At 57.8% G+C, this 104,938-nt stretch overlaps 3 protein-coding genes across 3 annotated transcripts; 2 read left to right on the top strand and 1 right to left on the bottom strand.

The window, feature by feature from the left end:
• Nucleotides 1-9,862: 9,862 nt before the first annotated feature.
• Nucleotides 9,863-46,335, bottom strand: PDGFRB (platelet derived growth factor receptor beta). The gene is made up of 23 exons (XM_045821441.1): nt 45,795-46,335; nt 30,149-30,194; nt 28,741-29,076; nt 27,952-28,218; nt 27,112-27,239; nt 26,828-26,996; nt 26,098-26,290; nt 25,299-25,414; nt 23,827-23,950; nt 23,237-23,448; nt 22,270-22,364; nt 21,047-21,179; nt 20,406-20,510; nt 19,955-20,065; nt 18,533-18,692; nt 17,296-17,456; nt 16,639-16,757; nt 16,231-16,353; nt 15,293-15,404; nt 14,788-14,887; nt 14,101-14,206; nt 13,020-13,252; nt 9,863-11,755 (listed from the first exon to the last, which is right to left on the bottom strand). The coding sequence occupies exons 2-23, from the start codon at nt 30,186-30,188 to the stop codon at nt 11,572-11,574; spliced, it is 3,327 nt and encodes a 1,108-aa protein (XP_045677397.1). The 5' UTR covers nt 30,189-30,194; nt 45,795-46,335; the 3' UTR covers nt 9,863-11,571.
• Nucleotides 46,336-56,305: 9,970 nt separating this feature from the next.
• CDX1 (caudal type homeobox 1) lies at nt 56,306-72,599 on the top strand. The gene is made up of 3 exons (XM_045826925.1): nt 56,306-56,848; nt 70,960-71,105; nt 71,633-72,599. Exons 1-3 carry the CDS (start codon nt 56,404-56,406, stop codon nt 71,852-71,854), a joined length of 813 nt encoding a protein of 270 aa, XP_045682881.1. The 5' UTR covers nt 56,306-56,403; the 3' UTR covers nt 71,855-72,599.
• Nucleotides 72,600-78,123: 5,524 nt separating this feature from the next.
• On the top strand, nt 78,124-96,645 carry SLC6A7 (solute carrier family 6 member 7). Its single transcript, XM_045825517.1, has 14 exons — nt 78,124-78,234; nt 82,767-82,950; nt 84,616-84,747; nt 84,901-85,135; nt 86,847-86,985; nt 88,430-88,564; nt 89,428-89,531; nt 89,640-89,764; nt 90,408-90,520; nt 90,753-90,884; nt 91,316-91,415; nt 91,611-91,711; nt 92,288-92,455; nt 94,941-96,645. Exons 1-14 carry the CDS (start codon nt 78,202-78,204, stop codon nt 95,148-95,150), a joined length of 1,911 nt encoding a protein of 636 aa, XP_045681473.1. The 5' UTR covers nt 78,124-78,201; the 3' UTR covers nt 95,151-96,645.
• Nucleotides 96,646-104,938: the final 8,293 nt, after the last annotated feature.

The raw sequence follows: 104,938 nt of genomic DNA, 5'->3' as shown, positions 1-104,938 counted from the left end.
AAAATAGAACCGCCTTATGACCCAGCAATTCCACTTCTGGGAATATTTTCTAGGAAATCCAAAACACTGATTTAAAAAACACTTCTCCTTTCAGCCATAGCGCATTTCCCAGCAACAACCTGTGGGTGGAGTTATGCATGCTCACTTCCCGATGTTTGCCCTGCCTGTGCAGCCTTGTCCATGTATCCATCCATACTTTTCCATCCATCCATCCATCCACCCACCCATCCATCCATCCATCCATCCATCCATTTATCCATACTCTGTCATATGCTACTTATTGCACTGGGGCCCGAGTTTCATCACTTGCCAACGACACATCTCAGAAACCCTTCCATGTCAATCCACAGAGACCTGCCTTGTTTTATGAGGTGCTGCCCTGCAGTCCTGCTATGAAGATGCCGTAATTTATTTCAGCATTTCTCTACGAATGGATGCTTTAGTTACTTTAGATAATTTTCCCTTGTAAACGATGTTGCAGTGACCATCCTTACACATGAATCTTTGAGCAGGATCCAGTCCTAGAAGAGGGGCAGCTGGGTCAGTGCGGAACATTGTTAAATTGCCCTCCAAACAAAACAAAACAAAACAAAACAAAAATGTGTGAATGTGTCCAGTGTGTGGGAAACCCAGCTTCACTATATTTTTGCTGACATTGGGTTTTATTAACTTTTAAAGTATTTCCTGAAGTGATAGAAGAACAAATGTTATTTCACTGAGATTTTAATATGCATTACCTAGATTAAGGGTGAAATGAACATTTTTTCACTTGTGTATTGGCCATTTCGATTTCTTCTACAAATATGAATATTCTTTGTCAATTTTTCTATTTGTTTCTTATCTTTTATGGATTTATTAGGACTGTTTATAGTCTCTGCATTATGTCTATTAATCCTATTGTCATATGTTTTGGGGATGTTTTCTCTCCGTCTATGACCTCTCTTTTACCTTATGTGTCCTTATTCACACAGATTTTACTTTACACATAGTGCAATTGGTTGTCTTTTCACTTCTGGCTTCTGAGTTTTGTTCTGGCTTCGGAGGGGTGAGCCATTTACTGTTTGTAAGGCACTTTCATTTTGATATTTTCATATAGGCCTGGGCTACGGGGACTCGGTGGGTGATGTACATACTACCTCTGCTGTAGAGATAAGGACTGGGAAAGTTACAGAGGGTCACTGATCTTGTGTTACACAGATACTGTGGGGAAGACCCAGATCCAGGATCCAGATTCTCAGGGTCTCACACCCAAGTCAGCACTTCTGCTGCCCAGGCCAGTGGGCCCGCACCATTGCCCACAGCCCCACAGCACGGCTGGCAGCCACCTGCGTGCCTCCTGCTGTCAGAGAGCTGGAGCTCTTGCTTCCCTCCTGGGGACACAGACCTGCTTCCCTGGGGCACCTGCCAGTAGCTCCGGTGCTGCCCTCTGGACCCCCAGGCAACTGTTCCCTGTGCATCGACTGCCTCCAGCAATGTGGGGCAGCCGTGGTTCCCAGAGGCTCCGTGTCTCCAGGTTGAGCACTCTGACCTCAGAGGCCCTCCTTGGACGTGGTCTCCAAACACACCTGCTCACCCTCACTCTCATCAGGTCTTCAGCAAGTGCAGCGTCATCCATGTGACATTAATTTTTTCAAGTCTAGCCCATCTGGAGGGAGCCCCTTGGTGTGGTGACAGGGGCACAATCAGATGCCATGGGGGCACAGAGAGCGGAGGGGCTGCCAGGGCCTCAGCACAGCAGCTGTAGAGCTGGGCCTTGGATGAGTCCTCCGGGCAGAAAGGAAATCCAGCAGAGGGACCAGCATGGAGGCCAGAGAGGGTGAAAAATCAGGGATCCCTGTGGCCAGCCAGAGGAACGGAGCAGAGGCGGAGGTGGGAGGGGGTGATCTCCAAGTGCAAAGGGTCAAGGACACCTGGCTGTGGTTCTTAAGGGGAACTTCTAGAGGGGGGACCTCCGAGGACAGCCCAGGGACTCCAGGCTCAGAACTGCAGGGGTACCTGCTGAAGTTCAGGTCCCAGAGCCTTTCCAGTCCTGCTGAGTTAGGGCTGGGAAGTGGGAGCCTGCACAGGTGACGGGGACACTGATGCTCTACTGGTGACTCAAAGGCTCAGGGACAGCCTCGAGGAAACCTGATCACCCCTCACGCGCAGGTACAGCTTTGTGTCTGACCTCAGGACAGGGCTCTGGGCTTGCCTGGGATTCTTACGCAGGCCCTCCTGACGCAGGCTGGCAGAGACCCCTCTCAGGTGGGGGGCCATGAGGTGAAGAAGGGATGTGGTTGGCAAGGCAGGCTGGAGGCCACAGTGGCCCTGAGGAGTGGCCTAGGCCACCTCAGCGGAGCCCACTTTGTCCCCAAGATCAGAGGAAGCTGCTTGCTCTGTTAGTCTGTGTACCTGGGTAACTCCTATAGCTCCTCAGACTCCCTACCTCCAGGAGGCCTCCCTGTCCCTAGCAGGAGGGCAGGTGTCCTTCCTATGCATCCCAGGCCTCCTGACCTCACCCCTCTCCCAGCACTTGCCTCTAAGGTTGATCACGACCTCACTGGGTCAGGTACTCTTTGTGCCCACTGTGTGCCCAGCACTCTTTGGAGATTTCTCACTGAATCCTCAACCCTAGAGGTACGTGTGGTTACTATCCCAAGGCTCAGAAAAGTTAAGTCACTTTCCCAAGATCACACAGCTGGTGAGGGTATTTCTGCCTCCTGAGCCTGTAGTGTGCCAGACCATTCTGATCCACTGACTTTAGATGTCTGAAGGGTGAATGAGTCAAAGAATGAATGCAGTTGTTGCAAAGCTCTGTGAGCAGGAAGGGACTCTGCCCTCCTGGGAACATGGCATTTGGAAGCCTGGCATTGTCTTAGTGTCGCTTACGTGCCAGGCACCATGCCAGACTCTGTGTGTTTACCTCATTTAACTCTCTCATTCGTGAAGCTGGTTCTAGTAATTATCCCCATTTTGCAGATGAGGAAACGGAGGCTCAGAGAAGTTAGGTCACGTGCCCAAAGTCCCAGGGCCAGCAAACAACACAGCTGGCTGTCCAGCTTGTGCTACTGACTGCCGTGGTGCACGGGGTGACCCTGGGTCTTCCCCAGCAGCAAGAGTGCTGAGCACCAGTGAACATGCGGTGGAAGTGCAGTGAACCCTGGCTACGGAGGCCACAGCGTTGCTGCCGGGATGGTGATGAGCAGGGATCCCAGGCTGACATCACTGCTTCCTGTGGCAGAGGAATTTGAGAAGGGTTTGCATGTCAGCCCAAGGATTAGGAAATCCTGAGGCAACTATGTGGGTCATGTCATGCTTCTGCACAGACTGGGGACCCGACCCCTATGTCCTTCCGTGCCTGGCTCCCACCCTGGTAACTCCAGGCCCCGTGGCCCACACAGCTTAGCCCCACCCTCTTGATCCCTCAACCCCCGCCCTAGCCCATGCCCTGGGAATAGCCCGTGCCTGGTGGATGATGGGACTCGGTCAGTTCTGGGTGCGTGAATGAGTAAGTAAACAGACGAACAAACGGAGAGAGAGCAGAAGGAATTTTTTGCTCTCAGAAAACATTGGGTGATGGCTTTGTGGGTTGGGCCCTGTTTGGTACCCAAGAAGGAGAGGACTTGGGGCTCTTCCCTGCCTGCAGGACGCTCACTGCCCGGCTGTGAGGTAAGACGAGCACCCAGGTTGGGGGACTACATTGCAGGTGATCACACTGACGTGGATTGATACTGACATGACTGACCATCCTAACGGGGACTGCTGAGACCCAAAGGGGTGGTACTAATAATTGCACTAACCCAAGGGCATGAAGGGGGTGTTCTGAGTCACCCTGCCCATTGGGCCCTCTCTTTGTGCCAGCGTCCAGGCTCAGTGCTTTACATGGGCCATCTCATTTGGGCCTCAAAACCACCTCTGGGGAGAGCTTACCCCACATTATAGATCAGGAAACACAGGCTCAACGACGATAAGTATCCTGCCCTGGGTCACACAACGGATAAGTGACAGAGCTGGATTTGAACCCAGGAATTTGGCCCCAGAGCCCATGTGTTTAACCAGCTGCCTTCGGAAAAGGGTGGAGCTCTCAAATGTCCAGGTAGTGGGGGAGGCCTGGGCTTTGGAGCCAGAGAGACCAGGAACTGCATTTCCCACTCCTGGCTGTGTGAGCACAGCCAGGCCCCTGCCCTCTCTCTGTTTCTTCATCTGTAAAGTGGGACAGAGGTTACTGACTCAGATCCAGGGAGACGATGATGCAGGCAAAGTGCATTCAACAGACGCTTGTTGAGCATTTACTCTGTGCTTGGCCGTAGAAAAAAGAACAGTGGTGAACAGGGCAGGCATGGCCTGTCCCCTTGGAGCTCACGGCCTGGTAGCAGAGCCAGGAGAGGAACTCTCCTATGTCCTGACACAGGGGAAGCCGCGGGACATCCTGGAGCACTGAAGAGGGGAGTCCAGAAAGAGTCTGCCTAAGCTGAGACTGGAGAGTGAGGGGTTGGGGGGAGGTGCAGGGAGAAGTGGGGACTATTCCTGGAGGGAGAGACACAGGGCAAAGCCCGGAGGTGAGAGAGTGCATCTGACAGCTGGGGACTGAATGTGCTGGACAGACACGAGGGCCTGTCAGAGGTACAAACACTGAGCTAGGAAGAGAAGTCAGCTCCAGCTGAATGATCAGGAAGTCTTCTTGGGGGAGCCTTCCCCCCACGGGGCTGGGGGGAAGCTTTGTGCTGGGGCTGGAAGTTAGAGCAAGAGCTTGCCCTCCAGCCACAGGGAGCTGGGCCTCAGCAGAAAAGCACAGAGGCCAGGCTTCTGCACAGCAAACAATGGTCGACAAACTGAACGGGCAACTTACAGAACGGGAGAAAATATTTGCAAATCAGAAGTCCAATAACGGCTTAATATCCAAAATACGAACTCTATACAGAAAAAGTCCAGCCATTGTTAATAAAACAAGAACGGTTTGCACGACATCCATGCTATCTGGAGGCCAAAGAGAGTGGACTGGAAAGCGCATGCGTGATCAATGACTTCACGGTACTAGTCTGTGGGGGCAGTAGATGTCATTGAACGAGCATGCGCACTGTGTGACCGTCACTTTCAAACTGTCTGAGTAAAACAAAGAATCTGCATCAAATTTTGCGTTAAGCTTGAACATTCCTCTGTTCAAGCTTAGAAACCCTTTGGATGATTCAGAGGCCACAGCTATGGGTGACTGGTGATTGGCAGCTTCATCATGACAATGCTCCCACTCATGCTTCACGTCTCATGCAGAGCTTTTTGGTGAAACATCAAATCACCCAGGTGACTCAGCCCTGCTGCAGCCCAGTTTGGTGCCCTGCAACCTCTGGCTTTTCCCAAAACTAAAATCACCTTTGAAAGGGAAGAGATTTCAGACCATTGATGAGATTCAGGAAAATATGACGGGACAGCTGATGGCGATTGGGAGACCTATGTGAGGTTCCAAGGGGCCTCCTTTGAAGGGGACTGAGGCATCATTGTCCTGTGGATAATGTTTCTTGTATCTTCTTCAATAAGTGTCTCTACTTTTCATATTGCATGGCTGGATACCTTCTGGACAGACCTCGTATATAAGGAACTCTTATAGCTTGACAGCAAAAAAAAAATTTGATTAAAAAATGGGCAGAAGAACTGAATAGATACTTTTCTGAAGAAGATGCTGCAGATGGCCGGACGCATGGCATCATCAGGGCATGCAAATCAAAACCACAGCGAGCTGTCCCCTCACACCTGGCAGGATGGCTGTTCTCAGAGGACGTGGGGAACAGAGCGCTCTCGTGCGTGGCTGGCAAGCCTGTGACCCACAGAGGGGTAGACAGGCGGGCCACATGAGAGGTGGGACTCAGGGCAGGGAGGGCCTTGAAGACCACAGTAGGAAGTCCAGACTTCACCGGGCCGTGGGAGCCGTCTGAGCAAGAGAGAGCCAAGACCATCAAGACCATAGATGGCTCCAGGAAGGTCAGTAACAAAGAAGGGAAGCTTTCGGGTGTGGAAGATTCCATCTTGTTTCGGAAAGGGAACAAGCACCCTGAGAACTGTGATTTTACAGAAGCTCTGTTACTTCCCTGTATTTGTAACTTGTTTGGTTCCTTGCAGTGATTACCCACGAAACCCCAAACCTGAGACTACGAAACTGCCCCAAGCCCATGAGGGGTAGGAGAGGAGCCCCAAGGGAAGCCATCTGACAGAGCAGGTCAAAGGGGCTGCAGAGAGAAGGACAGGGACCGAGCCACTGGGAGGGGCTCACAGGGAGATAGGCATCTGGCTTCTGTGATGCCCGAGTCCCTGCTGGATCCTGAGAAGACAAATGCTCTGCCCTAGGCCAGGCCCCCTCAGCAGGCCCCTGATGCTGCTATGGCAGATTGTACTCTAAGCTGTGGGAATTTGTCACAAGCTCAGACATACCCTAGAACGCTACTCCAAGGAGGAGCCCACACAGAGAATTCCAGGGCCACACCTCGGGTGGGCAGCCGGCACCCTGACCTCAGGGCCCAGCCTGCTCGCCCTGGGTCCAGGAACTGGTCTTTGTGAGTCTCCAAGGGAGGCAATTGCAAGGGACCAGGCTGCCAGTCAAGAGCCTCCTCCCGTGTGTGGCCTTGGGCCAGCCCTTAGTGGCTCTGAGCCTCGGCTTCCTCACGGGGAACCCATCTTCCCTTGCTTGTCTCGTCGGTTTACGAGCCTTGCTTGGGGCCACCGACAGGAACACACTCTCTAAACCGTGAGGATCCAGAGTGATCCGGCACAGTGAATGGGCACTGGGTTTCCCAAGGGGCGGGACGCCCTCTCAGGACGCAGGCTGGGAGTTGGACGTCGGGAAAGTTCCTGCCACTGACGTCTCCAAGGCCCCCTGGTCACACCAGCAGGAAGTTGCCACGTGGTGCCCTTCCGTCTCCGAACTCCTTTTCTACTGCTTGTCTGTGGCCTTTTTCAACAAACAGAAGAGGCACGACACTTTTCCCAGGAGGCCAGAGCCCCTGCTAGAATTAACATCTGTCGTTTTCATCGTTTATATGTTTGACTTTCTCAGCCTCCCAGAACCTCTATGATCTTCTGTGTTTTAAAGAGAACTTTCAGGCTCCAGTAACATTCCCAATGCTTTTTCTCTTTACTCAGCAGTTCTGTGCCCAGGTATTTATTTACCCCATGCGGGGAAAACACTTCCATAAACCTGAGAACACAAATATACTTCACAAACAGTGGCCATTCCAGCGTAATTTGTAACTGCGAAACACTGAGTGTCCATCAGTAGGGACTGCTTAAACATCTGGCGGCAGGGGCTCCAGTTGCGTTACCTGCGGCTCTCAGAATGAACGAACACGAACACCTGTACGCACCACTGGGCTGCGAGGGTGTCTCAGTTAGAAACAAAAAGATGCAAAATGGCAGCGGAAACTTTGTTTAGAATTATAATTATGTCTCTGTGTGCATACTATAGACACAAAATATAAATATTAGCATGAGTGGAAGGGGCGGGGGGACCTGGAAGAATACAACAAAACGGTTAACAGCGAGAGGCAGAATTTCCGTAAGAAAGATGAGCGTTTGAAATGTTACTGGAGTCTAAGATACAACATGCGCAAAGACTTTCTCTTTCTGTATCATATATTTTGGTTCGTGGATATTTTTAATGCAGGCAAATGTTACATACATGTTTTATAAAAGTAATTTTTAATTATAATGATGCCGAGTAAGAAGCTGAAATGAAAGAGGACTTTCAGAGACAGAGCCCTGTTTCACAGAGGGGATGCGACCGGGACGTGGCAAGGCACCCTAGCGGCGGGGGCTCAGGGCCCCAGGAGCAGCAGTTTCTTTCGGTCGCCCTCTTTTTCCGGGAACAAGGGCCCTGCAGGGAGCAGGGTGGCGGAAGAACAGTGCCGTCCCCGTGGCTCATCTGTCTGGGAGGAAAATGCCAGCTCACCCGTTCCCTTGGGCCTGCTGGAGGTTGAGAGGCAGAGCCGGGGGGGCGCAACCTGGGGTCCCCGTGTCCCTGATCCCCTCACCCCCCTGCCCAGGGCGCTGTGAGGCCCAAGCCGTCCACCAGATGCACTTAGCTCCTTCTTACTATCTGCACTTCCCTTCTCTGTCTCTTGGGACACAGCACCAGAAGGGTCTGGAGTCAGGGGACAGGGGTTGGGACCCAGGTTTCCCTATTCCTCAGCCTATACCCTTGGCTGGGTGCTTTACCTCCCTGGACAATGACGTGGGAGTTGGCCAGGCCTGGGTCCCTATCCCATCCCCGTCATACCAACCAGGGGATGGTGGGAAGTCACTTTGCAACCTCCCTAAACTGGTTTCTCTGGTGTAACATAAGAACAACAGTGGTGCTCGGCTCAAGGGTTGATGTGAAGGTGAGACACTGGGAAGCAACAGCACAGCCCCGGCACAGAGCACCGGCTCAGTAAGTGGTCACCGAGCTTTACCATCCTTCGCCTCTTTATAGCATCGTGAGCTCCCTTCACCGCTGGAGAAACTGAGGCCCGCTGCGGTGTGGTCCACCTGGGCCCAGTGTGGAGCAGGCCTGAGGAGGAGGCGGCCACATTCTCCCGACCTCTGGATGGTGGCTTTTCCCGCGGGCGCGGATAACCCCCTCTGGAATGCGGTTGTTTGTCCTCTTCACAGGGCAGACCCTGGCTGACTCATCTTCTACCACAGCCAGGGCAAGCGGGGCCTGGGCTCTGGATGTCCTCTGAAGCCAGACCCCCAGGAGGGTGGGCTGGCCTGGCTCGGCCCTGCCTCTGGCAGGGGTTTCCCTGGCGTGGCTCAGCTGCTCCTGAGTCGGCCGCGGGGCCTCTGAGTCAGAGCCACCCCATGTCTCTGTTCCGCTCCGCCAAGGCAGCCACAGCCCCCGACTCCTGGAGGCAGTCCAGGCCATGGCTCCAAACTGAGGCACCCCTCCCCCAGAAACAAACTGAGACGCCCCTTCCCCAGCTCAGAGAGAGCAAGGGATGGCCAAGGTCACACAGGGAAATGTGACAAACATCATTCCACCTCAGATGACGTCTCCCAAAGGGCCCAGGTAGGAAGGCCAGGAAGCTCCTTTCTGGGTCCAGGAACCCTGCCCTTGGCCCGCTGCCCCTGGTAGCTCTATGGCCCCTGGCCTCATGCTACCACCAGGGTCTCGAAGGCCTGGGCGGGGCAGTCTGGGCTGGCCAGCCCACACCGGGGTGCCTGACTTATGCCAGCCCCACGCCGCCGACCTCCTTCAGCTGCGAGGGGTGGGGGCTGCCCGCTCTACAGCCTTGTGCCCCGCCTGGCAAGACGGCCCTCTGAGCCACAGCCAGAACCTTTCTTCCCCGGCCCCCCCCCGGGGCACCGTCCTCGCCCAGGGCACCGTCCTCCAGCATCTTTCTTCGTTCCTCTTCCTCTCTCTCCTCACTTCTTCCTGTTCTCTGCCCCTTGGGTGTGGTGTCTGCCCTCCTACTGGGACCCAACCGCTACCCGCCGGGGCCTGACTCTGGGCTTTAGTGGACGTGCTTCGGGAGCACGGCAGACTCAGTCTGGCCCACAGGCAGAGTGGAGGGTGCGGGGGCCAGCGGGGGGCAGCTTAACAGCCAAAACCAAAGCACAGGGTGGAGCGCGGTGGGCAGGGCGGCAGGAGGGGATCAGGCTCCTGAGCCTGTGAACAGTCCTGTCCACCCCCGGGCCCGGCCCCTGCAGGGCCACAGCAGCCTCCCCATTCCCCAACTTGGAAAACCGAAGCCCAGCATCCAGGGTGCAGAAATCCCTCTCATACAGAGGGAAACCAGACCCAGCGCTAAAGGGACCTGCGTGGGGGGGACCTGTGGCTGGGGTGAGCCCTGTCGGCACCCCCCCACTCCTGCTGCCAGCCAGGCACAGGGGCCCCACCCTGCCAGAGACCACAAAAGTCTGTGAGAAGCACCGGGTTTAATATTAAAATCTTCCCCTTAAAAAAAGGTACACAGATAGGAAATTTTGATGGCATATAAAATAGCACTTCTGTTGTATAAATGTGAGTTAATGTGAGTCCTAAAAATACTTGTAAACCTAGGTGATTACATCTTTGGTACCGTAGTGAGAACCCAGTCCCCTCTTCAACCAGGCTTCTCGGGTCCTGGGGCAGGGAGGTGCCACCCAGCAAAGGGGCGGGTATCCAGAGGGGCCGACCCCCCCTCACCCCCTTTCCAGCCCTGCCCTGCCAGCAGTCTGGGCCACAGCCCTCCCTCAGCACCTCAGTGCCCGCTGGGCTAGGGGGCTGCTGGAGAGTGAGCTGAGCGGCCCTGGGCAGAGACACAGCCATACCCCATGGGGCGGCTGGCAGGTGAGCAGGCAACGCTCTGAGTACCCACCTCTTGCACCCCTTTCTCAGGGTCCCCATCCAAGGCTTCTTCCCATTTCTAGGGCCCCGCAGGGGCCTTCACTTGTCCACTGTCTTTGGCACAGACCTGGACGGCAGGTGGTGGGTGGTATGGGAGGCGCACCAGGTGGTCTGATGTGCCCCCTCTGCCTCCTCGGCCCAGGACCACCCCCGAGGTCATTGTGGGTTCCAGAAGGGCTCCTGTGGTCTTCCTGTGTCCCTGAGGCAGCTGCTTGGGGCTTTCTAGGACACTGGCTGTCACTTGGTGTCAAGGCTTGGGCAGCTGGCCTGTGGGGACTGGCCGGGGGCCTGGGGAGGGAGCACAGTTCCCGAATGCCTGAAGTGTGGCCTGTGGTCTGGAATCTCCCCAACCCTGGCTCACCCCTGGGGGGTGAGGCCTCCGTGGGTCCAGTGCACACATGACCCACAGATGGGCCCACACGTGTGGGCACTTCACACACACATATCCAAGCACTCCCCACAGATGTGGAGCCTCTGGCCCTGGAGACTCGTGGGTGGAATTAAGACTGGCAGTGATGAGGGGAGAGACCCCAGGGCTCACGGAGCCGGGAGACATGGACACGGGCACTGTTTACAGGGAGGTGCGCCCCACCTGCCTGGGGCAGGGGCTGCAGGCGGGAGAGCCCTGGGCTGGGCTCCGCCCCGAGCATCAGTGGAGCACGGACGGCCCAGGCCAGCCCGGGCCTGGGAGAGCAAAGGCAGACATCGAGGGGAGGAGGCAGCACTGCCCAAGGCCAGGCCCCAGCTCAGCCAGGAGCCAGGGATACCAGGGCCCCTTCCCAGCTTCCAAGCAGGGAAAGCACAAGGAGAGAGCTGCAGCTCCCTGAGGGTTAGCCGGCTGAACAGGATAAAGTTCATTGACTACCTCAACTACCTAGAGAATCTCCCCAGGGATTCCAAGCTCCACACCTATCAGCCATGGGGAGAATCCCAAACCGTTGGCCACTGAGCCCGACTTTCCCATCTTACAGATGGGGCAACAGAGTCCTTTGGGAGAACCCTGGCTCCGAGTCACATGGCCTCCCCAGAGGCAGAGGCTGGTCATGGCCCCTGCAGGTCTCTTGCCTCCTAAGCCAGCCCCAGGGGTTGGGGTGTGACATGGCAGGGGCCAGAGCCTGCCACAGGGGACAGCCGATGGGGACAGCCCGGCTGATAGGAGACTGGGCAGGACAGGCCGGGAGACACGGGGTGCTGGGAGGTAGAGGGGACACTTTGGGCAGGGCAGGGTGGGGGCCAGCCCCCTACAGGAAGCTGTCTTCTGCCTCAGCCCGGGGCTCAGGGCCGCTTGGGTCCGGCAGCCACTCCGGCTCTGCCACCAGCTCCACCGGGGACTCGGGCTGGGGCCCTGGCTCTGGTTCCTCTTGGGGGTCCAGGGGGCTGTCGCAGGAGATGGTCGAGGAGGTGTTGACTTCATTCAGGGTAGAGCTGGAGGGAGAAGGCAAGTGAGTGAGAGGTTGGGAGGGAACCACAGTGAAGCAGCAATGCCATTCACCAGGAGCCCTGTGTACGTCCGACCCGGCACACTGCGCCCCATTCAGTCCTTGTGAAGACGAGGCAAGGCGGGCATCGTGGGGAAGGTGCAGCCCAGAGAGGTTATGTCCTTGTCCTGAGCCACACAGCGGGTGAGTGTAGGAGCTGAGACTTCACAGCAGATCCAGGGGGCCCACAGCGTACCCCTCACGCATCAGCGTCTCCATCTCCTGCACTCCCGAGGGTTTACGCTGCCTTACTTCACCCTCCCAACACCCTCCGAACTGAAGTACTCTGGTGTTTTTATTTACAGATGAGGAAACTGAAGTCCAGAGAGGGGAACTTGTCTGAGAGCACGCATCAGGGCCCGCCTTCACACCCCGGGCTGTTTGAACCCTGCGCGTGACCCCTCTGCACACGGTCTTCCTGGAGCCGGAGTATCAGCGGCTTGCACGGGCTGGGAGGGCCTTTGGGGCCTCCCGAGTCCTGGCTGTGCTGTGCTCCCAGTCAGCGCGCAGAGCAAGAAGGCACCTGGCACGTCTCCCAGCAGAGCTGCAGCTGGAACCTCAGCGGGGCTCCTGCCATTGCACCACGGGCCGGGTCTTGTTTTTCGGGGGAGGGGGGACCTGATCTGGCCTCATGGAGACCCATTCTTTCTAGCCAAGGTGGGGCACCCTGTCTAAACATCAAGTCCAGGCAACAGCTGGGGCTTCTACCAAACTCCTCCCCATGCTCGAACTTCACCGTATTCCCAGGCAAAGTAAAGCAGGAACCTCCTTCCCAGTCTGAATTCTGGCCTGCGCTCCTGGAGGCCCCTCTGCCTTCTGCCACATGTCAGCTCCCTGGGGCCCCAAGGCGGGGCACACAGGCCAGGGGCTGGCGATGACCTGTGGTAACACGTGGGGTGCTGGGGTGTGAACTGGGTTTCTTCCTCTTCTCCCAGAGATGGGGGAGAGCAGTGGCCCAGGAGGGCTCCTTTACGGGAAACAGCTATTGCACACTGCAGGTAAGTCCCAGCCCAGTCTTTCTCTCACCACCCTGCCCTTTGCACGTGAGGGCGTCAGAGGTCAAGTGAGTTCAATTCTCTCTTCTACTCACTGGCAGGAATAAGTGCTCACTCTAGGCAATTTACTTCTAAGGCAGGTCACACACACACACACACACACACACACACACGCATGCACTGCGCACACTGGCACACCCGGGCCACAGTGGCTACCTGGCCAGGCTGGGGGAACCCTCCAGCGGGCCCTCGTCGGTGCCCTCAGGCTTGGGGTCGGGCAGGGGGATGATGTAGTCGTTGTCGCACTCGTTGGGCTGCACGGCAGTGTAGAGCACTGAGCTGGTGTCCAGAGGGGACCGGAGGCCATGGAAGCCAGGCAAGCGGGCTTGGGACCGAAGGACAGCGGGGTGGTCGCTCCTCAGAAACTCCTCATCCACCTGCTGGTACCTCTGCTCCGAGGGGCGGAGAGCACCGGGAAACAGGGGAGGCCAGATCAGAGAAGCCTTTAGGGGCCGTCCGGCAGTTAGACTCTGACCCGGCACCCCGAGTCCTGTGCAAATCAGGCAACTGGCGCTCCGAGAGGGAGGACCGTCACCCAAAGCCACGCAGCGGGACTGCCCTCCCCCCTGGCACTGCCTCACGAGACAAGGCAGGCTTAGGGCCACCCAGGCAGGGACCAGTCGGTGGACCAGCACCCAACACCCTAACATTCCACCCACTTCAGACCAGGCGGGTCTGTGCTTTCATCCTACCTCAGCCCCCTTCAGCGGGGGCCTCGCTACCAAACGGTGACAGCTCCACCCTGTCTCACTGGTCCCAGAGCCAGAAGCAGACCTGGGGCAGGGGCTGGGGTGGGGGCCGAGGCAGGGACGGGCCAAGGGGAAGGGCGGTGTCTGTGCCCGTGGAGAAGGGCTCCCCGATCCAGGCCTGCACAGGGAGGGTGTCGGGCGGCTGGCTCCATTCTCTGGTCAGAGCCCAGAAGTGACCCAGCCTCAGGAAGTTCACCCTCTGAAGGGGACCCGAGACCTGGCAGGTTGAAGGGGGCTGCAGGCTCCCTTCCTCCTCTGTACACCCATCTGCTTCTATGTGGGATTTCACCTCCAAACTCTGTGCTGCTGAAATAAACTAGACTCGCAGCTCCAGCCCACCCCTGGCTAGTACCAGCGAAGAAACAGAGGCCCAGAGAGGGTACAGGGCAGTCCCTCAAACGCCGACAGGCCACGCGAAGCCTTGTACACAATGTCCGACTTCTGCACCAGGACTCTCCATTTCCCTCCCCCACACTGCCTCAACCTACCTTTTTGTAACCCTCACCCAGCAGCCTCTCGAGAAGCAGCACCAGCTGGGAGAAGGGGGGGCGAATCTCAAATTTCTCTTCCCAGCACTTCTGCATGATCTCGTAGCTGGGGAGAGGCACACGGGGGTCAAGGTCTCTGACACCAGGTGCAGAGGGAAGGCGACAGCCCCGCGCCCCCCCCAGAGCAGGGTAAGCAATGAAAGGGCTTACAGAAGCAGGATGAGTAGGTGCTGTTTTCCCATCATACACCTGGATATCCTCTTGGGAAGCCCTTCCCCACCCCCAGCTCAGTGGTTCGAGGGGTTGACCACACCGGGGTAAGCACATGGCCCAGGTCTGGCCAGGAGGGGTTTGCATCCCCTCAGCTCAGTGGCTGGTTCTGGGTGATCACGCGACCCCAGGGAAACCATGACAGTCAGCTCTGGGCCTTTTGCTGGGGCTATGGTGAAAGCAGCTAGGACACAGCCACTGGGCAGTGCCAGGCTGCATATGAGGCCGGCACAGAGGAGAGCACAGCCCAGGGGTAGAAGCAGAGATTGCTGATTGCTGAATCAGCTGCACATCTAAAGCCAGCCATGCCGAGATTTGTATAGGTCTCTGAACTGATAAGTCTCTTGTTGGCTGAAGCTGCTGCAGTTGGGCGTGTATCGTTTGCACCCAAAACGTCCTCCCAAATGCACCACTCACATCTCGTCGGAGGCGTGGGCAGGCTGGGCCATGCGGTAACCCCGCTTGATGGCATTGTAAAACTGCTCGTTCATGGGCAGCTCCGGGTAAGGGGTGCCACCTGTCAGGGAGCAAAGACAAGAGGAGAGATACACAGGTTCGGGGCGTTGAAAAAGTGGTGAGAAACCCTCACACCGGGGTTGGGTTGAGGGGACAGTGGCCTTGGGATTGGGAAATGTGGGCTTCTTCATGGCTCTGGGCATCCCACAAACTCTCCTCAGAGTCAGAGACCGGAAGATGTCACCGTCCAAACCCCTCAGTCCTCAGATGGGAGGTGAGGAGACCCAGAGAGGGAAAGAGACTTGCCAAGGACACACAGCAGTAAGAAAGCAGCACGGCTGGGTCTTGAACCAGAGCCCCGATGCCTGTCCCAGGGTCTGTGCACAGCCCCACCGGCTGGTCGTGTGAGTGGTGCGGGTGGGTGCTGTGCCAGGCTGCTGCGGACTGTGGGAGGAAGGAGGCATACCCAGGGTGAAGATCTCCCAGAGGAGGATCCCAAAGGACCACACGTCGCTCAGGGTGGTGTAGAGGCTGTTGAAGATGCTCTCGGGGGCCATCCACTTCAGCGGCAGGAAGGTCTGAGGGAGGACAGACGGTCTGGGTGTGAGGCGGGGCTGAGCCCCACTCTGCACCTGGGCAGGAGCGGGGAGACCTGGCAGTTCCCACCCCAACTCTCTCCCACTCCCTAAGCCCTGGGGGCCTGCTTCTGCTGGGACACGGTCCCCGTGCCCATCCCGGCGCTGGCCAGGGAATCAGGAGGCTGTTTCTTTTCCCACAAGCTGGGGTCACGGTAACCCCAGGGTCTGAGGCTCCTCCCAGAACAGGCTTCCTTTCCGGACCCCAGCAGAGGCCCCTGACCGAGTCAGCAGAGGGGAGCGGGAGCCAGGGGCATGCGGAGGTGCCACCCAGCTCTGATCCTCGCTGCCTTCCATCTCTGCGGCCTAGTGTCCCTCCAGCTCTGGGCTTCCCTGTCCCAGTGCGGACAGTGGGGACATGAATGGGAGGCAACACGGTCCTATTTTAACCAGACACTGCCTGCCATCTGTCCATCTGTCTCAGCCTGCCACCTTGGCTTCTTCCTCTGCCGCCTGCTGCCGTTTGGGGTGACACGTTTGTCCTGCTTCCCCTCCAAACTCCCAGGGACCCTTACAGCGGCCCCCTTGCCCCCTGTCATTACCAGCAAATCTGAGCCCCTGCTCACCCCCTCAGGTCTTAGCATCTCTGCCCCTCCTGCCCCATGCACCGCTGCTGGCTCCCCTCCTGTCCCTGCACATGTGGCCAGGCAGGCGGGGCCAGTCACCGCTGGGCAGGTCGGGCCACAGGAGCCCCATTCTCATCTCCTGCGAGTCTAAGTCACGCTGACCAGGGGGGTCAGAGGCGCTCGGGGAAGGGGAAGGTACTCACGCTGCCTTTGGAGATGTAGTTCGAGTCCCGCATGATGTCGCGAGCGAGGCCAAAGTCACAGATCTTGACCAGCTTGCCCTCACAGATGAGCACGTTTCTGGCTGCCAGGTCTCGGTGCACACACTGGGGGCGGGGCGGAGGGATGGAGGGTGAGGGAAGCTGAGGCCTTGGGGGCAGTGGTGGGGAAGACCCTCCGTATCAAGTGCTTTGGGGAAAACGAATCACTGTCCGGGTGTGAGGGGCCCCACAGGTGAGAGGGGGTCACACGGTGTGAGGGAATTCACGGTCCTCACGACCAGAGGGGACAGAGCTAGCATGTGGAGCTGTGCACTTGGGGGACCCTGGCTGGCTGGCTGGGTGGCCCACTGCCCCACGACGTCAATCTGCCCACTGTGACCACACACGTACATTCTTGGAGGCCAGGAACTCCATGCCATTGGCCACCTGGTAGCTGAAGCCCACGAGGTCCGTGTAGCTAAGCACTGGGGACTCGTTGATCAAAGTCGCCCTACAGGTCCTTTCGGGAGCTAGAGGAGGACAGAAGGTCACCCACCACCTTGCGTTTCCCCTGGCCCTCAGGCTCCTGGGGGCGCTAACTGTTCAAGACAGGGGGCTCCTGGTCCTCTAAGTCTCCCCCAAAAAGGAAACACTTTCCAAATATCTGCCTTAACCCTCTCCCACTTTGTCAGATCCTTCATTGTCCAGAAAGACTTTCAGCATCAGCCCCAGGCCACCTTTGCTCAGCCTGGCCTGCCTGCTTTTCAGGGGCACCAGATCAGCCTGGGGCCTCCTCCGGGCCCAGGAGGCCAGGCACTCCCCCTCCAACCCCCCCCCCAGGAGGGCTGAGTGTACATCTCGCCCCCCAAACTGGGGGTCCTATCGGGGCTTCACCACACAGCAACTTAAGGCAGGTGGCTACCCTCAGTTTCTGCTTCTACAAAATGGGCCTGAGGCCACCTCCCCCAACCGCAGGTTGTCGTCCAGCTGGGTGTAGGAGAGGCTTGGAAAAGAATGCGTCACGGCACAGGTAGGAGGGCCACACAGGTGGGAGGACGCGGCACCCACCGGAGGGGACGTAGTTATCGTAAGGAGCCATGTAGTTGGAGGACTCGAGGTCTGCGTACTTGATGTCTCCTTTCATGTCCAGCATGGGCACATAGTCCACCGACTCGTCCTTGTTCATGTCCATGTAGCCCCCGTCACTGTCCCCAGGCAGGGACATGTGGCTGAGGGTGAGAAGAATGTCACAGGAGGAGTGGTCACAGGCCTTCCCTTCTTTCCCTCCTCCTGCCCCTCTGCTCACCCCCCGGGGCCTGCAAGACCCTGCCACTCAGGTGTTCCTTCTCTGCCTCACTGATTCATCTCCCTCCACTGTGTCACTGTCAGGTGAGCAACCTCGTGGAGAGCCCTGTCAGCCGATCTGTGGGGCCCTGAGCCGGGTCCTGGGGTGGCCGAGATAACACAAGACCCAGAGTGTGTCCTCAGAGAGCTTGGGTCAAGGGGCAGCTACTCCACCCCAGGGCAAGGGCCCCAGGCAGGGTGTGGACAGAGGTGTTTTTCGGTAGCCCCTGCAGCACCCTCCAGCCATGGGGCCCCGGGAGTGCCCAGCCCCCACCCAGAGCCAGCAGGGAGTTGCCCTCAAGCCCGCCTGCAGCACCAGCTCCCCGGGGAGCTGCAGGGCTGCGTCTGCGTGTCTCTCTAGGGAGAGACTGGAAGAAAATGGGGCAACATGTTGGGAAGGACAGGGATGAGTTTTACTGTCTTTTAATGCTTTTCTGAAGTTACTCTTCTCTCTGCAATAAATACATACTGCTTTTGTAATCAGCAAAAGAACCAAGTGTTATTTTTGGAAAAGAAGAAGAAAGGGGCTCTTTTGACCTTCAGGTACCACAGAGGCTGCTGTGCAGAGGGTGTGGGAACTACGGTGAGGAGTAGAACATAGACTCAGGCTTCGGACAGGAGAGCCCCAAGGGCTCCCTATGGAACTCCAGACGGAACTCCAGAACTCCAAACGTAGGGACTGTGAGAGGGATCCAGGGATCGCTGGCAGAGTGCTCAGCACAGGGCCTGCCACGCTGCAGACATCCAGTAGGTGGCAGCCAATCCCAACATTATCATCCAGGTTACTGTCTTTCCTGGATGGAAAGGCAGTGGGGTGGCCAAGCCCCAGGTCTTGAACTAACTTGTGAAACAGAGCCACTGCACCCTCCCTGGCCTCAGCTCCTGGACTGGACAAGGAGGGGGCAAGCAGCTGCTCCTCGGGGTTCCCCAAAGATTCACATCCCCACCCCCCTCCAGGCACCTGGGCAGGGGCACCCCGACGGGCAGGGCGTTGCTGTAGAGCTCCGCGCTGGGCCGACGGTGCTTGTCGGAGTAGTGCTGCAGGAAGGTGTGCTTGTTGCGGTGCAGGTAGTCCACCAGGTCGCCGTAGCGGCAGTACTCGGTGATGATGTAGATGGGCCCTGCGAAGGGACGAGCTCAGGGACAGTCCGGGGGAGGCCTCAGGCTTCCCACCAGGGCCACGGGGCTAATGATGGGCTTGCACACGGGAGGGGCAGCTTGTTAGAATGGCAAAGAGGCTTTGGCTCCAGGCGAACCTGGGTTCTTTGCCTGCCTGCCTGTGTGACCGTGAGCAAAGTACTCAGTTTCCCTGAGCCTTGCTTTCCACGTCTGTTAAATGGGGCTAGTAACACCCACCGCAAAGGACTGCCCTGGGCGTTCATGGGATCGTGCCTTTGTCGGCTCCGCTCAGTGTGTTTGATAGGTTTTCAAACCAAAGCCTGTTTCAGAGCCCAGCATATAAAGTAGACCGTGGCAATGATTTATTTTCAGGTTGTGGTGCAAATTCAGATACAACTCATGAACTTGAAGTCAATCAGTGGGAACTTGAGGAGGTCAACAGAAACACGAATTGCGAAACGGGGCGATGGCTGCGAGTGTAAACAGCCTGTGTGTGCGTGCGCTTCTGTATTTCGCTCCAGTTGCATAACACTGAGGAAAATCCCAAATCTCACAATAAGCAGCTGTAAATGGCAATAACATTTACTTTTTTCAGACTTACAGCCTAACTTGCAACCAGAGCTTCAAATGAACACGCTTAGTCAGAAAGACTTTACTCTCTGATCTGAATGAAGGCGGCTCCTGGTGAGTGGGCTGCTGGTCTCCAGTAGTGGGGACGTAACTCATCTCAGTGTGGCATAAGCTGTCATTTATTACAGTTGTTAGGGTGTATTCAGAAAAAAAACAGAGGCAGGCAACAGTATGGTGATTGCCAGAGGGACAGGGGGTGGGGGAGACAGAAGAAGGCCGAGGCAGGGAGGGGGTAAATGGGGATGGAGGAGACCTGAGTCTCCATGGTGAGCACACGACACAGTGTGCAAATGATGTGTTACAGTCGTACACTTGAAACCTGTTTGATTTCATTAACCGGTGTCACCCCAATAGAGTCAGTTCAAAAATGCACTGTGAAAATGTTAAATGTCAGAAGATGCCTCCGTTTGGGAATCACTGGCACTGGTGACTGGGACAGCCCTTTGGCCTTGGCCCTGCTGCGACCCTGTGAGTTTCTAAACCCCACACCCATCTGGCTCTGCACAGCGAGGGTGTTGAACGGGGTGGGCGCAGACACTCCAGCTGGGGTGTCTTGCTGTCCCTGGACTGAGGAGAGGGGCCCAGCTCCGGCCACTGGCATTTCCCAGAATCCTCTGGGCAAGTGCATCTGTACCTCCTTTGGTGCAGGCTCCCAGCAGATTGACCACGTTCAGGTGAGGCCCAAGGTGACTCATGATCTTCAGCTCTGACATGAGGGCTTGCTTCTCACTGCTTCGGGCTGTGGCTGAGGAAGGGAGGGCCTCAGGCCTGGCCCCATCACGGAGGCCCCGCGGAGGCCGCAACTGGAGCCTCTTCTGCCTTTGCCCCAGTTTGTGGCCAAAGGTGGTAAGGACCCACATGCAGGGGGAGGGGAGAGAGGATGGGAGGAAGGTGGTGGGGAGGAGGCTGCTGGAGGAGAGGGAAGGTGGCAGAGCCGCTTTCCCAGAGCAGACGAGGCGTGGGCTGGCTATGGGGTGGCCACACTCCTTGTGCCCAGCGAGTCCGAGCCAGGCCTGGCCTGCTCTGGGAGTGCCCGACTGTGTGGGGAGGGGCGGGGAGGGGTTGGGGGTGCTCCCAGGACTCACATTTCAGCATCTTGACGGCCACTTTCATCGTGGCCTGAGAATGGCTCAGGCCGTGAGCCGTGGCCTCCACCACCTGCCCAAAGGCCCCAGAGCCAAGGGTGCGCCCTGGGGTAGAGATGGTCCCTCAGCTCCTGGCCCACCAGCAGTCTGCCTCCCACCCTCTCTCGGGTCAGGGTACACATCCTTCAGCCCTCACCTGGGACTTAAGGTGTTTCCTCCAATGAGACCCCTACATTCACGGCCCTCCGTAGTGTCTCATGTAAGTGCTATCGCTTTCTGAACCGCCTCAGTCCCTGGAAGCCTTCCCCCCTCCCCAGAGGGGAGCACAGTTCCTCTGCACTGGTAGGCCTCCCAGCCGGGCCAAGCACAGGCCTGGCACTCGGCCCGCTCAGTCAAGATGCCCTTTCTCGTCACCAAGGGGTCCCCTCTCACAGAGTAATGGGATCATAGGACCTTAATGCTGGATGATTCTTGGGGGTCACCTTGTCCCCACAATACAAAGGAAGGGAATGGGGGCCAGAGAAGGCAAGACACGGGCCCTAAGTCTCACAGCGGGTCGTGGCAAAGCTGGGACCAGACCTCAGATGGCCCACCCGCTGCCTGAAGCCCACACACTGCCGTGTGAGGCCCCCCAGACTGACCGAGCACAAGCTGGTCCCGCGGCAGCTCCCAGGTGGAGTCGTAGGGCAGCTGCATGGGGTCCACGTAGATGTACTCATGGCCGTCGGAGCTCACAGACTCAATCACCTTCCATCGGATTTCATAGCGGGGCTTCTGCGGGCCAAGACCAGGGGTGGGTCACCAGGGGCGTCTTGAGGCCCACTAGGTCCAGTCCCTTATGGAACAGTTGGGGCAGGGGACCCAGAGTCCCAGACAGAGACAGGTGCATAGGTGAAGTCACACAGCAAGTTCTCGATAGAGCCAAGGCCTTCATGGGTTCAGTAGGTACAGATGCCAGGGGGCCCCAGCCAGGGAGCGGCTGACGAGTGGCTGACAGCCGAGGGCCCAGCTCCTGAGAACCTCCTCCCCAGCTTCTCCTAGAGCCCCAGCTGCTCCTCGGGTGGGAATAGAGGAACACGCCACCCCAGAAAGTAACACAAGGCAGGGGCACTCTGCTGGGTGTGGACAGCCCCTCTCCACGCTGGGTGAGTCACGTCAGGAATCTCGGGAATCTCAGAAAGATGTGACCATAAGATGGTGAAACTATGAGGTGCTGGAATCAATGCACTGGAAACTTAGAGAGATAGACTACAGGGTACTGCAACCCTAATTCAGGAATCCTAACATGTCAGAAGCATAGAATTGGGAAATCTCAGAAGAGAACGTGGAAATGACAGGTGAATAGGATTCTAATGCAGTGTGATAGGATCCAGGAGTCTCTGGGGTAAGAGCTGGAAGAATCCTGGGGCCCACACAGTCTCCTGGGAAGGTCAGAGTGACTTGACTCTCAGTGGTGAGCACATGACACAGTGTGCAAATGATGCGTTACAGAGTTGTACACTTGAAACCTGTTTGATTTCATTAACCAGTGTCACCCCAATAGACTCAATTAAAAAATGCACTGTGAAAATGTTAAATGTCAGAAGATGCCTTGGTTTGGGAATCACTGGCACTGGGGAAGGCATACCCTGTGTCTGGGAAGGGCAGCGATGCTGTCAGGGTAGGACCCAGACAGGGGAACAGTGTAGATAGGGTACCCTGATGGCCTGGACTAGGCTGCTGGGGATGGAGGCAGCTCAGACATCCAGCATCACCCTACATCATTGTACGCCTGAACTCCTGCAGGGTTCAAGGACAGTGGGGGGTCCGTACAAAACAATGATGGGCTGATATGTGGGTCTGTGTCCATTAGGGTGGGGCTTACCTTCTGCCAGAGCATGATGAGGATGATGAGGGAGATGATCGTGAGGACCACCAAGGCCAGGATGGCTGAGATCACCACCACCTTGAAGGGCAGGGCTGCAGGCAGAGACAAGAGCCAGCCGTGAGCCAACAGGGCACTTGGCCGCTGCCTTCTCCCTTCCACTCGGTACCACCAGTCTTTGTCTGCCCATCCTGCCCGGAACGGAAGCCCCCTCCCACTCCCCTCCACAGCCTACAATGTCAGACCCTCAGCCTCTCCCTCTGGGCCACAACTTCAGCCTCTTCCACAAATACTCCATGCCCTTCAGTAACTCCCCGCCCCCCCCCGCCCTGCCCCCACCCCCACTCAAATCACTATGGACCTCCCTATCCCTTCAGCTCTTGCAGGGCTCGGAGTGGCCTGTCTGCCATAGCTCCAGACCAGATGCAAGCTCCTGGCGGCTGGGCCGTGGCTCACCTATCCTCTCCACGCTTACAGACAAGCCCCATGCCAGTTTACACACATGCACAGGAATTGTACATGTATCATTGACACACTTGTCTGGGGATTGTGCACCTGCATGTACATGCATAGACATATACTCATGGGTTTACACAAGTGTCTGAGGATTGTGCATTCCTTATTATGTGGCTTACAAATCCACATCTGCAGGGTTTACACTCATGTCCAAGGATCGGGCATGCTCACGTACGTGGCTCAGGACATATGCACACTGGACATATATGGGCATAAGGAGACAGTGTTAGTCATAGCCATGGTTTATACACGTACACTTGTGGATGTGCACGTGTGCCAGTATTGTGTTGTTGCGTAAGTGTGTGGGGCCATACTCTGGCGGCTTTGACAAGGCTCCTGGGTGCTCATGGACGTGCTAACTCTGGCCTGCTGTGGGCACACAGTCAAGAGTATGGCAGGCTCGAGGTGGGAAGGAGGGGTCACTGGGGGCCATTAAGTCTTGATGACTCACACTGTGGCACCAGGATGACCTCCTGCACGTCAAGGCTCAGCAGGTTGCGCAGCGTGCAGCGCACGGACAGTGGCTGATCCACGCGGCGCAGGCGCAGTGTGCTCACCACCTCGAACTCCTGCTCCTCCACCCAGTACGTCACGTTTGTCTCCAGCTGGCTCTCCTCCTCGGAACTGTTCCCCAGCGGCGTGGGAGGAAGCTCGCGCGGACATCTGTACAATGAGCCAGCCCCGTCAGTTTCCAGTCCCTGCCCTCTGCAGGCGGGGAAACTGAGGCCAAAAGCAGGCTACTTCCCACCGCCAGGTCCTGAGCTGGTTCTCCTGCAGTCCCCAAACTGACCAGCAGGGGGAGCTCCTACCCCACAACTGAGAAGCCTGATTCGCAAAATCCGTTCCCCCTGACCCTGAGTGAAGGCGAGGAAAGGGGGTAGTTTAGATCATGCAGGGCATCTCCGCGAGGCCATATCTTCTAGAATGTGACTCTAGCCTGGAGCACTGTGCTCAGAGGAAGGGGCTGGACTAGATGACCTTCAAAGGGTCCTTCCAGCCCGCTGTGGGTACACTAGGAGACTGAGGCAGGTGTTCTCTCACCTTTTGAGGTCACGGCAAGTAGACCAGGTGAGGTGCGGCTTAGGCATGCCCCGGCCGCGACAGCGGACTGTCTGCTCCCCATCGGCAGGATGGCTCTCGCTCAGCTCCAGCACACGGGCAGGCACTGCATGGCGACGACATGGGGCAGGGAGGAGGAAAGGTCAGAACAGACAGCGAGTGAGGAAGACCCTGGTGGATGGAGGACGCGGCCTAGAGTCTTCCCTGGATGGGGGAGGGGAGCTGCAGGCTGCAGGTGAGCATTAAATGCCAGGAATCACCTTGTGAAAACTGGCGGATTCCCCTTCTGGGTACTTCAAAGGGAACGCCTCAGCAGGGGACTGGTCGGTCTTTAACACCTTTCTGAGGCTTGCTAATCTCCCCTTCTAACAAAGCCAGAGCGGCCTCTGGATCAGGCCCTGGGAAGGCCAGAAAGAGCGTGGAGCTGGAGTTTAACAGCACTGTTCTGTTGTCTTGGAGTTTATTTTAGTGGGTGCTTTATATTTATGACACGTAACAGTGATTTTCCATCTACGATTGAGAGGTTAAATTCTCTTTCAAACTGAATTTTTAGAAAGTCTACTGACAAAACAGTAAGTCATTATCATGACATTCGGCTCAAAGCCCTGCAGTGACTTCACTGCAGCCGCAGCAAGAGCCAATGTCCATCCAGGAGCCCACGAGGACTTCCACGATCCGTCCCCACCCACCCAGCCCCTAACTGCCCTGTCCCAGGTATGACCTCATCTCCCTCCCTCCCCGCCCCCATTACACTGTTCCAGCCACTCGGTCCTTCCTGCCATCACTCCTGCCTCAGGCTGCCTGGGATGCCCTTTTCCCAAATGACCACTGGAATAATGCCCTCGCCTTCTTCACGTCCTCCCGAAAATGTCACCTCAGTGAGGCCACCCCATCCCCGCTATTGAAAAGTACAGCCCTCACCGTCCCTGCCCCCAGAACTCCCGATCCTCCCCCACCCCACTCCAAAGCTTTTTCTTTCTCTTTCAAGGCACTTGTTACCTTCTAACCTCCTACAGAATTGGCTGGGGACTTTACCGCTGCTGCCCAACATTTGTCTTCCGGCACTGGGATTTAGGCTGCGCTAAGGAAGGCAGGGCCTCAAGGACCTTGAGCAGCCTGGTGCACTGTGGCTGTTCAGTAAACATCTATTTAATTAGTGGTGCGGTTCAAGTGGTGAGTGACAAGGAAAAACCGTGGCATTGGCACAGGAATGACTGAGGTTTGGGAAACACTAGTCTAGCCCAATGGCCACCTTGTACGTCTGGGGAAACTGAGGCCCGAGACAGGGTATGAATAGAGCAGGGGGCCAGTGTTGGAGCTAGGACTAGCACCCAGTCTCCTGAGTCCCGGGCTCCCTCCCCTGTTCCTCCTGTGGGTGGGTGGGCCAAGTAGGCAGGGAGAGGAAGTGGGAGTGGGAGGGGAGGGGAAGAAAAGCAGGATGGAGGGCTGCTCACCGTTGATTTGCAGCTGGAAGGAGACCTGGAGCTCATCGTCCTCGTTGGAGGCCAGCATGGTGTAGAAACCGGCCTCAGCCACCTTCACCCGCACCAGCGTCAGTTCTGAAACGTACCTGGGGGGCAGGCCAGGCCGGGAGACCCAGCCGTCAGAGCTGGAAGAACTCGCATGCCCTCCCCTCCCTCCTCTACAGACAGGGAAAGCAAGGCCCAGAGAGGGCAAGGGGCTTGCCAAGGTCACAGAGTCAGTAGCGGAGCTGGGACTCACACTGGTAGGTTTAGTCTCCTGGATCCCCAGCCATAGGCAGCTCCACTGAGCCAAGAGACCGGGTAGGAGGGACAACGGGGGTGGGGAAGAAGGGACAGCACCATTTCCCCTCTCCTCCAAATCTCTTCTCCTTCAGAAAGGCCTGACACACCTTAATCCTAACATCGGGTACCAGTGGGCTACCACCGATGCACAGGGGTCAGTGGGCTGCCTGATACCCTCCTTCCCAACCATCCTGCTTTTCCGCTGCCTCCCGATGCCTCCAGCCATCACAAGGACAGTTAAACATCCTGGTGGTACTCTGACCAGTGCCTGGTTTCCCTGCTAGACAGGAAGCTCTAGGAGGCACGGGACTGTGTGCTCTGTTCTCTGCAGCGTCCGTGGGCCTGGCACGGCCCCTGGAAGGGCGCCCGGTGCATAGTAAGCTCTCAGGAAAGAAGGGCCTAGTTTTTGTTAAGCAGCTGAAGGCTGTGGACTGCTTGGTGGCTGTGCCCATAACTTCAAGAATGGAGTGGGCAGGCGGCTGCTCACCAAGTCTCCGACACATTGCGCGTGGACAGGACAATCTCGCCTACACTGGAGTCGCCCAGAGTGCGGTTGTCCTTGAACCACTTGACAGTGGGCGGTGGGTAGGCCTCGAACGCCACCTTCAGTGTCCGGCTCCGGTGCAGTTCCGCAGACTGTACAGCGTCCAGCTCCCTCAGCAAGTGCACGTAGCCACTCTCTGCAAGGGGCGACTGTCAGGGGCGGGGCTATACCCGGCCACCAATGGGACAGTGCCTCGTGGGGCGGGGCTTCTGGAGGCAGGCTGTTAGGCTTTGAGAACTGCTGGATCTGGGGCTGAAGCTGGGGCTGGGGCTGGGGCTGGGCCTGGGCAGAATTTGGAGCTGATATGGTTTGCAGTCCAGGTTTGAGATTGAGGCTAGAACTGTAGTTCTTGGGCGTGTTCTGGCCCAGGGATGTGGCTGAGGTGAGTTGCAGCCTGGTGGACTTTGGGGATGGGGCTGCCTAAGCCTGGGATGCAAGCTAGGATCAGAAATTGGGTTGGGGCCTGGGTTCTGGCTAGAAGGAGGGTCTAGATGGGGTTAAGGTTGGATTTGGGGTTGGCCCTGCGTTTTGGTTTGGGTTTCTCCCGAAAATGCAGCCCAGGTTGGCAGCGAGACTGGAGCTGGACGGACCTGCGGCTGACGATACCCCGGGGCTATGACAGGGCGTGGACCCGGCTCAGAGTGAGGGTTGGGGCTGAGCCCCAGGCACGCACCGACCACGGTGACATTGATGGCTTTTTCGTCCTGGTGGTCGTACACACTCTCTGACACATTGCAGATGTAGGTCCCCGAGTCGCCCAGCTCAGCGCTGGGGATGTGCAGGGTGGAGCGGATGTAGAAGGGGGTGTCAAAGTCGGTCACGGGCTCCACTCGCCGCCCACTCTGTGGGGACAGGCGGGGCGCGTCCCCCACATCAGGAAGCGTCCGGAAAGTCAGGCTGCCAGGCGAGATATCCACCCCTGCCTGGCCCTTGCGCCCACCCCCGTCCCAGCATTACCTCCTCGCGGGGGTACATCCACTCGAAGTTGACCACCTCGTTCCCAGTCACCACGCACGTGATGGTGATGTTCTCGCCCTGGCGAACCACCGTCTGCACTGCACTCATGGAGACGTTGATGGACGACGCTGGGGGAGAGAGGCTGGCTTAGGTCTGAGGAAGTCGCCACCAGCTACCAGCACTTCGGGCTGGGGGTGGGGTCAGGGTCCAGAGAGGGAAGGGGCGACTGGTGTGGAAGACTCATTGGTTCAACAAACATTCATTAAATATTTACTCCATGCCAAGTACCATTCTAGGCACTGGGGCTTGAGCGGTGAACGCAGAAGACAAAATTTCTGTCCACATGGACCTGGCCTTCCACAAGGGACCACAGTTTGGGAACCAAAGTACTCTCCACACACCCAAGTACAGGGGAAACGTGTTGAGCATAACCGTGTACCAGATCCCCCCCATCTTCTGTTTCATGTGATCTTTGCAATAACCCCCTGAGGCAGGGAGTCAGTGTTCCCATTCACAGCAGAAGCAGCAGCAGGCTGAGAGAGACTGTGTGCCTGTGCAGGGCCACTGGAGCAGGAAGTGGCAGAGCTGAGATCCAGCGCCTGTGCCTTTGCCCACCACTCCACACAGCCCAGCTCTGCCCATGACCTTGGGCAAATTCCGTCCCCTTTCTGAGCCTCAGCTTCCTCATCTGTAAAATGGAGAAACATGACCCGCCTTCCAAGGCTGTAGTGAGGACCCAGTGAGAGATGGAGCGGCACCCTCGGTGAGCTGGAAAGGGCTAGACCTCTGGGAACGGTCACACCTGCCTCTGCTGAGCATCGGGCCAGAAGGGGGGCTCACCCTGGAGGCTGTAGACGTAGTAGGGCTCGGAATCCACCTCCCTGTCCCCGATGGTGGTTTTGCAGACATAGGTCTTGTCCTCAAAGGTCCCGGAGAAGCCGTGCTGGTGGTCGTAGGGGAAAGGCAGTGGGTCATCCACCTTCTTCTCATGCAGTGTCACCACCAGTTGCGGGTCCGTCACTCGGCACGGAATGGTGATCTCAGTTTCTTTCGTGAGGAAGATGAATAATTCCTCGGAAGGGACAGGGAGGAAGCCCACGGTGGGATCTGCCGGGGGAGGGGGGGACAAAAATGAAGGTCAGGGGGAGCTGGGTTTCCAGCATTCCTCTGAACTGCGGAGTGGCCTTCAGCAGGCCCCTCCCCCTTCCCGGCCTTCAGCCCTCCCATTACAGAGCGAGCATGCTCTCAGAGGTCCCATCTAGTGTTTACATTGCTATGGGCAGCCCTGGGGCGCGAAAGCCCCAAGTTGAAGGGCAGCTGGTACCTGGAGCTTGGAGAATGGGGACAATGGGATGTAGGGGCCAAGAGGGAGCATACTGGAACCAGCTGGGGAAGCAGAGTTCTTGGGAGCCAGGAGTGGGGTGGGTTGGCAGGAAGCAGGTAGATGTTCACCCCAAGGGGTGGAAGGGAACGTACTCTTGGACTGAGCCAGGCTGGGTTCCTCAGTTCATCTGCGTTTCTCAGCTGGCAGTGCTTTACCCTGTCACTACGGCACTCCCTGAGCTTCCCCGGCTGGACGCCCGCCGTGGAGAAGGGGAGTAAGGGACTGAGCACGGGCTGGGGCCTCACCTGGCACAAAGATGTAGAGCCGTTTTTGCTCCTCAGCCTCCAGCTCATGGGAGTTATTATAGGCACACAGGTATTCCCCTGTGTCTATCCCAGTGACATTGGTCAGTGTCAGGATGCTGGAGAAATTGCCATCCGGGGTCATGGCCATCTCTTGTGGGGGCCTCTTGGACATTCGTTTCCACACCACCGGATCTGGACCCGAGCAGGTCAGAACCAAGGTGCTGGAGACGTTGAGGACAAGCTCCGGCCCCGGAGGTGTGATGACTAAGCCTGAGACCATCTGTAGTTCCAGCAGCAGCAGCAGCAGCGGCAGCAGCAGCAGGGGCAGCACCCGGCCTACAGGAGAGGAGGCGTCAGATGTCAGAGCGCAGGAACCTCCACACCTGTCCCCAGAGCTGACCCTGGGGGGCGACAGCCCTGGAGAAACACACCCCCCTGAATCCAGACTCAGCACCCAGCCCCCCTCCCCCAGGGCCTGCTGGACCCCAGCCTCGGAGCCCTGCAGCGGGCTGTGCACAGGCTGGGGGCATGTTCTCTCTCACAAAGGCATCAGGAAATCCTCGGGAAGCAATTCCCAGCCTCCAGTTCCTGCATTATTTCCCAGGTCACCTTTTGAGCCTCATCCCTACAGCCGCCCCAGCTGCCCAGGTTCTGCCCAAAGCCCAGAGGTGGCCCTGTTGGGGAGGGTGGGGCAAGGTGGCTCAGAGCGGGGTGGATGGGAGCAGGAGAGATGCTGAGGCCCCTGGGGACTCAAAGGGACTGGGGTTGGGGGGTTGTCAAGTGATTGGTTCCACTTCCCCTGCTGATATCCCCTAGGGGAGGATTCTGTAAGCCATGGCCCCCCATTCCCCCAGACCGGTCAGTGCTCAGCAAAGCCAATCAGCCACCCTCAGCTTGCCAATGACCACTGGTTGCCTAGTCAGCTGCCCAGGACAGCAGAGTGCATGTACCAGGCAGGAGTGAGGGAAGGGTGTGCTGAGAGAAGCCCAGCTAGGACCTGGGGGTCCACAGCCAATGAGGAGTCCAGGTGGGGGAGGGGAGTCCCAGACTGGAAGCAGACCAGCCAGACCAACACCAGGGAGTGCTGGGGACAGACAGGAGGCTGGAGTGACTCTGAATGAGTGGGGTGGGAACACCTGGGGAGGGGCACGGGGTGTGGAAGACCAACAGAGGATACGAGCTGACGGCTGCGGGCAGGCAGGGAATGTGCTGAGGTTTGTGAGCTGTGGGTGGGCAGTGGAAGGGGGTCTTCACTGAGCCCCACTGGAAGGGCAGGACACTGAGGCTCGAGAGCAGAGCAGCGCCCCTGGATTCTCAGGCCCCAGTGCAGCTTGCACCACCTCTGCCAGCTCCAGGGTCCTGCATAGTGGCTCCCCAGGGCCCCTTCCCACGTGCCCAGTCCACCTACCTCTGAGGACAGGCGCTGGCATGGCACTCAGAAGCAGCATGGTGTCCTGCGGAGTTGAATAGGAGACAGTCAGGGCTCAGGGTGGGCAGAGGCAGTACCAGGGCCCATCTCTGCACCTGGGTCCTGCAGAGCAAGCTCGGGCTGGGCCACCCAGCCTTTGTGTCCACGGAGCTGAAGTCAAAGGCTATCCATGTCCCATATCCAAGAGGGCCCTCGTGCTCACAGGTCCCCTCCCCGCCGCCGCACTAGGCTCAGCCTCAAGGAGCCTGGGCCCTTCTTTGCTCTGCCTCTACCTCTCGGGTGGCCCTGGCTGAGCCCCCACCGCTCTCTGGGTCTTAGTTTCTCCGTATGTGTAGCAACACAGGGGATTTGGGCAGGGATGGTGTCCAGGGGCCCGCCAGCCCTAAGGGCCTGTCCTCCGGGTGACAGTTCCAATACCAGGCTCTTATCTGCCAGGACAAATATTTGGGAAAGTGCGATGAGAGGCCTGGAGGAGAAGGAGGGGGTGAGCCAGGCCCAGAGAACTCCCACAGCGCCGCAAGCACAACAGGAAGTAGAGGCGGCTGTGGGAAGGGAAGCGGGGGAGTCAGGGCTGTGGAATGGGGGGGCACCCCCACGCCTGGCCCCTTCACTGGGTCCTGAGCTGCACAGAGAGGCCCAGGGAAGAGGGGCCAGGGGCTGGGCCCTGGGGAGGCCCCACGGCGCCGCAAGCCTTGGAAGGTCCATGGAGACGACTGACTGAGTCGGGGCCCCCCAGCCTGCCCCTACCATCCAGATGGGGAAACTGAGGCCCTGGGAGGAAGAGAAGTTTGCCTAAGCTTACACAGTAGAGCTTGTCCAAGAGAGAGACAGACAGACAGACGGACAGACATGGACTGACAGAGGTAGAGACAAAGACACAGAGAGGTGGAGAGAGAGGACACACGGCGGTGGAGACAGAAAGAGACGGAGGCAGGGACACTCACTGAAAGACCGAACTGGGTGAGTCTTTGTTCTGTCCCTGCCTGTGGCCGCTCCATCCAAGGACCCCAAATAACCACCAACAGCGAGGCGTGCAAGGGTCTGCGGTGTGGATGGAAAGGGGACCAGAAGTGGACGGGAGTCACAGAGCAAGAAATGTGGGCAGTGACCACGTGACAAGGCAACAAGGAGCCTCTCGGTGCTGTGGGTCTGCTGACTTCGCAGAGTGGCTGCCCAGCCTGGCCTGCTCCACGGCCACACCCAGGTCAGCCCCACTGCACCCCAGCCTCACCCTGCTGCGTTTCCAGTCCCTGGCTGGGGTCCGGTCTGAACCCCAGCAGGGCCACCCTCTGTGCCACCGCTCTCTCCGGGGCCTCAGTCTCCCCGGACGAGTCAGAGCGGACCACTCACAGCTCTGCTTCCACACACTGGTGGGATGGAGGGAAGGCTCCTGGCCTGTAGCCCCCAGTCTCAGCTCTACCCAGCACCCCAATAAGGTCTCTGAGTGAACCTGCTCTTCTCCTCCTCCTTCTCCCCATCCTTGCAGACCACCCTGCTTGCGGATCCCCTCATTTCTCTCCCTCCCAATTGCTCCAGACTGCAAGTCCAGCTCTTAGGATGTGCCCCCTCCCTCTCCCAGCCCTCCTGCACCAGCCCCTCCAGCTGGGTGCCAGGCCTCCCCCAACGGCAGGAGCAGCCCCACGGTGGAGCCAGCAGCCCCCTCAGAGGCCCATCTGCCCCTCGGCGGTGCCCCTCTGACTACCCCCTTTCTGCCCGAGATCTCAGCCAAAGAAAATCATTAGCAGCCGAGGCTGGGGGAGGGGGTCATTTCAGCCTCCCTGCCCCTCCCCTCTCAGCCTCCCTGGCTGGCCGCACTGTTTATTATTCTAAAGGAGGAATTCAGTCGGCTGGCCTGGAGATGGGAGGTCACTGCAGTGGGGGCTGGCCTGGCTCTGGGAGGCAGGGCTGTGTGGGCGCTGCCCCCCACCCCCCACCCCCACACTGGGCAGGAGCAGCCCCTGACCCTGGCTCCTCTCCCGCTGGGCCTGGGGCTGGGGGCCGATTACAGTCTCTGAGACTGTGCCCGGAGGGGTCTTCTCGAACAGGCAGCAGAGGCCTGGGGCTGGACAGAGTCATGGCCCAGTCACCAGCAAAGAGGAAGAAGAATCGGGCTATGGGGAGAGGGCAGGAGGCTGGTCGGAGGAGCGTGGGGACAGTGTAGACACCTTAGGGAGTGTGTAGTGTCCCCGGGATCTCGTCCTAGCTTCTCTCTCTATGCAGTGGGCGATGCGGCTCTGGTCACACGGGGCCTCAGACCCACCATGGGACGAGGCGAGTCTCTCGCTCTCTCCCTGTTTCTCCATCCGCACAGGGGTGGGGGGGGGTGCGGATGGGTCCTCCCAGAGAGCCATCCCTCTTCCAAAATGGCCAGGGGAAGGAGGGAGCCACATTCCTGCGGCTGCGTCATGTGAGAATTCATAACCCTTCTCGTTTCACGGATTGAACTCCCCCGGCAATTCAGTCGCAGACTTGCTGTGTAAGGTTTGACCAGTCGTTTCCCTCTCTGGGCTTCAGTTTTCCAGGTGACTCTTAGACAAATAAACTGGGGACTGGAAACCCAGGAGGCGGCGGGGGGGAGGGGCGGGGGAAGGGTGGCATGGACCACAAGCCACAGGACCAGGCAGGACCAGAGTGGGGATTAAGGCAGCTGGACGTGACCTCGCAGGCCATCTCGGAGGAGTCCCTGACACCCCCAGTGTCCAGCCAATGCCTGTGGACCTCTTTGGGCTTCCCAGAGGCTGCCGTGCATCCAGCCAACCCCAGAGAGGCCCAGACAACTGTTCTGCAGGGGGGCTGGGGGGTTGTCCGAGACAAGTTCTCTCCGTCCGAGGGAAGGCTGGGCTCCAGCGAGGAGCCACCCACGTGGGACAAGGTGGTGTCACAGTCAGGGAACAGACACACCCCTGCCTGCCACTCTCTCCTGCCTGGGGAGGCTCCTGAAACAGAGAGAGGAGGGGGGCTGTCAGGGAGCGCCCCCCGTACCCACAGGAGAATGCTGTGTGCCAGGGAGCCCCCGTGACTCCCCCATTTCCACCAGATTGGGAGAGACGGGTCCAAAGACGGGGTAATTGCCCAGCTCCTCATGTGAACCAGAGGAACCCCCTTGGGGGAGCAGACTGAGGGCCCCTAGCCCAGGGGAGCGGGCGTGCCTGAGGAGCCTCTCAGAGCCCCAGCCTCCTCTCCTTCCTGCACACACGAGTCTCCACTCCTTTCCCACCGCCTTAATCTAAATAAATCCAGTCCATCTCGGCCACATCCGCCAGCAGCAGCTTCCCTCCCTCGGGGTCCTGAGGCTCCCACGACACAGGCCGGCCGGGGAGGGAGGGGGGCCTGCCGGGCTGCCGGGGGCGGGGGAGGCCTGCACACCGTTAGCACGTGCGCACACAGCGCAGACCCGCCTACGCGCTCGTTCACACACTCCTCGGGAGCACGCCGTGCTGCAGGCCCCGTGTGCGTCCGGCCCTGGCGCAGGCACTCTGCGTGTGCACGCCCCCACAAAACACGCATGCACACAGCTCCCACTGCGCCCAGCACACACGTACACAGCACAGATCTCCGCCTGTGCGCTCTCCCAATGCCCTCCTGAGGTGCACGTGTGTGTGGCGCATCACGTGTGTACCCAGGACAGACAACCTGTGCACATACAACACGCACACAGCGCATGGGTACCGGGGACCCCAAACTCCCCCGAACACACATCCACGTGCACGCGCAGGCAGGCCGCAGTGCCGGCGTGCTGTGCGTTTGCTGTACCAGGCGCTATTCTAAGCGCTCGACATGTATTGGCCCACTCGCTGCTCAGCCAACTCTGTGAGATAGATACAATGATCATTCCCGCTTCAGGAGGGGAAACTGAGGCAGCACGCACTTCATGTGCTCGCCTAGGAGCAGAGAGCAGAGATGCAGCCGAGCTGGAAGGCTCCGCCTCCACTCCTCTGTTTGCTGGGTTTGAGCTGGGGAGAGGGTGGTGAAACTGGTGGAAACAGATGGGTCTGAGGCTTATTTAGCCGAGAATGACAGGACCTGTTGATTAGATGTTGGGAGGGCTGAAGGGAGAGGTATCGTGAGTGAGCCCACCACTATTTCTAGTTTGGTATGTGTACGCAGCAGGCAGTGCCGCTTTCTGAGATGCAAGTGGAGCGGAGGCGCAGGATTAGGAGCTGCCACTGAGCTGGTCGGGGATGTAGAGGGGCTGTGGGCACCTGAGGGGACCGAGGGACACTCAGTCTGGTGGCAGGGAACAGCTGGGCAGAAACAGTAGAGAGATGGGGATGGGAAGGAACCCTGCTTCAAGGAGGAGGGATGCTTGGGCCAGCCCGTCTCCGTCTCGGGCCAGGGATGCTCTGAATAAATAAAATGCCAGAGGGAGGAGGAGGCCTGGCCACGGAGACTTGGGGTTAGTCTTGGAATGTCGGAGCTCCACAGCCCTTGGGGATCACCTCCTCGCTCCAACCCCCTTCCTCGCCCCCGCTGTACAGATGAGGAGACCGAGCCTGAGGGGAGGACAGGGCAGGCCCCAGGGTCTGGACTGGGCTTAGTTGGCCACTGGGCAGCCCTCGCCTCCAGCCCTGCCTCAGGTATCAACGGGGCGCAAGGCTCCAGAGTTCAGATGACAGAGGCTGCCCCTCCCTCTCCAGTGTATCCACCCCACTGCACCCTACTCTGTTACATTGAAGTTGCTTTTTCTGCACTGTCCCAGCCAAGCTGGATTCAGAGACTGAGGTCGGAGGAGTGACTTGTTAAGTTGCCGGCAGAAGTGGGGCAGACCCTAGGGTCCTACCAGCTAGTCCTCTGTCCTCCACAGCAGGGGCACTCACAGCCTCTGGGACAAACTTCAGGGGACAGGTCCCTGGCTGGGAGCGAGGGGATGTGGGTTCGAGTATCTGCTCTGTCACCCACCTGTAGTGCAGTCCCGCCCCTCTCTGAGCCTCGGTTTCCCCATCTGTACACAGGATGGGCAAGGCCATCCTGGAAGCACTTCCAGGACGCCGCTGTGGGGGGCAGCTGTGCTGAGTTGGAGTGCTGGGGTGGGGGTGGGCGTAGGGTGCTAGGGAGAGGCCCTGGCCGGGGTGTCATGACTCAGCTTGCAGAAGGCGGCCAGCTCCAGGCCTGGGAGTGTGTGGGGGCAAGAGGCATCTGGAGCTGGAGACTGAACCCTCCCGCCAGCAGCAGGGGTGGGGAGGGGGTACGAGAGTGGTGGCGGCACGGGCCGGATAGGGCAGAGAGTGCAGCTTCACCCCGAGTGCGCTGAGGTGCGGGTGTGGTCGTGCAGCCTGGGGCCCAGGAAGGAGAGCAGGGCCCGCTGGCCGGGGAGACCCTTTCAGGCGGGTGGTAGGAACCTGGGAAGGGGCTGAGGCTGTGTAGCTCCCACCTGCCCCCTTCCATCCTATGCCCCCCTTCTACCTGTTAGGGAAGGCTCAGCTTTCCCCAGCATCCTGTGAGGCCTCTCATGATGACTCTCCCCCAAAGCCTCAGGATCACGCTGAGGCCAGAGAGGGCGAGCATCTCGGCCCAAACCACACAGCACTGCAGCTCGGTCGCCCAGGCCCGATGCGCTGCCACGCTGCTTCTAGACCCACAGGACCTCCATGTGTCCCAGGTGCTTTTGGGGGCCCCCAAACAGAATGAGGGGGCTGGCACGGGCTCTAGCTGTCCTGGGGGTCCAAGTGGGTAGAGGAAGAAGGATACCAGTTTCGTGGACCACCATCCTGATCCCCCTACTCCTGCCCCCTCTAGCACCAGCGCCGTGGCCTCGGGCTGCCTCCTGCACCCCCTCCTCCCGTCTCCTCACCCCGGTCTGTCCTTTCCTACCCCTCTCACACCTCAACCTTTCTGGAATACCTGCCGGACCCTGTCCTTCCCTGGCACCTCCGTGACCCCCAGGCACTGCCGTCCCCCCTTATTCCCAGTTGTGCTTCCTGCGGTTTGTTACCCACAGTTCAGAAACACTGAATGAAAAATTCCCAAAGCAAGCAACTCCTAAGTGTTAAACTGCGCACCATTCTGAGCAGCGGGGCGAAGCCTCACTCTGTGCCCCTCTGTCCCACCCAGGACGCAAATCGTCCCTCTGCCCAGTGTCCCCACGCGGGGCATGCTCCCAGCCCACTGGCCACCTACGCGCCGCCTCAGTCATCCTCAGCTCAGTGACCAGAGAGGCAGGCCACAGCCACCCGTCCCTTCTCACAGTACAGGGTTCGGCTCAAATAACGCCCCTTTTCCTTACACACTCTTTTATTACACAATCGTAGGCATGTAATTCTGTAACCTAACAGTATCACGCTCACGCACACCATCTGACATTTTAGGTGAAATGATCAAATTAAAACTATGCATTATTATGCCCGTATTATTACCCTACCGACCACACTCGCACAGGTGCTACTTCTGCCGGACCCTGTGCATGGTTGTAATTGTTCTACTTTATTCTTAGCTACTATAACTCTGTTACCGTGCCTGATGGATACATTACTTTCCCACAGGTGTGGATGCGTAGGGAAACACAGCGTGTGTAGGGTTCAGAACAATGCAGGGTTTCAGGCTCCACTCGAGGACGGGGAGCGTATCGTGTCCCTAGGGAATGAGGGAACAACTGCAGAGGCCGGCTCCTTAGCCCGGCCTCTAGGGACCTGCACGCCCCAGCGCTGCAGACAGCGCATCCTGACTGAGAGGGGAGGTTGCTGCACCCCCAGCTCCCCAGAGCCCGTGTGAGGTCCCCACACTCGTCACTCACTCTCTGCTCCTCTCCCCAGGAGGCCTCCCCAGGGACACAATGGAAAGAAATGACCTATTTTCTGGAAGTTCAAAATAAAATGAAACATCTGTCTGGATCAGAGCCAGGCTGATAAAGAACGGACCGATCCTCCCAGCCTGAGCCCCCCTCCTCCCAAACACCCCCTCAACCACCAGGGTGTGAGCGCTCGGGGGGTAGGGGAGCCACGCAGGCCCCGCTTCTTGGAACAGCTCGTGGGAAAGCACTCAGTGTGTGCCTCACGGCCGCTGGCGACCCGGAGGAGGGGGCCTGGGTTCCCACGCAGGCTGGGAACCGGCCCGAGAAGGAGATCAGTGGGGAAGGGAGGCCAGCGGCACGCCCCTGTCCACCTGCCTGCAGAGCGAATGCTTCCTGCTCCTCTGGGCGGGGCACGGGCTCCCTGCTCACCCCCATCACCACCCTGCAGCCCGTAGAGCCTGGCTCTGCCGTGGCCCAGGGGACCCTCAGGTCAGAGTCCTCTGGACCCCATCTGGGCCCCCAACAGCCCCTTCAGAAAAGAACAAAGACTTAGGAGGGCTTGACAATAACCATAAGAATCGTAATAGCAACCCCTGATTTAGTTCACATCATCCCGCCACCGAGGCTGAGCCCTTTATGTGAATGATCTCAGAGCAGTCCACGAGGCTTCCCCACTTTACAGGTGGGGAAAGTGAGGCACACAGAGGTTAAATCATTTGCCCAAGGTCGTGGAGCTGGGCCGCAGTGAAGCCAGTGCTCAGCCCTGGGCGGAGTGACCACAGAGCTCACAGGCTTACATGCTCAGGTGACAGGCTGAGGCAGGCGGCAAGGTGACTGGCACCTAGTGCGAGCCCAGCACACGAGTCGGCAGCCTTGCTTTTCCGCCCTCTTTCCCTGACCTCGTCTCTCCGTCTGTGTTCTCCTTTCGGCTGGGTGAGGCTAGAGCTGGCAGATGAGCGGGGAGACAGCCGCGCCGTCTTGCACAGACCCCTACCATCTCAGGGTTGGGAGAGCCCATAAATACTCCCTATTCACGTCTCCCCTACCCTCCCTGCAAACAAAGGGGTTGGTTGTCCAATCTACCCTTGCACACCTCCCTGCAACAGGGATCTCACCACCTCGGGTGAGACCCATTCCATTCTTGGCCAGTGCGGGCCTATATGTTAGGCTCTTTGAAAAAAGTTACTCCATCGAGTGCCATCTGCCTCACTGCATCCTCTGCTCGCTGGCCCTGCTCCTGTCCACCGAGCGGCCCACCGCCCCAGGACAGCTTCCTTCTTATCCGTTGCCCTCCTGCCCCACAACCTGAAAAAGAAACAAAAGAACCTATGAATTTGGGACTAGGCACTCTGCTAAATGAGAGGACCCAAGGGTTTTGTTTTATCTTCACAACAATTCCTCGAGGTGCGTGCAATCATTATTTTCATTCCACAGAGGAGGAAATGGGTTCTCAGAGAGGTTCGTTAGTTTGCCAGAGGTCGCACAGCCCAGCAGCAGTGGGGCTGGAGCGCAGACTCAGGCCCTTCTGACTCCAGACCTGCACTCTTTACTGCCGTGCGAGCTGCTCCTCTCTCGCCCCAAAGCAGATCTGTTCACAGAGACACTCCCACGTGGGTTCACCCTAATCCATGTTCTTGGGGGTAGAAGGACCCTCAGAGGTCATAGTCCTGTCCCTCCCCTCACGGCGGTGCATGGTGCACAGTGGCCAAGGGTCTACCCCAGCTCACTCAGGCATTTGAAGGTCAAGCCGGGGAGAGAACTCAGAACTCAGAGCATTTCTGCAACTTTGCTGCAGAGCCTGGGGCCTGGTGTGAAGGTTGAGGAGAGGAGTCCTTCCTGAGGACGTGTCTGTCAGGGTCAGCGCCCAGACCGGGGCTCTGGTCTGTCCTGCGGCCTGTCCTCTGAGGTGGGGCATCCAGGCAGCTCTGCCACGGGCCCTCTGTGCTCAGGGTCCAGGCCTGCCCCTGCCAGGGCCCCGGCACCTTCCAACACTGTGTGCGGAAGGCCTGGGCCTCTCTCTGCAACTCCAGAGTTCCAGGCCTCTGCCATCCCTCCGCTACCCTGCCTCACACCCCACCCCCCAGAGCCTCATCTCCGGTGGTGCCATGGCAACGGAGAGCGCCAGGCCTGGCGGCCAAAGGAGCCCCTGAGAGGGGTCCCAGGCTGAGGCTGGGGAGGGGGTGGGGGTGCGGCAGGCGCAGACAAGCAAACCTTCTGTTCCCCGGGCTGCTGCCAGCCCCGGATCAGCCCTGGGCCGGGGTGGGGGCCGCACACAGAATGGGCTCTCAGAGCCAAGTGGGCAGGGGCAGACAGGCCTTAGGCCATTGGTACTGACCCGCCAGCACGCAGCCTTCCCCCAACAGCCCAGAGCCCGAAGATGGGGCCGGGGTAGCTAACTACTAATTGGTGCCAATTACGGAGCATTGAGATTCCCCTCAGCGCCCTCCTGGGCAGCAGAGCCGCAGGGGAGAGAGCTCCCATGTCTCATTTCCCTCTGGCTGCCTCTGCATCTGCCCCTGCACCCAGTTCTTCAGTCACTCACCCCCACCCCACCCCACCCCGTTCTCCCATTTACTCTCACTCAGCCTCTCTCTGCCTTGGTTTTACTGATCTGTGAACGGGGGCTCGTGGAGGCCTTGAATGAGTTAATGCAAGTGAAATGCTTGGAGCAGGGCCTGGCACACAGCCCTCTGCTAAGTCAGTGGTCACATTATTATTACTCTTTATTCGCTCATGGGAGAGTAAGTCACTCACTCACTCACTCACTTGGCACTGAGCATACAGTCGAGACCCCCGCTGGCTAGACTTGTCAGCAAAGGGATGCGTGTGATAAATGGGGTGGCAGGAAAGCCCCTCCCCAGAAGGGCTCCTCAGGAAGGGGCGCTGTTGTTGTCGCTGCTGTTGTCAGCAGGCTCAGCTGGGGTGGCGGCGGGGTGTCTCCTCTTAGGTAGTTGGGGATTCAGGGGCCCACCCTGGACCAGAACCCAAGTCTGATGAACCCCGACCCGCTGTCTGTGAATGAGCTCCTTCCTGTCCCTTTGTCTTAGTCCCTTTATTTGATTGCCCACAAACCAGGGAATGTTGTAAGGATGTCTCCAAGTTCCCAAGAAGGGATTAGGCTTACAGTACGTGCTCAACAGATGCTTACACAGCCCGAGAGATCTAATGGCTATGTAGGGTCAGCTCTTCTGGCCTTCGGGCCTGAGGCCTCAGCTGCCCCTGACGGCTCAGAACTCACTAGTCTGGGGAACTGTGATGGGCAGGCAGTGGTGACCACCCCCCAGGGAGGTGATGGGACAGGCTGGTGAGGAGCAGAAGAGACAAAGGGAACGCCAAGGCCACCATGCCGCGCCTGCTGCCACCCAGGACACTGGGAGTGCATGGGCTCCCAGCCAGCTCAGGGCAGCAGTCCCAGCTCGAGGCCACTTAATCCGGAGCCAAGTGCCGGTCTGACTCCCTCCTTACTGTGCGACCTCTGAGTTTAACTTCCCTGAGTCCCAGTTTCCTGGAAAATGACGTAAGCAACTCCCCTTTCCATTGTTCCGAGAGTTAAAGGTGGTGATGAAGTGCACCTGAGATATCATAGGCACTCAGTGGATGGTAACCATTATGATGTGATTATCCCAGTGGAGATGGCGGGGGCGGGGGGATGGCCGGGAGCTAGGCCTTCAGGTTAGGTTCTTTGGCAGAGGACAGCAGGGAAGGGGATTCCACAGGTGTGAGCCGGTAGGGAAGCGGGAGCGCTCAAGGCCTCTGGGAGAGATGGCAAGGAGAGAGCTGTCAGGTGAGAATGGACTCTTGGGCAAAGATGTAGGTGATAGGCAGGGAAGGAGGGTCACTTAGGGAAAGATTTGGGGTGCCAGATCAGGATTTGGGTGTTGCCCTGGAGGCACAAGGGAGCCCAGGGTACTGGTTTCCAGGGTACCGGTAGTGGGGGCGGGGCTCGCTGCTGGCCTGGCAGCCGGCTGTGAGGGCGCAGCTCCAAGCACTAGGGGGTGGGGTCTCCACGAAGGAGAGTGACAGGAGCAGGCTGGCATTGTGTGGCAGGGCACAGCTCAGAGTGGGGACGGTGGAGGCAGTGAGAGCGCGTTTTGGGGTGCAGCCGTCTCAGACCCAGCCTGAACTCCCTGGCAGGGCCAGTTATGTGACTTGTGGGGCCAAGTGCAAAGTGACAGTGCAGGGCCCCTGTTAGAAACTAGGAAGGGTTTCAAGTGCAGGGCCCTTCCAAGCACGGAGGCCTCTGTGACTGCACAGGTTACACGCTCATGAAGTCATTCCTGCTCCCTGGACTCAAGGGGTGGCCGTCTGTCCAACAGTCCTTCCATCCATCTACCCATCTGTTCGTCAGTCCCTCTGTGCCTGCCAGGGGCTCTCAGGGGCTGAGGGCAGAGCTGGGTGGAACCTCCAGGGTCATGTGCTGCTTCCTTGCCCCCCACTTTACATAAAAAGAAATTATGGCCAAAATGAAGAACTGGCATGACCAAAGGCTCGATGGTTCACAAAACTACCCGGGCGGCGGGGGGGGGGTCCCACCACTTGTTGGGATGGTATAGCTTCTTCTCTTCAACCTACAGTGTGCCCTGTGGCCTCACCCCAGGGAGAGCCGCAGCCTTAGCCCTGCCCGGACAGCAGAGGAAAGGCCAGACCTGCAGGCCAGGTCCTGGACTCAGTGCCATTGCTGCTGTTCTGTGTAACCGAGGTCCATCCGCCCCCTCTCTGGGCCTTGGTCTCCCATCCATCCAATAAAGAAGTTGGACCAAAAGTCCTCTTCATCTCTGACCTTCAGGAACTGTCTGACCCCCTAGCCCTGCTGCGCCCACCTCCCAAGGGACAACCCTTTCCATCACAGGGCGGAGAAGCTGGTACCTCTTGCAGATGAAAGGTTTCAGGCACCTGAGACATCAAATAGCTCTGATCTGAAGTGAGGGGAAGAGAAGGTATTAATGCAGCTAAAGCAATACAGTTTGATTTTTCAACCACCTGCACCACACAGGGGGTGGGGTGCCCAGAGAGGGCCCGGGAAGAGGGGTGGTCCTAGAGACTGAGGGTCCGGGAAGCCCTTTTGCCTGGGGGGCTGGGGTCTGAAGTCTTAGGAGGGATTCCAAGGAGACTTTCTACACTGGAATCAACAAGTGTGCGAGTTCTACACCCCCTCCACCAGAGGTGGGCCTCTGGTCCCTCCCCTCGCCTCTGGGCCCCATCGTTTGTCCATCTACCATGGGCCAAAGCCTTGCTTCCTCTTCAGATCAGAGCATTGGAGGTTCAAAAAAAATCCACATTGAAAGGGCTGCAAAGAGTCACAGCGTCCACAAGCACACCATCGCAGGCAGGCCTCCTGACCCTCCTTGGTCAGTGTCCCGGGGACACGGGCACACAGGGTCTGTGGGAGCGCATCCTGGGGCTCCCTGAGAAACTGAGTGCATGAACAGGCAGTTCCTAATCGTCAGAAAGGTCTTCCTAGTCATTGCAGGTAATAGTTTTCCATTAGCGGTCATCGATCCTGACCACTTTCTGTAACATGTAGAAAAAGGGTAAGAAAAAAAAACTTGCACCATGAAGTTAAATATGCATGACCCCTGAGTACACAACAGGGCTTGTGCGGCCGCCAATCGGGGCTGGCAGGGCCCGGAATCCTGGAATTGTTTTAAGGCTGGAAGGAGCTCAGAGATCATCTCGCTCAGCCTCCTTGCTTCACTGATGGGAAAACTGAGCCCCGGAGAGCAACTGACTCACCCGCGGACACATAGGATGGGTTCCAAGCCCCGATGACCCCCTCTGGAATTCTGAGGGGCCCCCCCCACAGTTGAGGCACATTCTCAGAGTTTATGCTGGATTCCCAGGGGTGGCCTCCCCCGGCCTCCCACCGGGGCGTTGGAGTCAGAAACACCCAGGCGCATGTCCCCACTCCACAACTTCCTGGCTGTGGGACGTTGGGCAACTGACTTAACCTTTCTGGGCATTTCCTCATTTGCGAAACAGAAAGAGTTTATATCCACTTCTGGAGGCTGATGCGATGATTAAATTAGTTCGGCAAATATTTAAGCACTTACTGAATGCCAGGCCTGTTCTAAGCACTGAGGAATACGGCAGTGAACTTGGCGGTAATGGGTGTAAAGCACAATGAAGGGCTCAGAGAGAGCTGGTCCCTGTTATATCATCCTGTACATGCGGCCTTCCCGCTGAGGTGCTACGGGCTCCGGCCCTGGGGAGGCTCCTGGGGTCAGGGTGGGAGGCTGCGGAAACCAGGGGAGGAAGATCTCTCCCCATTCCAGCAATCCCCTGACGGCAGGGTGCCGAACCACGTGCAAGACAATGGGGCAGGTGGTGGGGGGGGGTGTCAGGGATGGCTGGGGACCCTCTCACTCCTTCCTCCCTCCTCAGCACACTCAGCAGCCTGTCCTGAGAGAAACGCCCCGAGTCCCCTCCTTCAGCCCAAAGGCAGCTGGTCGCAGAGCCAGGCTGCTCCCGGAGGGTGGAGAAGTGAGCCTTCAGGACACCCGTGGTGGCCAGGTCCCTTCCTCGGGCACAGCCCTCTGCAGATTACACACCAAACTCACAGCCAAGCTGTTCAATGCAGGAGGCAGGAGAGCAGTGGCCTTCTCTTAGCCGATGACATTGGATGTAGCCCGGGAAGTGCAGGGATCATGCTAAGTGTTTTACCTACATTACAAGGTCACGGAGCCTACATGCTGCCCTGCTGCTCACAGGGTTGGAGACTGACGTCAGAGAGGCAGAGCACCGGCCCAGAGTCACACAGTTAGCCAGAGGCCGAATCGAGGTTAATGTATGGTCAACTGAAGCCCAAACCTGGCATTGCTTAACTGGGGTGCCCACCACCTCCCAGGTATGCACGGATGCAGCCCAGGAAGAACACATGTGGGCCTGAGGTTGACCACACAATGGATCCGAGTTGAGCCAGGGCAAGCGCGAGGTCTCCTGACTCCGAATCCATGGTGCTTTCCACTGTCCCACATCTGTGGGCAATTACAAGTCTCAGCTCTTCTTCCCACAGAGCAGGGAGGGCCGCCTGAGCACTGAGGAAGGGAGGGTGTTGACCAGATGTCCCTCGTTCTGGACCAAGCCAGGACTGGGCGAACCTGGGAGCAGGTCAGGCCTGATGCTGAGCTTTCTGCTGCTGCTGGAGGCGCTGGAGCCCAGGAGAGGCTCCGTGGGAGGGTGGAGACTGGAGGGATTGAGGCAGACTGCGGCCTAAATACCAGCTCTGCGGTGTGACCCTGGGAAAGTCACTTAGCTCCTTGGTTCCCTTGTCTGCAAAGCAGGGGGAACCATACCAATTCCAAAGACCCGGCACAGGGTCAGCACTCGATGACAGTGACCAGCATGGTCCTCCTGTCCCTGAGTGTTGTGGAGCCAGGGCCCTCCAGCTCAGGGGCAGGGGAGGACCATGTGATTTCAGAAGATCTCGCTAGAGGCCTCTGTGACCTTTGGGATCAGAGATGCAGGCAGGGACATGCCTCCCAGTTTGACATAGAAAAACACAGTCTAGAAGGACACCTGAGGCCTGGGCTCTGGTCTCACACTTGAGGACAGAAGGTCTTCAGCCGGTCCCTCCTCCCGCTCACCAGCACATTTCTGGTGCGGGGCATAGGGACCAAACACAAGATGGGGGAGCCCAGGGCCTGAAGGATCTCTGATGTGCAACCAGAATGCCAACAGGAAGAAAGAGCCAGGCAACAAGGCACCAGTGAGAAGGGCATGGCATGCACTGGGAAGCATGGAAGAACCTGGGGGGCTGCCTGGAGGAGGTGGACTGGGAAGGGATACTTGAAGGGAAAATGCAGGGCATGTCCACAGGCAAGAGTGCAAATTCCGTCTGGGTTCCTGGTCTGACCGGAAGGAAGAGGAACACAAGGACCACGTTCGGACGGAGGAGGCAGGGAGCCGTGGGGCACAGCGTTGTGGCTGCTGAGAGCCTCAGTTTCCCCACACATAAGGCAGGAGTAAAATCAGCCCTGCCTCTGGAGCTGCTGGTTCGCGTCACATGAAATCACACTTACAAAGCACTCCGCACATTCCCGGCCTCCCGCAAGTGTCACTCAGCGGCAGCGGGGTTGAGTTGGGGCTTCCTACAGGCGCCTTTCTACCGGGGACGGCCACAGCAGGAACCGTGATCCGCTTCATGTTTTAGGATAGAGTGGAGAAGGGGCGGGAGGAGGGACACGGCCAGCAGGCCCGAGCAGCTGCCTGGGACCAGGGGAAAGGGCCCAGCAGTCGAGACCCCTTCTTCAAAGCGGGGCCCCCAGACCTGTGGCTGGATCCCAGGTCCCCAGCCCCAGCTGCGTGAACACGGCCTGCCAGGCCCCAGCCCCCTCGCCTTCGAACTTTCCCAGCCACTGGGGGTTTGGAAGGACATCTTAGGAATCTGGAAAATTTGCAAATCCATTTAAAACCCCAGAGGTTGCCTGGCTGCCGACTGGCCTAAAGCCAGGCAGATTCTTAGGGACAAGTCTTGGCCCCAGGGACGGGGCTATGGCTCTGAGGTCGCCTGTCCCCAGCTAGGTCCCCTTTCCGTGTGCCCTGCTTGCCGCCTCCCAATTTCCTTCTCGCTCCCTTCCCTGCTCTCCCCACCCCCAACAGGCGCTGGGGTGCTTTGGAGGCCCCCACTGGGTCTGGCACCAAGAAACTTCTGGGGTTTTTGCTTGATAGGGGCAGGGGGCACCAGGGTTGTGGAGGCCTGGGCCACCCGCCCCAGAAGCAGCGGAAGCAGTAGAGAGGAGAAAACGGGTTCCTCCAGCCCGATGCTGCCCAAAGCCTCCAGGCTCCTCCCATCTGGTTTTGTTAAAAATATTTTTCATTTTTAAACCTACTTGAGAAAGTACAGGCTGGGGTAGGGGGACAGGGCAGGGAGCTGGAGTTCCCCCCTGTAGGAGCACTTACCTTGCTGCTGATGCCTTCTAATGTGGGCAAGGTCCTGGGTTCTGAGCTGTCACCCCCTCCAGGAAGTCCTCCTCACTGCCCTGTCCCGTTATCAGAAAGTCTTTGCTGGCCAGAAGTGGGGCAGCAGCTGGGTAAGAGGGCAAAAAGGACACTCGTAGGCTCCCGGAGCCTCAGCAGAAGGGAGGAAGTTGGGGGCTGCAGGGGTGAGGGGTGGCCTCACACCCAAAGCATCCTTTGGGAGGAGCAGGGTAGCCAGGAGGGGCCGCCCAGGCTCTGGCTGTCTGTGTAGCTCCGCACAGGCTGCAGCCCGGGGGCAGCACTGGCCAGAGCAGCTGCCGCCCTCTCCTTGTTGTCCTCCAACTCTCGAGTTCCAAGTTGCTCAGAGAGCGATCCCGGGTCCCGGTCCCAGACGGGGCGGGCAGGGACTGCGGGCTGCTGGCAGGGCGCTCACACCACTGTGGGCTTCCCTGCACCCACCCCCACTTTGGGGGAAAGGCTGCAAGGCGGTCTCTGATTGGTCCAACCGGAGAAAGGGCTGGGGGGGTGGGCGGTGGAGCCAGGAGGGTGGACGCGTGCGTCTGTTTTCAATTTTAGTTTTTTCCCTCCTCTCTTTCTTTTCCCCCAAGTTTCTTGTTTTTCTTCCTCCTTTCCCTCTGCTTGCTCCCTCCCGTCGCCTGCTCTCTCAGGATGTGAGGGGATGTTTAGAAATTCCACAGCCCACGCCAGACGCTGAGTCACTTTATTGAAGAGTGCCCCAGCCCCACTCGCCTGTTGCCTGTCTCGAGTGGCAGCCCCCCCTTGCCATGGCACCTGGGGACTGGTCTCTTCTCTGTGCCTCAGCTTCCCCATCTATAAAGAGACCTCTGATCATTTACACAGTTGATTCAGTCACTATTCCTTCATTGAACAGGAATGTTGAGCACCTACTATGTGTCAGACACTGTGCTGGGGCTTGGGGATGCAGTAGTCTGTGGGACACAGTCCTTGACCTCAGGGGCACCTAGGCTGGGGGGAGACAGAGCACAGGCAGGCACTCGGAGGGAGGGCAGAGGACTGCTGATGCAGTCAGAGGGGCATCCAACTAAGGTGGGCAGGGGAGAAGGGAGGGTTTCCGGAAAGAGGCGCCTTGGAAGAGATGGAAGGACCTTCCGAGATTATCAGTCACTTCTCAGAAGAAGAAACCGAGGCCCAGGGCTGAACTGGTGCGGAGCGGGTGAGAGACTGGTCCGAGGTCAGATTTCCAGATGCGTTCCTTTCTCTGACCTCGAAGCCCCTGGAGTCCCAGGAAAGGATTATTTCCCCATTTCACAGACCAGGACACTGAGGCCCAGAGTTGTGTAATGAGCTTCCCACGCTCATGCCACAATGGTAGAACTGGAGCAAAGTCAGGTCTCGGGAGCAACTCGAAGGAACAGACCCCAGTGATCTGCCCCCAGCAGGAGGCCCACATTGCAGTGCAGACCGGCTTGCCTGTCCCGCCGTCTGCCTCAGTTCTCCCTTTCCCTGTCTCTCATCCCGCCCTCACACCCACAGGTGTGCCATCCTCCCGCCCTCCCTCCCCACCAGGGTTTCCTCTGCGACCCCCTGGCTGGGCCCTCACCCCTCCCTTCTCCCCACCTCCTCTCCTCAGATGAGAAGATGTCTGTTGTCACAGATACCTGGCCCTTAGATGCCAAAGGGCGTCATTTTAAAAGAGTTCAGTCACCCCCTGCCCCCACTATGGTACACAGGAGAAACTGAGTCCCAGGGACAGGAAGAAAAGTGTCCCCAGTCACACAGGCAGAGCCCGACTCTGCTCCTCTGTGTGCGCCCCGGCCCCCCTGGGGTTCACTGGAGCCTTGTCCATGGGGCCGGGCTGCTTGTGCTGGGATTTTGTGCCAACCATGGTAACCTATCTTGTGGTCACTTCTTGGTCTTGTCCCAGTGGGGGACTGCCCAGCAGAGGGAGAGGGGTTCTCAGACTGAGCCTGGGCCACAGGGTGGGGGCCATGAGAGCCCCCCAAGAAAGGGGCCCTGGTCCAGCCTCATGGCCGAGGGGACACCGAGGCATCTGAATACCATAGGGCAAGCTTCACAGAGAGTTCTTATGCCCAAAACTCCTTGTCTTTGCAACCCCCTCCTGGCGTTGCCTCGGACATTCACCTCCAAAGTCACCTCCGACTGCTGGGACCAGGAGGGCTCAGGGGCAGCACGGAGCCATTTCAATCCCTAGGCCCCCCTAAAACTAGTCTGGGAGTCAGGAGACCCAGCTATAAGCTTGTTGTGTGGCCTTGGATAAGGTACCTTGTCCTCCTCAAGCCTCAGTTTCCCCAACTATACTTTTCAGGAGGATTCCCGGTGCTGGGAGGACCTTGGGCTGCTCTGTCTGCAAGCTCATTAGGCTTGGACTCTGGCTAGGGAAAGGAGGCCAGTGGGCCCCGGGGCAAGGGGACAGCTGGGGGCCAGAGATGCAGCACAGAGGGGAGGGGATGGCTGGTGGTGGCTCCCCCGGGAAGCTGGCCAGCTTCCGGCCAGCCCAGCCGTCCGGCTGGCCCATCTGGAATCGCTTAGCCCCTACCACCATTAACCCTTGGCAGGCACCAGGGCGGTTACACCTCCTCCCAGCTGGGATGGGGCTGGGGGATGCAGAGCCACATGGGACACTCTCCAAGGGCTGGGCCGTTGAGGCAGAAGGGTCATGATTGACAGAGCAGGCTCCCCTTCTGTACTGCCAAGCTGCATGATCTTAGGCAAGTTATTTAAGCCCCTGAGCCTCAGTTTCCTCCTCTGGAAAATGGAGCTGACTCAAGGATTGATTCAAAAGACTGCTGCAATATGTAATGCAGTTAAAGGGCTTAATATAGTGTCTGGGAGTAGGATTGAAATAGTGGGTTTCCCTCATTCTGGCTGCAGTCCATCACTATGTGCCCTTGGGCCTCAGTTTCCCCTGTGCACTCTGCAGGAATGGGCAGTGGGCAGTCACATGGGAAGAATGGCACCAACATTCTGGGGTAGTCAGCACGGCCCCCAGCCCCACCTCGGACAGAGCCATAAGCAGAAGCGGGAGACCAGTCCAGCCTCAAAGGGTCCTGTCTTGGGGCGAGGCGGGGCTGACAGCGGGCAAGCTGGAGTTTGGGGAGCCCTGCCTGAGGAGGAAGGGGATGCGGTGCAGAGGGAGAGAGGAGGCCTGAGCCTTGGGGTGCAGCACTTCCCCTCCCCACTGCATGGTGGCTCGCTCCGGGTGAGCTGTGACGTCTGGAGTTCCAACCCAGCTCTGCCTCTTCCTCACTGTGGGACCCTGGACCCATGTCTCAGCCTCAGTGTTTGCAGCAGTAAAATAGGGACATGTGTGCCTACCTCATAGAGCTGTTGAGAGGCCTGAGTAAGTGATGCAAAGACGGCATTTTATGCAAGGAATAGAGAAGAGCCAGAAAGAGCCACAAAAGGTGACAGATTGTCAAGTGTCTCTGGGAGCTGCTGTCACAGTGGTCAGGAACAGGAGGGGAGCTGGGCCTCCCTTTACAGTTGGGATGGTTGAGGCCCAGGGACAGGAAGTGACTGTGCAAGACCAGGACTGGAATCGAGATTTCTGTCTACACTCAGGCCCCGTGTTCTTCCCTGAAAAAGGAATGAGGCTGAACTGAACCCCCACCCCAGACCCCCACCCACGCTTGTCAGAGCCGGAAGCCACAGTTCTCAGTGGGGGTGGGGGGGACAAGGGGGCCGGAAAGGGCCCCTGAGTGGGAGAACTCCCAGGAGGCCGGCTCAGCTCACTCAGGCAGGGCCAGCGGCCGCCACATCTGGCTCTCCCACGCTCCCAGCACTGCCCCCCACCCCCCAGGCTCCTCCAGGGCGAGGAAGCAGCACACACACATCCCGGCACCAGCGCAGTCATCTTGGATATCAGGGCCCATGTTCTCCTACGAGTGAGGCCATTGTGTGGGCATGGGAAATGGGTCCGAGAGAACAGAGGGGACTTGCCTGAGCTTAGCAGAGAGAGAAAGGGCCTGGCATGCGTGAACCCTGGCCCCCAGCCCAGTGTCCTTCCACCCTGAACACCTGAGCGGGTAGGTGCTTGTAGCTGGGGAGCCGGAAGAGGCACACAGTGGGAACTGCCCCTTTCCCTCCTGGACACTAAGTTAGCGGCTGTCTAGTTGGGCACAGGGACCAGTGGAAACTTCAGGTCACATTCCTACCCTCAATACCAGGAATGCTCTTACTGGGCCAGACTGTAGTCACCAAGGCCTGACAGGGTCAGGAGATAAGGGATTCAAGACTCTGCCTGCCTCCTCAGCCCCAGGGACCCAAGGAACAAAGGAATGTCCTTCTGTGTGTCCTACACAAGGGTCACCAGAACAGCAGGGCCCTCAGAGGCCACAAGTCTCCCCCCACCAGACACACTGGGCCCCAGAGGTCAGAGCCTGCTGGAACCCACTCCAGCAAGTCGAGAATGGGGCTTCTGACTCCCAGACCATCCTGTGCCTCGTGCCATTTCCCCATGCAACCAACGTTAATCGAGTACCTACTGTGTGCCCTACCCTCTTAGAACTCACAAGCTAACGCTAAGGAAACCACAAACTAATAATATCAGATTGTGTTGTGTGACGAAAGAGGGATAATATTGAGATTGCTGGGGGTTCTTGTTTAGGTAGATCAAGGCTTCCCTGGGGAAGAAATATTTCAACCGAGACCTGAGGTTAAGAGGACACACATAATGCAGGGTCAGGAACAGTGTTCTAGATAGAGGGAACAGCATGTGCAAAAGCGCAGAGGCCAGAAAGAGCTTGGACTGCCTGAACAGAAAGAAAAGAATGGGAGAGGACGTGGTGGGTATAGGATAAAGAGGTAGTGAGGGGCCAGGTGTCAGGGCCTGGTGGAACCCAGGGGAGTCTGACTTTTATCCTGAGGGTCAGGAGGGGCCACTGCAGGATTTTAAACGGGGGTCTAATGAGAGCAGGTGACGGGGGACACTGTGAAAAATGGGCTAATGGGGACAAGAGGCTGGGGGAGGGGCTAGTATGAATGCTGCTGTAGTGGAACATGGGGCCCCACCCACAAGAGAGGCTGCAGGAACGAACCTGACAGGGAGGGGGGACTTCTGGGCCCCAGCCCTGTGCTCAACCACGGACTCCTCTCCTGACCTTCCCATCCTTCCCTGGCTTCTCCTTTGCCTCTGAACAACGAGTCAGTCACAGTGCCTCTTCGGATAAAGACATTCTATCCCCTCTGTTCCCTAAGAGACAATATACTGGGGGACTGCCTCCCACCTCCGGGGCACTGGTTCTCCTCCGGGAAAAGAGAGGGGAAGGAGAATCACCAAGGCCAGGTCCTGATTGACATCAGGCAGCCAGCGAGCCCTCTGGTAGTACCCTGCGGTACCAGCAGGTGGCGCCTCCAGCCTCTGGAGGGGCCGGAAGAGAAAAGAAAAAAACGCTACCAAGGAGGAGAGGGAGGGGTCTGGAAGGCAAAGATGCCTGACGAAAACCCCAGCACCCACTGGAGAGCCTCACATCTGCCCCCTGAAAGTGAACAAGGCAGGAATTGCCATCCCTGCTTCCACCTCAGGAAGAGTGGGAGAGTTCCCTGCCCAGGTCAGAGTGGGGTTGAAGCTTGGCTGGGACTGGCCCCCAGTCAAAGCCCTTGGGCCGCTATCTGAGTGGGCCTGACGCTGGCGCCCACCAGCCACTCTTAAGTAAACCACTTCCAGCGGAAAGCTGAGCCCAGCACCTTTTCTCTACCAGGGCTGTAAACCTGATTTACAAACCAAGTTATCACCAGGATCTTTATGAGGCCAGCCCCCCTGCACCCCACCCCAGGAGGCCCCGGTGGGGGTGTGGGAGCAGCCCAGAGGGGGGACTCCAGAGGGAAGAAGAGGGGCCCGTGGGGAGCCAGCGGGAAGGAGCAGTCCAATAAACAGCCGCTCCCAGAGATAAGGGGCTGTCAGAGAGGAAGAGGCTGTGACGGGGGCTGGCAGGCAGCGCGTGGAGGATGGATGGGGGTGGTGCTTCTCCACCCACACATGGTCACAGCGCCCCAGCTGGACCAATGTCTGAGCCGCCCAGTCCCCCAGTGGTCTCATGGGGACACTGAGGTCCAGGGAGGTACGGGCTAGTCAGAGGCCAAGGTAGGGGAGGACCTGCGAATTCAACCACCCAGCCTGGGACTTTTAAACAATATTACAGTGTCCTTGGGAGGGAGAAGCTGGGGGGTGTCACATCGGGGCTGGCTCAGGTCTCAGGTAGGGGGGTGGTCCACCTAGAGGTGACCGTAAGGGAGAATTGAGGCTCTTTTCCATGATGAAGTCAGAGGAGGAAGAAAAACCAGAAATTTGTTTAAGCAAAACCCCTGGGTGAGGGTGGGGGTTGAGGGCAGAGAGGCATCCACAGCTCACTATCCTCCCAGGCTCACGCAGCTGCAGAGGACAGACCTTCCACACAGGCCCCTGACTGGCTGGGTGGCCTCAGGCAGGTGACTTCACTTCTCTGAGCTCCAGGTGCTTCGTCTGCAAAATCGAGATAATAATCAAATTCCACCTCACTGGGCTGTCCGAGGTAAACTGGTCCTCCCACCCCCACCAGAAAGTAGAGTGTTCTTATGAAACATTTCCTAAGCTGAAACAGTGTAAAGCAAAGAGACAATTACCTTACCTTTTTGTGCTAACAGACGCACAAAATAAATCACGACGAAGCACAGACGTTCACAGGCCCTTGCAGACACAGGTCAAAGCTATGGCAGCTTGATGCTGGGGTGCTGAGCGTAGCCCCCGTGGAAGGAGCTCGGTGAGGACACTCTCACTGCTCAGGGTACGTGTGCCTCTATTGGGGCTCGCCACAAAGCAAAGGCTGACAGCTACTTTGCCCTTTTTTTTTTCCATAAAAGTGAAAATCCACTATCTTTCCATTAACAAAAACTGGTACTAACATAGGTCTTTCCTAAGAGCGCAGTGGCGTAAACTTTCAAAAAGCGAGGATACCTATTCATGCGAACAACTTGGCATGATGCCTGGTGCTTAGTACGTGCTCAGTAAATAGTGATGCTTGCTGCTGCTGTGTTCTGGCTCAAGGACAGGGTTCCACTCTGCAGGCTCAGACGGAGGCAGTAAAGGGCACTGTGCTGGGAGTCAGAAGACCTGGTCTAATTCCAGGGGAGTGCTGAGCTGAAAAAACAAACAAAAACCTTTCCTTAGGCTTACGGGCCTTTGTTTCACCATCTGTACAAGGAGTGGGTTGGTTCTCTGAGGGTCTTCCAACCTCAGGATGCTATGGATCTTGGACACCACTGTGCTCCTACCCTAGGTGGGCTGGAGGGTCAGCGGGGCTAGGTTGAGGACCCTTCAGGTAATCTGGGCATTTAGAAAGGCCAGTGGGGTTAAGAGACCCAGTGTCTGAACCCAGCCCTGTGCCTTTGTGACCTTGGCCAAGTCCCAGAACCTCTCTGTGCTCCTTTTCATCATCCAGCAAATGGAACCAATTTGCCTCATCCTTCCCCACACCCAGGGCTCAGGAAAGAGCAGGCTGGGGAGCAGGGGGCAGGAGGACCCCTCCAGGGGTATCTGAGGGGTAAGAGGCACATCTAGTCTCTACCCTGGGAGAGGACAGCACGGGGTTGGGGGGAACCACGGAGCAGCTGAGCTAGCTCCCCTAGACCTCAGGACTCCCTGGCTCTGCACGCTCCCTCATCAGGGAAATAGATCCTGCTTTGCCTGCAAAGTCCCCCATTTCTCAGCCACCACCCACGTCCTGGACACCATCTTCCTCACTCACAGAGTCCTGCCCGGCTTCTGTGCTGCTCTCTGCCCCCTCGACCCTCCTCTGGCTCCTTCTCCACACACCAGCCACAGCCACCTCCCCACTCCCACCCCATAGTGACTCCCCACACCCTCCCCCAGCCTGGCTCACTGGGCCTCGCTACACCCCTCTCCAGACTCATCTCCTACCCCCACATCTCATGCCCCCATCACTGAACCCCAAACTCGTCTTTCCATCTTTCGGTTCTAGGGGACCAACCTTGTGTCCCCTTGGGCCTCAACACTGTCCCTCTGCCCACAGTGCCCTTCCCCACTCCCAGAGCCTTGGTTTACATGTCACCTCCTCTGGCGAGACCTTCATATCTCCTGCCTTGGTGTCAAATCTCTGGATTCCTGGCCCTCACCAAGATATAATTTCACCTTTATTTGTGATTATTTGATTCACTTCTGCTTCTCCCCTTCCCAATCTGTAAGCACCCTGGCGCAGGGCCTCACCCTGCACTGAACACAGGGCCAGCACAAAGGAGGAGTGTTAACACATACTTGTCAAGTGAATGAACTCACAGGACAATTGAATACCTATACCTGTTCCCAACCTTGAAGCCTTCCATCCAGGTCTGATTTAGCATATTCTTGGAATCAAAGGGAACCTTGAGAGCACTGACCTTCCTGCTCCATCCCCCACTCCCCCTACCCCCCAACATAGGCATTCTTTCCACAGCATCCCTGACCTGAGGGGTCAGGTCACCCCCCCACTTCCAGCAGTCACTTACATACCTCCTGTGATGGTGAGCTCACTCTCTGTTTCTTGACAACCCATTTCCTGGTGGATGGCCCTTTAGAGAGCCCTTTGTTATGGGGGCAAAACCTATATCTGTGCCCCCAGGTTGCTTGCTTTCTCAGGTCCCAGGCCTGCCCTGTCCCACTCCTCAAGCTCAGACCTTCAAGTCCCCCCCAGGTCTCCTCCTCCTTCCCCCGAGCGGTCCCAGTGACGTCAGGTCAGAGAGTGGAGCCCAGTCCTCCGTCCTCTGTACCTTTTCCAGTGCCTCGCTGACCCCTTGAAAGACTCTTCCATGACCTCTGAGTTAAATCTCACCATCACGTCCACTTCCCGACACGGGAAAGGGGGCCTTTCCTGCAGAGGCCACCGAGTGCTCATCCGCGTCGGCCGCAACCCGGGCAGCCCCTCCCGTTCCCAAGAGCAGCCTGCACTTCACTGCATGAACTTGAGCACAGCCTCTTTCCTGTTTGGGTCACGGGTCTCCACCTGCGCAGAGGGGAGACTTCCTCTGAGTGGGGAGCCAAGTCTTGGGCCCCCTGTCCCTGCTCTGTAGCTGTCAGGGCCCCAGAAGAGCAAAACTGGGCTGGGGCCAGCTTCATGGGTGGGTCACCTGCGCAGTCACACGGGAAGGGTCCCGCATCTGGTTGAATACTCTGCTGTCACCATCTTGAAAGCCTCAGTCATCCTTGAATGAGGGATCTCACTTCGTCACCTGGGTCCTGACACACCTGGTCTGGAGCTGGTGCTGCCCTGCCCGGGGCCAGTGACTCAAGGGAGAGGCAGATTGAACAGACAAGACCCTCTCTGATCCTGTCCACCTCTGGGGAGTGGAGAGGGGGACACATGTCCCCACACATTTATTTGGGGGGTCCCAGGAAATATCAGAGGATCAAACCCCATAGGGCTTTCTGAGCAGTTCACTGGCAGTGAGCCTCCTGTGGGGAGGGAGCCCTTCTTGCCCAGACTTTCTGACCCAGAGCCCCGTCCTTCACGGATTCTTCCCCAAACCCTTCACCCTGGCCCCCCACTCCCAGTTCACCCAGGGCCCCTCCACTGTTCCCCCTAAACCCCCGCTCCAATTGGGTAGCTGTGAAATGTCTCCTCTCTTTAACTGGGGGTGAGTGCTCGACAATACCCAGGAATCTGTGTTCGTTTTGTCAGATGCGATAACGGCCTGTTATATAAGAAAATGTCCACGTGTCTTAGACATGCATGCTGAAGTCTGTGGGGGTAAAATGACAGGATGTTTAAGATTTGTTTTAAAATACTTTAGCAAAAAAAGAAGGGGAGGAGGCGAAGTAACTCTTGATAGCGGTTGAAGCTGGGTGATGGGCGTATGCACAATCATACTTTCGTGTGTGTTGGAGACCTCTCTTTAAAACGAAGGGGGCAGGGGATCGCCCAGAGGATCGTGAGAAGTTCCTTCGAGTGTTGCTCCAAGGCGCCCCTGCACCACCTCGTTAAGAACTCGTGTATGTGCATATGTGCATTTTCCCAGCGAAAACATCCACAGCTTTCATAGGATGCTCAGGAGGGTCGTGACCCCTGCCCCCCAAAGATTAAGAACACCGCCACCCCACAGACAGGAACGGTGTTTGAAGTCAAGTTGCCCCCTTGCCTCAAGCTGGTCACTGCCGAGTGTGCCACAGGCCTGGTGCGGCTGTGTGATGCTGGCCTAGGGTCCCCAGGCAGCCCCTGATCCCTTCTCTCCCCGGAGAGAAGGAGGCGTTCGGCCCCTAGGCCGCCAGCGTCTCAGGACACTCCCACACCTAACGTGCCTCGACGCTGGCCCAGGATGTGCCCCCGAGTCCCCACCCCTCCAGGCCGCTGCCGTCCACCTCCCGCTTGGGGTGGCAATTTGTCTCCTTTTGAACCCCCCGCCCCCGACGGGTTTCCCCCTTTGATTCGCGGCCGGGAGGCTCCCCCCTGCTTTGAAATGCAAACCCGCCCCGGCTGGGGCCGCGGGCGTCCCGGGGCTATAAAAGGCCTGGGTGGGGCGGCCCGGCGGCGGGGCTGGCGAGTTCAGGTGAGCAGTTGCTCGTTGGGGCGGCCCGCGGCGGCGGCTCCAGGGCCCAGCATGCGCGGGGGTCCCTGCAGCCACCATGTACGTGGGCTATGTACTGGACAAGGACTCTCCGGTGTACCCCGGCCCCGCCAGGCCCCCCAGTCTCGGTCTGGGCCCGCAAGCCTACGGGCCGCCGCCCCCGCCCCCCGGACCCCCGCAGTACCCCGACTTTACTGGCTACTCTCACGTGGAGCCGGCCCCCGCGCCCCCTGCGGCCTGGAGCGCGCCCTTCTCTTCGTCCAAGGACGACTGGGCCGCCGCCTATGGCCCGGGCCCTGCGGCCCCGGCTGCCAGCCCAGTCCCGCTGGCGTTCGGGCCCCCTCCGGACTTTAGCCCGGTGCCCGCGCCCCCTGGGCCTGGCCCGGGCCTCCTGGCGCAGCCCCTCGGCAGCCCTGGCGCACCGTCCTCACCCGGAGCGCAAAGGCGGACTCCCTACGAGTGGATGCGGCGCAGCGTGGCGGCGGGAGGCGGCGGTGGCAGCGGTAAGGACCCTTCCCTGGCCCCGCGCCTCCCGACGGTTCCCCTGGGTACTGGCAGGTGCTAGGGCGAGGGCTCGGCCGCCCCCTGTCTGACCTCTGCCCTGGCCATGCTTGGATTCCTGGAGTGCGGCCTCCTCTACCACTCTAGCCCTGGGGGGCTGTTGTCCCAGCTTCCCTTCTGCATTCCGGCCTGAGTAAGCACAGCCGGTCTTTCTGTCTAGACAGGGAAACTGAGCCCGGGGAAGTGAAGTGACGCGCCCTGCGTTAGGTGGCAAGGCTGCCGCAGCCAGAACGCTGTCCCCAGACTTTGGTCCTAGGGCTCTTTTAGAGACACCTCACCGGCCCTGGTCATCGTGGTTTCTTCCACCCCTATCCCAACCCCGGGCAGAGGCTGCAACACCCCCCCACCCCAGACCAGGGTGCCTGGTTGAAAGAACGCAGTCAGCTCACTTTCCTTTATGGGTCCCGGTTCCCCAACCCGCACAGCAAAGAGATGGGTGGGTTATGTCATTTGGACCAAAAAAAAAAAAAGCCCTCTTTGGTTAGAGCAGGTGGGGGGCTCCTTACCTTCCCATCCCAGGGCCTTTCCTGAACTCTTGACCCTGGGGGAGGGGGGAGCGGGAGCAGTTGGGAAGGTGGCTGCTGTTTGGCTCCTGAGCCTGTGAACCTCCTGCCCCCAGGCAGGCCTCTCTGATCCACCCTCTTCAAAGGCAGGGGAAGGGGGCCGGACAAAGGCCCCGCTTTCAAGAGGGGCGGCCTGACCTCCTTTATAGGTCCCCCCTTTGTCATGTAACAGGCTGCGCCTGGGCTCGGTAGTGACTCCTGTTGGCCGGGAAGTGAACACGATGCCCCATTGTCCTGGCTGTGTCGGGCCTGTCCTGACAAAGGCCACCTGGCTGGGTGGGCGGGAAGTTGGCCTGCCCACCCTTTGATGTCCAGCCCCTCCTCCCCTCCCCCCAGCCGGGACTGAGCTTGGGACTTCCCCACCTCCTCTCTCTTCACCCCCCTGTCTCCACACACGCCCAGCTCACCCCAGGGCAGATGCTGCGGTGGGCTTGATCAGTAGCTACAGGTCTGGCTCTGGCTGTAATCGGACCACCTTCTTGAGAGCCCCAGGGACGAAGGACCTGGCATCTGCCTCCGGAGGTCCCAGAGGATGGGACATGTGACCCAGCTCTGCCCCTTGTCCCTGTAACCTTCGCTAAACTATGATACTGACTCACAGACCCAGCCCTGACCTAAGATTTTGCGTCTGTTAATTCATTTAATTCTTACAGCATCATAGTGGGAACTGTTATCACCCCCAGTGTTAAGAAGAAGAAAGGATGGTACAGAGAAGTTAAATGCTTGCACAAAACAAGTATTTATAACCAGTAGATGGAGAAGCCGGGGCTGGAACCCTGGCAGATGGACCACCAAGCCTGGGGGCTAGTTCTCTAACTAGCTTCTCTTCAATCAGTCATCTTTTCTGGGTCTCAGTCTTACCATCTGTGACGTGAGAGAGAAGGGTCTCATAACATGTTCGAGTTACAAAAGGACCCCTTTGAAAAATCTGATGGAAAGTACAAATCTCCCTAGAAAAGAGTGTTACCTAACTCGGCAGGCAATCTCAGGAATGCTAGAGGCCCCAGAAGCGTTATCCCTAGACCCCAGCGGAGAACCCGCATTGGGTTCCGTGGGGGAAGGTGTCTGGGGCCAGGGGCCCTCAGGGTCCTGCAGCTCTGCACTCCCTGGAGAAGGAAGCCTGACTTTCCTGCTCCTCTACTCCAGCCGTTACTTCCTACTGATCAGGTGACACTGGAGACCCATGGGGTGGTTCCCCAGGGGCGGGGCTCTGAGAGAGGCCATCACTGCGTGAGGTGGAGAGAGTAGGTCAGTGGGGGTCAGAGGCCTGGGGAGGCCTGGGGGTGCTTCCAGGCCCGTGTGATGTCAGACGAATCGCCTGGTCTTTCTGGGCACGGGAGCTGCCAGCCCAGCTCAGCCTCCGGTCTCAAAAGTCATTTGGACGCTGCTGTTCCCAGGCAGACAAAGGGCCTAGGAGTAACTCTGGCCAGAGGCAGAAAGCCTTTCTGCCTTGACTCCCAGAGAGTAGAAGGAAGGGCGAAGGGAGGTGTGGGGGCTCCCGAGGAAAGCGGCAGTCCCCAGGAGTCAGGGTGGACCCGTCCTGCCAAGGAGGCTGGAGGCCGGGCCTTCCGATAGCTAGAAGCTTCTGCCTGTCTGCCTGGAGGCATCTCATTCTGACCAGAGTTCCTGAGATGGGGGCAGCATTGGCGGCGGGGGGGGGGTTTACAGGCCCTCTGAGAGAGTCGGGGGCAGCTACTTCTGACCAGAGCCCCCCCTCCAGCTCCCTGGTCCCCACATCTTATGATGCCATTTTTGGCCAGCCCATTTTCCCTCCCTTCTGAGGCTCTAGCATTCTACAATATCTGAGCTGGACAGTTAGAGACCAGGCTCACAGATGGGGAGCTGAAGACCAGAGACTGGAAGGAATGTTCTAGTTTCACGTAAGTGGAATCTGGACTAGAATAGATGTTGGATGAGTCAGTTAAAATTTTCCAAAGGGTTTCCATCATTTTTACGGGAAAATCTACACTCCTCCCTAAGATTGCAGAGCAGCAGCGCTTGGCCCTTGCCTGCCTCCCTGACCTCAGCCCGGACCACTGTCCCCTCGGCCACCAGGCTCAGGCCACTCCAGCCCTCTTTGAGTGTGCCAGACGTGCCACGACCTTCTGTGGGTCTTGTGCGTGTGTCATTCCCTCTTCCCGGAAACCTCTTTTGCCTGACTCTTTGCGGGCCTATCTCCTTCTCACCCTTCAGGTCTCAGCTTAATGCTCACCTCCTCAGAGATGTCCTCCATGATTTCTCAAGGAAGGCCTCCCCTTTAGCCACTGATAATCTTTGCCATGTTTCCTTTAGAGCACTAACCCCGATTTTGATTTACTCACTTATTGGTGTGTTTGTGTGTGGTCTGTTCCCCTACCCACCCACCAAGGTAAACACCTGTGCCAGAGCCACGTCTGTTTGACCTGTTACTGCATTCTAGGCACCCAGCTCGGTGTATGGCATTTTGCAGGTGCGCAATATATTTTGTTGACTGAATAAACAAGGCGAGTGTGAGCAACAGTAGGATGACTCTGGGGGCAGAGGGGAGAGAGGAGACCTTGGCTTTGGCCCAGAGTTCTGAGGTCCCAGCCCTGGAGACAGACCTGTGACTGTCTAGCTGAGCTCTCCTGCCAACAGTGGGAGCCTGGTGGCTGCCCCTCCCCACCGGGACAGTGAGGCACCATCCCTCCTGGGACATGGGCATAGCGAAGGCTGGGACTAGGACCCCGTCTTCGTTCCTCGGAGGGGCAGTGCACATGGGGACAGTAAGGGAGAGGCTCTGGGCCTCCGCCCCGCAATCAAACATGAAACAGTTCCGAGTGTTTACTGTCACTTGACTGAGGCCAGGGTAGAAAATGACGACAGGGATTCTATTTTTTTTTTTGCCTTCCCCCTTTGTTTCTATAAAGACCAGTGTTTTCATAAAGAGGGCTCTAACTCATCTTCTGTCAAAGGTTCAGCAGCCATTCCTTGCGAATAAACAGGGCTTCACAGGTTGACGGCCCACGAGGGCGGCTGAGGTCCCGCACCTCCAGGGAGGTGTTCACTCAGGTGATGAGACGGCCGCGGCAGGGTTCAGGTCTCGGTCCAGCCCCTTCAGCTTTTAGATGGAGAAACTGAGGCCGATGGAGGACTGCACCGCACCCCCTTCCCTGCCACATTCCAGGCTCTCCCTCGCTCCACTGCCACAGCCACCGACCTGGCCTCTCACCTTCAGCCTCTCTGATGCCCCAGCTACCTTCTACCCCATGAACAGATTCACCGATTCAAGGCACACTCCTGCTCAAGAGCACTTCATGGCTCCCCACCACCACGGGGCTGCCATTTTACTTTATGCCGTTTTACTGCCGTGAAATCCAGCCCCATTTCTGTGGCATTCAGAGCCCTCTTGAGAAGTGGCCCCCGACCCACTATTGAAGCCACTCTCCCACTAGTTCGCCTAGATACAGAGATGCTTGCTAGCAATAGTTACAATCTAGACCTTAACTAGGATGGTATTTCTGTTAGAAGCTGGCTTCGCATCAGGAAAGTGAATTTGGATCATTCCTCTGAGCCTCAGCTTCTTCCACTGTGACATTCGGGTGACAGTAGGAGTGCACCTTCAAGCCGTGGTACTCAGGGCCCTGGGCCTGGCCCCGTAGGTGCCCAGGGCATCGGTCCCTGTGCCATCTCTTCTAGCCCTTAGCAGGTGCACTTCAGCACACACCTCACACACCCTGCCTCTCCAGCACCTCACCTAACTCCTCTCCCTTTCCTCCTCTGCATCTTTCATCAGTTCAAATGCTGCTCTTTTTCAAGGCCACCTCCTCCAGCAAGCCCTCCTTGGTTCCTCCCCTCCCAGCATTCTATTAGGCCCTCAAATTAACAACACTTAACCACTGACTGTCATCTACCACCCATTATCCCCTCGGGGACCAGTCTCAGCCAATCCCGCCCTTCTCATCATTCCTTGCCCATAGGGGCTCACGGTATAGCTGGTGACTGTCCTTACCGTGTGCAGGCACTGCAGCCTTTGCATGGGTGATCTCACCTAAGCCTCATAACAACCCTAAAAGGGTGAGGATCTATTATTAGCCCAATTTTACCGATCAAGTTAACGAGGCTCAGAGAAGGTCAGGTAGCTTGACAAGCTCACACAGCTTGGATGCAGCCGCACAGGCTTCAGCCCAGAAGCCACGGGCCTGTGGAGCGTCTGTCAGATAAAGCAACACCCTGGCATAGGAGCCCAGGCCCCCCTTCCCAAGTGCGTCCCAGCCCAGGTGGGGGAAAAGGAGGCCAGTCAGGGAAGAGCTATAAAAGGCTGGAGGGGGAGGGTGGGCACAGCAGGGGCCAGGCTGTTTAAAACTGGTTCTCCAGGCAGAAGCTCCATGTGACACCTCATCGCTCAGATGTAGCTGGGAAGGGGAATGACCCAGTTAGAAGGTGGCAGAAGGCTGTTTTTGGTCGTGTTTTCTAGCCCCCGCCCCTCGTTTTGGCGGCTGCTGCTACTGAGAACCGAGGGAGCCCTCCCGAAGGTCCACGTTGGTGGCTTTGTTAGCCGCAGTGTCTGGCTCATCAGGAGGCAGTTACCTGAGTGGGCTGCCCCTGGGGTTTCTGTCCTGGGGCTCCTGGGATTTGGGAACAGTTGCGTCTGGAGTCAGGTCCGTCATTATGTTCACATGCTAAGCCCTCTCCACACCACACTCGCCACCTAGGTTTGTGAGGGGGTGTCTAGATCCCTCTGCATCAGGGGAGAGGGAGCAGGCGCTAGTGAGAGCTGAGGCTGATGCTCCTGCCTCGAACCCCTTATCCCAGCACTCAGCTCTGCTGGCTGCTCCAGCCCCATTGTGTGCCTCTCTCTGTCATTCATTCATTCAGCCTGTGGGCAATGATATTCCCAAGTGCCCCTTCTGGGTTCTGGGGATCCCAGCCAGAACAAGGCAGACAAAGTCCCCTCAGGGAGCTGGCACTGTCTGCCCCTGGTGCTGCTCCTTTCTGCCTTAGGAGGGCCTTTGTATATGCTGTTCTCCCTTTCTAGAATATTCTTCCCCACTGGTGAGCGGAAACCTCCTTCTCAACCTTTAAGTCTTGGCTTACATGTTGCCTCCTCCAGGAGGCCTCCCCCAAGCTGGATGAAGCGTGCCTCCCAGCCCCACCACCACTGGACCTGGTTCTCAAGTCTTCGCTTGCTCTCCTTCATGCTAATCACAGTTTGTAATTATTTCATTTGTTTGTTTTTAATTGGCGCCACATACCCCCATGAAAGAGGGGGAGGATCTATTTAACAAATAAGCACAAAGTATCTACCATGGTAATAATACAAACCAGCATGTGTTGAGTGCTCAGCATTGTTTCCGATGCAGGTATCTCTGACCCCAGAACAGCACATTTCTGCATTGAATTAGTGGCTTTGACAACAGCTGTGGGACCAGTGGAGCTGGACAGACGGACGGATGTCCTCTGGAGGTTGAGCCAACCAGCTGATGGGTCGGATGTGGGGAAAGGGAGGTGCCAGCAAGGCTTCTGGCCCGAGTGGCTGAGGCATGCGGGCTGTTTCCTGAGCCCAGGAAGACCAGGCAGCAGCAGGTTTGGGTCATGTGTTCAACAAGAGCCAGCAAGCTCTCGCTGAGTGCCAGCCACTGTAGCAGGGCTGGGTGAGCAAGGGGGCTCGGCGCCTGCCCTTTCGGATCGTAGAAGGAGCCAGGCACCGAGGGGAGGGGACTCGCCAAGGTCACAGAGCGAGCTAGAAAAGGGCTGGAGTCCAGAGCCCCTCCCTGCACCGCCATCCAGAATGGAAGGCTTCCAGGGCCATGCCTGCAGACCACCGGGCAGGGACCTCACTTCCCCGCTAGAGGAGGATCGCTCGTGTAGGGCAGAGGCCTGGACATTCCACCAGGAAACATCTTGGAGAGGCCTCCAGTTGTTCAGCCTGGGAGGAGATGTGCAGGGACTCCACTGCTGTTTGCAGATTTTAGAAGGGCTGTTCTGGACCAAGGGTGCCCCTTGTTTTAGGGGTCCTGTGGGAAAACCTTGGAAGAATAGATGGGTAGTGGGTGCAAGCACAGGCTGCTCTGCAGATAGTATAGGTGCTGTGCAGAGGCAGGCGTCTGGCCCTCTGTGGGAGTTTGGTCTTGCAGGGCTGTCCAACGGTGAGCACGGTCTGAATCTGTGCGGCACAGCACGCTAGCTACACGTGTCTTTTTGAGGGCTTGAAATGTGGCTAGAGTGTCTAAAGACCTGGATTTTATTTAATTCTATTGAATTAATGTAAATATAAACCGCCACTTATGGCTAGGGGCTGTCATGTGGGACAGCACGGGAAAGTCCTTCTTAAACGTTCGTCGAGTGGCAGTCCACTCCGGATGGGCTCCTTCCTCTCTGGCACGGAGTCTCTCCTGCCTCTTCCATCTCTGCAGTCATCTTCATCTTCGTCATCATTGCCACAGCCAGCTTTTGTTAATAATGACCTTACTGAGTAGACTGTCACATCTGATCTGGGAAACTACCGTTCGTAGGGAGGGGAGAATGCACTGGGATTCGCAGAGGGTCGGCAGCCTGCCTGGGCTCACACCGCTGGCACGTGGCCGGCCTGGGCAAGGACCATCGGGCCTGTCTGGCTCTGAAGGCTCTGTCCCCCCTGCTGTCCCCCAGAGCCAAGTCAGACTGTGGACCTCCAGGAAGAAGCGAGGACAGGGGATGAGGCACGGGTGGCCTGGGGGGAGGAGGAGTGTGCAGTGCTGACTGGGCGCTGTGACCAGGAAGGAGGGTGGGGGGTGGGCAGGGAGAAGCTTGCCCACGGCCGCAAGGCTCCTACGTGTGGCTGGCGGGGCCATTCCCCCCACCCCATACCAGCCTCACCCCTGCCTGCCCCAGGGCTTGAGTGAGGGACTGTGACGGAGCATCCTGGGACTCACAGGTCAGCAGGAGCAAGGACCCAGTTGAGGGCCCACTAGAAAGCCTCATGGCCCACAAGAGATGTCTATCCACCCGTCGGCAAACTGGCCAGGTCGGGGCTAAGGCAGCAGGGGTCCCGTCCCCTGCCAGCAGAGATGAGGGAGCAGACCCAGGCTGGCGGCCATCACAAGTGCCGCCGGCGGCCCAGCCAGCTCCCCTCACGCCCAGGCCAGAGTGTTCTTTGCCCTGCTGTTCCCCATCAGGCGGTGTTCCTCTGTCTCCCCGGGGAGCCCTCCAACTTCCGCTGCTACAAATAGCTCAGTTCTCCGGGTCGTCTCCATGGCTCTTTGCCCTTTGCAAGGCGCTCTCACATCCATTCTGTTCCCCGGGGGGACGGAAAGCCCAAAGGAGTTCGGTCACTTGTCAACTCCTTCAGCTGAGGATGGTCAGACGTGGGCCAGGTCTCTGCCTCTTGCAAGGTCTGGGGACTCACTCCCTGTGCTCGGGGGCCTTCCCGAAATCAGTACAGTGGAAAAGCTGGTAGGATCAGGCCCCTCCGCAGAAGTGCCACCGCCTCGGGGTGGCCCCTCACCCTGCCACCTTCTCGGCCCTCCTATGTGTTATCTGGATAACACCTCACATGGTGTATGTTAAAGTTAACTGCGTGCTCAACATATTTACAGTTCTTCCCTCTTCCTCATGATACTGAAGAATGCCCTCCATCCTTTCAGCAAAGTGCGTCTCCTTCCTTCCCCGCTCCGGTTTCAGGACTCACTACAGTGGGGCTCTGTGGCCGCCCTGGCCCTTCCCTGCTCTCGGAGCTCCCTCCCGCCGAAGGCCCCAGGGCTCGCATTTCTCTCTGTTCTCACCAAACCAGCACTGCAGACGTGGGTGACTCCCCGGAGCCTCCTTCCACGCATGTGTCCAAGGGACTAGGCTGGAGGATGTGTGGGCCACACCCTCCCCGTGGGTGCTGCCAGGGTGTGGACGGTGACAGGGTGCAGAGTGTCTGGTCCTTATGGCAGAGCTCAGAGCTGCACAGAACTTTAGAATCTACAGGGCCTTCAGAGCTGACACCCCAATCCTCTTCTGATGCATAGGAGAAACTGAGGCCCAGAGAGGAGACAGGCCTTATTCAAGGCCACACAGAGGGCACAGAACTGGGGCCAGGACCTACTGACTCCAGCTGGTGGCGCAGAATCCCCCAGGGGTTTGTGGAAGATGGCAGGGAGATCAGGATGCAGCGGCCCTGGGGTGCAGCCTGTGAGTGTGTGTTGGGGGAATCCTGATGCACAACTGGTAGGCACTGGACCACACAGGGAGGGGCTGCAGAGGGTGCAGGCCTGGATTTGTGCTCCAAGCCCTGAGGACCAGAGCTGGCAGTGTCATCCCTTAGGCCACAAACCCAGCAGGAAGAAGGCGAAGGAAGTGCTAGCCCAGAGTCCACTTGGTTTTCTTAGAGCCACACAGCTCGCCCTGGAGGCAGCGGCTGAACTCTGTCCTTGCCTGCCCAGGCTGGATGGGGAGGCCCCACTGAATGGAGGCTGCGTGGCTCCTACCGCCTGTCCTCTAGCTGGGCGGGCTCTGGATCGAGACTCTCAGACAGGGAAATTGCTCTTAGAATTATTTTTAAAACAGTAACAGGCACGATCAGAGGATCAACAAACACTGGGAGCTTCCTGTTTCCAAGTTGGAAGGGACCTTATAAATAAACAGCCTCATCCAACACCCCACTCATTGCACAGATCATTTCCAACGCTCCTGCCATTGGTTGTCCTGCCGCTGTTGGGAATGAATGAGAGGCACCCTTCCCCCCACACCTATGACGTGCCAGGTTCTGTGCTAGGCATCGCCCGCCCATCTCAAGTGGTCCCCCGTGGACCACTATAGTTGGTCCCTATAGTCGGACACCCTATAGTTGGCTAGTTATGGGACAACGTACACTTTGTGGTAGGTGCTAGTGCTGTTTCTGAGGCTGGACAGACCTGGGTTTAAATCTTTCCTGCCAGATGTGTGGGCCCCTCTGAGCCTCAGTTTCCCCATCTATAACTTGGGGATAACAGTCACACAACTTTATAGGTTAATGAGACACAAGGTGCCTGACACATGGACATGCTGGCCTTTATTAGAATGATCATCTTCCCCACCTTGTAGATAGAGAAAATAAGGCTCAGAGAGGTGGGGCGACTGCCCGGCATCACCCAGCCAGCAAGGAGCTGCACTGCCCAAACCCAGAGGCCTGCACGCTCGGACAGCCGCGTGTCAGGGTCTCCCGAGAGCTAATCCCTGCGCCCTATTTCAACCCCACTGGCTCTGAATTTCTGGGCTAGAATCCACGTGGGTTGTTTTGTTTTGTTTCGTTTTGAATTTTTAGTTTTAGAGAGAGGGGAAGGGAAGGAGAAAGAAAGAAAGAAAGAAGGAAGGAAGGAAGGAAGGAGAAAAAGAAAGAAAGAGAGGGAAAGAAGGAAAGAAAGAAGGAAGGAAGGAAAGAAAGAAAGAAAGAGAGAAAGAAAGAAAGAGAGAAAGAAAGAAAAGAAAGAAAGAAAAGAAAGATCAATGTGTGGTTGCCTCTTGTGCGCCCCCGCTGGGGACCTGGCCTACAACCCAGGCACGTGCCCTGACTGGGAATCCAACTAGCAACCCTTTAGTTCCCAGGCCCTTGCTCAGTCCACTGAGCTACACCAACCAGGGTATAATCTGTGTTTTTAAAAGGCTCCCGGCCCTTTCAGAGGCTGCTGGCCAGGTGTCTAGAACCATTAGCCTGTAGCTTCTCTTCTGCAGGGCACACTGTGGGGGGCGGGGAACTGGCTGCCTCCAGGGCAGGCTGGTGCACGCAGGTGGGCTGTTCCTCAAGTCCCGAAGCCAGAGCAGAAAGAACGCGTCTCCCTTGGGTAAGTTACCCAAGGTTTTCCCCGCAGTGCTCACCCCTGAAGAGCTGGGGGCTCCCCACCCTCCCGCACTGGCACTGGCCCAGAGGGTCATTTATTAGGTGCTGAGAGCAGTGGCCCCATCACACACCTGCCACAGGAGCCTGGACTTCCCCCTGAGCCCCAGCAACCCCAGGACCTGTAAATCATTGATCCAGGCCCTACCCCCCCCACCCCCGCCCCGCCACTCTCACGCATCTCCCAGCCCCTCCCTCCTGGGCTCCCGTGGCACAGCCCTCTCAGGAGGGGGCAGGGACAGCAGCCCAGGGCTCCTGACTGTCATTAGAAATGCAAGTTCACATCTGCACATGGTAAAATCTTACACCCCTGAAATTCCCTCCTACATGTGGCTCCCCATCCTCCAGGACCCCTCTCCAGAGGCAGCTCCTGCTAATGGCTTCTTGTAGAGTCTTTCAGAAAGAACTCTGTGGGTGCACAAACCCGGGATTGCGCGTGAGCCCGTAACCCCCCATTTTTATACAAAAACAGAAACATATTATTCATAACATTCAATGTCTTGCTTTTCTTTCCTGAACAAAATATCTTAGGCATTGCTCCATATTGGTGCATATGGAGCTTTGCAGTGTCTTTAGAATGATTGCATAAGGCTCCTCTCCGTGGAGGGACCATCTTTTCTCTAACGTGTTCCCTGCTTCTCCGCATGTGCATTGTTTTCAGCCTATGCTGTTCCAAACAGCCACAGCTTTGGGCGTTTCTCTGCGGGACCCATTTCTGGAGGTGGGATTAATCGGGAAAGGGTATGTGCACGTTCGGCTAGGCTAGATCTCCCCAAGCCGGGCTTCAAGGACGATGCTTCAGCTATCAATCCACGGACAGCCTGTGGGGCTCCGTGGACCACACAGCGTGATAGCAAACGTTTTGTTCTTTGGCAGAGCCTTTTCCTTAGCAACAACATGGTGTGTTTGGAGTAGTTCTACCAATAGAAGTTGGAGGTTTCTGAGCCCACCGGCCCCTCTTCTGGGCCCAAAGGAGGAAGAGCGGACAGGGAAGACTGGGTCTGTGGGCTGGGCCTTCGTTGGCAGCTAACCTAGAACAGAAAGGACTGATTATGCAGCTAGAGCCCTACCTCCCATCTAGTCCCACCCCCACCCCCCACCACCCACCAGATCTATGAAATGGGTGTGATGGACCCCTGCTTGCTCACCAGAAGGGGAGGGAGTGAGAGCTGGGTGCCTGAGGGGACAGGTGACTTCATCATCCCTGCGCAGAGTCTCTCAGGCTGTGGTTTGGGTAGGCAGGGAGCCTCGTCCCCTACCTCAGGCTGGGAGTCCCCTGGGGCTTGTCCAGGTCCCCAGCCTGAGGACCCCGCAGGACCCCGCAGCCCAGGGCTCTCAGGAGCCGGCTCTCACTGTGGGCAGGACCCTTCCCCAATACAAGTAGATGATGCGTGGTCTGCTGTTTGAGCCTCTGCTGCCAGTACTTACAGAAGACTCTATGGTGGGGGTTCTGCAGCTCCCAAACCTGATGCGTGAGGAGTTGCAAATGAGAACAGGGAGCAAGAGCCTCAGGCCAGGTGACACAGTCTTGGGTGAGTCCGTGACTGCCAGGGGACCTGACGGCACAGGGAGCCTGGACTAGGAGGACTCCTCAGGCCTTGCTTACTTAGATCTCTGGCAGCTGTATAACCACCCTGAGCCTCGGTCTCTTCATTTGCAAAATGGGAGGAGACTAAACTCCCAAGACCCTCTGGGTTTAGCACAGTGAACCCAGTGGGCTGTGGATTCAGAGCTCTCCTCTGGGCTCTGGTGGAGGGGACAAGAGGCAGAGCTGTTTTTGAGCGGGCACTGAATTTTCTAGGCCAAGCAGGGGCACTGTCTGGACCAAAGCCTTAGCGGCCACTCCCTTGTCCCTTTCTTGGGCCAGACTGGCGGCAGGCCGAGGCTGTCCCGTGCTGCATCAGGCGGAGAGCTGAGGGCAGGGGATGTGGAAGCGTCCAGGGCGGTTCCGCCGCTCTGGCAGCAAACCCAAGGAAAGAGCCCAGGGACATCTGTTGTCTCCCATTCTCCATAAAAGCATTTGGCTCCCAAGGAGCCCAGTGCTGTCCTGCCAAGCTGCGTGGGCTTGGTGGAGTCCGGTCAGGGGCTGGAAGTTGGTGCGGAGGGCTGAAGGGGTTAGTTGGGACAGGGGTGCTGAGGGACAGGCAAGGCCAGAGTTTGCACCCCAGACAGAGGTGAAGGCCAGGCTGTTGTGGGGCACTCGGGTGAGGCGGGAGGGGGCTGGTGGTTATCCAGAGACCCCCATGTTCTGGTGGGATGCATGTGTGGGCCTGAAAGTGCTTGCATGTGCCTCCTATTTATAGCCATGTGCTCAGCTTCTTACAAAGAAAACTGGTGTTGAGTCAGGCCCCCACCCCAGCCCAGGCCAAACATGACTCTCAATATTCTCTCCAGACAGACCTCTGATATCAGCCCCAAAGAGGCCCTGACGTTAACCCCAGTCGGTCCTCAAAGCTGGTTCCTGGCCCCAGGCCGAACCCCACATAGAAGCCAAGCCACCGCCTTCTCTCTCCTGGGTTATTGCAGGTCTCTCTGAGCTTCCCGCTTCTTCTTGCCAATCTATTCTGCATGTAGCAGCCAGAGTCATATTAAAGTGTAATCAGACCTCATGTCTCCTCTGCTCAGAACCCTGTGATGGCTCCCATTCCAGGAAGAGAAAAACCCAGAGTCCTTTCTGTAGCCCATAAGGCTCTGGGCAACCTGCCCCTCTCCGCTTGCTCAGGGCCCCCCAGCCACACCCTGCTGTTTCTCCCACAGGTCGGATGTCAGGCACGCTCCTGCCTCAGGGCCTTTGCACCTGCTCTTCCCTTTGCCTGGAGCCCTGGCTCTGAATTGTATCAGTTTTGCTCTTACTCATGGACACAGAAGCAGCTCTGTGGACTGAGCAGCCACTCCTGCTCTACAGGCAGGAGTGGGGATGGCTCCAGGCAGACCAGCACCTGTCCACTGTGCGACCCTGGCTCAGGACGCGGTGGCCAGGGCTAGGCCCCTTGAGGTGACTGCCAGGTCCTCAAGGGTCACCAGAAGCCACGTTCAATAGGAATCGAGGTGACATACACCCCAGGACAGTTCAGCAAACTTCCGCCCCTAGATACAGTGGCTCTTCCCCGCTGCCCTCTCCTGCACAGGAGAAGGGACAGCGGCTGTCATCCATCTCAGTCTACGCTGACCTGCCAGGTGTCCCTCCACGCCACTGGTATCCACACCTGTGGTCTGCGGACCCCGAATCCGAACCGCCTGGGGAACTCACTAAAAATGCAGGTTGAACTCCCAGGCTTTCCGACTCACGTGGTCAGGGATGCCCTGGAAGCTGCTTTCCACAAGCTCCTGGAATCTTGGTGTCACAGCCATGTCCGGAAACCACTGGGTTAAAGCTGGAGGAGCTGGTGATCTGAGAAGGGCTCTGGGTCAGGGGACCAAGACTGAAACCCCAGCTCCACTAGCAGCTTGCTGTGTAACCCTGGGAAAGTTGCTTCCCCTCTCTGTGCCGCAGCACCTCCCCACATGGGCACAAAGCCGGCTTGCCTTTCAGGAAGTCGCCAAACCTCAGCCTGGGGGAATTATTGTCACCCCGAGGCTGGGTGGGGTATAGGCCCTCCTCATCTCAGGGTCCTTCTTCAGAGGGCTGGGGGCCCTACCTGCGCCTTCTGCAGGCTCCCCATTCACCTCCCCTCCCGGCCCGTCTGCTTCTTAGGTAAGACCCGGACCAAGGACAAGTACCGCGTGGTCTACACCGACCACCAGCGCCTGGAGCTGGAAAAGGAGTTCCACTACAGTCGTTACATCACCATCCGGCGGAAGTCGGAGCTGGCCGCCAATCTGGGGCTCACTGAACGGCAGGTGTGTGGTTTCCCCCACCTCAGCCATGGGAGTGGCACAGGGACTCTGATCTCCAGGCTGCCAGGCAGATGACAGAACTCAGTTGAGGGAGGAGAACAGAGAGGTTGAGCCTCCTGGCCATGGTCACACAGCACAGCAAAAGCTGAGCTGCTGCCAAATCCTGTCCTGCCGCAACAAAACCCACTATCCCTAACCCCCAAAAGGGAGATAGGGGATCTGACTCACCGTAGGCCACAGCAGGCTATGATCAGTGCCATTTAAACCCAGAGGAGGGAGCAGTCACAGGCAGAACACGGAAGGCTTCCTGGAGGAGGGGTGTTAGGGCATGGCCTTGGAGATGAGGAGGCAGAGGTGACAGGAAAAGGTGTCCTTAGAACAGAGAAAGTGTGCAGGTTCCGTGGATGGTCGGGGCAGCTGGCGCGGGAGGTAGGCTGCAAAGGCCGCATGAAGAAATGAGAGCGCAGCTGCCCTCCCTCTCTCCCTCTCACCGCCACTGTGCACCTCCCCTCGCTCTCCTCCCACCACAGGTGAAGATCTGGTTCCAGAACCGGCGGGCAAAGGAGCGCAAAGTGAATAAGAAGAAGCAGCAGCAGCAGCAGCAGCCTCCCCAGCCCCCCCAGCCACCACCACCAGACCACGAAGTCACCCCCGCCACAGCTGGGCCACCCCTGGGGGGCCTGTGCAGCAGCTCCGCCAGCCTCCTGGGTGCCTCCTCCCCGATGCCTGTCAAGGAGGAGTACCTGCCTTAGCTCCCAGCCCTGCTACTGACCTTATGGGTCACCTTGGACAGGTCACCCACCCAGCCCCCGTTTGCCCTTGGCCTGTCTGTGCAGTGAGCTCCTTGGATAAGGACATTCTCCTATTCTTGGTCTCAGGGGGATAAGGGAACCCAGGGTGGGAGGTCTCAGTCCCCAGAGGGCTGGGGGCAGGGGGCCAGGATAAGCCCCCAGTCCCCATCTCCCTCTCCAGAGGTTCAGGGGCAGAAGGCTGTTACAGGGACTAGACCGACCCTGGGGAAAGCAGATGGAGCTGGGGAAGGTGGAAGGCTTGCCCACCGTGACCTACGGGAGGAATGCGGTCAGCTCCCACCTGTCTGGTCCTGCAGCCTCAGCTCCACCTGCCCCTGCCCTGACATGACCCAACCCTCTCCTGGCTGATGCAGAGCGCAGGGCCCACAGGATGGGGCCCGAGAGGCTCTGGTGACTGTCCCCTCAGGCTTGCAGAGCCGTACCTCCTCACCAGCATTCTCAGTGGGGCCTCCGGGTTGGGGAGAGGCCCCCAGGAGGGGGACAGAGGGGCAGCATCCCTCTGCCAGGTTCCACCCCACCAGGCCGTCCCCCAGGGCCCAGGCCGCACCGGGCCCTCGGAGGACGTGCTCTGAACGGAGCAGGGCTCACAGCTGGGCAAGTGTGTACATAGAGTGGAATCTTGTGGATGCAGCTTCAAGAATAAATTTTTCCCTCTTTTTAAAAATTATAAAAATTATTATACATAGCATTAGAGGAAAGTGTAAGTATAAATCACCCTTACCCTCCCCTAACAATTACATAACCCCTTCAGTCTCCGTCAGCACACAACAAGGTCACCTTTGGTGGCCTTGCATTTGAACGATCAAAACATGACATTGTTGGAGTAAGTCTATGAGACTATGTCAGATTTTAAGTCCATTTTGTGAGCAGAATCATCAGACTCAATATATCAGTCTTTTGAGTTTTTCAAACGCTTCCAGCTCAGGACTTTATAGTACTCATTGGGCGCCTCCACGTGCCAGGAGTGGCTGGGCCCGGTGAATGCAGTCCTCACCACCCTTCCCCACCGGGAGTTCCCAGTCCCAGCTATGCTCCAGGCATCAGGGCACAGAGCATTCAGGGACTTCCAGCTTTTCTTGGCGGGTCCGGAAGGCTTCCTGGAGGAGGTGAGGTTTGCACTGATGCCTAAAGGACTAGTGGGTGGTGTCAGGCCACGAAGTGGGGAATAGTAACAAAGAGTATGAGTAGTGTGAAGTTAACACAAGTTTTAAAACCCCCAGGGAAAAGCTGCTGTTCTCACCTCCCCTTCAGGAGCCTGCAAGCTGGAGGACTCGAGTGCCAGCCGCCTGCTCCCGCTGTTTACTGTTCTGGGAGGTGCCCCAGCCATAAAAAGTGCGCACAGCCTGCCCTTTGCTCCTGGGGCACATGACAACAATGCACGAGGTGCCTCCCTCCCGCACATGAGCCCCTGAAGAGCCGCAGGCACTCCTCTCTGTCCTACTGGTGGAGGCCTGAAAGATGTCACGGCTTCACTGAGGGTGATGGACTCCTAAAGCTTGGGAGCCGGGCGGCACCGGGGAAGGGACCAGGGCAGCAGGAGAAGAGGTTGCTGGGAGGGTGGCTGGCAGCGAGTGAATCTAGTTTTCTAATCATCAAAAACATTTGCTGTGGCCCCGGGGTAACTGCTTCCCCTCTCTGGGCCTTGTTTCCCTGTCTGTAAAATTGAGGAGCTAGTTTACCAAGGAAAAATGGCTCTAGCTGAGTAAGTTTGGAAAGTCCTGCAGACTCCACCCTTCCGGGAGAGTCACGGTGGTGCATTAGCCACCAAAGGCTCTGACAAGTCGTACAACAAAGAACCCTCTGGATCTTCTTTAACCCAGCATTCTCCATGCTTCACCCCCATACACACCCCCCAAGCCCTACCAGCACCCCACCCTCTGGCAAGTGGTGGCTCTGTGGGCTGGGGGGCCACAAACAGCTGTGACTCGATGTTTAGTAGCAGGTTTTGTCATCCTATGGCCCGGGCTCCAACCTGACTACTAAGCTGTGATACTTAAGGCAGGTTACTTAGCTTCTCTGAGCTTCAGCCTCCTCCTTAGTCAAATGGGAAAAAAAATACCCCAACCTATCTCAGAATTGGGCCCAGGGCCCAGGGCAAGGAAAGTTCTGGGCTTCAGCCTCCTGCTTCCAGGGCTGCTGCATCCTCATGTGACAGGCTGCCAGGCCTGACTGATGTTTTAACTACCCCACCCCCCAATGTTGAGGACAGATGGTGGCTGGGAAGATCTGAGGCAGGATAAGCCTGTCCCCAGCTCCAGGAAGCCTTCCTGGCAGGAGGTCAGGGGCCAGGCCTGGCAGGTGGGGGAGCTGCAGCTGCTGTGCACGTGGGAGGTCAGGGGTTGGGTGGGGCCTGCACATTGGGTCGCTGGGTCGTTGGGTCGGAGATCACCTGTCACGTGGTGTGAGTGCTGGGAAAAGGCCACTTCCATCTAAAACAACTTCCAAGCAGTGCCGTCGGCTGGCTGGTGAGGCATGAGTTCCCCATCATCCAGAGACTTCCACCAGAGGCTGAGCGTTGTAATGACCCAGGAAAGGACCACTCCTGTCCTGTTAGACCCCAGTGCTAAGAGATGGTCCAGCTTTCCCATCAGCTGCTTCTGCTTTGCATACAGAGGTTTTCAGCATCCCCCCTGCTGGTGGGCAGGCCCTGAATTGGTACCGGAGACCCAGGCTCCCAGTAAAAGTCAGATATGGCCTAGCCTCGTCCCTGAAGACCCTGGTTCTGGTCATGGCCTCCACTGAATCAGAAACATGCCCATCAGCACCGTGTTTTGCAGATAATTTCCCCTCTAGACCCTTCATGCCACAGGGAGAACCTCAGTCTTGTGGAGGCCATCAGTGAGGGCCGAGCCGAGAGGGCCCCAGCTCAGTTCTCACGAGGCCTGAGCTCGGGGCTGGGAGTGGAGTGTTCTCACACCGGAGGTCTCCAGCAGCCCAGGGTGGTGTGTGTGAGTGTGTGTGTGAGTGTGTGAATGTGTGTGTGTGTGTGTGTAACAGGTTATAATGGGAGGGATGGACAGAGGACTGGAGCTCCCTGGAAGCCAGCCTGCTGCTGGTGGCGTAGAGGCCCAGCCGGTAGAATGCGGAGCCTGGGGGCACAGCCAGCCCAGGACAGGCCGGCGGCATTGGAGGGCAAGCCTGACCCCGCCTGGCGGCTCCAGAACCACCTCCTCAGAACCACACCACAGGGACTAGCCGTCTGGATCCTCATCTCTCACAGTCGCCGCTCGGCGGGTGTAACAGAACACATGCCCCACCGTGATAAAGTCTGAACATGAAAGCAGATCGAAAATGTTTATTTATGTGCACTTAAAAATATCTTCCTATATAATAACAGGAAGTACATTTTCATCTAACACTTTGCTTAAATTAGCACACATCCCCATCTTACTTTTGATGTGAGATCAGAAGAGGATGGGGGAGAGGAGAGGATGGGGGAAGGGCTGTAGATTGAGATGTATGGGTTGGATTCCTAAGCAGTTATCTGCCAAGTGGCATCCGGACTTCCTCTGGGATGGGGGAGCGGAGACAGTGACGGTGGCAATTGTCTACCATGCTTGGTAGCTGAACTCGTGGTCACGTGTACGATTATAAACCTGGGCCTTCTGTGGACAGATGAACTTATGGGTCTCCCAGGGTCGGGGTGTTGTTGGCTTTATAAAGCACAGGCTTTTCCAACACTGGCCGTGGTGGTAGGGAGAGGGCAGCAGAGAGTGGCGATCTGAGGGCCCGGGCTGGGTGTGGTCAGACTCCTAGGTTCCAGGCCTGCCCCTGCCTCTACTCCCCAGTGAACTGGCAACGTCCTACCTCTTCTGGGCCTCAGTTTCCCCATCTGAAAGCAATGGGCCTAGACCCGTTTGCACTCAACCCCAGTAACTTGTGCTTGAGGAAGGCTAAAGCCCCAGTCCTGTTCCATCCCCTCCCCCAGGCCGGCTCCCTCCCGGGCTGGCTCTGGGGGGAGCAGGTGCTGCTGGGAAGTGGCCATAAAGAGGCTCTGGAGCCAATGCCTCAGTCCTACTCCAAGTTCTGTGGTTCTCTGTTGTTCTCTGTGCCTTCTGTAGGGTTTCATGAATCCTGGGCTCCAACGGGAGGGGCTGGATCGGCAAAGCTGCCTCCTGTCCCATAAGAGATGTGATGGGCCCTGGAGAAGGCCAGGGGGTGGGGGGTCCTGCCTGGGCCTTCTTAGAATCAGGAGCCACTGGCTTTCGCCCCTCCCTAGGCACAGCCCGCAGCCCTCTTGGCTTTACCTCTGAAGCCCAGAGAGTCAGTGCTCTGTGTGATATCACTCCTCCGAGACAGTTTCCTCAGGTGCTCCATGGGGGTGCACAAGCCTGCCTTCCCAGGCTGCTAGCGAGAATTAAAACTGAGATATTTGGTCCGAGTTCATCTAATACACAGAGTGGGGTTCCATCCTTCCTTTACATTCATGGCCAATGGGCTCCTTCCTCCTCGCCTTCCTCCCCACCTGCTGTGTGAGGCCAGGCTGCAAGGAAGGAGCAGCTTGGAGGAGAGGTGGGCCTGGGTGGGCCAGGCCAAGCCATTTATCCCAGCTCTCACTTTGACTTAACCCCTTCCCACCTCCTACCAGGCTCCAGGGTTGCAGGGAGCAGCACCTAACTTCACTCTCCCCAAAGGCCTCCCCGTGTTAGCTGATGGTAGGGTGACCCTATGAAATAGTCTCAGCTGGGACACTTTGAAGAGTAAAAGGGACATGATTTGTAATGTATTGCACATGCTGGGTCACTAGCATATACTGGTTCAGTCCCACACACCAGTGCACACAGTCACTCTAGCTAGTGATTTCCCATCTTAGCCACAGGCTCAGGGGACCCCCACAGCCTTCTAAGAGGTCAGCCAGGCAAGGGCTGGTTGATGGCACACTTGACAGACGTGCAGCCCTGATGTCGCCACGGCCCTACTGCGCTTGCACAGGAGCCCAGGCGCTCATGAGCTAAGTCACAGGACCTCAACACAGGACCCCTCGTCCTGTCCCTTTTCCTTGCCCAAACCTCCCTGTTTTACCCTCATCCCAAGAAAAAGAGGAGTGCTCAGGACTGCCACTGGCCTGGAAGGTCTGCCACGCCTGCCTCTGTCCCCGGTGTCATTCACTAGCCTTGTGACCCTGAGTGCGTGACTTCGCCTTTCTGTGCTTCGGTTTCCTCATCTGTAAGATGGGGCAATGCCTCTCCAGGCCACTGTGTGGAGGAAAGAAGATCTAGGGCAGGATCTGGCACACTTTATTTTATTTATTTTTTAAAAAGACTTATTTACTTATTTATTTTTAGAGAGGGAAAGGGAGGAAGAAAGAGAGGGAGAGGAACATGGATGTGAGCAAGAAACAGCGACTGGGAAGCAAGCACGTGACCTTTTGTTTTGCAGGATGATGCCCAGCCAACGGAGACACACCAGTCAGGGCGGGATCTGGCTCACTTCAGGTGCGCAGTGAACACCGACGGATTGGATGGTCGGATACGTATCCGACTGATGGTGGTTTTTCTTTTTTCAGGGGAAAGGGCAACCCATGGTCTGTCAATGGATGTTAACCGAGCCCCTACTGCGTGCCTGGCCCCATGCTAAATGTTTTCCGTGCACCATCTTCCTGAATTCCTCACATCCTCCTTAAGGGAATAAGATTCTTATCCCCATTTTCCAGACGAAGAAGTGGCAGTGCGGGGAGGTTAAGCCATGTGGACAAGGTGTCACACAGCCAGGAGAGGAGGACCCCGGATGCTGGAACCGACCACTGCCTGTTAGTGTTCCCGGGCATATAGCCTGCCCTCCTCGTTGCCCAGCTGGAGAAAGAGAGGCCGAGAGAGGGCAAGTAATTTGCCCAAGGTCATGCAGGAGACTGATCGAGGCCTCCAAACCTTCAAGGGTTTCCCTCACAACCCCCCACCCCCACCCCACCACTCCTTACGCGCTTGGCCCCTCCAATCACAGCTCTGCACGAGGGGGCGCGCATCCCCCCCACCTCCACCCCTCTGCTGTCTGTCTGTCTGGGTGTCTACGCGGGCGCAGTTGTGCACCCCTCCCCAGCCTCCAGCCCTGCGTAGAGAGCGGCAAGCAAGCGGTGGCAGCGCCCGGCCAGCACCCTACGCCCGCAGCCGACAGACGGCAGCGCCTGCGCTCGCGGCTCCCCCCGCCCCGCCGCCCCCCCTGCAGCCGGTGCGCGGCAGCCGCCGGGGCAAAGACGCGTTGCCAGCCGGCGACACAGCTCCCGCTCTCTCGCTAGCTCTCTGCGCTGAAGGGAAGCCGAGCCAGGAAGCCCCAGCAACCTGCCCATCAAGATGAAGAAGCTCCAGGGAGCTAAACTCCGAAAGGTAGGGCACGAGGGCGGAGTAGGGGCGCACCTGAGAAAGGGGTGCAGAGGCCCGCCCCCATTGAGGCCCTAGGGAGGTAGGGAGGGCACCTGGTCCCAGCTCAGAGCTCTGGGAGAAGCCGGGCTGTCCTGAATTGCACCGGGCAGAGGAGGGGAGGTGGGGTCACGGTCTGTGCCACCCCATACCACCCCACCCCAGTCTGAGGGTTGGGATGTAGTGTAATTGGGCCTGGGGTTCATTACACCAGGTCCTACGAACAGGTGTCTGCAACCACAGGAGGTGAAAGGTAGGGGTGGCTGGGGCCAGGCACCCACCCCTCTCCAATCCCCCTCCCATTTTCCCCAGAGGCTGGTGGGGTGGGGGGCATGTGTGTTAGAATAACTGAGCAGTAGCCTGGAACAGGACAAATTTCGGGGTAGTGGGTGGAGGCGTGGGCCCAGGCCTCCTCTGGTTACTCTTAAGCTGAAGCAGCCCCTGAGATCCAGCAGGGGCGCAGGCTTTCCTGCCCGCGCTCCTGCCTGCAGAGCCCCCGACCTGCTTCCTCCCCGCTCCCTTCCTCCTCCTGGCAGCTGTAGTGTCCCTGCTAAGACCCCAGGCTGCCCCTCTGCAGGAGAAGGAGGCAAAGGCATGGAGTGAGGAACTTGGAGCCCTAAGGAATATGGGGGTGAGAGCTGGCAGGAGAGAAGCAGCCAAATCCTGGGGCCCTGGGCCCAGACCTCAGCGCCCCCCCACACCTGGTCCTGTGGGGTGGCCCTCCCAGCCAAGTGGTATGGGCATGGGGAGGGAGAGTGGTGGGGCAAGTGTTCTGGCTTTGGGCTTAAAAGTAGCAGTCCCAGCCAAGGAGTCAGAACTCCAGGCTACTATTTCTGCAGGTGCCCTGGACTCAGTCTGTGGCAAGTCCATTCTGGAACCTGGACCATTGTCCATCCATCCTCGGTGTCAGAGCACCGAAGCAGGCTTTCCCGTCACAGGTGCGGTCCATAGGGCCTGCTGTTATTGACCACGCCCCCCGCCACAGGCCTCCCCCATTTATTCAAGCTCTCTGCCCTTGGGCAGCTTTGTGGAACCACTGTGATAGGTGGGTCCTTCTTATCCCTGAAGTGAGTCACTTCTTAGGGTCATTCGTGGGTCTCTTGGGCTTCAGTTCTGCCTGGTTCTTTTCCATTCTCCTCCTCTCTTCCCTTTCCTGTCCCTCCCCACAAGAACCCCTGCCCCTCACTGCCACAGGGCCATGCATTATGTAAATAGCCCTGTTGTGGGAAGCTTTATCTCATACAATCCCCCAACAATTCTGGAAGCTAGGGCTCGTTATCCCCACTTTATAGACCAGGAAACCAAGGCATACAGGGGTGCAGCTCACTGCTTTCCTGAAGGTGAGCTGAGCAACCTAGGACCAGCAGAGCAACAGGAGGGGCCACCTAGCCTCAGAGTACCCTCCCTTGGTCTGAGGGAGAGGGGGCAGGGAGGCAGGAAATGCCAGGTATCAGCAGTGAGTATGGGCTCCGAGTCAGGGGTCTGGGTCCCGGCCTTGCTCTGCCCTTGACTTACTGTTTGACCTTGGGCTCCTCCCTTCCTGTCCCTGAAACTCAGTTGTCTCGTCTGCACAGTGATGAACCATTGTCTGTCTCTCTCACCCTGAAGAAGGTATGAGAGCCTTGGCTTGGGCTGTCCTGCCTCTGCCAGCCCCTGGTGCACTGGTGATCTGTATCTGCTGGTCCCTAAAAGAGGGGTGCAGGTCTGCCAAACTCAGGTGTGTTCCTGTGTGACTCTGGGTAGGGAGTGGGGGTGTCTGGGGTGGGAACCTCACACCCAGGTGGAAGTGTGAACTGACTCATTAAGCTTCCAGCCCTGCCCCTGCTTTCCTCTGTCTTCTGACTGTTCCAGCCTCTGTTCCAGCTCCTGGGATTCCCTCCAGGGGCGGGGGGGTGGGGACTCCAGGTGGGCTGCACATTGGCTCAGCTTTGGAGGACCCCATCCCCTGCCCCAGGAGCAGAAACAGGTTTCCTTCTGATTGGAGAAGGAGGGGACAGAGAGCTGGCAGCATCCTGCTCTTGGAACTCTTGTCACCATGGAAACAGAGAGCTAGGACCCGCTCTGTGAACATAGAAAGGGCAGCAGCTTCTCAGGAGGGATCAGAGGAACCTCACTACCGGGCCTTCCTGCCAGCTGGCCTGGATGGGGCTGGGGACCCACTGGGTGACAGGCCTGCCTCACCACCCGGTACCAGTGTCAGCTGGCCCTACCTCATCCCTCCTGCAGCTCACCTAGGAGGGAGCAGCTCCAGAGGGCTGGTGAGAGAGCCTTGGGGGCAAGGGCATGAGGGGAAGGGGCAGGTTTCAGATGGGTCTGAGGGCTGCTACTGCCCTAGCCCCCGAGTGCCCAAGGTCACAGCTGAAGAACCGCCAGGCACATAGTTGTTCCACCCCTGGGAGCCCAGTTACTTGAAAAGCAGCTTTTTCATTGTTGCCACCATCACTCATAATCATGCCAGGCTGCCCTGGTCCAAAAGCTAGCCTCAGGCAGGACCACCCCGACTGTCGTCACTGTCACTGAGAGTCAGCCCAACACTGTTTCTGCCACCAGAGCCTAATATACCAACCCTGTCACCACAGCCAGACACCTCCAGTCCTGTGACTCCTGCACTCTTCGCCCCAGCAATGCTCATATGACAAATCCCCAGCAAATCCTTCTCCGTCGCCACCTGATTTGTGTGAAGACACCTGCTTGGTCTGGTGCCAGGAGGGGCAATTTTAGGGGAACACACAAACCTGGTCGCGGCAATGTCCTGAGCCCCTGGGTGCAGCAATGTCCTGAGCCTCTGGGCGTGAACCAGGTCTGGTCCTCAACCGCCGCGTGAGTCTCCAGTGAAGTCTCTGTGGAGAACCTTGCCTCACAAATCAGAGCGGGAAGACTGTTAGACGGAGATTGTCTAGACCTGCATTTCCCCAGGTATATGCTAGTAGGCCCACTCCTTGAGACCCTTTCCTTAAACAGGACTGGAAAACACTGTCTATGCCAGCCCCTATTTCGAGAGTCCCAGTGCTTATTGGGCCATTGAAGAATCCCAACAAGTAAAAACGGATCTCTCCGTTTTACCTCGTGTTAACCCAGCTTTCCCCAATGGGGAAACTGAGGCTCAGAAGACTCCTTCCCAAAGTCTTACAGTGAATTGGCACAGACGTGGGACTGGAGCTGTGCTCCCCCAACTCCCAGCCCAGAGGAGTCACTGTTCCCCCAACCATCCTTCAGCAGGGAGCAGGCAGTCCCTTCTCTCTGAAAAACATCGGCGTCATCCGGCCATTTGCCTTCTTTGCAAGTCCATCTTTCCCTGCCATAAGGCGAGACTTACAGAGGCAACAGGAGAGCTGTGGCTCCCCCTTTCTCCTGACCCATTCCTGCAGTCGCTTCTAGAAACTGCTGTCTGAGTTTCAGGTGGTCATCCTAGGATCTCTGGTGTTCTTCCCAGGCCCTAAGCCCAGACGGCCCATGGACACGCTAACTCACATCGCTCGGGGCCAAGATTCCAAGCAGCTGACCCAGCTCCTAGCCCTAGCCTGGAGGGAGAATGCCCAGTGGACGTCCCCACCCTCTTTGAGTCACAGGAGGGGCCTTGGGGACAGCTGGCCTCCTTTCGCCTCTGCGCATACATCTGTCCACCAGTGACAGCAAGATTATGACCTTGTGAGACAGATTGGTGCTTAAGTAGCAACTTCCTGCCCAGGAACTGACATGCACAGCCCTCTGTAGGCCCCTTGAACGTAAATGCAGTCCTTCTTCCAGGGGAGTCCAGGGTCCCTCCCAGCCCTCTCTTCTCACGCTCAGGGATCCCAGCTCCTTCCTCTTGTCCTCACGTAACCGCTTTTCCTGAACAACCTCCAGTTTGGCCACCTGCCCTTCGGACACGCGCCAAACTGTCTGTGTCTGTCTTAGAAGGTGGTGCCCAGAAGGGAGGAACAAAACTTCAGTGCTGGTGTGTGAAGACATGGGCTTGGACGGGGGTGAGCTCTGGGCTCGAGACCCAGCTCTCCCACTGCCGGCCTTGTAAACACCTCAGGTGTGTCGGGGCCCCTCTTCGGCCCTTGGTTCTCCCCGTCGTTAAATTGGAGCTTAGATGAACACTTAGCTCACAGGTAAGAATGAAATCAGGTAACGTGAGTAAAAATGTTGAGTGCAGCGAGCACATGGTCAGTGCTCAATACATGGTGACCATCGTTATGATCGTTGTCGTCATTGTCATCATCTTCAAAACAGGGCCATCCCTTGATTGCACCTCTGTGTTAGCCAAACTAAGAGCAAGGTAGCTTTCTGAGTGCCTGAGCCACCCTGCTGGTCCCATGAGTTTGCAGTCACCTGAAATCTCAAGGAGTTCCTGAATGTGGACCACGTTCCCCCAGCTGAGAGAAATCGATCGTCCGAACCAACAGACGATCTGTCCTGTAGCCCTGGTCAAGTCCATGGGCTTGTGTTAGTGGTTGCAGTTCCAACCTGACCTCCCCTTTCTCCTCCACCCTTTTGGTCTCTTTTACTGGCAGCCTGTCACCCCAGACCTGCTGATGACCCCCAGTGACCAGGGGGATGTAGACCTGGATGTGGACTTTGCTGCGGACAGGGGGAACTGGACAGGCAAGCTGGACTTCCTGCTGTCCTGCATCGGCTACTGTGTGGGCCTGGGGAACGTCTGGCGCTTCCCCTACCGAGCCTACACCAACGGAGGAGGTATGGGCCTGTGCTCACTGCCCGGTGATGAGTCAAGGCTCCGGGTGGACTGAGGTTTGAAGTGGCCTTAGCCACCGTCTCCTCTTTGACCTTGAACAGAATTAATTGAAAGTGGTTTCATAGCAACCTGGGGCTGGAAAGAGGGAGCTCACCTGCCTTGTCCCTTTTCGTCACCCAGGCCCCTCCTCCCTCCCTCGGTCCCAGCGTGGGTACCCACACAGTGAGTCCTAAGCACTGGGACTTCCTGGGCCCTGAGCGATGGGCAGGGGGCTGCCTCTGCTTCATGATACAGAGCTGTATCTGCCTGTCAGTGATCACTAAACTCTCAGTATTCTCCCCACCTCCACCCCCCTCACCTCCTCCAGAATCTTGTTCTATCAATAATTCCTGCTCGTGAATCTTCAATCTGTGCTCCGCTCCCGGTTCCTTCCATTGTGATGGCAAACACAGAGTCTCCCATCTGAAACAGATTCTCTGATGTCCCTGCTTCTCCATCAAGTGACCGTTCTAAGTCTTATTAACTAGCTGGGGTTGAGCACTCACCATCTGCCAGCCCTGGGCATGGGGTCCCCACGCCTGTCTCCATTAACCCTGATGGCAGCCCTCCTGGGTGGGCACCGTTGTCCTGATGGGGAAGCCTGAGCTTGGAGAGGCCGGGTTCCTTGCCCAAGGTCACACAGTGGCCAACCCAACAGCCCACCCAGGACTGTCTTCTGCAGAGCCAATGCACGCCCACCAGCACTCCATATCTCTTCCACCTCTACCAAACTCATGGAAGAAGTGCATGTTGGCAGGGAGACAGAAATCCAAATAGAACTGGAGGAAGCAAGGACAGATGCACCGATGCGGCCGGGAAGCGGAGGACCGGAGCTGGCCGCTGAGGCTCTGGGCGCTCCATAACATCCCCAGTCCTCCCTGCTCCCATCCTCACCCCCACCCACTTCCTGACTCCTTCCCTCTGCGTGCTGACCTCATTTTTTCCTGGGACAGGCTTCATCCTTACAGTCGGGGTGGCCAGAGACAACTCTGGGATGACTTCACCCTCAGAACCGCCGTCTCTGAATAAATCTACTTAGAATCCCAGGGAAGGTCTCTAGTTGGCCCGACCTGAGATATGTGCCCCTCAGGAGGTGGGCAGGGGTTGGCTGGCCTGACTGGCAGCCCCTCCAGAGCCATATGGTGGTGGGAAGTTCTCTGAAGGAGTCGGCTGCCAATATGAGAAGGAAGGGGGAAGGGATGCCGGGCGCATGGGACCGCAGGTGGCAGCTGCAAGCATCTGAGGTGGCAAGGCGGGGAAGGGAAAGGCAGGGAGATCGGAGGGCTGATTTCTACAATGAGGAGTATGCACTTTCTTCGACAGGGAACTCACTCATTCACTCACTCATCTGTTCATTCACTTGCTCAGTGTCTGCTCTGAGCCCAGCCCTGGCCTGGGCGCTGGGGCTACAGAGGTGAGTGAATCCCCTCTGCCCTTCCCTGGGCCCTCAGTGATTGGTGGTTAAAGAAGAAGAAGAAGAAGAAGAAAAAGACATCCCAAGCCACAGGAGAAATTCTCTCTCAGGTCGCAGGCAGTGGCCACTGGTCAGGGGAGGGGCAGGGCTGGAGCTGGGCCTTGGGGCGGGGGCGGCCCACTGAGACCCTACCCACCCTCCCTCCTCCTCGCAGGTGCCTTTCTTGTGCCCTACTTCCTCATGCTGGCCATTTGCGGCATCCCCCTCTTCTTTCTCGAGCTCTCCCTGGGCCAGTTCTCCAGCCTGGGGCCCCTGGCTGTCTGGAAAATCAGCCCCCTCTTCAAAGGTGAGGCCTCCGTGGTCCCCGGGGTGGTCTGGGCCTGGGGGAGGCAGGGCAGTTGTTCCTCTCAACCTCCAGAAAGGGATGGCTTCGCAGAGGAGACACGGCCTGGCCCACGGGAAGCGTTGGCCTGAGGGTAGCACCCGTCCCCCCCGCCAGGTGCCGGCGCAGCCATGCTGCTCATCGTGGGCCTGGTGGCCATCTACTACAACATGATCATCGCCTACGTCCTCTTCTACCTCTTCGCCTCCCTCACCAGCGACCTGCCCTGGCAGCACTGTGGCAACTGGTGGAACACGGCCCTCTGCCTGGAGCACAGAGGCTCCAAGGACGGCAACGGGGTCCTGCCCCTCAACCTCACCGGCACCGTCAGCCCCAGCGAGGAGTACTGGAGGTCTGGGGGGCCCGGGCCCCGTGGGGTCGGGGGAGGGTGGGAACGAACCCGTGTCCCCCAGGGGCCCAGCCTGCACCGCAGAGCGGCCAGTATCCCGTGGACTCTGGGTTCTAATCCCAGCTCGTTACCTGACCAGCTCTGCGACCTTGAGCAATGTATTTGGCTTCGGATGCCTTATCTGTAGCGCAGATATGATGAGAGTATTTCAGAGGGCTGCCAGGAGGATGAGAGAAAAGAAGGCACGTAAACTTTGCCTTCAGCCTGGTGGGTAGCAAGTGCTCAGTCAACGCTAGCTGATGGTAATGGTGGTGATGGTGATGATGATGATGATAACAGTAATGGTAACCTTTTGGAGTCTCAGCTTCCACCTCTGTAAGAGGGGATGACAATAGTCCCTGCTTTACAGGGTGTCATCCAGCCAGTCACTCATGTATTTATTCATTCTTTCAATTACTACTTACTGAGCAGCAACTGTCATTAGTAGATAAAGAACGTAACATCAGCCAGGACCACATAGTAAGGACCCTCTCTGGTTGGCTTAATAGGAGAGAAAGGACTATGGTAGAGGAAGGGACTGTTGTGAGGGTCACACAGGTAATGCAGGTGAGACCCTGCCACAGAGCCAGGCAGATTGCGAGCCCCCATGAGTGGCAGGTGTGGGGCGTCACCACTCATCGGCCTGTCCCAAAGCCCCACTTTGCAGCTGAGAAAACAGAGAGGCTTGCCCAGTGCTTGGTGGAAAAGGCAGTCCTGGAACCAAGGAACCTTGATGCTTGATCCTGTTCTGGAACATTCCAGAGTAGCCTGGTCTCTGGGTAGGAACCACTGACTGACCAGAGGATCATTGGCAGACCAGACACCCCCAAATCTTCCCTTGCCAAGGGCTGCTCTTAGGAATCTTCCCCCAAGTGGACCCCATGTCTTGACATATTTTAGTCTCCAACCTGCATTTATTATGCAGTTCATCCATTCGCCTGTCTAAAGTCCATCCAAAGTGCATCTACCTGCCAAGGAGTACATCTGACCAGTGGGAAAGGATGAGCCTGGGTCTGCAGCTTAAAGCCGAAAAACATGCAGGGTCCAGCGGCTGCTGGGGTCTCCACAGAAACACCACAGCCCCCTGCATCAGTGGGAGCTCGGGCAGAAAGCAGGCAGTACTCTCACAAGGCTTCAGCAAAGGGAGTGTAGTGGGGGGACCTTACAGAGGTGAGGCAATGCACACAGAGAGGTGAGGCATCAGGACTTAGCTAGAGGGTCGGCCGTCCCACCCCTGAGCTAAGGGGGCAGCGGGGGGACTGGGGGTAGTGGAACCAGGGAGGTTTGGAGCCTTGGAGGAAAGCCTGCCCAGTAATAGCTTGCTATGGAAAAAGGCAGTCACAGCCGGGCCTGCTGATGGTGTGCTTGCACTCACTTGTGCATAGGCCCATGGACATGTGTGTGTACAAATATACCCCGACCTCTCACTCCTCCCAGCCTCCAGTCTCCTGCTGCTGCTTCCCACTAACCCAGACCCAAGTGGAAATGGAGCATGAAGGCAGCCTGGGACAGGGATCTGTGGAGGTCAGCCTCCTGGATGCAGAGCTGGTCAGAGGGCAGACCAGAATCAAAGGGAAACTAGCCAGGACTGCCTCGCAGGCTGGCCACGGCTTTCCTCCCATCAGTGGAGTGTGGCGGTGCGACCAGAGGACACTGAGACCTTCATCTCCCACAGCCGATATGTCCTCCACATCCAAGGCAGCCGGGGCATCGGCAGCCCCGGGGAGATCCGCTGGAACCTCTGCCTCTGCCTGCTGCTCGCCTGGGTCATCGTGTTCCTCTGTATCCTCAAGGGCGTGAAGTCCTCAGGCAAGGTGAGGTCTGAGGGGCCCAGAGGCCTGAGGGGCTGGGAGGGGTGAGGGCTTCCTGGAGGAGGCAGGGCGTGGATCGAACCTAAGAGGATGAGTAGACTTCAACTGGGAAGAGGGGAAGGGAAAGGGCACGGAGCTGGGGATGGAGGGGGACGCTGCCTGAAGAAAGACGTGGAGGTAAGGATGGCAGTGGCTAGGCTGGTTCACTAGACTAGAAACTTGCCAAGGGCAGGACCTAGCTGTTATTCAAGTTTGTATCCTTACCCAGTGCTTGGCACTTTGAAAGGGCTCAGCGGGTGTTCCTTGAATGCTTTGAGGGTGGTTATATGAGTCAGAGCTCTTTGAGATGCCAGTGACCAGAATGCAGTTGTCACACTCAATTGGAAAGTCCAGAGTGTGTGCTTCAGGCATGGCTGGATCTAGGGCTTCAATTAATATTATTAGGAATGTGGTTCTTGCAGCCTATCAGCAGTGCTTTCCTCTGGAGTGGCTTCCTTCTCAGGCTTCATTCTTCATGTGGTTGTCCCAGTAGCTCTGGGCTACACTGTACCTGCTTAGGGAAGGGTTCTCCCCTTCCCCAGTTTGCAAAATCCTAGAAGTGAGCCCCACTGGGTAAGCTGGGTTGCAGTACCAATCCCTGAACCAGTCACTGTGGCCAGGAAGGTGGAGTGCAGGGCCTGGGTCACGGGCCCATCCCCAGAGCTGGGAATGAAGTCAGGTGGGGTAGGGAAAGTCAGGGGACTCTTATCCAAAGAAGGTCAATGAGATATTGAGCAGACAGAGCCACAGGTGTCCACTTTAGGTTATAAAGGGCAGGAAGGCCATAAAGCTGTTTCAGAAGGACTTGGAAACCTGAATGGTTTACTTAATCATTTATAAGTTAGAACTTGTCCCTCTGCAAAGTGCTCAGAAATGTTGTCCACTTGGAAGAGAACCATTACGAAACCAGAGAAGAAAGCGTTTAGAAAGAAGGGAGAAGTAATCATAGCACGAGCCGAGGGAGTGAGGAGCCAGGACTCAGTGGTGTCTGCTGAGGGCATGGCTGGAGGTTTGGACACGGGCAGAGACAGGGCAGAGGGGGGCCTGGGAACGTGCAATGTCTGAGGATCGTGCTGGCTGATGACCACGTGGGGTGCGTCTGCTGGGGACAGTGGACGTGAGAGGCAGGAGGCTCTTCTACCCTCCAGGGGAGGGGCGATGGTGGCCTGGACTGGGCAGCAGGGGAGCTGGAGGGAGTGGATAGATTGGGGACAGCCTTGGGAAGCAGTGGCAGGACTTTGCAGATGGGGTCAATGTGTGGAGGGCAAGGAGGAGGAAGGGAGGGAGGGGAAAAGAAGCATCACAGGTTGATGGCTGTTCCCGACTTGGGCGTAAGACGGGGATTTCTTGAGGAGCAGCAGGGTAGAGGAAGTCACCCTGCCTCCTGTCCCCACTCACTGACTCTCAGGTGGTGTATTTCACGGCCACGTTCCCCTACCTCATCCTGGTCATGCTGCTGGTCCGAGGGGTGACCCTCCCAGGGGCCTGGAAGGGCATCCAGTTCTATCTCACGCCCCAGTTCCACCACCTGTTGTCTTCCAAGGTGAGGCCTCGGGGCTGGGGTGCAGAGGGGGGCAGTCAGGCCCGAGCCGGGAAGTGGAAACATGGATCCCTGGGGAAGAGAGTGAGCCGGGGTAGGACCCCCAGACGTGGAGAGCCCCCAGGACCAGGCACTGTGCTTGGCACTGTCTCTTTCGTTAATTTTTCTCGATGTTCCTGTGAAGTAAACAATATCTTCCCGTTTTACAGATGAAGAAAACGGAGGCCCAAGAGTCAGGGGTCAGCTCTCACTCACGCAGCTAGGAAGCGGCAGAGCTGGGATTCTAACCCAGATCTGTCTGAGCCCAGACCCCACGGAAGGCCTGAGGAATAGCGGTCACCACAACCATGGTGCTGACGGCTGTCATTGCTCACTCATTGACAAATGACTGTCCCTGACCCCACTCCTAGCACTTCGCATACACGCGGTCATTTAACCCTCCCACCACCCTGTTCCAGATGGTGAGGTGGCTTGCCCAAGCTACAGGCTGGAGAGTGGTAGCGCTGTGGTCCAGACCCAGGTCCCTCTGCCTCTGAGAAGGAAGTCCAGGGGTTACATGGGCTTCTCGTCCATGTGAATTTACTGAAAAACTTAGAGGAGGAACTACATCCTTCAGAACGAGACCAAGCTTAGACATTACCTTCTAGATCCTAGCTGGGGAAACTGAGGCCCAGAGAGGCAGAGTGTAAGCGTGGAAGCTGGGCTTGCTCCTGGCCCATGTCACTTGTGAGCCAGGCCCTACCCCACACCATCCCTGGACCAATCAGCCGGCTCCCTCATCTCCTCCCTCCTGTCTCCTTGGCCCTGTACACGATGATGTGCCAACCGCTTCTCTTTGCCCTCCATCTGCATCCTTCCTGCCACAGGTGTGGATCGAGGCTGCCCTTCAGATCTTCTACTCCCTGGGTGTGGGCTTTGGGGGTCTCCTCACCTTTGCCTCCTACAACACGTTCCACCAGAACATCTATCGGTCAGTGCAGCCCACTGGACCCGGGGGCCGGAGCGGGAGGAGAGAGGCTAGCTGGGGAGGGCCTCATAGGGTGAGGCTCACAGCCTGCACCCGGACTTCTCCCTGCAGAGACACCTTCATCGTCACCCTGGGCAACGCCATCACCAGCATCCTGGCCGGCTTCGCCATCTTCTCCGTGCTGGGCTACATGTCTCAGGAGCTGGGTGTGCCCGTGGACCAAGTTGCCAAAGCAGGTGGGCATGCTGCCCGGCCCTGGTATGCCAAGGGCCCTAGGGCATGTCGAGGGCTGGGAAAGTGAGCCTGCGTGGGGACCAGCAAGGTTGCAGATGGGCATGGAGAGTGTGTGCGTGCATGTGCACACAAATTAATGTGTCTTAGCTGGTCTCTGGGTGGCCGTGTGCAAATGAGTGGATTTGACCTGTGTCTGGAGATACGTGAACTTCTGTATGAGACTGTCTTATGTTTTGTCACATCTTAGTAGCTCACCTTGCTTGTCCCAATGAATCATGTGCTGTACTGAGATATCTGTGTACAAGCGAATCGATGGTGTGAGTGATCGTGTGCTTTACCTATATGTTAGTGGGGTTGTTTGTGTGAGTAGTTGTGTACATAAGCGTATTCAACTGAAGTGTTGTATTTGGGTCTCCTGTGTATTCATGTACTCATCGTTAATGCATTTATTTTATCAACTTCTGCTCACTGAGCGCTGACGATATGCTGGCATGCGCCCTAGGAGTCCCGAGAGTATCAGAGGTGTGCAGTGAGTGGGCACCTTGGGGTTTGCCCACGTGGATGTAAGCGACCACGTGTGTCTGAGTATGTGTGTGGGGCCTGCCGCGTGCCCCAGGCTGCTGACCCCGTGTGCCCTTGGCCCAGGCCCTGGCCTGGCCTTTGTCGTCTATCCGCAGGCTATGACCATGCTGCCTCTGTCCCCCTTCTGGTCCTTCCTCTTCTTCTTCATGCTGCTGACTCTCGGTCTGGACAGTCAGGTGAGCCTTGGCCACACCAGGGGTGCCTCATGGTGTGTGTGATGTGGGTGTGCTGTGTGTACCTCTGTGTGTGGGATGTGTGTGTGTGTGTCTATGTGCAATGTGTGTGTGTGATGTGTTTCCATGTGTACGTTTGTGTGTCTCTGGTGTGTGATGTTTGTGTGTGTGTATCCATGAGTGTGTGTGTGTGGTGGAGGCGGAACTCTGACCCTCCTCCCCCCTGCCACTCCAGTTTGCCTTTCTGGAGACCATTGTGACAGCAGTGACAGATGAGTTCCCGTACTACCTGCGACCCAAGAAGGCCGTGTTCTCAGGGCTCATCTGTGTGGCCATGTACCTGATGGGGCTGGTCCTCACCACAGACGTGAGTGGCTTTGCAGGGCAGGTGGCTGGTAGGCGAGGCTGGGAGGACACCTGTAGCAATGTCTGTGGCCAGGCTATGCATTTCCCAAGCCACCCATTTCCTTGGCCTCTTTGGGGGGGGGCCCTCTCTCCCAAGGGCCACCTTGGTCTGTGACCCAGAGTCCTAGCTTTGGAATCTGAAAGACCTGAGTTCAAGCCTTGCTCCTGAACTTGCTGAGCAAGCTCACAACAAGTGGCTTCTCCTCCCTGCACCTGCTTTACCATCAGCAGAACGGGGTCTGTACCTAGGGTTGCTGTGAGACTCAGATAAGGTGATGCGTATGGAGGGCCCGGCAGGCGGACAGCAGCATGCTGTCAACAGCTTGCTCGAGGGGCTGCAGCAGGGAGCCAGGCCGTGGGGAAGGGACCCCAGAGCTGTGACTTGTATTCCAGGGGGGCATGTACTGGCTGGTCCTTCTAGACGATTACAGCGCCAGCTTCGGGCTAATGGTGGTGGTGATCACCACGTGCCTCGCTGTCACCCGGGTATATGGTGAGAGGGGCCGGGGGAGGTGGAGATGAGGCTCCCCACAGTGGGAGATGGGAGTCTACCCTGGAGCCCCCCAGCAACTGGGTCCCTGGTCCCAAGGGCCAGGGTTTCTGGTGGGGGCCATTGGGGTGGAGGAGGGGCTACTGGGTGTGGGCGGGGCCTGTGGGTGGGGCCATCCTCCTCTCCTCCCCCGTTCAGGCATCCAGAGGTTCTGCCGGGACATCCACATGATGCTGGGCTTCAAGCCGGGCCTCTACTTCAGGGCCTGCTGGCTGTTCCTGTCTCCAGCCACGCTCCTGGTAACTGGGGTGGGGGAGGGCTGCTGGCTGGGGGCCCAGGGCCAAGAGCAGGGCTCCTCTGGGCATTCAGTGTGGTAGGGCTTCCCTGTCCCGGAGTGGACCTCTGTCAGAGCCGAGAGGTGGGCTGGGCCCCAGGATCAGCTCTGCTCCCCTTCCCCTTGATGCCCCCGCTTTTGTGTCTGTGCCCACTCTAGTCCTGCATTTGGTTGACAAAATGAGTGAGGCTCTCTCAGGCCTCAGGCATTAGGGCTGGGGCCTTGAAGTTTCCCTCTCTCAGCCTTGGCTTGCAGTGGGTCAGGGATGGCTGTCTCCGAAATTAGGGTGCTTCAGAGCTGGGCTGTCTCAGGGCTGGGCATTGGGTGAGCTCAGAGCAGAGCTCAGGCCTTGCCAAAGCTCCAAAACAAACATGGACCATCTCGGGTCTGGCTCTGGTACCTCATAGGACTGGGCTGTCTCAGACACTGGCTGTCTCTGGGCTGGGCTTTCTCAGGCCTTAAGGTAGCTCAGACCTGGGCTATGGTAAGCCCTGGGGCCAGCCCAAGGCCCACTGTGATGCTGGGAGCCCCCTACCTGCAGGCCCTGCTGGTGTATAGCATCATCAAGTACCAGCCCTCAGAGTACGGCAGCTACCGATTCCCAGCCTGGGCAGAGCTGCTGGGCATCCTGATGGGCCTGCTGTCCTGCCTCCTGATCCCAGCTGGCATGCTGGTGGCTGTGCTTCGAGAGGAGGGCTCGCTCTGGGAGGTGAGTCAGCTGTACCCCTGCCTACCCCCAGCCTTGCTGACCTGTGGCCTGGCCCTGGGCCCACCTGCTAAAACAGAAAACATTTGCACTAACACTGTATCCAGGGCCTTGCAGGCTTCTTTTAAGAGCAATTTGTCTAACCGGTAGCCTGAGCTATGAATCAGCTCAGACCCACTTGGGCTGAGATAGGCTGGGCAGGCCTGCCCTGTGGCCCCTCATATCACACAGGGCCACTGAGGGGGCTCAGTCCAAAGCCCACCAGTGTCAGCCAATGCCTGCTTGTCTTAGGGAGAAGACAAGGGACCCAAGGTCCCATGGTGAGTAAGGCAGGAGTAAGGACTTAAACTGTAGTCACCAGCCCAGAGCTTCCCTTTGGAACTCAAGGTCAGATGGCAACATTGGGGAACCCCAGGCAGTGGGCTGTCACCCTCCTCCTGTGTCCAGGAGCCCTGCCGTGGCCCACAGGTGACCTGGGAAAGGGATGATAGCATGAGCCCTCCTCACGGCCAGGGCTTTGTGGAGATACCTGCAGGGATCTGCAAGGGGAGTAGTGAGCTTGCTGTAAGGCTGTGTGACCACAGAGAGATCCTGCCCCTCTCTGAGCCTCAGGGCCCCCTCTTTACATAGAGACCTCCACCTCTCAGGCCATGGGTGTGCAGTCCTCTGGTGGCAAGCAGCTGTCATCATGAGCAGAGCCAAATGAGCCTGCTGGCCCCAGAGAGAGCCTAGGGACCCCCCTCCCACCCCTACATCCCATCAGATGTGCGTGGGATCCAGCTAGTACTGCCTCGTGAGAGCTGATTATTAAATATTCAGGAATGTTGTTAGCTAGTTATTAAACCATTCATAGCTTGAGGATGACACTGGTGGGAATATTTGTACCATTGAAATAGGCTACAAGTCAGGCCTCCTGCACCCTGCAGCCCCCTCCCCAGCCTGCTGCCGGCACACTGCTGCCCCCACTCTCCATACAGCTCTGCTGGCCCTCAGCCGCCCTCACTCACCTTCCCGTCTCCACCGGGACAGGCACTCAGAAGCGGGCTGTAGCCGCTTCTCAGAGTAGTCCAGACACTACTCTGCCTCCAACTGCTGCGGAGGCAGAGTTGGAAAAGTTGGGTATCACACAGGGCTACTGAGGGGGCAGGTTCAGAAAAGGCAAGCCCCTTGCCTTTTCCGAACCTCAGGAGCCCCACCTGTGCTGCCACAGGAAATTTGTCTCCTTGCTTGAGAGTCAGGTGTCTGAAAAGGGGAGGAGAAAGAGGGGCTGCTCAGGGTGATGGGCTCCATCCCCTTGCCCCCAGAAGCTCACAGTTCCCAGGCCTTACTGTGCCTCCCCACTGCTCCGCCACCCCAGCTGCTAACAGCCGGTTGGAGAGGCGTGTTGTTGGGGGGTGGTGAGCGCTGCAGGGGAGCTGTTGCCCAGCTCCACAGCGCCACCTTCGGGGACCAGTGCTCCAGTCCCTGCAGAGACCTGATCAAATGGACAAAGGGATCAGTTACCAAAATCTAAGGAGAGAGCATTCCAGGCAGGACAGTTAGCACAAAGGCCCTGAGGCAGGAGGGGCTGGCGTGTTTGAGGACAGCAAAGAGGTCAGCGTGACTGGATCAGACAGGGCGGAGCACGGGTGGCAGGAGCTGAGGTCAGGGAGGTGGACAGGGGCCAGGACGGCCAGGCCGTGGCGAGCCCTCAGGATTTCATTCCAAGTGCGATCACGAGCCCTCGGCAGGGTCCTGAGCAGTGAGGTCAGATGCTCTTCAAAGGTTCTGTGTGCTAGGCCCCGGGCTAAGGGCACTGCACACATTCTCCCGTGAATAGGCACCCCCCGGGCTCCACTTAATGTTGGTTGTGTTTCCTCCTTGAAGGGTCTGGGGCAGGGCAGAGGGCTCAGGGAATGTGGTTTGAGGAAGCAAGAACCCGAGCATGTCTGGGTTTAGTCATCGTCTTAGTCAGCTACCTCCTTCCATGGAAACTGGGGCTCGGCGAGAGAAAGGTCAGACATCAGAGTCAGAATGAAGCCAGATGCCCGAGACGTGGAAGGCCAGCGGTGACCACCCCCCAAGTTTTCCCCATGCGTGGCTCCTCCCCCCACGCTGCCAGCTCCGTAGAACTCAGCTCCAGAATGGGCTCCTGCACTGGCTGTCGTGTAGTCACAACCACAGCCACCGTCTGCTGGGCCTTACTCTGTTCCCAGTGCCCTGCACAACCCTAACTCGGCCTCATGCATCCCGAGTTACAGACGAGGAAACAGCTAAGATTCTGTGCTCAAAGGCCACCCAGACCAGGAGTTCTCCCAGACTCCTGGCAGAACAAGAATCTCATACAGGCATGTGACTCCCTCCCTGGGGTGAGCAGCACAGCTCCCATTCCCGAGGTTGTTGTCAGGACTAGTCCAGTTGATGTGGGAAGGTCTCTGCCAGGTGCCCGTTCCCAGGAAGCACTCCTGGAGCACGACCTGTTTTCACTGCTGTCTTTGCTCTGCTGCAGAGGCTCCAGCAGGCCAGCCGGCCCACCATGGACTGGGGCCCATCGCTGGAGGAAAACCGGACAGGCATGTACGTGGCCACGCTGGCCGGGAGCCAGTCACCCAAGCCGCTGATGGTGCACATGCGCAAGTACGGGGGCATCACCAGCTTCGAGAATACCGCCATTGAGGTGGACCGCGAGATTGCCGAGGAGGAGGAGTCCATGATGTGAGGAAGGAAGCAGGTGGACCAGAGGTCCCGCCCCCGTGCAAAGGAAGCTATGCCTTCTAGGATTCTGTGAGGCCTGAGGCTTCAGGAGGTTGCCATGGTGATGCAGGCCCCAATGCAAGTCCTTCTTTGTGGCCTCTGCCTTTCCTGAAATCTGCCCCCATGTGCGTGCGTGTGCGTGCACACACACTAGAAAGCTGAGAATGACCCAGCTCAGCCCTCGTTTCACAGGTGGAGAAGCTGAGGCCGGGAAGGAGGACTTGCCTGAGGCCTCCTGGCAGGGGAGACCAAAGCCCAGGCCTCCCGACCAGCCAGGCCCCTTTCTCACGGGGCAGCTCTCACCACCCTCCCGTCCATGTGCAGGGCCCAGACCCCATCCTTTTCTCAGGGAGCCTGCCCTCCACTCTCCGTCACAGCCAGAATCTTGAGTTGGTCAGGGAAACTCAGGGCGTCTTGAGCCCCATCAGGCCCCAGGCATCGAGGATTAGCAAGTCAAGGTGGGGAACGACCCCTGTGGGTTCAGGTGCTCGGCCAGGTTTCCTGAAGGAGGTGGGATCTGAGGGCTCTGGAGGATGGGCAAGTTTGGAAAGGGAGGAAGAGGAGGGAAGGTGGGTGGGGAAGGCCTCTGGGTAAGGGGCAGACCCAGCCGAGGCCTGGATCCCACTGTAGCCTCTCCCTCCCCTCCTGGGGCCAGGAGGGGGCTGCCTGCCTGGGCCAGAGACCAGGGGCAGAGCAGGAAGAGTGGCGGGAGGAGCAGTCACCAGGTTACAGCAGGTTCAAGGAGCAATGAAAACTGCCAGGGAGGGGGAGCCAGGGACACGGGGTGGGCAGGGGACTTGCATGATCTGTTTGTGCTTTAGATGGAGTGTTGTTCTGGGGCAGACTAGGGGGACAGGGCGGAGGAGAGGGGCCTGTGGAGAGCAGCAAGAAGGGCCGGTGGCCCGGGCTAGGGTGAGGGAGGTAGGGGTAGGGAAAGAAGAAGGACCTCCGTGTAGGGAGCCCTGGACATGCCCACGACAGAGGGGAGAGATGCCCGACCCGCACAAGCTGTGGAGATGGGAATGAGGGGCCATAACCAAGACTCAGGGCCCCTCTCTTCCCTTCTGCCTTGTCCTGGTGGTCCTCACTCTATGCCCCAGCTCCAGGCACTGCTGGGAAATTCTCCTTGGCTGTGAATGATCAGGGCAACTAGGAAACTTGGAGATGGCCCACATGCATGGCTGACTGGTCTTGTCGCTGCCCACTGTGCTCCAGAACATACGGGGCCCAGGCACGAGGGGGTGGAGACAGAAAGCAGAGGGCAGCGAGCCCCCAGGCCTGGGGCCGGAAGGGGCTGCCCTGGGGTCTGTCCCTCCCTGAGAGATGAGCATGGGGTGTGCACACGCCCGAGCAGGTCTGCTGCTGCACACGGTGAGCCCCAGTGGAGCTGTGCCAGCCTCTGCGCCCGTCTCTCTCCCGGTGTCTCCCAACCCATCTGTGTTCTGCTGGTTTATTGTTAATAAAACCCAGTGAGGTCATCCTGCTGACCCTGTCTCCTCACTGCCGAGAGCCATGAGGTGGGCAGCACAGGGCTTTCCAGCTCCCTTTGGACAGATAAGGAAACCGAGACTCAGCTGCCCCCGTCCTGGCTCTCCTGGCTTCAGACACTTCACTCCTCTGTGGGGTGGGTGGGGCTGAGGAAGAATGTTGAAGAAGATGAGGAAGGCCCTTAAAGACCAGTTCGTTCCCCATTGTACGTATGGACAAGCCGAGGCCCACCGAGGGGAAGAGACTTGGTCAAGGTCGCTCAGCTGAGGCCGGCAGAGCTGGGGACAGACCAGGCACACCAGCACTCCCCTCTCCCTCGCCAGCTGTTCTCCTGCCTTCTCTGCCGGTGACTCTGCAGCAGGAAGACCTGGGTTGGGAGGAGCCCGGGCTGGAAGGATTTCCTGGTTCTCCCCACCCCCTCCTGCCACGACCTTGCCATATGAAAGAGCTTTAGAGCCTTTCGAATGTGAGGCCCAGGTGTCTGCAAAGGCTTTGATTGGGGGCCTGCATGCTGCATATTTCGGATATTAATAATTTCCCCTAACAAAGGGCCAGGCCTTTTGGGGGCTTCCTGCCCCTCTTTGTCTGGGGCTTTACTGGGGGAAGAGAGGTGGGTTTGCTAATTTACAGAGGATGTGAGAATGGACCTCACAATCAAGGTGCTTCTTCCCACACCCAGGGGGTGGGCTCCAGCCTCACTCACAGAGCCCCTGGCGCCAGCCCTGGGAGTGACTCTGAGCCTGTGCCTCTGTCCCTGGTTCCCCCCGCCAGCACTAGGACAGACCCCAGGCCCGGGCCACCATGACCTTGTACAGACTCTTCACACAGCTGCATCTTGGGAGTCAGGAACAGAGGATCCTAAGTCCAGGCTTCCTCCTGGATTCTGAGTCTGCGATTGCGGGGCCTGGGAGTCTGTGGACCAGCCCCAGCTCCACCTCCCACTCCCTCACCACCCTGCCTTGTTTCCTCCTGCCTCTCCTCCTCCCTGCTCACCACCCTGCGGTTCCTGGACTGCCTGCCCTGGCCCAGTCTCCTGGGCTGTCCTGCTTTTCCCATTTCCGCTGCTCCCAGACAGCCGTCCTGCCACACCATCTCCCAGTTGCTCCTATCACAGCCATTTGGTTGACCCCTGGTTTGGGACAGCCAAGTCCCAACCATGATGGGAGCTGACTAGGGTCCAGGGACCCCTGGCTAGAGGACTCCATGACAGCAGAGTAGGCACCTGGAAGGAATCACAGCCCCGTCCGGGGTAGAAGCTCAGCCAGGAACCCTGGACTGTCCTACCAGCTGATAAAACCTGGTGTCTGCAGGACCAGGGAGGGAGCCTGGGGGTATAAGGCTGCAGGTTTTTGCAGGAGAATAAGTAGCAACTGATGGTTAGTGGGTACTGGAGAGACAAGATGGGGCGGTGGGGACTGTGGTGAACTGGCAACGAATGCAGGTTGCAAGATATCTTGGCTTTGTAAGAGAAGTTGGAAGCCTGAGCTTTTATGAGAAATTTCCCATTTTTAAACACGAGCAATGGATTCAAAAGAGGTAAACCAGCGTGGTTCCCATAGGGTCTCCCGCCACCTCTCTGCATTCGCAGAGGGTGAGCAGCCGGAGGGGCCAGGCTTGCCCCAAGTCCTAGGTGGGAATGTGCTGCCGTGGAGGCCAAGCCCAGGGCGCCCCACTCTGATCAGCACTCTGTTCTCCTCCTCAGCTTATCTCTGTGTCCATAGTCCCTTGACCTTGAGGGGTTGGTGTCAGCCCCTGGGGGACAGTGTCTGGGTCTGGCTGGGGTGTGGCATAGGGTACCCGGGGTCCCCCATTCCTTCTCCAGGACTCATCAGAGAAGGCATTCTCTCGGGCAGTGCTGGGAAGCACTGAGATGGGGCACTGGACCGTCCGTAGCCTCTTCCAGCCTATGATTGGAGAGCAAACATGAGGGGGCGGGACAGGGAGGGGAGGGGCATTTTGTCATTAGGGTCAGCCATATTCCCAAGGTCAAGTGAGGGTCAACAGAAAAAACCAGGGGTCACAAGGGTCAGTGTTTGATCCTCAGCAGCCTGTGCCCCCTGTGTTCCCCTCCACTGCCTGGCCAAGTTCATCCTCACACGGTGTCCTGAGCAGGCCTAGGATGCTGATCCACTGTCTTCCCCGTCCACCCATGGGCATCCTGCCCATTCTTCTGGGCCTCAGCCCTACGTCTGTCGAGCCCTGACAGCCCAGCCCACATGCACAGAGCACTTCACTTGCATCCTTCTGAGACACCCCATTTTGTTTCCAGGTGGCTGAGACCCTTATATCATGCTCCTTGGACACCAGAGGGCTTGGGGTGGGGTGTGTGGGCTGCTCGGCCACACAGACCTGGGTTCCTTCCCAGCTCTGCCCCTCCCTGACAACGTGTCCTTGGGGACCCACCACACCAACTCACGGCTTTGCACGATGCAGCATCTCGCCGAAAGCAGTTTGTTGGTGGCTCTGGGAACAGCCAGCAAAGAGTTAGGACGGCCTCAGTCCCTCTGAATTCCACGTGACCCTGGGTTGCTGAGCCTTCAGGTCTGCGGTGGACGCTCTTCTCCAGACTCATTTTTTGCTGGTGGGTCATGGAAAGTTTGGCTCCTTGAGCTTCAGGCCACTCCCTCTGGAGCCGAGGCCTTGCTGACGCTGGTCCTGCCCTGGAAGGTCGTCCAGGGCCTCCCGCCCTCCCTCCCTCGAATCCTTGGGCAGCACCCTCTTGCCCTCCCTGAGGGAGGACGGAGCAGCAGCCTGCTCACCCCGGCCACACAGAGGCCTCCTCCCAGCAACCCCATCCGGGATCACTTTTTATTTAGGGGAATAAAAATGTTTTCTTGCTAAAAAAAGGGTTCCACAGTGTCTGTGAGCTGCATCCCTCTGAGAACGGTAGTGGGGAGGCGCCAAGGCCAAGCTGAACGTCACTGGTCAGAGGCCGTCTCAGCCCCACTGCTCCAGACTGTGTGACGCGGCTGGATCTGCTCCTTCACCCCTCTGAGACGGGGTGAAGGAGCAGATCCACCGGTATCTTCAGGTACATAATGGGGAGAATGACTTTCCCTTAGCGGGGGATTAGATGAGATAATACAGATGCTCAGTGCGTATTTTCAACAACTGCTCAGAGTGCTTAGAGCAAAACAGGGCACAGAGAAACCCTGCAGGTGGGAATAGTTCTGTGAGCCTACTGTCCCTTGTACAGATAAAGAAACTGAGGCCCAGCTCCTGCCCCTGCCAACCCAGGGAGACGGAGGGCAGGGGTGACGTGCTTGGAGCCAGAGACGGCCAAGACGGAGACCCACGGCTCGCCAGCACCGTTCAGTCCCATGGCGCGTTGCCTGGGAAGCTGGGCCTCAGTGTGCGCATCTGTGAAATGGATGGGTGGAACGGAAACAGTGCGCCCCACAGAGGTGCCTCGGGGGAGAGCCGTGGGAAGAAGGGAGCCACCTGCCCAATTCGGCCTTCTGCCAGAGATCATGCCGTGGTGAACCACAGCAGGGAGCTGGACCCCCCTTCTTTGAAGCTGGATTTGGGGCTCGGCTCCTCTTTGGGAGGCTGGGTTAATGATTAGGAGCCCTGTGGCTTCTCCAGTGAGCCCAGATGCCCTGCCAAACCAGCAGGAGGTGGAGGATGCGGGGTGGGAGGAGGGTACAGCAATAAAACCCTCTGCGCCTCAAGCCTGGCTTTAACCTTGACTCTGCTGACCCAAGGTCAGAGTCACAGCTATGAGGGCTTTGGGGTGTCTTGGGAGTCAGAGGCAGGGGAGGGGCCTATGGTCAATATTGACCTACCTGAGTCAGGAGAGCAGGACAGGGAAGCGGGAAGGCTGGGGTGGGGCTTGCTGATAACTGAAACTTCCAGCTCCAGCGTGATTGTGGGAACCGGGGAAGGGGGCGCTCGATGCAGAATTCCCAAACTGGGTGCTTACTAAAACTACAGCTGTCTGGAACCCTGCCCAGCCCTAATGTAGTCTACTCTCTTGAGGGTAGGGCCTAAAACATCTGTATTTTTAGCAAACTCCCTGGGTGACTCTATGGCAGCCAGCCCAGTTCCCTTATTTGAGGACCACTGAGATCCAGAGAGGGAAAGTAATTCACCCAAAGCCACACAGCAGGGGTGGTGGGGGTGGATGATAATTCTCCCTTTTTTCTTGGGGGAAGGAATAGTCTACCTCTAGAGAGCTCCATCCACCCCCAGCTGTGGCTCAGGGCCCAGGAAGGGATGGCAGGGCCAGGCTGCGCAGAGGGAAGTGGCCTCTGACCTTGGCAGGCCCAGATGGAAAGGGAGGGTGGGGCTCATCCAGGAGGAAGGACAGGGAGAGGGGGCCATTCCCACAGGACTGGACCTGCCCAGCCTTGCCCTGTGCAAACACTCCCAGCACCTGCTGAGGGATGTTTCCTAAAAGATCTACTAGGACTCCAGTCTGGGGAAGGCCGACTCCATTGCTGGGGACCCACCCATGCCCTCAGCACAGTAGATTGAGGCACACTCGTGCCCTGGACATTTCTCGGCCTCCTCAGCCTCCTCCCAAGCCCTTTCTTCTGGACCCTTCAGCCTTTCCTCTGCTTTCCACCCACATCTCAACCTGTCCAGCCCCTCACAAAGCCTCCCCAGAACCCCCAGTTGCTGCCGCACTCCTCCTGCTCCTTCTTCTGGTTCCCCCATGCTGTGTACCTCCAGATCTGGCTCTCACCCCTTCCTGCCCTGAGTTCTGGTTCTCTGTGTGGCTCTTGCTCACTTGGGTAGTGTTGAGGATTCCTGAGACAAGAGCCCAGCTTGCTACAGCCTGGTCTGGAAAGTACTCAGCACGGCTAAGATTCAGAATCTCACCTCCCTCCCTGACATCCTGGACCACCGTGGGCTGGTCCCTTCCCTGTGTGCTAGCTCCACAGACTCCTCGTTCACGGAACGGAGAGAAAAGGGGAGCCCAGGAGAGGCTGAGCGCACACAGGGGGGCGGCAGTGTGGGCCACTGCTCTGGCAGAGGTGGGAGTGGCACTCACACCCCCACGGTGTCCAGTCCTCCTTCATTCCAGCAACAAGCATCTGCTGGGGGCTGCTCTGTGCAAGAGCAAAAACGCCTGTTGAATGTGGCCTAAGCGCAGACAAGATGCTGTCACGACTCCCAGGAGTGCCTCGGTTTGCAGATGCTTGCTCAGGTGGCTTCAAACCAGGGGGCTGGGGAAGATGGGTTGTGGAAGCCCGTAGGAGGGCCGAACCCAGGGTGTGCTGGGAGAGAGCAGGAGACTTCCAGAGAAGACACCAGTGCTGCGTCCTGAGGATAAGGGGTGTTGAGTTGAGCAAAAGAATGAGGGGTAACCAGCCCTCTCCAGCAGCTTTTGGACTATATGGGCAGTGAGGAGGTAAGCCTGTGGGTGTAGACAACTGAGATATGATGCAACAGCTGGAAGGGGCAGTGGGTCCAAGACAGGGGTTCCTGAGAATCCCAGTCACTGTATGCCGGCTGTCAGAGACAGCAAACAGAGGGAGCGGAGACCCTGGGGGAAATGGAGCTGTGCCCTGGAGCCCTGGCCGAGTCCTCTCTGCATGAGTCTCATTGTCTTCATCCTCAGAACAGTGGCTATCGCAACTGGGACTAGAGTGTGGTGAAAGGCCTCGAACTGTAACAGGTCATGTTCTATTAGATAATAATGGTGTTTAGGTGGAGCTGGTACTTTTTGAGAGTTCAAGGATACCTCCCGAGGTCAACTGGGAGCGCCCACAGCCCAGAACACGGTTGCCCCTCGGGGCACAGTTCATCCCATAACCTGCTCCTGTGCTTCCACCTACTGGCAAGTGTCTGCAATGGCATCCCAAGCCTCAAACCCATCCTCCTGCCTCTGCAGGAGAGCCAGGCCTTCTGAAGGCAGAGCTGGGAGGCCTGGCGCTAAGATTTGCAGGTTTGAGGGCAAGACTGCAAATGGAAGCACCCAGGTCCCTCTGCAATCAGCCTTGGCCTCTGCTCTCACTGTGAAGGCCGTCACGTGTGTGAGGGTCCAAACTGGTCTTCAGGAGCTCTGAGGCCTGGGGGCTGGTCTGTGAAGTCTGGCTGAGGGAAAACAATGGGTGGGGAGGAACTTCTTCTGAAACAACCTTCTCCTTATACAAGGAACGAGGCCTGGAGGAGACTTGCCCCAGGTCCCTGAGGGGGACTTTGCTGTTTCCTGATTGTGACAACCGCTTTGCTTTTGTTAAGGGCCCCCGTGTGCCTGACAACCCTACCCCTGTCTGTAAGATTGGGGAATGTGGTCCAGGCATAATTTCACAGTGATTGGCTCAGCCTTGAGCATGTGACCAAGTTGGTCCAATCGGAATGAAGACCTGGGTTTTTATTTGGCAACTGGGGAGATCTAGAACAGGAAACAAACCACCTCCCAGTGTGGGCTTGAGCTGGACAAGGAGACAGCGTGCACATAAGTTTGTAGCTATTTATTGCACTGAAAACACCAGGAATAAAACAGACGCCCCTCTTTCCCCCCTCCCCCCCCAATAGCAGAAAGTTTGAGCAGTGGTCATTCAAGTTCACAGCCACGTATTTTTAAAAACAGAAAACAAAACAAGAAAGAAAAGAAAGAACCAAAACAAAACCCCAAACAGATAGTAACAAAGAAACCAGCACGGGGAGTCTGCAAACACATCCCCCCAGGGGGTCTTCCCTTGAAGGGAGACAGGAGGCCATGGTCAGGGTTAACGCCACAGCGGGCATGAACCCGGGAGAGTACTTTCCCGTAAACGTGTTTGCATGCTGGGACCTAGCTCTTGTCTTAGGTCTAGATTTTTTGCATCGGCAGGATGTTCTGAAGGAGTACGGAGTTGGCTGTCTGGTGAGGGTGGGTACTGGGCTGCTCTGCCTGCCGTCTGCCCTGCCTGCTACCTCAGGATCACACTGGTGCCCTGCGGCCCACACCTGCTGGCGGCCCACCCACGGGCATGGCCTCTGCGGTGGGGCCATCTCAGTCTGGGGTAGGGACGTGCCTCCACTTCCCTGGTACTGAGAAAGGGACGCAGTGGAAGGAGGTGTGTCAGCAAATGAAAGGCAGGACATTGGTGTCCTCCAGCTCAGTTTGTTCTTGTGGGAAACTGAGGACCAGAGCAGGGAAAGGTCTTGCCCAGGGTTAACACAGCCAGTCTGGTCAGAGGTGGGAATGAAATCCTAATAACCCCCAAACCACAGCTCTTGCCCCACAGTTAGCTGCTGAGAAGCAGTTGACAGGCACCAGAGAGGTGAACGAGGGGGCAGGCGGGTGAGGGGACTGGCCGGGCTCAGAACGGAGCAGGAGTCCAGCCAGTGACTAACCCTGTCGGTTCTCACAGACGTGTTGGGCTTCACCTCACCACCCCATTTGATCCCCCCTCAGCCCTGCCACATAGGCTGGGCAGGACTATTTAACCTCTTTAACTGAGGGGGGACACCGAGGCTGAAGAAGGGACCAGACTTGGCCTTGGTAGTTGCAGCATCCCCTGGTGAAGGCCAGCCTTTGGCTTGGAGGTGGCCGTGGGAGCTAGCAGCTCACAGGGAGGCGGGCAGCTTTGCTGCTGGGATGCTGGGATCACCGGGCTTTACTGGGAAGCCCTCTGGGCCAGGGGCAGGTGAAGTGCCCACCCCTGAGCCTCGGCAGCAGGGTCTCTGCCAAGGCTAGTGGCCAGTGATCGACCAGTTTGGAGACCAGGAGGCTCGGGCAGCCTCTTTCCTGGCCTGTGGCCCCTGGCCGGCCAGTCTCACCTGTCCCCAGGGCGGCAGCAGTTGAGAGGAGAGCCCAGTAGACAGCCCACGATCGGGGAAAACTCAGGAAGGTCTGGATCAAACATCCCCATCAGTCCTGTTCCATCCGCCACCCAGGACTCCGCAGAGGGAATCAGTGCCTCCTCTAAAGCCGTGGGGATGTGGATCTTCCTCCCCTAAAATCCTCCAGAGGGGACAATATCTCATGCTGGCAAAACACGGCCACACAGAGGCCAAAAGCACAGAGAGGCAGCAACATATTTCCGAGTTGGACACTGAGAATACAACCTCTATTTCTTTTTTTTTGTGTCCAAAACATGTAGATTGGTTTTGCTGAGTGTTTTTTCTTCTTTTCTGGGTTTTTCAACATACTTACTGCATATAAAGTCATGCAAAGAAAACAGTGCAGACAGCAGATCCCAGCAGACGCGCCAAGGCTTCCACATCAGAGTCCATCCCGGGGAAGAGGGCGCTCGAGACGAAGAAGAGAAGGAGGGAGGGAGCGATGCGAACCCGCGGCTGCAGGATGGGGTGCAGGATGGGGCGTGG

Source organism: Phyllostomus hastatus, unplaced genomic scaffold (genome assembly GCF_019186645.2).
Source record: "Phyllostomus hastatus isolate PE091 unplaced genomic scaffold, TTU_PhHast_1.1 phas_contig_150, whole genome shotgun sequence".
Lineage (NCBI taxonomy): Eukaryota > Metazoa > Chordata > Mammalia > Chiroptera > Phyllostomidae > Phyllostomus > Phyllostomus hastatus.
Note: the sequence above shows the minus strand (reverse complement) of the source record. Positions and strands in the feature narration are given on the sequence as shown.

Coding starts and splice junctions, on each gene's coding strand:
- CDX1 (XM_045826925.1), top strand. CDS start 56,404: ATGTACGTGGGCTATGTACTGGACAAGGACTCTCCGGTGTACCCCGGC. Junction 56,849..70,959: donor GGGAGGCGGCGGTGGCAGCG/GTAAGGACCCTT, acceptor TCTGCTTCTTAG/GTAAGACCCGGACCAAGGAC. Junction 71,106..71,632: donor TGGGGCTCACTGAACGGCAG/GTGTGTGGTTTC, acceptor CTCCCACCACAG/GTGAAGATCTGGTTCCAGAA.
- PDGFRB (XM_045821441.1), bottom strand. CDS start 30,188: ATGCTGCTTCTGAGTGCCATGCCAGCGCCTGTCCTCAGAG. Junction 28,219..28,740: donor GCTCTACATCTTTGTGCCAG/GTGAGGCCCCAG, acceptor CTCCCCCGGCAG/ATCCCACCGTGGGCTTCCTC. Junction 16,354..16,638: donor AGTTCCTGGCCTCCAAGAAT/GTACGTGTGTGG, acceptor CCCCGCCCCCAG/TGTGTGCACCGAGACCTGGC.
- SLC6A7 (XM_045825517.1), top strand. CDS start 78,202: ATGAAGAAGCTCCAGGGAGCTAAACTCCGAAAG. Junction 84,748..84,900: donor AATCAGCCCCCTCTTCAAAG/GTGAGGCCTCCG, acceptor CCCCCCCGCCAG/GTGCCGGCGCAGCCATGCTG. Junction 90,885..91,315: donor GGCTGGTCCTCACCACAGAC/GTGAGTGGCTTT, acceptor CTTGTATTCCAG/GGGGGCATGTACTGGCTGGT.